This window comes from Phascolarctos cinereus, unplaced genomic scaffold, assembly GCF_003287225.1.
Source record: "Phascolarctos cinereus isolate Bilbo 61053 unplaced genomic scaffold, phaCin_HiC Scaffold_1;HRSCAF=81, whole genome shotgun sequence".
Classification (NCBI taxonomy): Eukaryota; Metazoa; Chordata; class Mammalia; order Diprotodontia; family Phascolarctidae; genus Phascolarctos; species Phascolarctos cinereus.
In genome coordinates, this window is record NW_027555514.1 from 130,382,426 (window position 1) to 130,526,604 (window position 144,179).

General features: G+C 37.3%; 1 protein-coding gene and 1 long non-coding RNA gene across 4 annotated transcripts; one reads left to right on the forward strand and one right to left on the reverse strand.

The window, feature by feature from the left end:
• Positions 1-3,585: 3,585 nt before the first annotated feature.
• On the reverse strand, positions 3,586-108,427 carry TES (testin LIM domain protein). 3 transcript variants are annotated; one of them, XM_020979309.2, is made up of 7 exons: positions 108,037-108,427; positions 42,772-42,857; positions 20,482-20,734; positions 19,042-19,374; positions 12,043-12,258; positions 11,226-11,384; positions 3,586-4,840 (listed from the first exon to the last, which is right to left on the reverse strand). In XM_020979309.2, exons 2-7 carry the CDS (start codon positions 42,855-42,857, stop codon positions 4,649-4,651), a joined length of 1,239 nt encoding a protein of 412 aa, XP_020834968.1. In that variant the 5' UTR covers positions 108,037-108,427; the 3' UTR covers positions 3,586-4,648. The 3 variants fall into 3 exon arrangements, with proteins under 3 accessions (XP_020834968.1, XP_020834967.1, XP_020834966.1); XM_020979308.2 differs by lacking the exon at positions 108,037-108,427 and adding an exon at positions 87,872-88,119; XM_020979307.2 differs by lacking the exon at positions 108,037-108,427 and adding an exon at positions 49,296-49,390.
• Positions 108,428-114,351: 5,924 nt separating this feature from the next.
• Positions 114,352-120,310, forward strand: LOC110202948 (uncharacterized). The gene is made up of 2 exons (XR_002322824.2): positions 114,352-114,967; positions 119,964-120,310. It is a non-coding gene; the product is annotated as an uncharacterized LOC110202948 (long non-coding RNA).
• Positions 120,311-144,179: the final 23,869 nt, after the last annotated feature.

Genomic DNA, 144,179 nt, shown 5'->3' on the forward strand with positions numbered 1-144,179 from the left:
GGCAGTGACATTGTTAGGCTTATGACTCAGAAAGATTATTTTGGTGGGTACGTAGAGGATGACTAGAAGAACGTATGGAATGTAAACACTAAGAGTAACTGGAAGGCCACTTGAGCAGTTAAAGGTGATGTGCTGGTATTCTCTTTTGCTCCTACACCTGCAAACATCTCTCCTTCCGCTGTTCTTAGAGACTCTTCATTTTGATAAAGGTATGGCTGATTGGGACTGCCTGATATAGCTGTCCTTGATAAATCTAGAATCTAGTGTTTGAAACCTAGAGGAAAAATAGAGAGGAAAAAGTAGTGTCAGCCAAACGAACATGATTCTGAATCAGAAAATCTAAAGTATTCTGGTCACAGGTTATAAAAAAAACTTGCTTCCAAGTAGCTGTGATTAGCAGAGCATATTATTTCATATGCAAAACAAAACCCTCTCACCTACTAACATTTCTGGTGGCTAGTCAGCCAGTCCTGCTTTGTGCCTTAATCCCAGCTGAATTTTTGAACTATGCCACTTCACATGCTATCATTAGTCACTGGCATTTTAAACAAATGACAAAAATGATACAAAGGCATTTTTCCAATAATGCCATTATTCTTCTTGTGTTTCTCAAGGGCTTGGACTGAATGCACGTTAGATTTAGATTCAGGTTTAGAGAATTTTTGGAATGTACTGGTCCTATTACAAGTTGAAAGTCTTATTTGACCACAGAGCACAAGGAATCACTAAGTTTTGTTTAGCTCAATTGATGGCACAGTGGATAAATTGCTGAGCTTTGAGTCAGGAAGACCTGGATTCAAATTCTGTCTCAGATAACTAGCTGTGAAACCCTCGCAAGTCACCTACCCTGTTAGGCCTCCATTTCCTCATCTGTAAAATGGAGCTAATAATGGCTATATAATTTATCTCACTTAATTCTCATAACCTTAAAGTATTATATATAGGTAAATTAATATAATATTTTAATATGGAGGAAAAAAACAAACAAGGAAACTAGGTGGCACAGTAGATAAAGTGCCAGGCCTGAAGTCAAAAGACTCATCTTCCTGACTTCAAGTCTGGCTTCAAACACTTACTGGCTGTGTGATCCTAGGCAAGTCACTTAACCCTGTTTGCCTCAGTTCCTCATCTATAAAATGAACTGGAGAAAGAATGGCAAATTATTCCAGTATCATTGCCAAGAAAAACTCAAATGGGGTCACAGAGTCAGACATGACTGAAAAACTGTTTAACAGCACCAATACACAAATAAGAGTTTCCTTTCATAGTACAGTTAAAACCTACACATGTGAATCCGAAACCAAAATGAACTGCACTGAACAGCTTACTTCAAACTAAAATAAGAATAATATTTAAAAAAAAACTTTTTGCAATCTTCCCAAATTAATTAAAAATTTTTTTTGCAATCACATTTAGGGAAAAACAAATATCAGTCATGTACCTAATGACCTTTCAGTTAACTTGTTATTCAGTCATTTCAGTCTTGTCCGACTCTTCGCAACCCCATTTAGGATTTTCTTGGCAAAGATACTGGAGTGGTTTGCCCTATTTCCTTCTCCAGATGAGGAACTGAGGCAGACTGGGTAAGTGATTTGTGCAGGGTCACAAGCTATTAAGTGTCTGAGGCTGGATTTAAGCTAGAGAAGGTGAATCTTCCTGACTTCAGGCCCAGCATTCTAGCCACTGTGCCATCTAACTGCCCCTCAGTTAACTTAAGTATCATGCTGAATATATAGATTTACTCAGACTTTTATTGCCATAACTTCTAGCTTGGGTCAGTAGGCCACGTAGGCCCTGCCACCATCTGTAAGGGCTGACCTGCTGTGAATCCTCAGTGGTATCACCAAGCAATACACAGATCCACACAGTGGAAAAGAGAGCCAGTCTCAGAATGAGGAAAACCTGGGTTTAAGTCCTTGGACAAGTCACTGTCTCAAGTGCCCAGGAAACTTTTAAGACTGTAACAAGTTACTGACGTGGCAGATGGATAGGAAAAGTTACCGTATGATAAAATCAGTTTACTTACGTTAACCACTTGTTCTGACACTGTCAACTAGAACTAAATATCTCCATACACTTTGGAGCTACTACTCCTTCACTTGTTGGAGATGTACAATGGAAATTCTCAATTTTTTTTTCTATTGTGGATCTTTTTGGCAGTCTGGTGAGGTTAATGGACCTCTCCTTGGAATGTTTGAAATGCATAAAATAAAATATGTAGAATTATAATGGAAACCACTATATTAAAATGTTTAAATGTTTTAAAAACTTATAGACTGTAGGTTAAGGACTTTTGTTGTAAAAGCAATTCTTAATTAGATGCTAGTTGAACAAAATGGTCTCAAGAGTCCTTTCTAGGAAATTAATTTTGTGATATCATGATACAGAAGCAAAGTACTCTCATTATGTTCAGAGAGGAATAAATGCTTTAGTTAACAAAGAAAAAGACTCTGAGACTAGTGATAGTGTCAGTCTTCTGTCATTCTCCTAAAGGTATATGAACTATTAGATATATTTCCCCAAAATAGTACTGGGTAGAAACCTATTTTATAGCAGGTGTTGCTAATTTTGATGTGTGAAAATCAAGTAAGCATTATGGACACATTTTCTAATCTATGAAATGAGGCAGGGGTAGGGTTGGACCAAATAGGTCTTTTATGGTTCTAACATTCTAGAATTCTGTGCATGCAGAAAGCTCAAGAACTCAAGATAGACCTTCAGATTTTCTATTTCTTTCTTTGCCTTGAAACCTGACAGGAAAAATAGTGAAAAGCCCTATAAAAGTCGAAGTCCTACATGGAAGCAAAGTTGTCACTATAGTACAAAAGTAGCAATTAGTGGGGAGCTGGCATAGTATAGTTTGGAGGAACCCACAAATCTTCCTGGATTTGGAGTGAGATCTAGGGTTTTGCCACTTACTACCTAGGTCCCCTTAGGTAAAGCATTTAACTCTTCTGGGCCTTAGTTTCCAGATGAGGTTAAATTTGATCATTGGTTCTCAAAGTATGGTCTAGGGAACTTTCAGAGAATCCACAAGGTCAGAACTCTTTGTTATTTTTAATTTTTTAAAAAAATTCTTAACGTGGCATTCTGATAGATATGACTTACACAAAACTTTTTTGGGGGCCTCAGTAATTTTGAGCATATAAAGGAGTAGTCCTGAGAACAAAGTCTGAGAACCAGTTAACCTTATTAAATTCACTTCCAATTCTAAAATCCTGTGCTCTAGCTCCCTGAATAGAAAATTTAGGTGTTACTTATATCTTCAATTACGATAATTACAACCCCCAACCAGCCAAACATAGGTGACTCTAAGTCTTTTGCTCTTTTGTTATTAAACTTGATGCTTTCTAGCTCTGAAAAGCCCAAGTATTGCCTTGTTTTAAGCAACAGTGACAGCTTACTCACACTTTTTAAAAACCAAGATGTCTTTAATCCTTGAAGATACTGCCCCCTGCTGTAAAACAAGCATAGTTGCTGTAGGATTTAGTTCCTACTAAAAAGATGAGAATAAATATATATCTATATCTATATATAGATATAGATATATGTATATATACGAGAATAAAAATATATATACAACCATTAAAGTGATCAAAGATTTGTTTTTTATTTTGAATATACATGCAAAAACACACCTCTAAGGTATGTATAATTTGTATGTTTTTGTAAATAATATCCTAGGTAATTATTATATATATGTATGTATATATAAGCTGAGAGTCTTCTGAAGAAAAAACATACCAATAAACATTATTATAAATTGTCACAGAACAGTTATCATTTAGAAAAAAAAATGAGAAACATATTAAGGGTTTAGCAAATCCCAAATCTGCCAACTGCTATTAACATATTTCACAAGTTCTCTTGGCTTCACGGCATGTACCTTGAGATATAGACACAGATGTTCTTAGAATTAACAACATATGCTATAGCTGAATATCTGAAATTCAAACCACATCACCTTAAAAAAAAGCCCAAGGCCCATCTATAAAAAAAATTGTAAAGTGGGCGATTCTGTACTACATACAAAACCCCCCCCCAAAAAAGATATCTAAAGATCAAGGACAAGTCATTGACCAGAAGAACTTTTACTAGACTAGGGAACCAAGCAGAAAATAATTAATGATCAGGACAAAAAAGAAAATGCTACATCTCCTTACATCATTGGGCAGTGAATACACAGAGGCTAGAAATAAATGACAGCTGTGAATTTTGCTGAGATGCTTGTTTAAACAGCACTTTGTATCCTTCAACCCCTTCCCCACTGTCAGAAAAGCTCATCATTGCACACCACTGAAAACTGAGTAAAAAGGGGCTGAGAGAGAATACATACATGTTCATTATTTAATTTTAAAGTTGTTTCCTTTCCATCTTAAAAGTGGAGGGGGGAAAGATAACAAAAGACTTAGCTTTCCCAAGTCAAATATGCAATTTCCTCTATTTTAAAAAAGAAGAGATCGTTAACACAATTTCTAAAAGATGAAAGCAAGGACAGAAAGAGAAACAGAAATAAAAAGTTTTCAACTTATTCTAGGTTTTCCCCCCCTCTTTTTTATTTTTTCCAAACACCCAAATTCCATTTTACAGTAGAAATGCAGACCACTTTGGAAGATAGCAATGGCTCAGAATTTCTAGTGCTTTCTCATTAAGACATCATCATCTTTTTACATTCTACTGAACAGAAAAGCATTGCTTCTACTGGAATAAACTTCTGACCAATCAAACACTTGCTGCAACAGGAACAGAGAAAGCACTCTTCAGTAGCATGCCAGTTAAAATTGTTGTAAGTCACTCGCTGTACTTCTGGATCAATCGCATTATGACATCCTTGACAAATCTGTTGAACAAAGAGGAAAAAAAAAGATTCAAACCAAATAATACTTATAGTATCTGTAACAAACGTTTTTGATTCAAATTTTAGAAGAGATATACATTAAATATCTGTCTTCTTTTCATTCAGGAGATACTCAACTATAGGAGACCCAACTATAAAAGCTTGGGCAGAAACACTGTACTTGAAATTCCATGAACTTTTCTTTCAATGGCAGTAAAGAACTGAAAACTGAGGGGATACCTATCAACTAGGGAATGGCTGAACAAATTGTGGTACATGACAGTGATGTAATAGTATTGTGCTGTAAGAAATGATAAAGGGGATGGTTTCAGAAAAATATGGGAAGACTAATAATAAAAGCTGATACAAAGTGAAGTAAGCAGGACCAGAACATTGCTCATAGTAACAGTAATACTGTAATGATGTGAAAGACTTAACAACTCTGATCAATACAATGATCCATGAAAATTCCAATGGACTCATGATGGAAAATGCTATCCACTCCAGAAAGAGAAGTGATCAACTCTGAGTTGCAGACTATAGGATATATTTTTGTCACTTTATTTTTTCTTGCTTTTTTTGGCCCCACAACATGGCTCATGTGGAAATGTTTTTGTATGAATTTATATATGTAATTAATTTGTAATATTTTTGCCTTACCAATGAGTAGGGGAGGGGAGCAGGGTAGAGGAAAGAATTTTGAAAAGAAAATAAAATTAAAAGAAAGAAAAAAACCTATGAGTTTTGACCATTGTGACAAATATAAGAAAAAGCATTATTTAGTCTTTCTCCTACTTCTTGGAAAATATGCCCTAGGTACCTTGCCTGAATTATATTGGTTTTGGTTCTATTACATGCAATTAAGATGCACAATAGTTCATTATAAACTCTAGTACCCATCTAAAAAGGATTTTCATGCTTCATTAGAGCTGTAATTAGGCAGATCTCACTTATTATATAAAGAATACTTATTAAAACCTGTAGTTCTTATAGACAATATTGAATGGATATTAAAGATGTTTAAAGATTTCACTTAAAAGGACCGACAATATTTGAGAATTGGCTTTGCAGAAGTTATGTAGTGATATATAATAAATTACACACGTATTTGGAGATGAGTATTATTTTAAAAACTACTGATTTCACAGGGAAAATTTGGTGAGAAGCTTTTAAGTGAAAGGGGTGCATCATTCAGAGGCAAGAAGGTCTAATTTAAGAGACTGAGAGGTAGAGAAGACAGAGGTTATGGCTGGTGTGTTGAGAAATCTGCAGAACCTAACAGAGAAGGGAGGAAACAGCAGGGGGCAAAAAGAACTTGTTGCAACTGCTTTAAGAGACCAGCTGCAGGAGCTGCTCCTGAAAAAGGGGTTAGTTCCTGATTGGCTGAATGAAGATTGTAGGTATAGCTAGTGGCTTTTAGCATCACCTAGCACTTGAGAGGTGAAACCTCCTAAAAGAGCTTGTGGTCCTTTTATGCTCCCTCTAGTTAGAAAATGAGAAGAAAGACTAGTATTGTAGCTGCTCTGCTATAGATTCTGCAGTATAAAAGGAAAACTGGCTAGGCTGATTTCCCTTGCTCAGAAAGTGAACCAAAGCTCTTCATTATGAGCTATGTTCAGACTGGACAATACTGTACCCTGGCGAGTGAATGACTGACTGCCTGGGATGGTCCATATAGACCAGAGATTGCCATCCTGATGAGCTTTTTTTTTTTCCAATTCTGATTCTTAGATTTAAAGAGAACTACTATTTACAGTAGGAGATAACACTATCTACCACTTTAAGGGTGATTTTTACATTGAATGATCTTGTAAATGCTATGTTTCCAGCATAGAAGAGGATCTGCCCAACAGGGGAGCAGTGAGGACCAAGAAACAAGAAATTAACAGAGAAACAGGGTCATGTGGTGGATATATTCCTGAATGGACCAATAACATCAAAGACTGCAGTCCAGACTTAGAAGTTATCCAGAACATGTGGTTGCTTCCTTCTTCCTGTGCTTTCTTTCCAGGTACATGTAAATGCATGTCTACTCCTCCCCTCAGATACTGGGTGCAGTGGTACAATGGAAGAAATACGTGGTATAGGGGTATGATGGAGAGGGAGAGGATATATATGACCTCAAGTACAAGGGAACAGGTTAGGATGGAAAGGAATAGTATCAACGAGACATTGAACAACTTGAGAGAGAGCATGAGCTGGGGACTTATAAATAACTGTCACTGAAATATAGACATGATGATGCATCTGGATGGAGCAAACCTTTCTATGGAGTTCTAGGTAGAGTTCTCTATGTCTTCCCAACCTCTGGGAATCTTCCACAGGGGGTCCACCTGACGGGCTTGGGGTATGAGTTCGTGTCGTGTCTATATATCTTAATACAGCTTAAATACTAATGGGGCAAGTGGACTGTCCTTCAGGTATTCCTTGCTATTGCTAATTTTTTTCTGGTCTTGCATCTTTCTGATTATAGCCTCTAAGCTGATTATCTTATACAATCTTTATAATCTGTTGCATCCTGCACATGCCCACCAAATGCCTTTAAATTGTCCTTTGGGTGACCTTCAACTTTAATTCCTCAGATGCTGGATTATCCTTAACTTGTAGCCACACGGCATCATGGACGAACTTTAACGTTAAAAGACGAGTCTTTGTTTTGGCTTGTCGTCAAAGCACTGGACAATCCCAAATGCAATTCAGCCCAAGCATTTCCTCCTCCTATTCAATTCAGGCATCTTTTCATTGTCCATGTGCAACATCTGTACAAGATATATGTCCTTATAGAGTATTTTAATGGCTTATTTATGCATAGCATCATCTAGATAATAGGCATTCTTCAGTGGTGTGGTTTTCCTTGGATGGATAGTTAGGCCAAACTTCTTTGAGCAATTAAGGATCTCATTTGGAAGGCACTTCAGTGTCCTGGGGCTTGATGCAATCAGCATAATGTCATTCACAATCAGAAACATCTGAAGGACTTTGCCATCTCTATGGAATCCTTCCTTTCTTTGGACTAGGTCCTGGACCTTCTCCATGACAAAAGCAAACAACTTTGGTAAGCAAGTCTCCCTGTTTTACGCCTCATTTGATATGACTAATAACGTTGTCAAACAAAGTACTTTCTAATAGTACATCTACCAAGGAGTCTTGTATAATTTTCTTGTATGCATGGAAGATGCTTCATTAAAAGCCTGTTGCTCTACCGAATCATGATGATTGATGATTGATGTGGTCTGATGTATAATGTAGCAAAAGGCTACTGGCTCCCTATCATATCTTTCATCTAGGATACCCCCGATGTATGTGTAGAAGATTCTTGGGGAAATTTTTTAGAGATAAGAAAATAGGCTTGGTAGTTACCAATTCTCTGCTACTTCTATTTTTTTCATAATAGTAAGTTCTGAGGTTTTTGCAAAGTTTTTAGAATCCTCATCACTAGGAAAATACCAGTGTTAAAAAGATAAAAGCTTTTATCTCAAAGAGAAGCTAGGGACTGCTGAAAATGCTGTGTAGCCAAACATGGTGGCACATACCTATAATCCCTGTTCTGAGGGAGGCTGAGGGCAGTGAGTTACTTGAATTCAAGAGCTCTGAACTACAATACGGCTAAAGCTCACTGTGTGTCTCCATTAATTCTGGTGAAAATATGGTGAGCCTCTGGGAATGGAGGGCCATGAGACCCATTTTTTAAGATGGGGCAAACCAGTCCAGGTCTGAAAAGTAAAACAGGTTAAAAACTTCTGTGCCAATCAGTGTTGGGATCTGGCTGTGAATGATCACTATGCTTGCAGACTGGGCAAGAAAAATTATGTTAACTACCTAGGCCAAGCTTTTGCCCCTCATTAATTTTATACTGAGTTAGTTCACAGTCAATCTGGAAGGACTGCCCAAGATAAATTTCTTATGAACTAATAAGAGATGGACTGTATACCCAACTGCGTGTCATAATCTGGGCAATAAGTGTTCTTCACCCACTTCTTTTTTTCCTGTGTAGACCATAAGGCTGACCTCTTGTAAGGCAATAAAACTCACTGAAGAGGGCCCATGTTATTTGGGAGCTTGATGCAACCACCACAATGTCACTTGCAAACAGGAATATCTGAAATATTTTGTCATCTCTTTTTTTTTTAATTTAATATTTTGTTTTTCCCCAGTTACATGTAAAAACAATTTTCAACATTCATTTTTTAAAACTTTCAGTTCCAAATTCATATTTTGCCATCTCAAAGAAATCCCTTCTTCTATTCCTGTTTTTATCTTTTACTTGATGTTAATAGAGAGGCAATTAGAAAAAAGGAATCCCATGCAATCTTAATATGTTCATGAAAGGAATCTCGTTGGAGAAGAGCCTTTAATGCTATGTTTTGCTCTGAGGCATATACTATTTTGTAATACAAAAAATAAGCACAGGAAGATTTTGTACTCTACTTTTTAGTCAACTCTGATGGAAGGAACTATAATCTGTGAAAGCCTCCCTAATTCCTTCTATTTTCAAGGGCTCCCTAGATCTGCCTTGCACATAACAGATGCTTAATAAATGTTTGCAGGGACTGAATAAAAGATCTCACAGGCATAATTAGTAAAAAGTTTTGGTAATAATTTAATCAGTGCATTTTCTTTTATTCTTTTGAGTATCCTTCTTCTTTAAGAAAGCTTGAAAATCATGCCTAAATTAAAAAAATTAAGTTTATACTGGCTTTTTCTTATGCTTTCTTCAGCAAAGAAATACTATTACTACTACTACTACTACTACTACTACTACTACTACTACTACTACTACTACTACTACTACTACTACTACTACTACTACTACTATAACACCTAGTTTTCCCTTTGTTCTACAACAGAAAGCAGTAAGTTGCCAAAACTGAGACCTCTCATGCATTCAAGGGCCTGAATGCCTTCCTGTGATGAATGGAATGTGACTCCTTTTTGTGTTGCTTAAAAAGCAAACAAAAGCTGAGAGTGCAATTATGAGGGCTGGCTTTTGGAAAAGTCCTAACATCACAAAGAACCATTAGTAGCATCCTGGGAAAACTATAAAATCCATCAGGAATATGGACCTGATTATTTCTTTGCCTGAGCTTCAATTTTCTTGACTCTTTGCTACTTTAGTATCTTTTCCCTTCCTGTTATTGTCCCTGCTTTCATTATTTTACATTTGTTGTTTGGTCCTTTTCCAGTTGTATACAACTCTTTGTGACCCCATTTGAGGTTTTCTTGACAAAGATTCTGGAGCAGTTTGCACTGAGGCAAACAGGATATATTAAGTGACTGGTCCAGGGTTACTTAGCTAATCATTCTACCCACTGTCCCACCCAGCTGCCCCATACATGTGTACATAATAGGAAAGAGAAAACTGATGGAACCTCAAGAAAGTATCATTTTGCATTCTGGAGGAAAGAGAAATTGCCCGTTTTCTTCTCTTTGCTTTGAGGCTCTGAATTTGTTCTGCATTAAACCTCTTGAACTATATGTAATTGATTGAGTTTTCTGCCACTAACTAAGCTTTATCTCTTTGTTCATGTGTGCTAAAGGAAGGGACAAAATCTGAAACAAGCTAAAGTTAGTAACATTTATTATTAAAAGCCTATCCAAAAATTGCCCTTGTAATGAATTATGAAGTCATAAATGAGTGGTTTGGGGATGACAGAATTAAGGTACTTAAATATTTAAGTCACCTCAATGTAGACTTGAAGTATACACTTCAAATTCCATTGCAACCCATGCCCTCAGAAAAAAAAATCCATATACAGCTAAATTATTTTTCAAATTCCAGGTAGTGGTCCTAACAAAGAGGTGATGGGATCAAGGTTTTGAGATTGAGACATCTATGTATTTATTTTTCTGTGATTATTCAGATTTATTATAAGAATGTTGTTTTTTTTTCCTTTGGAGGAAGGTTGAAAAGAAATGTTTGTTAATTGAAAAAAATACAATTAATTTTAAAAAGAAATGAACATTCCAGGTGATATATAGTAAGATATAAAGAGTCCATATGCAAAATTTCATTTATAGCCACAAAAAAAGCAATCAAACTCTGTGAGTTCACCGGAGTAGGTTCAGATTTATATGTATATGAATGAATTAGTTGTTATAAGTGGGTTCCAAGAATAGAAATTCTCTTCTTTAAATCAAGTTTTATTAATACTCTACTGTAGTAAGGCCAGTGAAGGAACTCTCCAGGGGTTCCTGTTCAACAAACTCTTTATGTTTAAATTCCTTGGGTACAACACCTTCAAACCTCTAGGAGGTTTCTCCTAGAGAAGCCACATGCTTCTTGCTCAGTAGAGCCTTTTGCTTTCCGTTCCTAAGTTATAGAAATATGTGGATACTTTACTGTGCTACAGGACATGAAGGCTAATTGTGTCTCCAAACGAGTTCTTACCACAGCATGGTTCCTCACGTAGCAAGGCTTGCACACGGGCTTATTATTGACCATAACATAGATTTCCCCAGCAAGAACGCAGTCACAATCAAAGCAGCAGAAATGTTTCAGATGCCAACTCTGGTTCTCTGCCTGGGTATATTCATTGCTGAATATCAACTAGAAAAATGACAAAAAAAAAAAGAAAGAAAAAAGTCAATTTTTCCCTTTAGTCCTTTTTAGCTCTAAAAACCCATTTGGCAAAGCAATGGATTCACTAACCCAATAAAGCATTTAGATACAATATTTGAGAGGCAGTATCACAGAGGGGTTAACCTTGAAAGTCAGTTCAAGTACCATCTCTAACACATATTGATCGTGTGACCATAGGCAAGTTGATTAAACTCTTGGAGTTTCCAAGATAATATGTTACCAGAATGTGACAGCTGCCATACCAGAAATTCCCCACAGGTTTGCTTTCCCTGTCCTCCTAGCCCCTCAATTTCCAAATTTCTTATTTTTCACACCTTGAAAAAGAAAACCTAAGGTCTGACCAGTCATCTCAGTACATATTAAGACAACCTTCTTTATATTTTCTGCTATTAAATATCCATCATAAGTTTGTCCATCTATGTGACATGGGAGCTCAGAATGAATTAGAATCATTAAGTATCAATTCTTTGATAAAGCACATTTTAACTTGAACACATTTCTAAGTACCTTCTCTCTATGGTTATATCACTGAAGAGGACAGCTTGGGACTACAGTAGACAATGTGTATATGTGCATGTATGTATGTGTGTGTGTGCACGCATGGTCAGTCCCAGGAATCTCTTACCTCATCACATCCAGCACACCGGGGTTTCTCACTGTCACAGTAATGCCTGCCACAATATAGCTTCCCATTCTTCCAAAAATAGATCATGTCCACCAGAAGCTCACTGCAGGTGCAACAAACGAAACAAGCAGGGTGCCAGAATTTGTCATACCCAGCTCTTTCGGCGTAAACTGCGGGGTCACCTTCTTTCATGTTCTGTTTGCAATAATAGCAGGACTGAAATAGACACCACGTGGAAAAATTAAAGTCACACCACTCACAATGCTAATAAACACATCAGATTTACCAGAAATTCACATCATTCATTCATTCATACTTCAGAGCTGCTGTCACTTGATACAACGAGGACAAAGAATCATGTAACATCCCTGATATTCCATGTCTTGCTCTTTTCATCTCTGTCCAGACAACTGGACTATTACTTCTTCCTACTAATATATCTACAAAAAATATTGATCTACCAAAGGTAATATGGAGCAGTGAATCACCCATGAAGGACAAAAAAAAGTAATTTAACTAAATTTGTGAAATTAACCCTATCTCATTCTCATCCCATATCACTACTTTGCTATGAAAAAAGAAAACAACTTATATTTATATTAGAGGTTCTTAACCTAGGGATAAGTAATTTTTTTAATTTTCATAACTATATTCCAATATAAATGGTTTTCTTCATAACCCTATGCATTTTATTTTATGCATTTAAAAACATTATTCTGAGAAGTCCATTGACTTCAGCAGCCTGCCAAAGGGTTCCATGACACAAAAGAGATTTAGATAAGGTAGAGATTCTCCCCTCCATTTTGTGTTTAGCTTTATGAAAGTGATCTATGACAAATGGGAATCTGCCCCACAAATGAGAGAAGCAGCATGGGTCTAGTGCACAGATTGGCAAAGTGGGTAGTGCCACCTCCTGGCAGGTGCTTGAATGATCCAGGGAAAGTGGTAGTAGCCTCAGGTACCAATAAAGGGGTGGTGGAAGCATAAGGAAAGAAGACAAGAGAAGAAAATTTTGAAAAACTTTTTGTACATGTTTCATCTGTTGTGTAACAAAGTTAAAGTGATAGTGATTACATTCTTTTCCAAATAAACACAAAAAATGCAAGTCATAACTGATCAGTGGTCAAGTCTGCTGTCAGGTCTTAACAAGAAAGTGCTGGCAGGTGAGCATGTGGTGCATCATCAGGAAGTTCAGCATGCATCAGCAAGAATATGTGCAGGTGAAGACTTGTTTACAATATGATACTATATGGTTACATGATGAAATATTGGGTCAGCAAAATTTCAATGCAGGAAAAACCCCACAAATTCACAATAAATTATTAAATTAAAAATGCATCATTTTAAAAAATAATATTTTTTAAATGATACAACTTTTAAAAAAACCATTAAAGGGTTAAAGAAAGTAGATTTCCATAGGGGTGCTGAGTAATTTTTTTTAAAGGAAGTGGTAGGCCAAATAAGTCTGGAACCTCTTGTCTAGTGGATAGAGGGGCAGCCTTGGAGTGAGTAAGTGCATGCCCAAAAACCTTTCTCTGGACACATATAGCTGTCTGTGTGACTTTATGCAGGTCACTTAATCTGTGTCTCAGGCAACCCCTTTAGACTAGAAGTCTGTCTATTTTCATGGATGGAGGGATTTTCCTCATTGGTAGTTGAAATTTCATCACACAGGTCTGCCCCATGTAATTAGGTGGTAATTATTCACTTTATAAAAAGGGTTCTTGATTGTAGAAAAGGATTCATCTAGGATTTCTTTAGAGAATTCACATCCTAATACATTTGAAAATAAAATAAACTTATAAAAAGATTTGACTCATACACCATTTCCCTATTAATTACTCATATCTGTTTTTACACATTGAAAAGCACAGTGGATGAGTCAGAGCTTTCTTTTGTCTCACTTTAAAAAAAAAAGATCAAATTGTTACATAATTTGCTGGCAACTGAGGGCAAGGCTGGGCAGACTAAGGAGAAAACAGTAAGAAATTAAAAGCATCAAATGCAGAGTTAGTTAATGAGCCCAGGAAGCAGGAATCAAATGCAGACACGAAAAGAAAAGTACTCAGTAAAACTAAATACTAACACAGTCAATGGTGATAGGAAAGACAGGGAAGATAGCTCTGGTTGCCTGCAAAAGTAAGCAAGAAATCTACAAAAAGGCACACTCTGGAAAAGGGTTGGGGAACCTGCAGCCTCGAGGCCACACGTGGCCCTCTAGAGGTCCTCAAGTGTGTCCCTTTGACTGAATTTGCACTAGGAAAACTAATGGGTTGGATGAAACTTGATGTTTGGTTTCTGTCAAAAGGCTGAGCTTGAGGACCTAGAGGACCACATGTGGTCTCAAGGCCCTAGGTTCCCCACCCCTGATAGACGATTTAACAACTGGTTTGCTTGGTTCATCTCACCATCTATGCACATATAATCTTATGGTATAGGTATGCTGTAGCATTTATGAGAAAAGGGAATTAAATAAATACTAGGAATGTGGCCTCTCTTAGGACAGAGGATTATAGATTTAGAGTGTTCTGCCTCAGTCTCCTCGTCTGTAAAATGAGTTGTTGTGGGGGCAAAAGTAATGAATATTTGCAGTTCTTTGAAAATCTTAAAACACTACTAGCTATTTGGAAGTTTGTTTCACTCTTAACATTGCTATGATGATTTATATCAAAACCACCATTATATAGAAAATCATTATATACCTATATAAATCTTATAGATAAGGCATGATATTTATCGGGAAAGAGTAATGAAATGACACTAGAAAGGCTGCTTCTCTTACAATACAGAATCATACAGATTTAGAATTAGAAGACAGCATACAAGCCATAAAGTCAATCAGCTTCATTTTACAGATGAGGAAACTGAGGCACAGAAAAGTTTATTTTTAAACTCTACTAATAAAAATGCTGTCAGTATACTGTACTGGGAGTCAGGAATACTTAGGTTCAAATCTTGTATTAGATATTTATGATCTTTGTGACTCTAGCCAAGTACCTTAACTTTTTAGAATTTGTGATTTGCCCAAGACCACACAGCTGAATATCTGAAGCAGGGGTTAATCAGGTCTTCGTGATTCCAAATCATCACTCAAGGCACTGTGGCCTTATGAGGAAATTTGAATTTTATTCTTATTCTGCCACTAAATTAGCAGTGTAAATGACTTTGGGAGTTAATTTTAAAAGCAGCTTGGTGGCATGCTGGGCCTAGAGTCAGAAAAGACAGAGTTCAACTTCAGCCTCAGATACTTACTAGTTGTGTGAACCTGAGCCAGTCACTTAACCTCTATCTGCCTCAGTTTACTCAACAGTAAAATAGGGATAATAATATTATCTCTCTCCCGGATTGTTTTGAGGATTAAATAACAGTCATAGAGTGACACAGTATTAATCATAACAGTAGATGATTAATAATTGCTTATTTCCTTTCTTCCTATTTACCTACTCTAAGCTTCAGTTTTATCATTTATAAAACGAGGGAGCTACCTGGATTTTATCTCTATAGGCCTATCAAAATCTAAAATTATGTAACTGAGTAACTGTAACACCATTGGATTAGGAATCAAGAGAGCCAAGTCAAGTTCTGTCCTTCTTCTAATTATCTGCATGACTTTAGACCAATCATTCAAACTCTTTGAGCCCCAGTTTTCTCACCAGTAAAACTAATGGTTTAGGTTAAATTAGGTATTAAACCTAGGTCTGTGAACTTTTAAAATATATTGATAACTATATTTTGATGTAATTGGTTTTTTCTGAATACCCACATATTTTATTTTATGTATTTGAAAACATTTTTCTGAGAAGGGGACCACAGGCTTCACCAAAGTGCCAAAGGGGTCAATGATACAAAAAAAGGTGAGTAAGTCTTGGAATAAATGATCTCTTAGGTCTGTTATTGCTCTAAAACTCCAATATTACATAAAAACAGTACAGACTGTTTAGAGAGTCATAGGGACCAGCTTGTGCTCTCATATCTCTGCTCTCACCCAGGCGTTCCCATCCTACCCTTGTCCTCCAGATCCAGAGGTTTGTGTTAATACAGTATTTTACCAATCACACAAAACTTAAATATAAAATAATTTCATGTTAATCATAAAACAGTATTGCTTTAGAATCTATTTTATAGACATTTCATCCAAATTAGACAAAGTACTTGTTCAAAGCCCTTTATAGTGACCCACCCCCCATTCCAAGTCTTCTTACATCCCACCACATCCTCTGCGAGCCAGTAACATTTGCCTCTTTACTGTTCCTCAAACAAGACACTCCATCTCCTGACTCAGGTGTTTTCACCAGCTGTTCCCCTTATCCCCCATACATGGAACCCTCTTCCTCTTCAACTCTGACTCCTGGATTTCTTGGCTTTCTCAAGTCCCAGCTAAAATCTCTTTCTGGGCAGCTAGGTGGCACAGTGGATAGAGCACCGGCGGTGGATTCAGGAGGACCGGAGTTCGAATCCAGCCTCAGACACATAACACTTACTAGCTATGTGACCGTGGGCAAGCCACTTAACCCCGTTGCCTAGCCAAAAAAAAAAATTAAATCTTTCTTTCTCCAGGAGCCTTTTCCAATTCCTCTTAATTCTAGTGCCTTCCCCTATTGATTACTTCCAATTACTCTTGTACATGGCTCGTTTGCATATAGCTTGGAAGTTGTCTCCTCTGTTAGATGGTAATCTCTTGGAGGATGGGGACTGTATTTTATTTTTCTTGTATACTCAGGGCTTAGCATAGTGCCTGGCACACAGAAAGTGTTTAATAAACATTTACTGACAGTAGGCAATCAAAAGTACCATTTTAATTTTATCCACAAGAGTGAAACAAACTATGTATTTTACACAGTGTTTTAAGGTTTGTAAAGCCCTGTATGAATATTATCTCACAAATATTTTATTCTCACATCATTTTACAGTTGAGGAAACTGAGGCAGAGAGAACTTAAGTGACTTGCCCAGAATCATACTAGTAGTAAGAGTCTCAGGCCAAATTTGAACTCACATCTTCCTGACTTCAGGACCAGGGCTCTATCCACTCTCACCACCTAGCTGCCCAAAATTATGTTACTATACTAAAAAGTCATTATGGACTCAAATCAACATCATCTAAATAGAAAGATGTCAAAGTTAAAAGATTAGGATTATATTTCTAGTTTTTCTGCTGTGTTTCTATGAAATCCTAGGAAAAATAATTTATTATCTATGTGCTTTTATTTCTTCAGATCCAAAGCCATTTCTTTCCCTCTCTGTCATTGCAATTTTGTGAGGAAAAAAATCAGATGGCATTTCTGAAAGTACTTTGAACCCTTTCAAAGAAAAATTACATGAAATTAAGAGGTCATTATTATGAAGTAAAATAAATAACACTGTTTCCTGGAGGATTTGTCAATATTTTCAAGGTTCCTCACATTATTAGGAGTATATTAAGAGAATTTCACTATAAACTATTTTTCATATTTCATTTTTTAGGTCAATTCAACTAAACTTGAACAATGATTCAGGAATTGCCCCCCACACCCCAATCCTTTGTTTTTCCAAATAAAAGAAATGAATCATACTTAACAGTTGTTTTTTAAAAACTGAATTATTATATTGAATAAAGTTACAGGAAGAGATCCTAATTATCCTAGGATTACAGACTTAAAGCTAGAAGGGCCTCTAGAGGCCATGAAGTCCAAGACCCTCATTTTATAGGTGAGGAAACAGAGACCCAGAGAGGTTAAGTGACGTGGGGGTGGGTGGGAAGGATTCAAACTTTGATTTTCTTGATGCTAGGTTTAGACCCTCTATCCACTCTATCAGAGGTGTCAAACACATGGCCACATGCAGCCCACAACACTTCTGAGTGCTGTAGAACCAGATTAAAATATAATTGGGAAATAGTTAAAGAAATAAATAAAAACACAGTAAAACATAGATAATTTCATATTTTAAAACTAAGTCAATATGAAACCTGCAGGGACCCTTACGGACAGATATTAATGGCCCCCATTTCTATTTGAGTTTGACACCACTGCTTCATAATTCTAATGCACCTGCATCACTTCTGCCCCCCCAACCTCCCAAAAAAAGATCTGATTTGGAAGGGACTTAAAAAGACATCAAATGGTCTAGTAACATTTTTTAAAAAAAGAAACAATTAAGCAAACAATTAACAATTTAAAAAACAGGCCGATATCAGTGGTTTCCAATTTTTTTCTTAAATATCTTCTTGGATGTAGCTACAACTACTCTTCTCATATCCCATTCCTTATTCATTCATCTGTAGGCATATACACAGACTGATCAGACAGATCCTCCTTTAAAAAACAAAAACAAAAACACTGAAGGAATTAAGTGCCATCATGTCTTAGCTTTTTCTTTTCCAGGCTAGCCAAACAAACTCAGCTTCTTTAAAAATCTGAATCAGGACTTGAACTACATTCTTTCTGATTTCAAGGCCAGTTCTATAGCCACTAGGCTATACTCTAGTATGCCTCTAGTGGCAAGTGTGGGTATAGCACAAAAACATATAATTATTACTGCATAGTTGATCTCAGCATAAATAGAAATGTTCAAATCTTTGTCAAACTTTCACAATTAAGAAAGCAATTTAACCAATAGGTAAACTGGCACATAGACATTTTGGCAGCAGAGGAATACTGTTACAATATCTATTATAATACCATTATAATCTCTATTTTCTATAATTAAAAATATTTAGGGGAAAAAAAAGCTAAGAGGTTAGATTCACTATTGTCCTTCCATTAACCTCTCAATTCTTTAGTGTAGTCAGGGAAGCCCATAGATGAAAACCTAACTTTAAACAATAATTCCAATGTCACTTCTCACTTAAATTAGTTGATTGAATTAAATTGTGGTTCCTTTTGGTTTCCCTTGCCTACTGTTCTCCTGAAAAAATATGAGGAAGTGGAAAAATCAGTGGTCATGGGGAGACTGAGTTAAAACAAACATGTGGCTCGTGGCCTCTGAATAATGGGGACAAATCTATCACTTTGAAACTTACGTAGTCCTCTTTCTGATCTTCTGATTTAACCTCCATTGCTCCCACTGCAGCCGTAGTGCCTCTGTGCCCACCATCAAATGTATTTCCATCAAAAGCTTTTATCTCCATCTCACTGGGAAGTTTGACATCTCCAACACCCAGAGCCTCGTTCTTGTATTTCTTCACAAATTGTTCCATCTGCTTCACCTCACTGGGAGTCAACTCATGACACTTGGAAGGATCCTGATCATGAGCAGGGAGCTGCTTAGCTAATTGCTTCTTCCGATACTGGGCCCCTTCTGAGCCAGCCACAGGTTGTTTGTCCCTTGGAAGCAACTGCATATATCGCCTAGCCTGGAGTTAAACATAAGAGAATGCAATACTTTAAGGCAAAACATTAGAACCAAGTTTTCTGTTTTACTTAGACAAGGTTTTGTTTTTATCCAAAAGAACAATAAAGGCTCCCAATATAAATAAATCCTGGGACTTTTTAAAAAAGAAAACTATGAGAATAGTATTAACTATTATAGACTGAACTCTATAAAGTTTTAAGCTAAATAGATCCTTTTATCAAAGTTCAGCCTATTTTTTTTCTGACTTCCTGATCAGTTTTAAAAATAATGAGTCCATGTAACACTGTCCTTTACATTTTATACAAATTCAGTTATTATAAGGCAACACAAATATTAAAGAACTGTGAAACATGAATGTTTTTTCTTGCATTTTATTTTCACTGTCTCACACACACAAATGACATTAATTCATGATGTCTACACAAAGCTGCCTTTACTCTGTTCTAAATTTCTCAGCAAAGAAACTCTCCTAAAAGACTTCTCCGATGTCCAAGTTGGCTGTAGTTCTAAGAGAACTGGAGCACGCTCTGAACAGTACACTCATTTTTTTGGCCTTATACAGTAACAGAAGGGCTCCACTGAATGCCTTCCTCAACATCAGTGACATTTACAATTACAGAAGTCATCCTTTATAGCCTTTTAATAAATGGGAAATTTTCAAGCAAGCCTGATAATAGAGTATACACAAAGTATATTCTCTTTTCTCCTTATTAATAAAGGGAGAATATACCCTCAAGGAATTAAAAACACTGACTCAGAAATCCTTGAAATTTTCACTAACATATTCACACATGGCATAGTTGCAACAGATAGAAAGAATTAGGAGTTCTAGCAATGGAATTCCCTAAAACTGTTTATTTTATAAGACTAACAGAACTGAGGACATTAGGCTACTAATAACACTAATGAAACTGTGAAAAGCACATAAGAACAGTGATTGTTATCAACTTCCTTACAGCTTTGTCAAAAAGGTCCAAAAAGAAAAACCCCAACCTGTTAAAAAAAAAACCCATTATGAACAAGGTCCTTTACACTCTCCATATATAGAGATCTCTTCTCTCTCTTACTTTTTCTTGTACGTACACATCTCTTTTTCTTTTTTACTTACCAATGCTTGGTTCTGGACAGGGGGAGCCCATTCATAGGTAACTGTGTTGATGGAGACATTCTTCTTGGCAGGCACAGGATTGGTCAAGATCATAACATTGCGTTTATACATGGGAATCCCATCTGTTTTCAGCTTTGCAATCAAGGTAGTATATTTGGTATCTTCAAAAAGTTTTCCCACTTTTCGATCTTCCTCATTGCTCATGAAAACATCATGCTCCTCTTGGCCACATTTGCAGTTGCGGCATATTTTCCTTTAATTTTGGAGGAAAGCAGGCAATGTTTAGTATTCTATTTACCTACTGTGGGATAACCCTGTTTTTGTTTCTAACAAAAATATATATATATATATATATATATATATATATATATATATATATATATATACTCACAATGGAGGCAAAAAGAACACACTGTATAATTCATTTAATAGCAGTCTCCTCATTATAAAATATGTTCTGGATAACATGTCCTTCCCCTCCCCCCAATCCTAAACCAAAAATGATCCTAGCCAAAACCATTCCTTTCTCTATTTTCAGGTTAACACTCTGCTGTCACCATGTAAGGGCAAAAAGGGAAATTTATCTTCCAAATATCAAGCCCTGTGTTCTCAGTCTTTCCCTACCTCTTCTCCAATTGCACTCCTCTTCCCATATTTATTGTGGTCCCTGAGACCTTCAGTTCAAAGACACAAATAAATTTTACAATGAAGCCATTCTGCATACAAATCACATTCAGCTAAAGTCAATCACCAATAGCCTTCTTAATACTTCCAGATCCAAGACCCCCTTAACCCCTGGAAAGATCCAAGTAATTGGCTACAATGTAGAGGTCACAGTCCTCTTATAGCATGGGTCCTCAAAGACCTTCTTCAAGCATAACATTTTCCAACTTGACTAAAGAAGTCCTTCATTGAGTTTCCTTTTACTGAAATATCCCTTCTGTGGAAATAACCATTTGTAAATACATATGTAAACTAATACTACAAAAAAGGGGGACTACATACTTGTTTGAGGGAGGGTGGGATAGAAAAGACAAAGAACAACCTGGAATGAGTCAACAAAAGATTCACCGAATATGAGAGTTGAAAAGGACCAGTGTGGCTATCTAGTACAACCCCTACCCAAAAGGAATCCATATTATACAAGACCCAACAAGTGGTCATTCAGCCTCAGCTTGAAGAACTCCAAGAAGCAGAAATCTATTCTGTCTCAAGGTAGCCCATTTCACTTTTGGACAGCTCTAATTATTTTCAAGTTTATTCGGATATCAAACCTATATTGATGTTTTTAAAACTTCCATTGCTCCTGCTTCTGCCCCCTAGAGGCCAAACATTAAGAACAAATCTATCCCTCTTCCCCATGGTAGCCCTTCAAACACTTGAAGACAGCTATCATGCCCTCACTAAGTCTCCTCTTCCTCAGGATTAAGCATATCCAGTTCTTTCAACTTTATGACATCCTCAATGCTCTTCTGCCATACTGGTTGCCTTCTTCTGAATATCCTCCCATTCGACAATATTTTTCTTCTTCTTTTTTGAAAGGCAACTGTGGTTAAGTGATTTGCCTAGGGTCACCCAGCTAGTAAGTGTTAAGTGTTTGGTCTGAGGCTAAATCTGAATCAGGTCCTCCTGACTTCAGGGCCAGTGCTCTATCTACTGTGCCACCTAGCTGCCCCTAATGTTCCTCTTAAAATGTGGTTCACAGAACTGATCACAATACTCCAGATATGTCTGATGAGACTAGAGTACAGTGGTTCTACCTGAGAACATAGAGAGATGTGGGCTTTAGGACACAGAAAGATAGAAAATGTTAATGGATTGTGAAGGCTGGACCACCATTTATTCCAGCTATGTAAATAGGCTCAGAAGTTATTCCAGAAGTAGAATCTGGGACTTGGGAGCAATGGAATTTATGAGTTATGAAATCAAAAGATTAAGCAATCTGAAGAAAAGCACTGAACCAACCCCCACCCTAACCACACAACACCTATAAAAACATTTAAAATTGCAAAGCATTTTACTTGCTCTCATTCATAGGTGTGCACAGTGAACTAGGTGTGCTCTGTGCATCCCCAAGACACCATTTCAGTCTCAAAATAATACTATGAGGTATGCATATTAATGTTACCCCATTGTACAGAAGTGAAGGAGAAGCTTAAAATGGAAATGCCATCAGGCATCATGTAGAATGGACTTTGGTAATGCTGCCACATATTAAGTTAGTGGTGAAGAGGCTTTGTTTCATCTAAGGGAGGAGAGAAAAAGCAAGGTGAGTCCGCTGACTTGGAAATACAAACAGGTCAAGGTCAATAACAGGTATTTTGAGATTGGGCCTAGACAGGGTCAGACCAGTGCTAACTAAATAATCTTTTCTTTAGTTTTGTATATTTAAGAAACTTGTCCTTTTCTCTGAGCTTATTTCCCTAGTAAGACTTTTTAAATATTAACTGTATCTTATTAAAGAAGGAGGTCAGCCCGATCCAGTAAGCAGGAGAGAAATGAAAGTTCTCTTGGGTTCCTAGTGAAAACTAGTGACATCAAAGAGTAAAAGGAAAGTCCTTTGAAAAATGGCTCTGGAGTTCAGCAATATCTGAGATTCCTAGAGACATTTTTCATAGTTTGTCCTTTAAAATGAAAATATTAAGATTCTACATTCTTTTTTTTAATCACACCAACATATCATATCCAAAACGGAACTCATTTTCTTTCCTCTTAAAACTGCTCCTCCTCTAAACTTCCCTGTTTCTACTACAGAAACCGCCATGTAGGTTTGCAACCTCAGACATCTTTGGCCCACTCTACTCCATACTACATATCCAATGAATCGCTAATTTTTGTTGATGCTACCTCCACATATCTCTTGCATTCATCTTTCTCTTTCCACTCATGACCATTACCCTAGGTTCAGGTTCTCACTGTTTCCCATCTGGTTTACTATAATAGTCTCCTAATTAGTTTCCCCTGCTTCAGTTTTTCCCCTTTCTAATTCATCCTACACAGAGCTGGCAAAATAATCCTCCTAAGACAATGGGTATGACTGTGTTCCTCCCCTACTCATAAATCTTCCGTGGCTCCCTATTATCTCTAGGATAAAATACCAAATTAAGACTGAAAACTTCAAGAACCTTAGAAATAATCTATTCCCACTCTCTAGTTTATTTATAAAAAAAATTGAAGGCTGAAAAGAGTTTGAATGACCTGTCCAAAGGTCACAAAGGTGGCAAGCAGCAGAGCAAAGCTTTGAATGCTCCAAATTTAGTACTTTTTCCAACTATATGTGTACGTGTGTGGAAAGGGAGAGGAGAAAGGAAGAGGGGAGAAGTAGGAGAGGAAAATGGATGACCACTTCCTGAAGAGGTGAGGAAGGGAGCAAGAAGATCCCTCTGGGAATGAATCATCAACTGAAACCATGGAGAAGGGGGCAGTTCTCTTGGTTGGGCATATATAATGTAAATCTGTTTGGCTTACACAATCAGGTTATGGTGGGTACCATGTACTACTGTTCACCTAGTGATAATTAATATTAATTGTAGGAGTGGTACAGAAGTTTATTAGTGCCTTATCCCCCCCCCTTTTTTCCACCAATTCACACCTATTAAATGAGAAGAGACAAAGTATAAAGAGGAAAGAACATGAGAGAAGGAGTTATGGGATCACAAAGATTGAGTAAGAAGGCACTCTGGAAACCAGCTAGTGCAACCTCTCATCTTCCATCTCTAAAACATGCCCCCTTTCTCTCCTCTGACACTACCACCATTGGTGCAGGCCCTCATCACTCCATAGCTAGATTACTGTAACAGCCTGCTGGTGGGTCTATCTGCCTGAAGTCTCTCCCCAGTTCAATTCATCCTACCTTTCAGCCACCAAGAGATTTTCCTAAAGCACGAATCTGACTCTATTCCCCTTATACTCAATAAACTCTATGGGTTTCCTATCACTTCCAGGATGAAATACAAAACCCTCTGTTTAGCATTATTCAAAGGCCTTTATAACCTAGCTGCCTCCTACCTCTTCAAGCTTCTCACTTCCCCCACCATGTACTCTTTAATGCAGTGACACTGGGTCACTGGCTGCCCCAAGAATGAGACCCTCCATCTCTCAGCTCCAGGCATTTTCTCTGGCTGTCCCTATGCCTGAAATGCTCTCCCTCCCCATCTGTCTCCTGTCTTCCTTTAAGTCCCAACTAAAATCCCAACTTCTATAGGAATCCTTTTTCAACCCCTCTTAATTTGAATGCATTCCCTTGGTTAATCATTTTCTTTTTTAATCCTTTAATATAGCTTGTTTGTACATATTACTTGTTTGCCTCTTTTGAGTACTAATCCCTTGAGGGCAGGGACTATCTTTTGCCTCTTTTTGTATACCCAGGACTTAGCAGAGTGCCTGGCATACGTTGTTGTTCAATCGTTTTCAGTCATGTCTGACTCTTTGTGACCCCATTTGGGGTTTTCTTGACAAAGATGTTGGAGTGGTTTGCCATTTCTTTCTCCAGCTCATTTTACAGATGAGGAAACTGAGGCAAACAGGGTAAAGTGACTTGCCCAGGGTCACCCAGCTAGTAAGTATACAAGGCCAGATTTGAACTCAGGAAGATGAATCTTCCAACTCCAGGCCTGGCACTCTATCTACTGTGCCACCTAGCCATATGCCCACACCTGGCATATAGTAGGTACTTAATAAACATTTACTGAATGACTAAGGAAGAAAATGAGGCCCAGGGAAGTTAAAACCAAAGGTCACACATGGAATAAGTGTCAGGAGGGATCTGAAGCAACCCTCTGTGATGCTGCCTCCCTCCTTTATGAAACAGAGCCAGTCATATCACCTGTTTGCGCCTCAGTTTCCTCATCTGTAAAATCCAAATGTCCTCAGTGGGTCCCTTCCAACTCTAAGTCTATAGATGGAATACAGTATGTTTGAAGAACAATAATGGGAAAAGTCTGGAAAGATAGACTGGAGTTAGCCCTTAAAGCCAGAATTCTTAACCTTTTTCATGTTGTAGACCCCTTTGGCAGTCTGGTGAAATTGCTGGATGGGCCCCTTCTCAGAAAAGGAATTTACGGAAATGTTAAATTTTAGTGAAAGGTTAGTGAAAATAAAGATGCATTTTTCCCACCCAAGTTCATGGATCCCCTGAAACCTGTCCAAGGTCTCCAGGTTAAGAGCCCCTGCTTTAAAGGGCTTTCAAATGTCAGAAAGAAGAATCTACATTTTACCCTAGAACCATCAGGAGCCCCTGAAGCTTGCTCAATGAGGTCAGACCTCATACCTGTAGGAATATCAATCTGGTAGCTAAAGACTTCAAATTTAGCTTAGAGTCACTGATAAAGATGTGCTTCAGTTAATTGCTAGAAATCCTGCTATTTTGCAGTGGGTATGTAAAATCACATTTTAGAAAACTACACAAATTATTTCATGTAGCTCCACAATGAACCTCGATGTAGTGCTTTACAGAAAGAAAAAAAACAACAGCCTTTGACTTAATTTCATATGAATCTCACAATAGACAATCTTATGACCTTAGCTAGGGCATGATATGATTAGTCCTCTTTTACATAAAGGAAAACCCCAGAAAGGTCCAGTGGCTTACTGCCATGTCTTCTGATTCTAGTTTCCCACTAGCCCTCCAGCTTCTCATTTTAGAAGTTTGCATTTTTGCAGAGCCTTGCCTTAAAGCAGAGCATATATTTATATATTGAAACAGTTATGTCAGAACTTCAGGGCCCCAGGGAGAGTACAAACTACTTTTATTATTCACGCAACAGTGGTTTGAATTCTGTACTTTGTAATTAGCTTCCAAACAGTCAGTAAATGCCAGTTTGGCTCTCAAAGACTTCTTGCTCATGGCTGTTATCTTACACTCCCATCTAGTGGAAAAAAGAGCAAGTTATCCTTCTGAGGTTTCTATTCATTTCATCCTGTCTTTTGCAAATGCTCAGGAAGAGATTTTTGATACAGTTTAAATATGTTATTGTTGGACCTAATTGAAGGCTGTTTCTCTGAAGAGAAGATGTAAAAAAAATTAGGCTTCTAAATTTAAAAAATTTTCAATATGTAATATTTTGTCAAAGAGCCTTCTATCTAGGTAGTTGACCTTGCGAACAACGGTGCTGTCCAAAGGAAGTCCTACATCTAAGGATCACTTTTCTGTTCACTGGTTAAGGTCATCCTTAGAGAAGCACACAGAGATACTGTGTGGCTAGTACTATACTAGCTCCTAAGAGCCAAGATTAATTACAATGAGAATCAAAGTAGAAATGAAATCACAAAAATGCACCTGGAGCCAAAAGGAACATGGAAGGGAAGAAATTAAGAAGACAATTCACTTGGGGTCTAGGAGGTTTAGGGTCTGACTGTATGCATAGGTGCATATTATTTCACCCTCTGTCTTTCTAAGAACAGTAGCTGGCAGAACACCATCTCCTCAGCACGAGTTATCTCCTCCATTTCTGCCCTTAGTCAATATCATATGGCATCCATTCACCACGCCTTAGGAAAAGGCTCTGTCACTTAAAATGTATCAAGGATACATGAATTAATCTACAGATTCTGCCAATGGGCACACTTTCCTTTCTTAAATGCCAGTGAAAGAGAAAGTAGCATAGCTTTGGTTGAATGGACACTATAAGACTATAAGTCTGACTTGGAATAGATCTTTTCAGACTGTGGGTAAAACAGAGAACAGCCCACTGCCTACAGTGCACTGGTAGTAGGTAGAAGATAAACTACAGATAGAACCAGGCTCTTAACATTAGACAGATGATTGGCATTAATCCTTCTTAGCACTGAACTTATATTTCAAGCAATAGAAGGGAAAAGTCTAATTCTTAAGCCTGAGATATTTTAAATTTTAACCTTTTCAAATTCACAATGAAAGGCTTTATATTTGAGACACAATGTTGCACAGTGGATAGAAAGCTGGCCTTAAAGTCAGAAAGAGGAGGTGTCAAACCCTGCCACTAACACTTTCTTGCTGGGTGACTCTGGCCAAGTCATTTAACCTCTCCCTACTCTAGACCAGTGGTATTAAGTAAACTCATCAAGAAAGGGATCCCATCCAACAACATAAAAGACTTAGAAAACAACAAATAAAAAGAATCTATATTTTATTGTATTTTAATTTATTTTATTAAGCATTTCCCAATTATATTTTAATCTGGTTCAGGCAGCAAAGGAGTTTGTGCAGCCAAGAGTAAGACACCTCTCCTCTAGTCTAAGACCACACGGCATTTGCAGAGGGAATTTCTTTGCCCAGGAGTTTTCCCTTCACCAGTGAAATCATAGGTCTGGTCCTCATTAAGTTGTTATCTCTATCCTCACACTTGAAAATATTTTTGAGATCTTTAAAAAAGAAAATCATTTGGAAGACAACCAATGCGTGAATAAATCCCAACACTCCATGACCTGCACTGGCTACTTTCTCTTCCTTCCATCATCTTAATCCCTTATTGAACCTGGTCAACTCTACCCATGCCATGCCTGAATGCCTTCCTTCCTTTGTAGCCTTGCTGCTCACGCTCTGCCAACCTCAACAGTCAGTTCCTCTCACCATCCATCTTCTCCTCTACTCAAATATTATGAACTGACCTACAGGTCTCCCATCCACCCTCCCTGGGTCCACTACAAATTTTTGCTATTTAATCTCAATTAAGTCTTCTCTGTATCAAGGCAATCTTTTTTTCCCAAAAAACTTATTTTCCAACATTTTACGCTCTTCTTTCTTTCTTAAGCTTTCTTAAATCTGCCCATAAATCTCAACTGAGGATCTTGCCTAATACTTAATGATAAATTTCAGGCCATTCCCGGTGAGCTCTCTTTTCCTGTCCTCATCTCACTTTGACATCATCACCCACCCTTCCCTCCTTAAATCTAAACACTGATGAAGAGATGGTTCTCAACAGGTCCAGCTTTCTAAATGTACCTTAGATCCAGTCCCTCCCATATTCTCCAGCAGATGAGCTTGCTTCCCTCCTGTTTCCTTAATCTTCAATATTTCCTCTAGAGCTATTAGTTCCTTCCTTGTTGCTTATGAACATGCCCATGTCTCCCCCGTCCTTAAAAAAAAACCTCACTAGATTCTACTACCTAGATAGTTATCATCCTGTATCTTTCCTCCCTTTCTCAATCTAACTCCCTGAAAAAGTTGTCTACACTCGATACCTCTACTTCTCTTTTCAATCTCTTTAAAAATCTTTTAAAATCTGGCTTCCAACCTGTCTTACATTTAAACCCTTTATAACCTGACCTCATCCTATCTTTCTAGCCTTCTTACACAATAGTAATCCCCTTCATTCATATGATTATAGTCTTTTCATAACAATCTCCTTACTGTTCGTCAAACTCATTCTCTTTCCCAACTCCATGACTACACTGGCTATCCTCCATGCCTAAGATTGTCTCCCTGACTTCCTTCAAGACTTAGCATCAGTTTCGCCTTTTGAATGAGGCCCTTCCTGGTCCCCTGTGTCATCCCCTCCAAAGATACTATCTATCTACCTATCCACCTATCTATATGGAAAACATATACATACATACATATGTATATATTCTTTGTAATATATATTAAAACATATTTATATATACACCTATACTGTATATATTTTCCCTCTTTATAATATAAGCTCCTTGAGGGCAGGGCCTATTCCACTTCTGTTTTTGAATCCTCAGTACAGAGTACACATCTTAATAAATGTTTGCTCATTTTATTGATCTTTAACTTATAGTTTTAGAAAGTTGCCAGGCCACTGAGAGATTAAGTGCTTTGCACATAATCCCACAGCTTATATGTGTCAGAGGAAGGAAAGGAACCCAAGACTTCCTGAATCCAAGGCCTGCCCTGTATTTCCTGTTCCAGGACGCCTCTCAAAACAAATACACACATATACACATTCAGAGAGCAAATCTAAACTTCATACTTTTCATGTTCTAACTCTGGTGGTTAAGTAAGAAGAACTGTAACAAAATATGTGAAACCCAGTATAAATGACTATTACACCTTTATAGAATATTATATAAATGTTCAAAATCAGAGGAGTGATAAAGTACTACTCAGTAGCAGCAGCAGCTAATATATAAAGTAAATACCAGCTAGGTGGTACAGTGGATAGAGTGCCAGGCCTGGAGTCAGGAAAACCTGAGTTCAAATCCAGCCCCATACAGCTTTTACTAGCTGTGTGACCCTGGGCAAATCATTTAACCCCATTTGCCTCAGTTTCCTTATCTATAAAATGAGCTGGAGAAGGAAATGGCAAACCACTCCAGCATCTTTGCCAAGAAAACCCCAAATGGGGTTATAAAGAGACAGACATGACTGAACAACAACAAATAATACTTTAGGGTTTGACTTTACAATAAATCATCTCATTTGATCCTCAAAACAGTTTTGTGATGTACGTGCGATTATTATCCCCATTTTACAGATGAGGAAACTGAGACACAGAGGTTGAGTGCCTATTGAGGGTCACAAAGCTAGTGTCTGAGGTAACATTCAAACTCAAGACTTCCTGACTTAAAGTCCAATACTCAATCCACTGTATCACCTGGTCATAATTCCTCCACCACTCCTGTTTTACAGTTAGTATCAAAAGACACCTTCTGTAACAGCTTTTCTGAGACAAGTAAATGGAACTTCAGTTCACAGAAAGGACATCCTTGAAATGCTGCCAACATTAACAGTGGTTTAATGACCTGACCAGGGCGTGGTTACAAACTATAATTTTAAATGGTTAGGAGATGGTCTTTGGTGACAAGTACATACAAAAATGGATAGAAACTTTTGTTATTGTTACTGAATGTGACAGAACATGCATTAACCCATTTTTGGATGAGCAAGATTTTTTGTCTGCTCAAAACCAATCTGAACAGAAGCGTATTTTATATTCCAAACTCTTCTAGTAATTTGGAACTGTTTTTACTGTTGTATTAATAATCCCGAGAACTTCACATTAACTGTAGCAGAAATGAGATGACTATACTTGGGCATTTGTAAGAATACATAACCTTAGACCTGTTTATTTTTTAAGTGCTCAGCACTCAATAAATATTTGTTGGTTGGCTGATATCCATCGGAGACCCCCAACTTTCAGAAAGCTACTTTTTAATTCTCCCTATCAGTAGAGCTGTTGGTACAGAGAGAAGAGACAATGAAGTCTCTTAATTATAAGTGGTAGTAATGGTGGTAATGACAATAGTAAAATATATAATAAAACTAAGCACTTAACTCATTTGGCCCTTCAAACAGTCCTACGAAGTTGTTAGTACATGCAATATTTTCATCCCCATTTTACAGATGAAGAAACTGAGGCTCAGAGACTTAAATGGCTTGCTCATTATCACACATTGTCAGCCTGAGAGGCATCAGTCTCTGCTGTCTCCAGATCTGGCCCTTTTCCCACCACACCACATAGTTTCCTAATGGAGGACCTGCTTTTTATTTCCCAAAAAATTTCAAATCATTAGAAGGTAGGACGAGAGGAAAGGAAGAACGAAGGAAGTGTAGCAAGAGAGGGGCTACCACTTCGAGTTGTAGTCCCTTCTCCAGTGGTTATTCTGGCAAACTTCACAGAGGAGGCATAAAACAGTAGCAACCAGCTTAGAAATTTATCCAGTGTCTTGAAAATCTGTCCATTCATCCCAGCTCTGGGGTCGGGAACTCCTGAGAAGTACAAGTGACAGGCAGCCAAAGCAACTTAATGGCAGAAGTCTGGTACAATGGAAAGAACATAGAGAATCAGGAAACCTGCAGTCCAATCCTAGCTCCAGGACCTGCAGTAAATGGCTGCCTCATCTATGAAATGAGGAACTTAAACTAGGTCATCTCTAAGTGATTTTATGATCTGATGATTCAGCTTTTAGTCTCTTCCTCTACCTGTCATGCTCTTGATTGGAGAGAAAAGAAGGCTGACAATACTATCTAGGCTTGCCACAGCACATATTCTGAATTTCCTCACTGATGTCAAATTTTCCTTTGAAGGTGAATTTGGTCTTCAGAAACAGGCAGATCATTGGAATTAAATTTGACAAATGTGATGAGTAACATTTAAAAAAATTTTTAATTGAACTTAAGATGAGTAAGACCAAAATAAAGTAATGAGAACGTCTCAATAGCATGATTAGTAAAGTGGTTAAAAGGGAAATGTGTCTAAAGAGGAAGCCATATGTTTAATGGCACCATTTTGAGGAATATTTTAGTAGCCTGCCAAAGTAGCATTTCTAAAGTACAACTCGAGGGTGGGGCTGAGACAGCAAAATGAAAGCAGTGACTTGCTTGAGCCCCTCCCCCAAACCCCTCCAAGTACTTGTGAAAAATGGCTCTAAAAATTTTTAAAGCAGCAGAACCCACAAAAAGACAGAGTGAAGCAAATTTCCAGCCCAAGACAAGCTAGATGGTTGATCAAAAAGGTATATCGCACCCAGCGGTAAGAGGAGCACAGTGTGGTGTGGGCATGCAGGCTGCAGCAAACCTGGAGCAGGACTCAGAGGACTGAATCATGGGCAGCTGTGGGGGTTTCCAGACTCCCCACCCACGAACGCCAAAGGCAACTTAGAAGGTCAGTGGGAAAAGTCTGCTTCTGTGCTGCTGAGAGGAGCTAGGTTTCAAAGCCAGTTCCAGAGCGAAGAGCGCAGAGCACGGCCTGGGGTGGTGGCTGTGTCCTGAGCTTCCAGCCCACAGACTGAGAGGGAATCGAGTGGCTGATCAGAAGGTGACTGCAGGGATCGTTTTGCCAGTGCTGAGGCAGGAATCTCTTGCTTTGCCCGTGCTTGGATCTGGGTCACAGTTCTTGGTGGTGGTGCTGGGGTGAGGAAGAGCGCTGGCCTGGTGGAGCTTGCAGTGGCTGTGAAGAGGAACCCCTCCTCACAGTTACAGACAGAAAGGAATACTTGTGGTCACTCACAGACCAGAGCACAGGCCAGGAAAGGAGTAAACACTTTGCCCCTTATCATACCACCTTGCAAGCACTGAAAATTTACAGGTCCCTACAAGTATCTCTAAAAACAGATGTACAAACCCCTGAAGCATGAGACAGTACATTCTCCACATTGGAAGCAGACTCTTACCTTAACAAAGAGTTTAAAACTCAAGTAAGTGGCCGGGATCATGAGCAAACAGCGCAAAAAGAGTCAGACTATATTATCTTAATTTGGTGACAAAGAAGATCAAAACATACAACCAGAAGAAGACGACAAAGTCAAAGCTCCTATATCCAAAGCCTCCAAGAAAAATATGAATCAGTCCCAGGCCTTGGAAGAGCTCAAAAGGGATTTTGAGAAGCAAGTAAGAGAAGTAGAGGAAAAACTGGGAAGAGAAATGAGAGTGATGCAAGAAAATCATGAAAAACAAGTCAACAGCTTGCTAAAGGAGACCCAAAAAAATACTGAAGAAAATAACACCTTAAAAAAGAGCCTAACCCAAATGGCAAAAAGCCAATGAGGAGAAGAATGCCCTAAAAAAGAAAAATTGGCCAAATGGAAAAGGAAGTCCAAAAGATTACTGAAGAAAATACTTCCTTAAAAATTAGAATAGAGCAATTGGAAGCTAGTGACTTTATGAGAAATCAAGACACTGTAAAACAAATCCAAAAGAATGAAAAATAGAAGACATTAAAACAAGTGACCTGGAAAATAGATCCAGGAGAGAGAATTTAAAAATTATTGGACTATCTGAAAGCCATGATCAAAAAAAGAGCCTAGACATCATCTTTCAAGAAATTATCAAGGAAAACTGCCCTGATATTTTAGAACCAGAGGGCAAAATAGAAATTGAAAGAATCCACCAATCTCCTCCTGAAAGAGATCCCCAAAGGAAAACTCCTAGGAATATTGTAGCCAAATTCCAGAGTTCCCAGGTCAAGGAGAAAATATTACAAGCTGCCAGAAAGAAACAATTCAAGTATTGTGGAAACACAATCAGGATAACACAAGATTTAGCAGCTTCTATATTAAAGGACGATAGGGCATGGAATATAATATTCTAGAGGGCAAAGGAGATAGGATTACAATCAAGAATCACCTACCCAGAAAACCTGAGTATAATCCTTCAGGGGAAAAAATGGTCATTCAGTGAAATAGAGGACTTTCAAGCATTCTTGATGAAAAGACCAGAGCTGAATAGAAAATTTGACTTTCAAATACAAGACTCAAGTGGAACATGAAGAGGTAAACAGGAAAGAGAAATCATAAGAGACTTATTAAGGTTGAACTATTTATATTACTGCATGGAAAGATGATATTTATAACTCATGAGACCTTTGTCAGTATTAGGGTAGTGGAGGGAAAAAATTATATGTATGAGAGATAGAGAGATAGAGATAGAGAGAGAGAGAGAGAGAGAGATAGATAGAGATAGATGAGGCACAGGGTGAGTTGAAGATGAAGGGGTGATATCTGGAGAATAAAATTAAGGGGTTAGAGAGGATTATACTAGAAGAAACAGAAAGGGAGAGGTAGAATGGGGTACATTATCTGACAGAAAACAGACAAGAAAAGGCTCTTACAGTGGAGGGGAAGGTGAGAGGAAATGAGGGAATCTTATTCGCATAGGATTTGGCTTAAGGAGGGAAAAACATACATACTCAATTGGGTATGGAAATCTGTCTTACCCTACAGGAAAATAGGGGGGAAGGGGACAAGAGAGCAGGGGGATGATAGAGAGAAGGGCAGATTGGGAAAGGGGTAATCAGAAGGAAATACTTCTGAGGAGGGACAGGGTCAAAAGAAAGAATAGAATAAATAGGGGGGCAGGATAGGATCAAGGGAAATAGAGTTAGTTTTTCACAACATGTCTACTATGGAAGTGTTTTGCATAACTGCACATGTATGGCCTGTATTGAGTTGCTTGCCTTTTCAATGAGGGTGGGTGGGGTGGGAGGAAGGGAGAAAATTTGGAACCCAAAGTTTTAAAAACACATGTTTAAAAAAAAGTTTTCACATGCAACCGGGAAATAAGAAATATAGGAAATGAGGTACAGAAATCTATCCTGCCCTACAGGAAAATAGAAGGGGAAGGGGATAAGAGAAGAGGGGGAGAGATAGATAGGAGGGCAGACTAAGGGAAGGGATACTCAGAACGCATGCCATCTTGGACTGGGGGGAGGGGGGAGATGGGGTGAAAATTTGGAATTCAAAATCTTGTCAAAATAAATGATAACAACTAAAAATAAATAAATTTACATTAAAAAAATAAAATAAAGTACAACTCACAAGGATATGTAAGTTCTGGTAGACATTGTTCAAATAATCAGTTTCATTATCTTCTCATTAAACTTTGTAGTTTCCTGCCAGTGGGCAGCAAGGCTATGTTCCTTATCTATTAGAGTGGCAGCCCATCAGTCAGAGTAGGGTCAAAAGTACCACTCAGAATATCAAATAACAGTTATAAAACATGTATTATTCACATACATTTGGGAAACAGTACTGCTATAAATACATTTCCTGCTGGTTGAAATTACAGGAGTGTGATCGATGTCTTTTGTGCTTACATGGCACCATTTCTGTGATCAACTAAGGATGATGCCTTCTATATATCTCTCTAATTTTTTTGTATAAAAGTTATTGATTACATTTAAGTGTTAGAGCATAATAAATGAGTAAAAGGTGACATCTAAGAGGGTAAGAGTGGTGGCTCTGAGCTTCAACTTTACCAAAAGAGCAAAAGCAAAAAACAAAAACAAATCAAAAAACCAAAAAACAAACAAAAACAAACAAACAAACAAAAAAACCCTGGGATATCCAGGTGGAAGGCAGAAAAGGAGATAGTGAAGAATGCTAATAAGCAAGTTCTGTGTAAACTGAGAACTCCAACAGATATACCTAGAGGTGGTATAAGAGTTAGACCAAAGTTCAATCTGAGTGGAGAATAACTATGAAAAGAAACAAGTCACCACCACTGCCACCAATATTTACAAAATGCTTGAAGGCCTTTTCTCCTTTGAACCTTATGAAACACCTGTGTGGTAAGTATTATAGGTGTTATTATCCCAATTTTGCAGATGAGGAAACTGAGTTTATATGACTTGCCCAAGTGCACAGCAAGTTAATGTCAAAGGAAAATTCAAACCCAAGTCTTCCCGACTCCAACTCCTCCACTTTTATCAGAAAAGTTTGTACTGTCTTATATTATACACTACAATATCCTACAAATAGATATTTAATCTAAAGGTAAACAGTCATACCATTTTTTGAAAGAGAGAAGAAAAGAAAGTGGTACTTTTACAATCAATGGTTGGGAAAGAATTCTTAACCAAACAAGACATAGAACTGATGAAAAAAGATAAAATAAACACTTTTGATTACTTAAAATTAAAGTCTTATCATTGCAGCTAGTATAAAAAGGGAAACAATGATACCATAACAGATCTAGAGCTGGTAAGGACCTCAGAGCCCATCTAGTCCACCCCCTAATTCTGCAACTAAGAAAAAGGCTTCAAAATGTTAAGTGAATTGCCTAAACACACACAGGTAGTTAATAGGAGAAGAATTTGAATTTATATCCTCTTATTCCAGAAGCTAGTGCCCTTTCTCCTGTCAATGCTGCCTTGGTCAACGGTGGGGGCAAAATCATCTTTGCCACTAATATCTCTGAAAAAAAGTCTTAAATAGCTGTTGAGAATTGACACAAATATATAGGACCATGAGCCATTCCACAGCAAATAAATGGTCAAAGTACATATGTATTTATCAGAAGAAATGCCAATGCTCAACATCTGTTTGAAGAAAGGCTCTAAATTACTTATGAGGAAATGAAAATTAAAACAGCTTTGAGATTTTTACCTCATACTCATTAAATTATCAAAGATGAGAAAGAATTGATAATACCCAATATCGGACGATTAGATGAAGATGGTCATATTAATATTTGCTTTATTTATATAGCACTTATAGAGTGCTTTAAAGTTTTAATAAATGTTTATTGATTCATAAGTGTCTACTGCGTACAAGGCACAAGATCAAAAAGAGGTAAATGTCCATCCTTGCCCTCACGGAACTTACAATCTGACAGAGTAGACAATATGCAAACAAATATACACAAAGCAAGCTATATACAAGACAAATAGGAAATAATTGAAAGAGGGAAGGCACTACAATTAAGAGGGGTAAGGGAAGGAGTCCTGTAGAAAATGGGATTTTACAAAAATAAGCAAAACCAAAGAAAAAGAAGGTTCTTGGTGACCTCCCCCTTGTGGAAATCAAGTTGATTTCTCCCGTGGCAATCTTAGCTGATGCACCCAAGAGCAAACCAAGGAGGACTACAGAAACAACAGGAAAAACTCTTGGAAGGAACAAAAGGAAGTTTTATGCAGGAAGATGGTATAATTTTTTTCAAGTTCTTAATGTACACCCCAGTTTGTAAAGTCACCAGAATTGTGTGAATTATTAAAAATCACCTAATTTAGAAAATAATAATTTACATAAATTATTCTAAATTTCATAAATAAATGGTCTTCAAAAAGTGAAAAAAATAGGGTTTTAGTTGGAACTTAAAGGAAGCCAGAGAGGTCTGTAGTCAAAGCCCAGGAGGGAGAGCATTCTGGATCAGGGACCGTCAGAGAGAATGTCCAGAACAGAGAGATGGAGTGGACTGTTGGAACAGCCAACAGGCCAATGTCACTGGGTTAAAAAAGGCCAATGTTACTGGGTTAAAGGGTATGTGTCAGGGAGTAAGCTGTAAGAAGACTGGAAAGGTAGAAGGAGGCTAGGTTATGACAGGCTTTGAATGTCAACCAGAGTATTCTGTATTTGCCCTGGAAGCAATAGGAAATCAATGGAGTTTATTGAGTAGAGGAATGACAGGATCAGACCTGAACTTGAGGAAAATCACTTTAATGGATGAATGGTGGATAGACTGGAGTGGGGGAAAAAAAGGCAGCCCCACTAACAAGCTACAGCAATAATTAATGAGGGGCCTAAATGAGAGTGTTAGTAGTGTCAGAGGAGAGAAGGGAGTGTATTCCAGAGGTATACAAAGCACTTTACAACAACTATCTCATTTGATTTTCACAATAACCCTGGGAGGTAGGAGCTATTATTATCCCCACTTTATAAATGAGGAAGCTGAGGCAGACAGAGGTTAAGTAACTTGCTCAATGTCACACAGCTAGTAAGTATCTGAGCCCGGATTTGACTAGGGTCTTCTTGACTCAAGGCCCAGCACACCATCTACTGTGCCACTAGCTGCCTCAATCTGAATAGCTGCTCCAAAAAACAAGTTAAGATTATGCAGGAAAAAATCACTCAACTGTTTTTACACCCTTTGTATATAGTTGTATGTAGTTTCATACCTTTACACCCAGGTGATTTTGCTGCATTCCAGATGAATCATCTACAGTGCATTGGTAGTAACACAAGTTTCACAAGGTGAGGCATAGGGAAAGTACAGGGGAAGGGAAGGCTGTGTCTGGGAGGCTGTCACCACAAGAAAGAGCCCCCCAAGCTCCATCTCTAGTTGTGGAAGTCAAGAGGACAAGTAACACATTTTGTGATAGCCCAGACTATAAAGGCCAGAATGAAGGGAGAAACTTGTCTCTGACTCACATCAGAAGAAAGATAGATGGATTCTTGTCTCAAATGACCTTGGAAAGAACCATGATACATATGGGGGCTTGTCTAAGGCTCGTTATCTTTTATGGTTATTAATAAATTCTGAGGTTACATCTGGGTGAAATCATTAGTCTTTGTATAGTGGAATAGAAATGAACAATCCTTTTTACATATCAAAGATCTGCCATTGTTGAATTTTGAAAAATCATAACTGTGTCAGGGAAGATTTAGGCTAAATTAGTAATTCCATTTGAGATTAGCCAGAGTTTGTGAAGCTGGAAGGTAGGAGGAGGGGGTAGTAAAATAAGCCAAAAAGATTTCCAGCTTAGTCTTCGAAGTATCTTATCAATTCTATTGGCAGGTCAATGCAAAAATTAACTCAGCTATCTTTTTTTGTTATGATTATCAATTATATACATATTTCATATAAAGTTATACAAATATTAGGCATATGCATGTGTATGTACGTGTATGTGTGTGTGTATATCAGACACACACATAAAGCTTATGAAAATCCTAACTCTGCACTATCTAGATACCTAAGCAAGGTAGAACATACAAGTTCAACTGAAAAAAAAGTATTAATAAAATGATAAAGGCCTCATATTAAATATATTATATCTGACATAAATTCAATATCTAAACCCAAGTTCTTTGTCCAAGTCCAAATCATCTATCACTTTAGAGTAGCAAAACAGTTTAAAATTCTCATTTTTACATGAAAAATTAGACTAAGTACACGTAACAGGAAAAAAGTACGCAGATGCAGAATTAAACCACTAAACAGGAATCTCAACCTTTTCTTTCCAGGAGAAGCTGACATTTTTTTCATAGGCCTTTCTCAGTTAGTCTGGGGTAGGCTTGGGGAATTCTATAACCTACCAAAAAGGCTATGAATCCCAGGACTGTGAAATGACAAGTACACTTAGGCCCAGTAGAGGGCAGTGTAGCCTCTCACAAAACAGGCAAAATCGGCTCTCATGGAACGGTCCACCAACCTTAAAAAAACTGAAGTACTCCCAACATCCCACTTTATTATTTACAGATTTCACCTTTCGAAAGCATCCTAGAAACATTACCTCCTTGAGAAGGAAACATAGGAAAGCACAATTATAAAGTCCCTTTGAAGGTGCATTGGTAATCCCTTGGAAGATTATCTGCTTTAAACATAAACGTTAACACTCACACATCAGCAAAGATGAAAACATGTATCTCATAGCCAGCTTCTAAAAAATATCTGGAATGCTATGATGCTTCCCAAATAATATTCATGCTGTAAACAGAATATTCAAGCATCTTGATAATACTCGCTTTCTCTTTTCTATCTGGAATAAACTACTTCTTAGGAACACTACTCTGAAGCAGAGATATCAGACATGCAGCCCAAATAAGATTAAAACATAATTGGGAAATATTTAACAAATAAAAAATACAGTAGAACCAAATAATATTGCATTTTAAAACTAAGTCAATATATGGCCTGCAGGGATACTTAATGGAGGACTTGGTGGCCTCTATTTCTATCCCTGAGCTGCTAAGAGCCTTTAAATTTGAGAAGCACTGTGCTTTTATACGATTGTGTTTTTCATAATTACCAACTAAGAATGTCAGATGTCCACAGATGACTGAGAAGAGAGAGCTCCCCAGGAAAATCTACGCACAATTCTTTGATGAGTCTAGCCATTATATAAATGAATGTGATTCATGACAGCATTTTGCATAATTAAGTTTTCTTCCTTTTCAAAGGTTGCTATAAGATTTCATATTTTTCCTTAGCAGTTAAATTTACTGCTAAAGAAAACTTTCAGAGTCTTGAAACAACATTCACTAGTCCCAACTATTATATAGCTCGTTGCTTTCCACCGCTTGTGAAATATGTACAGTGTTACCACAATTTTATTTTAAATAATGACCCACTTAGCATCATTAATAGTACCCATGAAAATACTCATAGGCAAAATCAACAAGTTTAATTGTAACATTTTATGTTTTATTTTATTGAGAAGAGCGAGCCCATCTGTCATGAGCAACTTCTCCTTTATTCTCAGACTTAAAGCCCCACCATGCCATGTCCCACTCTCTCCTTCTTTGCAGTCTCTGAGGAAGAGACGTTCCTTCTTTCTATTTGTTCTCTCCAAATTATCCTTTCCATCTCCTCCTGGAGCTTACCACTTTTGACTATTCTCTTTGGCTTGTTCACATTCACTCTGTCTTATGTACTAGCTCCTTTCCTGTTGCCTACAAACAATCCCAGGCCTCTGAAATTCTTAAAAACAAAACAAAATCCCTTCAGCAGATCCTGCCAAACCCTCCCATTCAGACTCTTTCATAAGTAAAATTCTGCTGCCTGCACTTGCGGGTTCTCATCACCCCTATCTCCAAAACTTCTCTCTTCGAGGTTATCAACTATATATTATTTGTTAAATCCAGTGGCCTTTTTTCAGTCTTTATAGTTCTTGACCTCTTTGCATGCTGCCTGTAGCACTCCCTGGTGAGGCCTAAACCAGATTAAAATATATTTGGCAATATCTATACATTTATAATGTAATTTGTACATTTAAAATATAACTGGGAAAATTTTAACAAAATCAATGAAAATTTAATAAAATTCTGTTTCAGACCACCCCTCTCTCCTGGAAATTTCTTTCCCTAAGCTTCTGGGACCTGGCTCTCTCCAACCTCTTCTCTCCAGCTCTTTCCTCTCACTTTCCTTTGCTAAATCATCAAATACCTTTCATTCCTTAACTAAAGGTTAACCTCCAAAACACACATCTGGACTTTCTTTGATTCCTTCTTTCAATGACCACTTCTATGCAGACAATTCTCTTATCTATAAAAGCAGCCCAATCTTTCTCTTAAATGCTACTTCCTCAACTTCTTGTTGGGCATCTTCAACTGGATATGCCATGGGCATTTTAAAATCAAAACACAGTTTACAACCCTCCCTGCCCCCTAAAACGCTTTAAACCTCCCTGTTTCTGGTGAAGAAACAACCATCCTTCTAGTCATACAGGTTAGCAGTCCTAGAAACATGCTTTACTCTTCCTCCCCTCCCACATATCCAATCAGATGCTAAACCTTATCAATTCTACTTCTACCAGATCTATATCTATCCCCTTTCTCTCTAATCAAATCACATGGCCACTCCAGCTCAGTCCTTCATTACTTCCCCTAGACTAATGTAATAGCCTCTAAATTGGTGTCTCTGCTTCCAGGCTCACACTTCTATAATCCAATCTCTACAGTTACCAAAATAATCTTTCTGAAGCATCATAGGTTTAATTATATAACTCACAAAATCATGCTGATTCTACATCATATCTCCACCTCTCCACCCAGAAAGCCACCATTCTTATGTAAGCCATTTTCACCTGCATCTGAACTGCCACAATAGCCTCCACATTGCTCTCCCTCTGTCCACTCTTTTCTTTTCACACAGCTGCCAAACTAATTTTTCAAAAGCACAGGACTGCCCATGCCACTGCCCTGTTCTAGAAGCCTCAGTGGCTCACTATTGCTTCCAAAAGAAAACGTAAACTCTTACATATAGTATTTAAACCTTTTATAAGCTGGTTTCAGACTGCCTTTCCAGACTCCCTTCCTATCACACTGTCTATATTCCAGACAAATTGGATTGTTTGCAGTTCCCTAAATTTGGCATTTTAGCTCTAATCACTATGCCTTTAGAAAGGCTATCTATCCATCATGTCTAGAAAGCTCTCCCTCCATACTGCTGCTCTTTTTCCCTCTTAGGTTAGCTGCCACCTTCTACATGAGACCTTTCCTAATCACCTCTGGTTCTACTGCTTTTTTTCCCTCTTCCCTTCCATCAAAATTATTTTTATTTTCTTTGTATATCTCTACTGGGTACATGCTTCACTACCGCCCCCTCTCCCCAGTAAAATGTAAGCCTTTTGAAAACAGAGGCAAGTTTTCATTTTTGTTTGTGTCCCAAGTGTCTAACATAGTAACTGGCACATCATAGGCACCCATTCAATGCAACAATCATTAATTAACTTACCTTTACATAAGGCTTTAAGGTTTACAAAGTATTCTCCTCATAACAGCCTAAGAGTCAGGTAACAATTATTATCATCTCCATTTTACAGATAAGAAAACTAAGGGTCAGAGATGTAAAGTGGAATGCTCACAGTCACACAGCTAGTTAACTATCAGAACTGGAACTCAGGTCTCCTGACTCTTAGTCCATCATTTTTTCAATATTTGATTGCTAGAATTCCAGTCATACTATTGTTGACCAATTGGTCTTCATCTCATATTATCAGTCAAATAAGGTTACAATTGGATTTCCCAAAATTTTTATTACATTTTTATTTTATTATAACACATTGATGATGCTATTGTACAAAAGATGTTAGCTGCGGCACTGGGGTGTGGAATACATCTAAAACACTGAAATAAAGACATAACCCCAACAGATTAATAAAACAAACTCACTTGTTACTCCAAAAATATCAGATCCTACTTTCTAGACCTAAAGGCAATTTAAAAGGAAAATGAACAAGTCAAGCCCGTTAAAATATGGCTTTGTGGTCCAATTAGCTCATTACAATATAATGACAGGGGGAAAGGAGAACTTTATATTTTATTCACATCTCAGAATAAAGAATGATAGATCTGCATTAGCAATCATGCTAGACAACCTGGCACTCTCTCACTGTACAAAAAGGCTAAGGAATTACTGCCACAGAGAGGAACCTTCTAATGTAGCACTTAGTTTTTTAAAAGTATTACCTCCAGAAGTGTAGCTCGAATCCTTCACATTTATCCTTGCATTTTAAGCAGGGGGCACCAAATCCTTGCTCATGACCTAAACCCATCTGTTCAAGAGAAAACAAGACAATGTATCTTTAATACAAGAGTTTAAAACTAATTTTTTTAAAAATTCAGCTACCACTCATTTTCCATTTCTAGCTTTTAAAAAGTATTAGGGGGTAGGGGCAGGGAGAGAGGAGAATACCACACCATTTAAACAGTAACAACACCTTGGTAGGTGTAGTTATCTAAGATCCAGTAGAAAGTAAATTATAGATTTGGATAATACTCATGTTGTTTATTTTAGAACCAATTTAACATTAAAAAAGACACTAAAATAGGGCCTGACAAACAAAAAAATTAACAGAATCAGAATATTACAAACCTTAAAGTGCTATATAAACAGTAGCTATACATACAGAAATATATATATATACATGTATATTATACATATATTCATATGTATATATGCATATATAGATACATTGGATACACACACACACACACACACACACACACACACACACGAGTAAACTACAGAAGGAAAATGCTACAAGAAAAATAGGAAGGTTTAACACATGCCAAAATATTTGTAATAACACTTTTTGTGCTCTATGTTTGGGAAATGGTGGAAGCATGGTATATAAGATCATGGATCTATTTAGCTCAAGCAATTCAGAGTAACCAGATTCGCATAAACTAACAGAGTAATCAGGACCAGAAGAAATACATAGAAGGATTACAGTAACACAAATGAAAGGAATACCAAAAGGAAGTGGAACTGAGTAACTGTAATAACCAATCTTCAAGAGAAGAAGATAATGCAACAATCTCCCTCTTCTTATCAGAGGCAGGAGATTATTAGGGTAAAATGTTGAATACATAGTCAGAAAGAGTCATTGTATCTTTTTTTTTGCACAACTGTTTTTTTTAAAATTACAACAGAAGATTTAAATCAGGGATGAGGATGAGGTAGGGCTATGCAGAAATGACTGACATAAAAATAAAACCATTATTTTTTAAAGCAAGAAAATATTATTAAAGTCCTTTATCAGCAAGTGGTCAGCTTGATCACTATCTGTCTTCTGCTATATGAAATAAAAAGTTACTTAAGTTCTACCCTGGAAAATGAGAAGTTCAATCAGGGGTTGGTTAGAGACAAAGAATTTAAGAAACAAACCTGGGCTGTTGTTTGTTTGTTTGTTTTCTTTTTAGTGTACCCAAACTAAAATATTTTAGAAGAAACAAGAAATATGTACTGTGGGCAAAGGAGACTTGGGAAAGCCCAGACTGATGTATCATTTCAAGACTAAAATATGAGAGAGAGAGAGAGAGAGAGAGAGAGAGAGAGAGAGAGAGAGAGAGAGAGAGAGATTTTAGTTCAACTTAATGAACAGTCTTTATTATAGCAGAAGTATAAAACCATATCCAGAACCAGATTAAAATGTAATTGGGAAAAATTTAACAAAATAAATAAAAATATAATAGAACAGAATATGGGGTATTAATGTGAGGTCTTCTAAGTCAATATGAGGGCAGCAGGGATTCTTACGTCCAGTTTAGCAGCCCCTGTTTCTATACGAATTGGACACCTCTGCTTTAGAGCTCCCAGAAATCTATCTAGTGAAGGGAGATAAACAGCTGGAACCTAGTAGATGTTAGAAATTTGTTTTACTTAACTACAGATATGAGAAAGAAAGGAGACAAACCAGCTCTAAATACCAGGACACTGGCTGTTCAGCAGCCACGGCATTCTTCTGGATTCTATATCTCTCATCAACTTCTGACATATCAGTGACAATGCTTGAATAAGCTCTTTAAACCAGAAAAATCCTAGGCCTTTTCAACTGGGGCCTGTATCCTACAATGTTATTTCTATCAACAGTGTGCTTAAAAAAAACCATGGGGTAACAATCTCTGAAAGATCAATCTTGGATAAAAGGCAAGTGTTAGGGTAATACTTAATTAACTTTCTTGCCTTTTCTCAAAACAAAAGTTACTACATTCATTTACAGCAAATCCCTTCTTCTCTTGATTAACATCTGTAGACAGGGCTTTGCTGTTAAGACTATATATCTGACAATAAAACTAACCTGATCATAAATTAACCTTTTTGTTTTTAATGATTCAAAAGGCTATCTCTTAGTGACTCTGGCATGTAACAGGGAGGAGCTTCCATGATCATTATACAGAATACAAGGAAAAAAATTTCTAAGAATGTGGGTAAGAGGATACAGACGCTTATCACTTTGCTTAAGTAACAGGAAGTTGCCCAGGCCATGGGGAAGGGAGGGAGGCAGGAGGAGGAGCACATCCCAGTGGAGGGAGGGGGCTAGAACACGGTTCAAGGACATGATGGGGCAGGAGGAGGAACATGCTGGAGGCCCAGTTTGGCAGACAGGGGCAAAGGTCTCCTCTCTTGGTACTGGCAGTCTCAAGCCAAGCCCCTGACCCAGCTGCACTGGCCATCTGTCCACCTGTATGCCCTTCTGCTTTCATTTGGAAGGGGCTTTTTGGTTTATTTTTTGGTAGGGGAGTAGGATGCTTTGGAGCCAGGACCCGAGGAGCAGAGGCAGAGAGAGAAAGCACAGTATTGGTGTCCTTTGGAATACAAGTGTCTTTCAGAATTCTTTACCTTGAATAGAATGAATTTATGTAAAGCAAGAACAGCAGTATGTAATATACTACATTACAGTTTCCACCATGGTATGAATAGCCAATCTGTGAACGCTATATTCTTTATTTCTATTCTTTTTCTTTAAAAAGGGACAGTGCTTTTGGAGCAGCTAGCTGGGCCTGGAGTTAGGAAGACCTGAGTTCAAATTTGGCCCACTTACTAGCTCTGTGACCCTGGGCAAGTCACTTACCCTTGGTTTGCTTCAGTTTTCTCCTCTGTAAAATAGAGATCGTAATAGCACCTACCTCCCAGGGTTGTTGTGAAGATCAAACAAGATAATAATTGTAAAGTGCTTAATACGGTGCCTGTTACACATTAAGTGCTATCTATATACATGTTAGCTATCATTAGATTATTTAGCTTTTTTTATGCTGGCTTTAATAACATCTTCTTATATAGGGTTCAGTTCTGTCCCTTAGAGAGGGTAAGGGGGATACTTTAATAAAGCTCGACTAAATTGCTCTGCTTAGATAACATCTGGAAGGAAATCTGTCCCTGAATTATGAATGGCGTTTTGCAAGTTAAAAGCCACTTTAGTCTGCCCTCGAATATGATTGCCTAGGGCTTATACTAGGCGACTAAAACTCCTGTGACAAGGGTGAAACAGAATGACCCCATCTCACACCTCTCTTTCCCTTTCTCCTTCTGGATTTGGCTTGGTCATTCACCCAGTTATGAGAACCTTTCCTCTTGGAAGAGAACAATATCATTGATTTCTTACAGTAGGCATTAATACCTACTGTACATGACTTTTCATTTTAAATTTTTTTTAAGTCATCTTGGAAGAATGGTAAATGTCCTCTTTTTCTCTTTACTTACTTTCTCATCAACTTTTTACTCTCCTAAAAGTAAGGCAAGAGTAATTAGAAGCTTCACTGTCTTGCAGTCAGAATATCTGATATCAACTCATTTGACTCAGCAGCTAAGCATTTACAATTTCAAATATGAATCAAAACATGAAATCATCTTGTTCTTTCCTAAACAGAAGCCTTAGTTCATGACTTTCCTCAAGATAAAGGATTAAGGGACAGAAATAGGAACTGAACCTATGGTTTCATGGGTATAAGTAACTCCCACATGAGCAAACTCCCTCTACCAACCGGTATAAGACACTTCACCATCTCTGCTTAATCTAAGAGAGTCGCCAATAACAGGGGCTAAGTGACTTGCCCAGGATTAGTCAGCCAGAAAAGTCAGCAGCAGGCCTTGAACCTGGATCTTCCTGGCCGTCTACTATGCCACAATGACCCTCCAAGAACTAAAGATAAATATTATGGTACTACCTCTTGGATTCTAACTTTCTGTCTTTTTTATTATTTTACTGGTATCTTGCATTTGATTTTATGTTCAGGCCAACATTCCCTTTAAACTACGTGCAAGCATAGTCTCAAATGCCCTTAAATATCTCCAGAGACAGCTTTTATTTATAATAGTCAAAATGACTTAGTTACTCAAATAAATACACAAATTAAAAATAAAGGATATATGGAGAAAGTAAAAAAGTAACAGAACAGTCGAGGTAAGGAGGGCCAAATTTTCTTATAATTAGATTTTATGTAAAGATATTATATATAGGAGTATAGCAGGCATGCCAGGTAGGTAAAATTTGTTTTTAAATGCCCCTTGTTTTCCATTTTGATCCTTTCTCAATTAGCAGGATTCTTTCCTGACCAAGTAAAATGAAATTAGTGATATATATATATTGTTAAGAAAATGGGAGAAGAAATTTCAACTGAGCTGTTGATGACAGGTTGGTAGAAGGAAATGGAGACTACCAGAAAAGGACAATGCCCTCAGCAGAGCCACCTTCAAACTCCTTGATCCCATACTTCTGGTAATAAGTATGACCCCCCAAAACACATAGATGTATTGTCATTACTTATATAAATACACATATAATACTTATTTACATATTACAAGCAAAACAAAATCTAATAAGATGAAACAGATTTTAAAATAAACTTCACTCTACTAGTGGCACAAATACCTTTTTAGTTAGAACAATTTGACTGAATATGCTTCATTTAAAGAAATTCTTGGTCACTTTTTGATAGGTCCAGTTCTAGTTTAAGTTTATTTTAATGGCTGTCATGGCTGAAATGGGAGGATTTATAGACTGTGTGTGGTGTTCAGTCATTTTTTCTATCGTGTCTGATTCTCTGTGACCTCATGTGAGGTTTTCTTGGCAGAGATACTGGAGTGGTTTGCCATTTCATTCTCTAGCTCATTTTACATTTGAGGAACTAAGGCAAATTGAGTGACTTGGCCAGGGTCACTAAGCTAGTAAGTGTCTGAGGTCAAATTCCAGGCCTAGCACTCTATCCATTGTGCCATCTAGCTGTGCATTTTACAGACTATAATTCTACAAATTACCACTCTAAAAGGTAACAGGGTAATTGATAGGTGAAAAATGTACTGTTTCAAGGATCTAAGACATCTCTAAAGGCCTCATGATGGAAAATGCCATTCACATCCCAAGAAAGAACTATGGAGTTTGAATGCATATTGAAGCATAGTATTTGCTTTTTTTCCCCCTTATGTTGAGTTTTGTTTCCTCTTTCTGGTGGTTCCTCCTATTGGTTCTAATTCTTACTTAAAACATCACTAATGTGAAATTATGTTTAATAGGAATGTATATGTATAGCCTATATCAGATTGTGCGCCATCTTGGGGAGGTTGGTGGGGAGGAAGGGGGAGAAAAATTTTAAACACAAAAGCATATGGAAGTAATTGTTAATAAATCTAAATAAATTAATAAAAAAAAAGAAAAATGTATTGTTTTACTCTCCCGTACTAACTCTCAAAAAAGCTGGCAACTAAAAAAAAATTATCAGTTTTTAGAAATAAATGCCTTCCCCTTCAAGAAATCTTCAGGTCTCTCCCTGCTGTTAGTCCTCCTTCTCCAGTCCCACACCCACCTCCATTTGTTTGGAACGTATTTTATATTTACTTATTTTTTGTATGTGTTGCTTCCCCCTCAGTAAAATGTAAGCAATCCAAAGGCAGGCCCTCTTATTGCTGTAGTATCTACCATGCCTGACACGTAGTACGTGACTACAAAATTCTTATTGAATTTTATGGAAATATCGTTGTTTACCTTTTTTCTCTATCATGAACAACCTTTACCTATATTCATATATTAGGAAACAAATGCCTGTGAACACCAAAGGATAATCAATTTCTACCCTTCTTATAAAGGGAAGTAAAATGAGACATCATACCAATGGACCCAAAAGTGCAAAGTTATCCACCCAGCACACCATTAGTTAGACAGACTCATCTAGCAGCTAAGCTGTATTTGGAAGGGAACTTAGCAGGGCTAATGCTATGTAGAAAACTAAATTCTATGAAACTAAAATTCTATGTAAAAACTAAAGTCTGAGACCCTGAGAGGAGAAGAGAGACTGGAGGAGGAAGTCTGAACTTCCTACTGAAACTTTCAGGCCACGTGTGTTAATTACTACCTCATTTCAATGTCCTACCTCCTAAACACAGGTTAGCCCCTTCAGTTCTCAACAGCAACAGAAAACAAAAGAAGGATTTACCTATTTGCCAGGATTTACTCCTTGTTATAAAGACAGAGCTCATCTTTTTTTTTAAGCAGATAAAGTTAATCTGAGTAGAATGAAAGGAAGAGAGTAAATGAGGAAGGAAAAGGGAAGATGAGATCGTAGGGACCACCTAGAGAGCAGAATTAGGAAAAGTAAAGATGACACATAGTGAACTTTCACTATTCCCTCTTCTTCCCCCAAGTGAGCTATAATCCCTTAGCACTTTCCTGATATAAATCAACCTTGATTCTGTACTTCATGACCAAAGGACTTACTGTGCCTTTATCATATAGACAGAAGAGACCCATCTTCTTCTCCCCCAAATGATGTGCTAGGGAGCTAAGGTAGTCAGAATAAAAAAGGGAGGGAAGAAATCAACTGGGAAATTGCTCAACAAATGATGACACTTGGATAGATACCATTGTGCTGTAATAAATGACAAAGAAGATGATATCAGAGAAACCTGGGAAGACTTGTAGGAACTGATACCGAGTAAAGTGAGCAAAATCAGGACAATTGATACAGTATCTATAGCACTGCAAAAATTAACAACTGAAAAACTTAAGAACTATAATCAATTCAGTGAGTATTAATGATTACAGATATATGTTAAAGAATGCTACCCACCTCCTGCCAGCAAAGGGATAGAACGCAGGTACAGAAGGTGACATTTTAAAAACATGACAATATGGGTATTTAATTTGGTTGACTATGTATGACTTTGCTATAGCTTTATTACAAGAGCTTTGCTTTTCCTTCTCTTCAAAGGGAGAAAAAATAAATATTTGTTAATTGGAAAAAATTTAAATTTAAAAAAAAGAAAGAAGGGAGAGTTGCAGGGATGGGTAAAGATAGCCTCCTCTCCTGATTATTAAGGGGCTGAGGAAAAAGTAATTTATATTAACTTAGCTGCCCAGGTATGCAGGGCATCTGAGAAGCACTAAGCTTACTATTTATAGGCCAAACCTGCCCCAGCTTCTGAGCATGCTCAGTCTCACTGCAAGTTACTAAGGAATTGCAATGACAATCTATTTCTCCCAGTTTTCATAATTACTGGTGATGTGGGGAAGACTTACATGATTTAAGACCACCTAGTCCAGGGACCCAGAGAGAGTGCCACTATTAATTATCCAACACCAGATTATCCAACAATGTCGCTATGCAACACTAGAGATAGGAATCAAACTTGTAATTTCATTGGTACAAGGAATTCTAAATTGATGAAGCTCCTTCTAACATTGTAGGTCAGCATCTTCTGTGCGATGTATAGTATTAGAGAACTGCCTAAAACGCTAAGAGTTTAAGTGATTCTTCCAGGGTTATGTTGCCAGTATATGTCAAGCACAACTTGACTCAGGTCTTTCTGGCTTTGAAACTAGTACTCTTATCCATTATGCCTCTTGCCTTATTAAATATGACTAAAGTTTAATTTTTCTTATTTTTACATAAAATCAAAATATAAATAGAACATAGAATAAATATAAACAGAATAAAACAGAATAGAAATAAGATATTTTCTTCCCACACTCCCAATGGACCATCCTCAGTGTCCCATTTTGAGCACCACTGCCCTAGAGCATAAACAACTCCAATGAGAAAATACTGATGTGGTATGATAATGAGGAAAACAAACCTCTTCCCTTGAAGAAAGCATGGTTTGAGAGAAACAATGAAAACAAATATTGACCTGAAAAAGTTTATTTGGCACTAAAAGGATAATTTCCCACCCCATTTTTTTCACATTTGCTCTGTTAGTAATCTAGTAAGGAAGGGAAATCAGATCTGCCTTTCAACATGAGTTTGTGGAAGTTTGAGAGACCCTTTTCCCCTATCTACATCTGTGCTTTTAGTTTAGTGGGAGAAGAGACTGCATATGGTAAGTGAGGCGACGTAAAAGGAACATGTCAAGGAAACAGTGACAATGACGGTGACAGGAAGTGATAGTATCAGTGTATGGGCAAAAAAACCCAACAACTGTAAGTTACTTTTACCTCTGCTCTTCTCTCCCTTAGGAAGCTAATGCTGTTTATAATTCACCCTAACCTAGCAGATTAAAGGCTGAAGCTACATAAGTTTTTTATTCATTAATGAATGAATAAAGTACACAGCAATGCACTTGATGGGAATAAAAACCCCTAAGAACTGGTTTGGGCAGAAGAAAACATATTCACAGATAACCAGTTTCTCCAGGTTACAATTTTATAGTCCACTTAGCCTGAGCAAACTCTATTTTTCCAGCTCTTTCCTCCTCCTGTCCATTCTCTCTTTGTCCATTCTACGTTCCTAAATGCCTCAACATTCAGAGTACTTTCTCCACATGCTACCTAACCCTTCTTCCATGCTACCATCCATGACCAAAGTCCTACATCCTAGGCCAAATCATCTTGCTTCTGCAATGTGATGTCAATTCAATTCAATAACCATTTATTAAGGGCGTACAAGCTGTGTAAGGTACTGGGATATGAAAACGAAAATGAAATATTTCCTGCCCTCAGTGAGTTTATAGTCTACTGGCGAGAATACAGCATGATTTTATGAGATAGATGTGACAAAGAAGAGAATTCTAGGCATGTGGCAGGGAGGAAGAGACAAAGGCACATAGATAGGGGATGAAATATGTGTGGAGAAAAGAAATAGGCCAGTTTGATTAAAATGTAGAGTGCATGAGAGGAACTAATGTGAAATAAATGTGGAAAAAGGGGTTGAAGTTAAATTGTGGAAGTCTTCTGTGCCAAAAAAATGCCAAAAAAAAAAGTTTTTCTTTCACTCTGGAAGTACTGAAGCTCAATGAACAGGGGCATGACATGGTTGGGTTTGTGCTTTAGCAGTATCAATATGAAAGCTGTGTGAGGGATAGTTTGGAGAAACTAGCAGCAGGAAGTATAATTAGGAGGGCTACTGGAATAGCCCATGTACAAAGTGATGGGAGCCTGAACTACAGCAGTGGCCATGTGGGCAAAGGCTATGTTGTAAAAAAGACTGAATAAGATTTGGCAAGTAATTGCATATGGGAGGAGAGGCGATGTCAGGGAAAATGAAGAGTTGAGGATGATTTCCAAGGAGGTTTGCCTGGGTGACTGAAAGAATGGCAGTATGCTTGACAACAAAACATATCAAAGGGTGAGTTTATGTTAGTTTCTTATAAAAAAAAATTAAGTTTGAGATGCCTATTCAACATCCAGGTGGAAATGTCAGGCAAGTATGAGACTAGAGCTCAGGAGAGATAGCTATGTAGGAGTCATATGGGTAATGATAATTGAGCCAATGGGAGCTGTTGAGATTACCAACAAAACAGAATGGAGGATCTCCGGATAGAGTGTCCAAGTCACCTAAAATTTCATGTCCCAAAGGTCTTTTTATTTCAACATCCTGGAGAGCTAGGGTCTTTCAGACTGGGTAAAAGGAACCAAGGACCAATTGAAAAGTCTTGCTTGTGGGTTCCTAGGATAGTATGGGGAAGAGAAAGGCATAGAATAGAAAGGAAAAAATAGGAAACCTCAAAGAATCTCAGGTTCTGAGATAAATCTATTTAGGGGTTAGATCAAGGATCTGTATTATAACGAACCTGAGTGCCAATGTGTTTATGATTATATGACTCCAAGAATATATTAAATTAACGTTCTTGTTTTATTTGTCTTTTCTTTTTTTTTTTTTGGAGGGGGAGTAGAGTTGAAGGATATTGAATCTGTGATTTTTTCATTGCAATGGAATTTCCAGGGAGGAAAACCCAGGGAGCAATGCTAATCACCACCCACTCTGCAATTTCTAGTCTTACAGGCTTGCCTGGGGGCACTTTGAGGTTACAAGACTGGTCCAATATATGCATCAGGGGCAGGTATTGAGCCTAAGCCTTCATGGCTAACAGCAGTCTGTCCTCTATGCCTTACTTCCTCTCTATTTGCTTACAAAACTAAATACTGTTCACATTCTCAGACTCTATAGTTTTTTTGCTCATATAAGAAGGTCTAATCACAACTAAGAAAAAATTTTAATTTGTTTCAGGATCAAACATAATCATTGATCTAGTCAGCTTTCTAAAACTTGCAAAAAAAAATTAGTTGTAAATTACTAAAAATAGGTAAAAGAAGTACTAAAACATAGTACTTCATGCATTTAAGAGTATACAGATGAGGATAGAATGAAAGTCAGCAGAATGCCAATCAATTCTCAAAGCCCTATTATATTTGAAAAGGGAACAAGCAGGCTTTTGAAAACAATTTTCTTCAAAACAAACAAATTTTCACATTCATACAACACTCACAGTATCTGTTTTTTATTTCAGAAGGTATTTGACTTGCAATGCAACCTTACTAGCTGTCCTCGAATTAAGTGTCTCCCATGTAACAGGGTCATGCAAGTTTCCATGACAGATGGAACCACCAAGATTACTTTAGTTTAACAATACGCTGGATATTAATGACAACTACTGACAATAGGGAGGGTGGTGTTCACCAAGAGTGATCATCTGTGTCATGATGGGTGTCTTATGTAAACTCCAGACAGAAGAGGGGTTCATAATGACAGTGACATTCTAGGGGTAGTCTTGTTTGCAGAGGACCTTGGTGTTGATTTGATTACATTAAGTCCTGGAACCTTCTGAAGGTCAAAGGAGATGGGCCATCCACAGTGGAAAAGTAAAATAGTTAAAGAACACAGATTGCCTATTATGGCATGCAGCTGTTCAGGCCACCAATGAGTACAGTTTTTGGCTAAAGGAACAATGACTTCGAATTGAAGTTATTCAATGACTCAGAATTAAAATTGGAAAAGATAAGGATGAGTCATAATTTCAAAACCCAAAAGAATGTTCAATGATGACAAACTATTCTATGCTACCATAAAAGCCCATCTAACACCAATATGTTACTGGCAATAATTTGTGGCATAAAATCCTGAACAGCTCTAACGTGAGAAAGATCACATTCCACTTTTTAAAATCTGTAGCTTCTTACAAAGCTCATTAGGTCCTACATTAGGCCTTTCCCCATCTTCCAACCCAGCTGTGATTGTTTCCCTAACAAAACTACCTCATATGTACTTCCCTTAGAGGCAGCTAGGCAGTGCAGTGGATAGAGTGCTGGTCCTGGTATCTGGAAGACTTGTCTCCCTGAGTTCAAATACAGCTTCAGACACTTCCTAGTGGTGTGATCCTGGGCAAGTCACTTAACTCTGTTTGCCTCGGACTCCTCATCTGTAAAATGAACTGGAGAAAAAATGGCAGACCACTCCAGTATCTTTGCCAAGAAAACCCCAAATGGGGTACTGAAGAGTTAGACACAACCGAAATGACTGAACAATAAAAATGACATCCCCTATAGAATATAAATTTCTTTAGGACACAGACATTTTCAGTTATGTTTTTGTATTCCCAACACCTAGCACATTGTAAGAGCTTAATAAACGCTTGTTGATTGAACCATAGGACATAAAAAGGTGCATGATAAACATAAATAGATTATAAGTTAGCATTGATATTGAACACTATAAAAGACATTATGGACATGAATAACCAAAAACAAAATGGTATGATCGTGTAGTAAGAGTGAAGGATGACAAATGGGCAGTCCAAGTATTGCACTAGTCTCCACACAATAGTAAAAGAAGCAGAGGAAGACATCCAGCCCATTTAGTGAGTCCTCTTTGAAGAACCTCAGTGAGACCCAGATAAGAAGCTAGATGAGAGGCTGTTACTGGGTTAGAATCTGCTGAATCATAGTTACACTGAAGTTTTGGAGTAGAAGCTTCTCTGCTTACAAGTCTGAGACACAAGGCATCCCTTTTAAAGGTTTTAAAGTAATAATGAATTTATTTGGAGGGAAACCAAATCCCACACAAAGAAGTAGCTTTTAAAAATTGTACTCAGCTATTGTCATACCAAAGCATGTAGCTCTACCGCCAGTATCCTAATATTACATTTAAAAACATTTTTATACTTAAGAGGGCAAAAATAGCAATGGAGTACATTTCTTTAGACACAAAACTTCCAAGTAACCAGATAGACTGGCAACATTTCATATGACCCAGGCAAAGGGGGAGGGTGGTTCTTGTCAGTGACTTTAAAGAACAAAAAGAGGGCTAGGAAACATCTGGTATTTCAAAAATGCCCTGGGCTGATTTATAGGCAATTTGTGTCTGGAAGATATTATAAAGAACTTAGGGTGAGATCATAATCTGTTTCATGCTGCTTTCATAACTGAATCTCCCTCCAAAGTAAAGGATCATATATGATTACCAAATAAGTGAGTAATACTAAGACTACTTTAATCATTTTGGAATGAGATTGACCTTCAAAGGTAGACTATCTGTAACATAAAATATTTTCAATATTCTATTTTAGTTAGCTTTATGAAACCATAAGTTTTGAAAGCAATGTGAATGATTCTGTAAAACACTATAGCTGTACCTTCCTCTCTCCCTCCTATCCTTCCCCCTTCCCTTTGTCTCTCTTCCCCCCCCCTACCCCATCTTGATCCAGCTGGAAGTACAAAGGCTGCTAAATAGGTCCAATCTGACTTTCCATCATCATGAGAGCTTCCACCTACTCTGTTTCTAACCTGGACCAGTTCAACCCTCTACTAAACTCAGTGTAGACTCCTGATAAACATATGTAGCCAAAATCCACTGCCACTCTGAAATCCAAATAGCTTCAGCCTCCTGGGTAGCTGAGATTGCAAACCTGTGCCACCAGGCCTGATCTACATTTCTATCTAATGATAATCTACAACCATGTAGCCAGACCCCACCCCTTACCCCCCCAAAAAAGAAAAGTAACTGTGGCTAAAAACTGATCTAATCTATGAAGTGGGGAAAGGAAGTAGGGGCAGTGGGGGAAAAAAAAACCCAGAAATATTGTATTTAGAATCATCCACCCTGTGTTCAAATACTAACTTTGCAATTTATTTCTGTGTAACCCTGAGTCACTCACCTTCTTCACTTGTAAAATAAAGGTGTCCTTCCATTTCTAAATCCTACACAGTTTATTTTCCCCTTTTCATATTTTGAATAAAGCCTGACAAGATGTTCAAGTGATTTAGGAGTATGCCTTAAATGCATGGGGGGAAAAAATGCATTACATAGAAAACCAATGTCTTTTATCTATTTACACAGAATTAGTAACCAACACTCCTGAACTCCAATACACATCTTGCCAATGTTCTTCAGCGAAACCATGGAGAAACTACTCACTGAGAATTAGAAAATCATTTTATCGCGTGGCCCCCCCCCCCCCCGCATATATCTGTTTCAAGAGACGACAGAAAGATGGTGCATTTCTTTTCCAGGAGGCCTAAGATAAGCTAACCAATACTAATATCAATACCTCTCAAAGAGTCCTATCCAAAGCTGGGGAGGCAGTGTGATAAAGCAGAGGAAAAGAGCTGGCTTTTAAATCAGAAGATCAGTTTCCAAATTCTGTGTGAACATAAGCAAGTGACCTGACCACTCTGACTTCAGTTTTTTCAACTTCAAAGATGACCTCAATGGTCCCTTCATGCTCTAAACCTATGATCCCAAACTTGTTATCCTATAAATCAAGACACATGCATTAAAGACCACCTCTAACCCCTAAGCAAAAAATGTTGTTATTTGTTTCAGTAGCGTCCAACTCTTCATGACTCCATTTAGGGTTTTCTTGGCAAAAATACTAGAGTAGTTTGCCATTTCCTTCTCCAGCTCATTTGACAGATGAGGAAACTGAAGCAGACAGGATTAAGTGATTTGCCCATGATCACACAACCAGTAGTGCCTGAGGCTGGATTTGAACTCAGGAAGATGAGTCTTCCTGGCTCCCGGACCCAGCACTATCTCCACTGTGTCAGCTACCTGCCCCCAACAAAAGACTACTGCTTGGTATTTAAGAAACAATTTTATTCTAATTAGCTTCAAAATGCTATTAGGTTCAACAATCTTTGTTAAGTAAAGATGACCTTAACTAAGAAGAAGCTTCAGTGTCAGAATAAGAATTATTGAACAAAAAACTCTTCCATATCTTCCAGTATTAGTTCTAAAGCTAACCACTACAAGGTCTTGCATTCTTTGTATTTAACCAACCAGTTATGCAGCCTATAGGTAGCCAAAACAGTGGAAATGTACTTTGAACATCAGTTTCATCCCAAGGTAACTGAAATACTTTTGGCTAAGACTCACATGGTAGTAATAACAAATAGTCTTTTGCTTCTGAAAGATCTTTTGTCATAAAGTAATATGAAACTGGTAATCCCTTTAGTTTACACATTATATACAATATCTTCCAGAAATCTTGAAGCAAATCCTTGATTGAGTCCTCTTGGGACAATTGTTGTTCAGTCATTTCAGTCATGTCTGACTCTCTGTGACCCCTTTTGGGGTTTTCTTGGCAAAGATACTGGAGTGGTTTGCCATTTGTTTCTCTAGCTCATTTTATAGATGAGGAAACTGACGCCAACAGGGTTAAATGACTTACCTAGGATCACAAGCTAGTAATTATCTGAAACTGTATTCAAACTCAGGTTTTCCTGACTGTGGACCAGGTGCTCTATTTACTGCACCAAATAAATGTCCCTTCGGACCATTATGCCCTGAAAAAAATTCCACCTCTACCCCTAAGCCAGGTATCCAAATTTGTACTTGCCTAGAATTAGAGCAGCCTTTATAGGCTGCAGTTGTTAAGTCATCAAGACTTGCATTTCCCAAACTAATTATGAAATGAAACACTACAAGCCCTAAAATATATCAACGAATTAATTCCATATACATATTTTAGGGGAAGTGGTCAACTGTGAAATACCATAGCAAAAAAGATGAGTCAGGAAAATTTTTGACCAAGAGAAAATTAAGCCTGTTTTCATACTCCCTAGAAAGTTAGACATCAGAATTTGAGAAACATACTTTCATATTTAATATTTCAGAGAAAAAAGTCACTGGTATGCAAATGCTCAAAAGAACCACTTTTTATACTCATACTTTAATACTTTAACATATCTGATAACACAAATGTTGTATACTCCCTACACTGGTGCAGAAAGCCATCCATACATGCCTTCTCACAGCATGAAATAATGGAATAAGCACTGGAATAAGCACTGAATTTTCCCCACTAAACTTGGGGTTATGGAACCTGAGTCCAAATCCCAGCTCTTGCTGCCACCTACAACTTGTGTTAGTCAAATTGTATCTCCTCTCTGGGCTTAACTTTCCTTCTCTATAAAATGAAGAGGTATTATAAGATACTCCTTGATGTCTTCTCATTCCAGATCTTTCACTTATAATTTCTTGTTGGGAGGTTCAGGGAGCGCTCAACTTGTTAAGGGACTTAAACGTTCCCTGGCATTATAAGTGTCCCAGTACAATAAAGGAACTGTACATTTGTTATCTCTAGCTCTTCATATATGAGTAGCTCACTTCCAATACCTCCTTTTCCAGTCTTATATCTCTTACATATCTTTCATGCCACTTTTCTACAAGAAATAGTAATGGGAACACTGCAGACAGTAAAAACAATATTGTTTTAAGAACAACTTTGAGTGACTAAATCATTTTAACTACTAAAAATATCTGAATTAACTACAAAAGACATATGAAGATGCTATCTGTATCCAAAGAAAGAAATAATAAAAAGAAGTATGTGTAGAATGGTTTCACATACATACATACATACACACACACACATACACACACACATAACACACATTTGTGTCTACTGGTAGTCATTTTTAGGGAGGGAAGAAAAAACGAAAGTTACATGACAACTTTACTATATATTTAAAAGGAATAGTAAGTTATACATAATAGATTTGCAATTTCATGTATAATCACCTTTTTAAATATTCTACTATATTATGGAAATGCATATTTTATTCTTAAATTCAGAATAAAATAATTTTTTTTTTAAAAGTAGTGATGGGGTAGTACACTGTAGGTTATTTAGGCCCATCAATTGTACTTTGAGTAACTTGCAATTCTGATTCTTGTGAAGAAAGCAGGTTTCTGCAGGAAAGCTTGAGGTTGATTTGAAAGCATACGTAATTTCCCATGCAATCCAGCCCGCTTTCTCCCTCGTATATGTCATGGAAAACCAGGGGTCCTTAAAACAGAGCAGAAAACAGGGACCTAAGTATCGTCAAAGTGAAATTGTCAGAATGCAACAGAGGTGGAACTAGGTTAAGAAATAAAATACCACATCTTCTTAGTTATTTAAAGGCCCCGAGCTAGATTTATGCTGCCTTTCTTAAGAAATTATTAGTTTAGGTCTTGGAAGAGTATTATGAAATATTAATAATTAAGAGCATTTTCTCACTAACAATTGATAGGTCTTTGGGACAAAATGTCATTTTAAAATATTCTGTGGTGCCATCCCTTCCAAATTTTTTTTTTACTTTAGAGGCCATTGATCTATGATTGGATGAGTGATTTTTATCATCTGGAAACCCTTATAAAAGACTAGCTTTAAATTAGAAGGACAGATGTTCATCCCAAGCCAGTAGTTCCTTTCTATATGAATTAGCTATTTATTGTATGAAACTGCTATGTCTGAATACCAGCTGCACTAACACTTCTGACTGCAAGATTACTGAGTCACACTGAAAGAGCCCTTAAAAATGGGACTGGATTTATTGGCAACTCTGTAGGGTCATAATGAAAGGGTCTGTTTTGCATTTTTTTTTTGGTCATACCATGGAAATAAAACAGAGAAAGACTAAATCTTCCCCTCAAAAAGACCACTCAAGGAAATTATGAGCCAGTGGTCAAATTTTTTTCTTTATTCAGAGGATACCATGGTATGAGGTAGAAGGCTTTGGGGTAAGGCTTGAAACATAGTTTCTTACTTTAAATCATTTACACGCTTACCTTGGCAAACTTCAGTAATATTTGGGTTTTGATTCCACAGAAGACTTGGTTTATGATAACACAGTGGTAAGTTTAAAATGGCAATGACCTAATGCCTTGCCTGACTTTTAAAATCTTTAAGGATCTCTTAACAAAAGTTTTAAGAGCTTAATATAGTAGAACCTTGTTTTGTCCTAATCTTCACTCTTACCTCCTTGGGTTTACTACTCCTTCTGCACCCAGAAAAGTCTATCAGTCCCAGCTTTGCTATGTATTATATGACCAAATACACCTTAAAAACCTCAGTCCCTTCTTCACTCTGTCCAGCCAAGACTCTTTTGTGATTTTTTTTTTCAATTAACAAATGGGAAATGGTTGAACGGGAAATGCTATGTGAATGTGATGGAATACTACTGTCCTTAAATAATGAGAAGAACGGTGGAAAGACTTTCATTACATTTGTGGGAAGAACACGGGAAGACTTTCATTACACTTTAGCAATTGAACGCTACGGGAGACCACTTTGAAACAGGACCAAATGGGGGCAGCTAGGTGGCACAGTGGATAGAGCACCAGTGCTGAAATCAGGAGGACCTGAGTTCAAATCCAGCCTCAGACACATAACACTTACTAGCTGTGTGACCCTGGGCAAGTCACTTAACCCCACTGCCTAGCCAAAAAAAAAAAAACAGGACCAAACAACATTATGCCATTTTGCTTAAAAAAAAATAATAGAGAAGTACCTGCCCCAAGCCTCGAAAGGAGTCTAAGTTCCTTAAGAGCATCTAGATAATACTGGACTTGGAATGTGGAAGTTCTAAGTTCAAATCCTACCTTAGATAATTGCTTACTTAGCTGTGGGCAGCTTGCCCAGCCTCAGTTTCTCCATCTATAAAATGTGGATAATGGTAGCAGCTACCTCACAGGTTTGCCGCTAGAATCAAGTAAGATAACATATGTAAAATACAGAAATGCCAGCTTTTATTAGAGGCAGCAAGGTGACACAGTGAATAGGGTGCTGGGCTTCTAGCTGTGTGACCCTGAGCAAGTCACTTAACTCTGCCTACCTCAATTTTCTCAACTGTGAAATGGAAATAATAATAGCACTTACCTGACAGGGTTGCTGTGATGATCAAATGAGATAGCCTGCATGTAAAGCACTTCACACACATAGTAGGTGCTTAATAAATGCTTGTCCCCCTCATTATTTTTAACATAAGGAAGGAAACAAATATTTATTAAGAGAGTACTATGTGCCCTGTAAAGTAGTTTACAAATCTTAAATCACAGGGGAAAAAAAAGTGCTATCTCATTATTACTATTAAGAGGCAGGGAATGGGGTTTTTGTTGTTGTTATTTATATTCCCAATGTCTAATGTTTTCTACATAATCAGCTCTTAATCAATGTTTGTTGAATTGAATTACTACTTTTGTGACCTGTGGCAAATTATTTTACCGTTCCCGTCTCCATTTCATCATTTGTAAATTGAGGGGTTGGAAGAGATCATTTCTAAGGTTCCTTTCAGCTCTAAAATTATGATTGTATGATATGAGTTAGAACTTTTCCAGAAGGTATGAACTTAGAATCAAATTAACTTCTCCCCTCCATTTTATGCCTTTTGTGCTTAGGAGGGGTCTGCCATGCCCCGCTCCCCCGTCCTGCCAACTCACCCACACATACCTACATACCCCAACATATACAACTCTTTCACTGATAGGGAATTTCCAGGAAAAAAAGTTATGCTATTTCTGAGAAAAGTTTTCAGACTAAAATATATGGATTTAACCCCATATTCCATTTCCTTATCGAGAATACGGAATACTATAAAAATAGGCAATAGTTTTAACAACATTTCCCCTCAGTTATATATTATAAATCTGATGGTGGCACTGATCAGGAAAAACAGTTATTTTTGGTATTCTCAGGAAGCAAATTAACTGGCATGCAAATTAGTTGGTAGTTTCTAGTTTACATTCCCATTGCCCTTTTTAGTCTAAAAAGAATAAGAATGACCACTCAAAATCCAACAATAAAACTCAATCTTACCCAAGGAAGAGAAGCCTTTTGGTGTTTTTTTTCAAAGCCCCTGTTAATTTTAGTAAAGGAGATAATTAAGAAGAAAATAAATTCAGTTTTCACAGGACTTTCCAGGTTACCCACAAACTACCAGTCAGAGTATCTTGCTCTAAACTAATTTTGAATTTGTAATTCTGTAAGAGGAAGCTATTTAAGACAAATAGTTGTTAAAGTACAATAAATAAAATACGACTCCTGTGGCTTCTCCTCAGTGAAGGACCGACGCCAAAGTTTTTATGCTCTTAGAAAAAAAAAATTTAGGCATTTAAAAAGTCACAATTAACAATCTGTCATTTTTCCAGTAATACTCTTTCAACTTGGCTTTGCCAAAGTTTGGTTCCCCTCAAAGACTCTCAGTATAGCATTATTCCCATCTAGTTCTGAGGGGTTTTCAATCTGTGTCCTGTTTTCTCTAGTTCCTGGAAAGAGAATTAAATCACAGGCCAGACATGTTTCATTCGCATGTGTTCCATTACTAAGAGGCCCAGGTTCCAGGGGTGGTCCTATGGAATTCAAAAACATTTATTCAATACCTTTTATGTGCAAGGCTGGGGAGAAGGCTTAGATGATACACACAGTTCTTGTCGTCACAGAACTTAAAAGGCTCCAGTGGAGGGACAGATACTAACAGATAATAATAATGATAATAATGATAACTAGCATTTATAGTCGTGTTGTAAGGTTTGCTTAGCACAGTGTCGGGCACACAGTAGGAGCTTAATTCATGTTTGTTGATTGTTTGGATCCTCACAAAAGCTTTGAGAGGTAGGCACGGTAATTATGCTCGTTTTACAGAGGAGGAAACCAAGGCAAAGAAGTATCTTGCCTAAGGTCACACAGGTAATAAGTGTCTGAGGGAGGATTTGAACTTAGGTTTTCTTGACTCTTAAGTCCAGTGTTCTCATTGAACCAATTAGCTTCCTTTGCTGTAGTAGAATATGAACAGCAACAATACATGACAAGTAAATAAAAGAATTTAAACAAAATACTCCATAAGATGGTGGTAGGCGACAAGCCTTTAAATGATGGGAAGGATTTATGGACATGGAGGTTAACCTTCACAGAACAGGAAACAGTGTGAACAAGGACACAAAAGCTTGAAGTGTGTTTGGACAACAATGCACACGCTCAAATACCCAAATGGAATACTCCCTCCAAAGGTGCTGGACCATACCATGTGACTCAGTACAAAGGTTCTTTCTTAACCGTTTTGTGTATCATGGAGGCAGCCAGGTGACACCTAGGAAAGGAAGTGTTTGGCCTTGAGTAAGCTAGACCTGAGTTCAAATGCAGCCCTTGATACTTACTAGCTTTGTGGCCCTTGGCAAGTCATTAAGCCTCTAACCCTCAGTTTCCTCGACTATACAATGGGGATAATAATAGCACCTACCAGTCAATGTGGATGTAAAGATCAAATGAGATAATATTTGGAAAGAGCTTCTCACAGTGCCTAGCACACAGGTGTTTTTTTTTTTAATAAATGCCTGTTTCCTTCCTTCCTTTCTTCCTTCTTTCCTTCCCCCCTTAGGCAGCCTGGATCCCTTCTTATTGTTGTTCAGTCGTTTCATTCATGTCCAACTCTTCATGACCCCATCTGGAGTTTTTTTGCCAAAGATACTGGAATGGTTTGCCATTTCCTTCTCCAGTTCATTTTACAGATGAGGAAACTGAGGCAAACAGGGTTAAATGACTTGCCCAGGGTCAAGACACAGCTAATAAGTGTTTGAGATTAGATCTGAACTCAGGTCTTCCTGACTCCAGGCCCTGTGCTCTATCCACTGCACCACCTAGCTGCCCAGACCCTTCTTAGAATATTTTAAGTGCATAAAGATATATAAGATTACAAAGAAAACAGTTTAAATAGTTATCAAAATATATTTTTTTTAAATTTCAGACTCCAAGTTAAGAACCCTTGCCCTTGTACATCCTTCATTAAGTTTACCCCAAGGGTCCAGCCAATATGCTTTCAGGCCTTCCCAGTTTTCTCCTGACAAAGAGAGGATACCAGAGGAGCATTCTGGCCATAACACCTGTCACTCTATATACCACTTGACCAGCCCTCTCTGCTTCCTATCATACATTTTTCTCACTTCTACTTATGTTCTTCTTTCAAGTTCTTCACTGTTTATGTTTTCACCTCCTAACAGGAAATGAGTTTCTCCCCACTGGCCTCTGTGTGACACTCATATTCTAGTTCTTACAATTTCCATTCCTTGCCATATAGCAACTCCAAAAGAATTCCAGTATTAAAAGGATGGATCTTTGTTTCCAGGAGAATCCTGGGGGGTTATCTTTCTCCTAAGATTTCCGAGAGGTAATCCAACCTGTCTCTTCCCTCTATTCAACTCAGGACCCAAATTTTTATCAATTTGTACTGTGTCCCAGACATACATTTCAATGGATAGGCTCTGTATGGCGTCCATCCAAATGTACCCAAACATAATTTAGGCAATAGGCATTTTTCACAGCATAAAAAGAGAGGAATAATAAGTGATAAAGTGATACAAGAGCTTTGTGGAGGAAGCCAAGTTGATAGTAAGAGTTATAAGGAGTCACCAAAGATTTTTTAGTAGGAGAACGAACATAACCAAGTCTGTGTATAGTAACAATCACAGCTAGCATTCATATAGGACTTAAAGGTTTGCAAAGTGCTTTACATTTTGTGATATTCATAAAACAGTAAATATCTGTAAAGCTTAGTACAGTGCCTGGCATATGGCAGGCATTTATTAAATGCTTATTCCCCCTTCTCTCTCACATATATAATCTTATCCGATCCTCACAACAACCCAGTGTGGGAGGTTCTACTCTTATCACAATTTTACTGATGAAGAAACTGAGGCCGAGAGGTTAAATAACTTGTCAAAAGTCACAAAGGTATTAAGTAAGAGGCAGGATTAGAACTCAGGTCTTCTTGAATCCAGGTCTAGCACTCCATCCACGTTACTACCTGAGCTGCATAAGGAAAGTTATTTAGGCAAAAGATGAACTGGAATGAGAAGAAAGTAGAAGACCCATTAGGAAGTTGTTGAAATATTGGCAAATAGTGATGGTGACGGTAATTATGGTGATAATAGGAATAGAAAGACTTGGACACATGGGAAAGAAAACATGGAGGAAAAATCTAAAGAACTTGGCAAGTGATTAGAGGTCATGAGGACACTCAAAAATAACCACAGGGTTTTCAAAATATGATACTTTGAGAAACAGACTTATGGAAAAGCTAATAATAACAACAATATCAATTTGAACACATTGAGTTTGACATCCAGGTAGAATGTTCCCCCAAGCAATAAGAGAAATGAATCTGGAACTAATAAGAGAAATCCCAGAATTATAAATTAAGATTTAGAAGTCGTCTCTGCAGAAATGTTGATCAAAGCCACAGAGATGTCAGGGGAGAGCCATGCAAACAGAGAAGAGGGTCAAAGACTGAATTTTGGAAAAAACTCACCTTAAGTGGTAGAAACAGGAAGCTGCAAAAGAGACTGAGAAGGCTCTATTAAAGGTAATAAGAGAATCTGGAAAGGTTTCTAGCCAAGAAGCCAAACAAAGAGGCAGTAGTAGTCTCTAGGAGGAGGGTGTGATCAACAGCAGTGTCACATGTAACAGAGAAGAGGCTAAAGACTGAGAAAAGGAGATTGGCCTTGGTTACAAGGTCACTGTTAATCTTGGAGAGAGTAATTCTAGTAGCCAGATGGGAGTTAAAAATGGTATGGATGTCTAGGAAGTGTAAACATCAGATGTGGAAAGGCGTTTTTTTTTTTAAAGTACCTTGGCTAACTGGGAATAAGAAAAGAGATTAATGAGGTAAAGGGGAGGGGGAAAGTGTTTTATTAAACACTCTGTCCCAGGCACTGGGATAAGTGCTGGGGACACAAATACAAACAAGCAAACAGTCCCTGCCCTCCAAAAGCTTACATTCTAACTAGAGAAGACAACTCATAAGGTGGAGCTGAGAAGGGGAGAGGTCATAGTGTGGAGATGGTTAGGAAGTGTTGCAGAGGCCAAATAAGTGGAAAGCTCACCTATCAGAGTGGGCAGCTAGGCAGCACAGTGGATAGAGCACTGAGCCTGGTGTCAGAAAGATTTGAGTTCAAATCCAGCCTCAGACATTTACTAGCTGTGTGACCCTGGCCCTTAACCCTGTTAGTCTCAGTTTCCTCACCTGTAAAATGAGCTGGAGAAGGAAACAGTAAACCATTCTAGTATCTTTGCCAAGAAAACACCAAATGAGATCATAGAGTCCGACATGACTGAACACAATCACACACCTATCAGAGTCAGAGGATCCAGGCTTCAGAGTTCTGAGTATAAAGGACAGAAGGGAGAAACTAAGATCCTATGACCATATCATGGTGGGGAGATGGCCTTGAAGTGTTGGGATCCAGAACACAGGGAGAGAGATTGTCTATAACTCTGGCTAGGAATATTTTTTCCCCACAGCCACGAGGAAGTATTTCAGGGCATGGGAAGCTAAGTGTGGTGAATAATAACGTATAAAAGGTCTGAAAAAAAAGTAAGCATAGCTTGTAACAGTCACATTAGACACTAACTCAGTTCTTATGTAAAATACACGGCTGAGATGTGATTTCTAGGGCTCCAAAAAGCTTTGTCTACCCCAATCAGATTATAAAATTGGGGAAAGTTCCAAGAATACCTCAGACAAAATTTGAGACATGAATGCACGAGACAGGCAAGGTAGTAATACAATACAGTAATAACTTAATTAGTCTGTCTAAAGGAAATCTAAGGGACATAGCTTCTCTCCTACATTTGTTTTAATGGGCCTTCAATTTCATGGATAAAGTGATCAGCTACATGAGAAATGAATATTTCTCTCTTGTATTTAATAACTAATTATCCAACCAGGACCAAGATGTTTCCCCTTTTTTAGTTGCTCATCCAGAAACCAACCAATGTGGGAAATCTCTCTTAAATGTTTCCCAGGCCAACATCTAAACAGATAGTAAAAGAATTTCTAAGTTTGGGCTAATAATGGGTATATTCCTGCTCATCGTGTTTGCTGAGACAGGTCTGGGGAAGTGCTGAATTCTCTCTTTTGTCAAGACAGATGATAAAGAAATTGATGTCTCTTTGACCAAGATTTGGGTAACCCAAGTTATGTATCCCGAGACCCTCATTTTGATATAGCCTACCTCCCATTGTGTTAACCAAGCAGACTGACTAGTACCCCTCAGAGACACCTACTCTTTGAAGGGTGTATAAACTGTGAGCCTACCACCACAAGGAGTCTTTGGTCTAAAAGAGCCGGCCAAATGACCATCCTTTTATTAATAAACATGCTGGATTTATGAAAAAAATTATTAAATTATCCAGAAACTAGGTCTCTCAGAGTTTTTTAATCACTATACTTATTGAGAAACTTATGCTACAAATGCAGACTAACACCTTCTTGGGGGCTGCCTGGGGCATTTAGGAGTTAAGTGACCTTCTCAAGGTAAAACAGCCAGAAGCCAAATCTTTAGCCCCTATACTGTCCTATCTCCCTACTAAGCTGCAAATTCCATGATGGGAAGATGAGGTAAAGTAGAGGAAGAGTTGGGAAATTATATCTTAATTTTAGTTTCTATCTTCCACAGTGCTTAGAACAACACTCTACACACACATCAGGTACTTCATTAATGCTTATTGATGTGAATTCTTTTTTTCTTAATTTATTTTAAACTTAAATACTAAAACAAATACACAATAAGAAAAAGAAACATAAACATAAATACTAAAACTTAAATACAAAATAAGAAAAGAAAAAAAAGCATGACCATGTACACAATAGAATTGTAAGAGAGGTTCACAATACACAGCAACAAATTTCCATTTCAAGAAAACCTATATAATGAATACTACACATTATGTTCAGAGCTGTCCATCTTCTGTTTGCTTCCTGGTAAGTTTTCTTTTGTTCTCTGCTGTGCACTTTTTACTTTGCTCTTTTTTCCCCCCCTCTTTCTTCCTCCCTCCCCCAAGAAGGCTACAATTAAGCACAGATATATTTATGTATAGATGTGAATTCTTTAAAATGTCTAGTTCACAATTTTGCCTAGGGCTGAAAGATCAGAGTTATGTGACATTTAAAAAAATAACAACAATAACAGGAAGGGCACAGCAAGCTAAAAGCTTAGCAACCACTAGTCTTAGCAAAAGGAAGAAGATTAAGAAACCTATTGTTAGCTATCTTATCTTTTTCTCCTTCCTGTTGTACCAGGTGAGTTATAAAACAAAAGAAGAAAGTAACAAAAAATTAAATGTTGTGTATATCTTATAAATATAACAAAGGCCATTTTTACCCATCATCCTTTGTCTTTTAGGGGCTAGAATAAAATACATACAACTCAAGAAACAATTCTTAAGTGTCATTTCAGATTTGCATGGTGGCTTAAGAGGAAAAAAACGATCTGAAAAATTGTATAGACTACTTATTTCTCCCCAGGATCCAATTTTGTTGTCTTTCACTTGTAATAGTCAACGTGGCAAGGCTTGGACTGGACGCCTTGGGAGAGGCACTAAAGTCCCTAAAGATCCTGGGGAGTTGTATTTCTTACCAGCTCTGGAAAAGTCGATGCTATGGAAGGATCCAAACTGGAGGGCATACTTTTTTCCCCCTACAGTGGAAGTACGCAAGTCTCTGCAGAGAGGGAAGTGTATATTAAGTGGCAGTGACTGAAGCGGGGATAGCAAAACAACAGCAGACAGTTATTTGTCCCTCATTTTTGAAAAGGAGCATGACATGGGGAAGGTGATATCATGACTTGCAAATCAACTGGAGTAAAGTGGGGCAGGGCTGTGCAAAGTCACCAACCTCACTTTCTCCAGTGGCCAGATATAGATTAGGACAACTGGAGGTGGCCCTGGATGCAGTGGGAGACCTTGGCCTTTTTAACCTCAGATCTTTCCCAGGTCTCAGTGATTAATAGTAGGTAAGAAATGAGGCAAAGAATGGTCTCTTTCGCCTAGCTAAAAAAAAAATTCAGTCTTGGAGGGGAAGACCCTCAGGGTTTCTGGCCAAAACAATTACTATTTACACTCACTGGGAACCATCAGAGCCCAAATAATGAACAAATGAGGCTTGGGCTGGGACCTATTGTTAGCCAATCAATGAAAGCCTGAGTGATTTGAGTTTAAGGCAGATGGAAGATGACTGACTTTAAGCTCTTTGGCTGCTGGAGCCTGACTCATCACTTCACTTATTAAGAAAAGCTATCAGTGAATGACTGAATTAGGGCTGCTCAGAGAAACCGCTGCAACAATGGTGGATTTACACATTCTGTTTCTCCCTTCTGTTCTGACACGTGCAATGAGCAGCATTTTGTTGTTCAACCTTTCCAACTCTCCGTGGCGACCCCATTTGGGCTTTTCTTGGTAAAGATACTGGAGTGGTTTGCCATTTCCTTCTCCAGTTTATTTTACAGATGAGGAAACTGAGACAAACAGGGTTAAGTAACTTGCCCAAAGTCACACTGCTAGTGTCTCAGGCCAGATTTGAGCTCACGAATCTGTCTTCCTGACTCAAATACCAGCACCACCTAGCTGCACCTAATAAGCAGCATAGTTCATTACTAAGTGTTTCTCTGCTATTCTAAATTTTGCTTACATGTCATTTGCCTTTTAAACCATAGACAAAGCTAATTTTAATTATGTCCTGAATTAGTATTTTTGGTAGAGAGAATGTAATGGGGGGGGGAAGAGGGGAGGCCTGCTAATAATTAGAAAATCGATTACACCAAATTCCACTGGGAGAACATCCTTCCAGATTAGCTATCAATAGATTAACTGTGGGCTCATGACATTTAATGAGTTTTATTTACACTTCATAATTTTAAGCTTTCTAGCCTTACAAAGAAAGGAAGCCACATTGAACTGGGACCTTTTGACCCAAACTAAAACCTGGAGGAGCTAATTTCATTATTTTCAAGATCAGGCTGCTGTGTACCTGGGGCCTTTGGGTTTTTTTCCCCTCCTACCCCAACTCCTTGCCCCAACTACTCCACAAAGAGAATGCATGGTTGTAGAATCATCAAGAGAAGGTCACACCATAAGCTGACTCCACCACCTTCCCCTTCCCTAATTCAATATTCTTTTCTATTCTTTGTATACTGAAATGTGACACTATACTTGGGATCGGAGAAGCCATGTTCAAATCCTGCCCCAGACACACACTAGCTGGGTGGCCCAGGCCAAGACACACTTAAATCCTCTCAGTCTCTATTTGTGAATATATAAAATAGAAATAATAATAATAACACCACCTGCACAGGGTTGTTGTGAGAATCAAAGGGAACGGAATATATCAAGTGCTTCATGAACAAGCCCTACATGACAGGGCATGTTAATTATTATCTTATATATTAACATTCATAATAAAAAATAAAATCATTATAAAGGTTTCCTCTTTGTGTGGCTTTCCCATAGAGAAGAACTGTAACCCCAGAAGGGTGCTAATTGATTCTCATCAGACAAAATCCCTTCCAGTACTTTTCCTATGTTTCTGGGACACCTACCTAGACTAGTTATATTCTGTGCCTTCATTCAGAGGGGAAGGCAACACGTAGACAGGGTTGGCTAAAGTGCCTGAACACCATGAGTTTGGGCCTTGATTCCAAAGGAATTTTCCCCATTCCTGTTCTTTAGCTGCATTTGCTTCCTCTAAGTTTGGTGCATTTGTGACTCCCTTGGGCTATCTAGGTACAATATGACATAGCCCCTAGAGAAAAACACTAAAAAGCATTTGTGTGTGTGTGTGTGTGGGGGGTCCTTCCTTAGGGCAGATTAAGATGGAAAGATGGAGACCACAAGGATGGCAGCAATACATGCCAAACTGTGTCTTCACATTTTTTTGTGTGTAGATACTGCATGCCCCTCCCTCCCTTCCACCCTTTTGTTTGCACAATAGTCAATAAAATCCGTAGTTATGGAAGTTCAAGATAAGTAACTATGGCTCTGTTCCACGATACTCTGAACTTGACTCCTAGGTGATTAGCACACCAGTTAGGAGAACAGGGGCCCAATTTTGAACTGATTTATTCCCCACCCCATAGTGCCAAGCACACCTGTGCTTTGCCCATACACAGTGGATTATCCAGTGCCCTGTTAAATGTGAGAGTTACTTAAAACTCTCACATAATCTCCTTTTCCTTTCCCATCTTCCCAGTATAAATTTCTTCAATAAATGGACTCGAGATATCCAGTCTTTGATCTATTAAGGGAAAGAGGCCAAACACATATAAAAAGAAAAAGTGGTTTATAGTAAAAGCACCTATGTTATCTGTATTACATAAGAAATCTACCCTTTCTCCCTTCCTCTGCCCCCCCAACCTTATCTTTGAACTCTGTATTCAATTCTGCCCTTTGTAAATGCTACTACTGAAAATCAGCATTCCAGAAAACTTTAAGGGAAAATAAAAGTCTGCATTGAGCGCCTTCATTCAGGCAGCAAATAAAAACTAATGAAAGCCGTATAAAACTGAAGTACTCTGGGTAAGTACAAGGAAAGTATTGTGTTTGGCCAACACAGGAACTGAAAACACAAGGCTCAAAGTTCCCTCTGCTCCTATTACCTTACATACTAAACTAAATCACAGATAACATGTGGTGGCAGTGTATATGGATGACAACGTACAATACAAACATTTCATCAATGTAACAGCTGTTGTTTATGTGAAAAAGGTTCTCAGAAAACACTAGGAAAAAAAGGCTATTGTTGCTCCTTCTGGCAATTTTGACAATAATCATTTCACATTATTCAGAAGTCTTGCAGAGAAATTTCTAAGGAAAAAAAAAAGGTTACGGGTGATTATCAATTTAGGGCCAGAAGGGACAGTGGAAGGGCAGAAGTCTATCTCCCTCATTTTACTGATGAGGGAACAGACTGAGGGAGGTTAAATGACTTGTCCTGGGTCACATAGTAAATCTAAGGCAAGATTTAAACTCAGGTCTTCTTGATGCTAAGTCCAGCAGCTCTATTTACTGTGCCACCTAGCTGTTTCAAGGCATTTATAATGATTGGCTTTTTATTCCAAAATATTTACATTCTCTTCCTCTCCTCATTTTAAAAATAGTAAAGGTATGCATTTTTAAGTGTATTTTTTAAAGGACACTTTCCTGGTAATATTTAAAGTATACCTTAACAAACTTGTGAGGACTTCAAAAATGCAAAAAACTACAGTTAATGAAATACTGGTGATCACATTCCTTCACTCCACATTTTTGCTGAAAAGCATTATTACTGGGATCAGGTAAATATTTAATGCTTAGTTGGTTCTTCAGTTACATTGACATGGGCATTGTCAGTAAACCACCTATTTCATCTCATGCCATGTGATTCTTGTCCACACGCTCCCCAAAATCCTCCTCGGGAAGATCTATCCAACATCCTGAGGGCCTTCCTCTGGGTCTCAGGGAAGCACAGAGGATGTCTATCTGCTCTCTCTTACTCATTCTACATTGGCAATCAACTTTCTTTTCTGATCATCCACTTGGTGGCTTATTCTTTATGCTAAGTTACATGTTGTACACAAATCATCACTGGTAAAATACTGCAATCTATGGATGCCCAACATGCTTGCCTCATGATGCCCCTTGGAAACACACAGAATGTTTTAATACACATTGATGAAATAACTGTAGCATATAAGGTTTGCCCTTAATCTAGAAAATCTAATTTTTTTCCCTACCTATAATTAAATTTTTCTTCTTATATGAAGAATATAATCTGGTCGGTCCCAAACAGACCCAAAGAGAAAGTGAGGAAGGCAACCTGCCTATTGATGTCCCTGCCCCATGGCTCTTCCCTCTCTGGTCCACTTTCTTAACAGATGCCAAAGTGATTTACCTAGAACCTAAGTCTAGAAATGTCACCTCCACTCCTCCCAACCTAATAAACTCCAGTGGCTCCCTATTACCTCCACGATCTGATAAAAAGTCCTATTTGGCATTTAAAGTTCTTCACAGAGCCTTCCAACCTTTCTATACTTCCTACAAACTTTTTTTAGACTTTAATTCTCTCCCCACACCATATTATCTGGCCACACTTGCCTATTTATTGTTCCTCACATGTGACACTCTTTTCCTCTATACTGGCTGTTTATTCCAAATGCCTGGTTTCCTCCAAGACTCAGCTCGAATCCCATTTTCTGCAGGAGGCCTTTCCCAGCACCTCCTAGCTGCTGGAACCTTTGCCTCTCAGATTACCTTGTAGCAATTCTGTATTTATCTTGTATTTTCCTAGTTATTTCCATGCTTCTCTCTCCACCAGTGTTAGAATGTGAGTTCTTTGAGAGCAGGTACTGTTTTTGGTGTGTTTTGCAACCCCATAATTTATTATTTATTCTTTTTTTATTAATTTACTTTGGGGATTCATCAACAGTCACTTCCATAAGCTTTTGAGTTTTAAATTTTTCTCCCCTTCCCTCCCTCCCTCCCTTCCCAAGACAGCTCACAATCGGATATAGGATTTAGACCATTTTTTCATATGACTATAGATGGCTTCCAGAATATCAAGGGAACTAATGAAAAGAAATGCAGGGGAAGGCAGCCTAGCTGTTCCAGATCTTAAATTGTATTATAAAGCAGCAATCATCAAAACTACTTGGTACTGGCCAAGACATAGAGTGGTGGATCATTGGAATAGGTTACTTACATAAGACACAGTAGTCAATGACTATAGTAATCTATATTTTATAAACCCAAAGATTGCAGCTTCTGGGATAAGAACTCACTATTTGACAAAAACTGCTAGGAAAACTGGAAAAGAGTATGGCAGAAACTAGGCGTAGGCCAAAATCTCACACCATATATCAAAATATGGCCAAAATGGATACACGATCAGATATAAAGGCGGGTACTATAAGCAAACTGGGAGAGCAAGGAATAGTTTACCTATCAGATTTATGGAGAACAGAAGAATTCATGATCAAACAGGAGATAGAGAACATTATGAAATCCAAAATGTTTATTTTTGATTACATTAAATTGAAAAGTTTTTGCATAAACAAAGCCAATGCAACCAAGATTAGAAGGAAAGTAGAAAATTGGGAAAGAATTTTTATAACCAATGTCTCTGATAAGGGCCTCATTTCTAAAATATATAGAGAATTAAATCAAATTTATAAGAATACGAGTCATTCCCCAATTGATAAATGGTCTAAGGATATGAACAGACAGTTCTCAGATGAAGAAATTAAGGCTATCTCTAGTCATATGAAAAAATGATCTAAATCACTATCAATTAGAGAAATGCGAATCAAAACAACTCTGAGGTACCACATCACACCTATCAGATTGGCCAACCCCAGAATTTAGCAAGGTGTCTGGCCCATGAAAGAGGAAATGGATTTGTTCAACCTGGTCCTAGAACAAAAAACTAGGAATAGTGTAGGCAGAAGTTGTGGAGAGGCAAATTTGGGCTTGATGAGAGAAAAAAACACTTCTCCACTTTTAGAGCTTTTAAAAAATGGAATGGGAGGTGGTAATGAGTTCTTCCTCTCACTGAAGGTCTTCAAGAAAGAGCTAGATGACTTGATCGATATGCTATAGAAAGAATTGCTGTTCAGGTATGGCTGGATAATAAAAAGCCCTCTGAGGTCCCTTCCAAGGCTGAGATTCTATGATTATCCAACCCACTTGTTTATCTGTAACACAAGAGCTTCTCGGCCCCAGCCTCTAGCAGGTTCATTCTGGATCTGTGCAGATAGGACAGCAGTGCAAACATGATAAGGGGTTAATTTACTTTATTCTTCCCGATGGCAGTGAGTCAGGAGGAGGTGGGGGAGTTAATTACTCTCTTCGCAGGGGCCTGTGAGAATAGGAGCATCTGCTCCTATGGCATCCCCTAATTCTGGATGGTGGCAGGTCGAGACAAGCACAGCTTTTCCACTTTCACATTCTGTGCTTTCTGACCAGTGCTCATTTGATTTATAGAAAAACAGAGACAGAAGTCAACATGCCAGCAATAAGCTCATAAGTTTTCATTAACTTTGGGTCTATCAGCATAAAGCAGGCGCAGTGTGATATTTACCAGTTAAACTCAAATGTTTATATTATCTGTGGTTTTATAATGATGTGCAAGCGCAGTGAGAGTGTTTATAGCCACAGATCCTGGGAACTTGTATGAAATTGGATCCAATCCACCTTACATACATCATCATATTAGGCAACCAATGACCAAAGGGGTGAAGTTACTTGTTTCTTAGTTACACAGGTAATAAGAGACAGATAAAGTATTTGAACCTAGGGCTTCAGATTCCAAGTTTAGTTTGAACTGACCCATCAAACAAATACTGTGTATGCCTAATATGGGGGGGAAAAAGGTGATATTACTCCATGAAAATCTCTGTGTTTATCTTCCTCTCTTTTTGAATAAAAATAGCTGAAGTCTACATAGCTCTTTAAGGTTGCAAAGCACCTTATATACTTTATTCCATGTAAGCCTCAAAACAGTCCTGAGAAGCAGGTGCTTATTGCTATCCTCATATTTGACAGGTGAGGAGACTGAGGCTAGTTAAGTGTCTTGAGGTATAATTGAAACTCAAGTCTTCGTGACTCCAGATCCTGTATGTATCTATCACATCATACAATGTCCTTTTCATTTTCTTCCTAACTTTATCCCCCACAAAACCCAGTATATTGCTTTACATATGATGAACATTCAAATGTTTTTTGAATGAAAGAATGATTATAAATTATGTCCTTTGTTATATTTATGTTATGACTTTATATTCCCTAATACTCATTTTAAAAAATAAAGGACTGGATCATTTTATATTAATATTACTAATAATGGCTGGCATACATGCATATATATATGTTTTAAGGTTTACTAAAGTACTTTACATATTATCTCATTCAATGCTCACAACAATCCTGTGAGACAGATGCTAATGCTATAATCCATCAAGGAGACTGAGGCTAAGTAAATTACTGAGGACCACACTGCTAGTAAATGTCTGAGGAAGGATTTGAACTTGCTTCTTCCCGATTCCAAGTTCAGCATTCAATTCACTAGCCACCCAAACTATGTCTAAAAACAACAATAAAGCAAATTATTTAAGAGCTTTCTACCTCTGATCCTCTGGCTCAAGTAGGTAATCCAGTCATTGCTGACTCAAGATGCTCATTTTGATGCACTGAATCTACATTACTTCATCTTACAAACTCCCTATGAAGTAGTTAGGGCAGGGTCTTTTCAATAGGCAGTGACTCACTAAGGCAAACCATTAACAGAGTTACACTAGGCTTTCTACATTGGCAGCCCTTGTTGAGCTCATTCCATTTTGACAAAAAAAAATTAAGTTTGATGTTTTGAAAAATCCTTTTTGATCAGTTTTCCATTGTGGTCAGAATTTCGTAGTGTTAGAAGATCATATATGCATACTTTGAAGATAAGCACCTTTCAGTATTCTAAAAACAAATATATTCACAGAGGTGCAATTTGGGCAGGTCACAGCCTCTTAGGGCTGAAACATCATCGTCAAATAAGGGGCTGAATTAGATGGAGAATTTTTAACATGGACCCCTTTGGCTGCCTGGCAACGTCTCTGAACCCCTTCTCAGAGCAATGTTTTTAAATGCATGAAACAAAATACATAGGATTACTAAAGAAACCAATTACATTGAAATTAAGCTGTAATTTTCTTTGCTACCCAAGTTCATGGATCCCCCTGAAATCTATCCATGGACAGGGATATGTGGACCAGGTTAATGGCCTTTGCATTACATGATATCTAAAGTTCCTTCCAACTCTAACAGTCCAAGAGTCTAATATTTTTTAAAAGCTGTTATCTCAGAGATCCTCAAGGCCTATTATCATACCTGACAGTAGTAAATGCTTATTAAGTTCTTGAATGATCCCTGCAAACTTGATTGCATCAGGGCCCTAAGGCCACCAAGAAGGGAAAAAGATTTCTATACTTCTCACCAAAGATTCACACAGCTCTTTCCTTCTCTCTCCCACCCAAGCGAGAGACTGAAACAATGGTAATTCCAAAATGGTTCCTTAACCTTAGAAAATGGTCAGTCCAATGAGAGTAATGTTAGTTTCCATCAATCAAGAACTTACGATGGAAAGAGTAACAGAATTTCAATGAGAAGAGCTAGATTCAGATGCCTGCTCCATTATTTAATGTTTCTGTGATTTTAGGCAAGGCCTCCCTTTCTTCATCTGTAAAATGAAGTGATTGAATTAGATACTCTCTATATTCCTTTCCAGCTCTAAATCCAATGACTCCAAGATGAAAGGAAATGGCGGGATAATTTGAGCAAAAAGACCAAAGTTCTACCCATGGCTCTACCACTTAATACCTTTGTGTGGCCTTGGGAAAGTCACTTAACCACCTGATGTTAGTTTTCTCGTCTATAAGATGAGAGGGTTGAATTAGATGAACCTTAAGGTTTCTCCCAGATTTAAATCTATGTGCTATGACACATGACGTATTTATATCCATGAGCAGTGTTCTGTAAATAATCTCCTAGAGACATTTAGGAAACAAGTAAAGCTCTCTAGTGCTCCTTCTCTTAAATGATCCACATCAATTCAACAACAGTCAACAAGTAATTATTTAATTACTGACTAAGTGGCAAGGCAGTGATAGGTTTCAAGGTTATAAAGACAAAACCGAAACTGTACTTGCCCCCAAAAGCTTACATTCAACATGGGGGTAGGGAGGAGTGAAAAGGACAGCGAGTAGATGAGAAGGAAAGGACAAATGTAGACAATCAAAGGAGACACAAATTGAACACAGTTTTTAAAAAAAACTTGAAAATAAAACAGCTTATACAGATTTTGTAGATACAGAATATGGCCAAATATGGCACACTCACATCTGAAGCATTCTTAGAGATTATCTAAACCTCCTGATTTTAGAAAGGAAGAAAGTGAAGCCCAGATAAGTTACATGATAGCCATATACTATGGCCTCCCTCTTATTTACCAACATGTAGATATGACTTATATGAAAATAGGAGTGGAAACTTGTAAGGTCTAATGCATCTATTCTTAGAAAAAGCCAAATTAACGGCAGCTAGGTGGTGCAGTGAATAGAGCACCTGCCCTGGAATCAGGAGGACCTGAGTTCATCTCCAGCCTCAGACACACGATACTCACTAGCTGTGTGACCTTGGGCAAGTCACTTAACCGCAACTGCCTCATCACAAAAGGAAAAAAAAAAAGAAGAAAAAAGAAAAAGCCAAATTACTGTGGTATGAATAGCTAAAAAGCCTGAACTTTTCAGGATCTAATTTCTACTAAACAGTTTTGAGAAAAGCCTCCTGTTTTTGAGGGCTCTCTCAAAGAATGGAGTTAAAATGAGAAATAATCAAATTTTTGTTCAAGGAAAATACTGTGAATTTTTTTTAAATTCCCTTATTTGATTATTCCCATATTACTCTCTACCTTCCTATACTACTTTCCAGAAATTACATAATTCTCCATCTAAGTCATTAACTTCTTAAACAAAATGACCCAAGTTATAATGTGCTTTGAAGATTTAGAGGACAGATTTTTTTTTATCATACTTTCAGTTACCATGGTAGTAGAGATCAAACAAAAACATTACGGTTACAAACAGGAAATGTAACCCCAAAGTGACTGTTGACTCCTTTGTAAGGTATTCATTTTCAGATAAACTGAACCTTGTTCCTGGGATATATACTTTGTGGGTGTGAAGTTATACTTTAGACAGCACAATGTCTGACACATAGTAGGTGCTTGGCTGATCAGACCTTCTGTTCATTTATGTATCAGTTGAAATTTTGATAGCCTTGCTGAAGCCTCATTTATTTTCAACTTCATTTTAAGGAGCAAAAATACAATTTCTTGATTACCAGGATATCCTAAAAAAAAAGTATCATACCCTGTCTATAGGAAGAGCCAAGAGCATGAATCACCAATTGAACTGCTAGTGATCAAGGTCAAGTCAAATGAAGAAAATATGGTTTGCAGTATAATACTGGGAACTACTGGCTCAATGAAAAGAGTTAATTGATGGCTCAAACTGCCCCACTAAATTTCAATCAATGAGACATTCTTCTAAATTTGTGAATGCCTAGGGGTGGAAGGTTTGGTGTGATGACTTCTGAAGTTCCTTTAACAACTGAAATTCTGTGACTAAAATAGTCAATTCTTTTATTGCAGTTTTGAAAAATAAATCAGTTAATTAATGATTTGATTACTATATAAGTAAAATACCTCCTACATAATCTTCATAACATTTTAATTCATAAAGATGTCATTGCTGAAAACTCGAGAAAAAATTATGAGTATATTGGATTTGTTATATTTATAACCCTTCTAAACATAAAGCAACCTTTCAAAGAAAGTTGTGAAACCAGTATAAAGAGAGAAGTGCAGCGGGAAAAAATGCTGGACTTGTAGACAGAAGAGCTGGATTCAAATCTCTGCTCTGCCATTTAATACCTATGTGACTCTGGGCAAGTCATTTAACCTCTATGAGCTTCAGGATATAATCTGTAAAATGAGGGGATTAGATCAAATAATCTCTGAGATAATTTTCTACTCTACTTTCTTTGTACTCTAAACCCTCTCACACTATGAAAATACTATAATATTCGGTTGTTGGTTTTTAATTTCCTCATTGAAGTTTACAGAAAGTTGATTATGAGGGATTTGAACCCAGTTTTGGGGGGTTTTTTTCCTTCAGAATTTTTAAACAGAATAAAAAAGAAGGAAGGAAAAAAAAGCATTTAATAAGTGTACATGTGCCAGGCACTGTGCTAAGAACCTTACAAATATTATCTCACTTGATCCTCACAGCAACCCTGTGTGGTGAGGGCTGTTATTATCCCCATTTTACAAATAAGGAAACAGACAGAGGTTAAATGACTTGTCCAGAGTCACACAACTAGTAAGTGTCTGAGGCTGAATTTGAACTTAGGTCTTCCTGACCCTACGTAGAAACATACATTAGTTTAGAAAGTAACGTGTAAAAGCTAGAACATCCACATTACATGGAATCTGTTTAATTTTTTTTTAAATAGACTTCTCACATCTCTGAGAATTCAGAATCTCAAGCACTTGATTCTAAGTCCAAAGACCCAGACCTCACATCATATTTCTACTTTTAAGCAAAGCTGGAACAAAGAATATGGTTGTCTCTGTGGCTAAGTTTAAAAACTGAATTCTCTAGGTTTATTATATCCACAAGAGGTTTGAGCCTTTCATTATAACACATTTAATTTGATTTATCAAAAAATAAATATAATGGAGAATATTCTACCCTTCAAAATGTGTATATTTTCATAAAGTATTGCTAAAATGTGCCCCTCATTCTAAAGGTAGTTGCCTTCCTTGGCTATTTCTGATCTCCACTCCATTTCTAGCTATGTTAGAAAAGAAACATGGGCATTTCCAGGTTTGCATCTTTTAACTAGTCCTTATTGGGAACCGAGGCAAAAACATGGACTATTTGTTAATGTTGCATTTTAGTCTCAATTTTTGGATAGATGAGCGCCCTGCACCCATAAATTACTGTATAGAATGGGAAAAAAAAGGAAACAATTAATTTAATGAAACTATATTTAAATCTAGTATAAGGGTATGGTCAGAAGTACCCTGGTATAAAGAGAGTTATGGACCCAGGGTCAGAAAAACCCGGGTTCCAATCCCATTTCTTACATGGACTAGGTGGAAAACCATGGCCAATTTAATTAACTTTACATGCTTCAAGCAACAATCTAGGTATACTGCATCATGGAGTGAGTTCACACACTGGGTGTTCCCTTCCATTCAAAATTACACGGACTTCATGTATTCTCATATAAGGGCACAGTGTACCAAGTACCAAATGAGTCTTACTCCTCAAAGTGGTGATTTCCTTTCAAGGCTTCCAGGGTGACAACTAACCCATATTATCTGAGTTTTGGAGACCTTCTGAACTAGGTGTACTACGGTTTGGGTCCTTGATTCTATAATTCCTTTCCATTTTTGCTTGTGAGGGATTCCTACTCACTGAGCTTCTGTGTCTTAGAGATTATGGTTGAAAATTATTCTGTTGTTTTTTAAAAATAAATATTCAAAGTTCGTATATTTTGCCATAAGGTCAAAGGATCCCAGATTTAAAGCTGGAAGGGCCTTATAGGTCATCTATTCAAAACCCCTCATATCTTCATTTTTTAGTTAAGGACACTAAGAAGTTGGGATATAAGCCGAGTCTTGAAGGATGCCAGGAAAGCTGGTATGTAGAGGTAAAGAGGGATATCATAAACCAAAGGAGAATGAGGAAACAACAACAAAAAAACCTTGGCCCTAAGGATGCTTTCAGTAGACAACACAAGGTAGAATCTTTTCCTTGGGCAGTCTATGTTTGAAGGGAAAAGAGCACTCTATAAAAGATGGAAGGATAAGGTGGCATGCTCAGTTCCTTCTTGGCTCTAAGTATCATTGGCAGAGTCAAGACTAAAGGGCAAACAGGGAACCCCTGGAATTTGTGCCCTAGCAATTATGCTCCCTACTTCTCAAACCAAGAGATGAATAAGAGGTTTCAGTTACATTCCTGTTTCTCATTTACCCCGTAGGATTTTAGAGCTTAGAAAGGACCTTAGAAATAACCTAGCCATACCTCCTCCCCCCATCATGTAACACAGGATGAGGCTTAGATCATGATTTGCCCAAATCCACACAGAAAAATAAATATTTTAATGTGTTCAGAGACAGCATCATGCATGGTACAATAAAATGCCTGCCCTGTAGTAAAAGGACCTGGATTCAAATACAGACTGTGCCACCTTGGGCAATTGCTATGAAATACACACAAGGTACCGAGAAGGGAATATCCCAGATAAACCTCAAACTGTAAAATATAAAATTGCTTACAACATTTTTTGAATTAAGATAATGTTTTTCTCTGGAACACCATTTCTAAGAAAAAAAGACAAAAGAAAGTAGAATGAAAAAAGATGATAAAAGGGGGGAAAAACCTATAGTCATTCCAACTAGTATGAAGGAATGAAAATCTCCTCTTTTCATATATTAAAAAAAAAATAGCCCACATGAAAAGCTAGTCTAGACAGAAAAGGGGGAAGCAGCTGGATGTGGGCCATAATTTTCTATTCACCACAAAATGAGGCTCTGGTTTTGACTTGTCAGGTGCTATTCTTTTTTTCCTGATCAGATGTGGGCTGTGCTTACACAAACTGATGAGAATAAAAAAACTTAGAAAGAAGCAGAAATGCTCAAGACTAGCAAATCTTACAGGCTAAATTCTACTATGACATGTCACCATGGCAAAAAAAATCTCTATACAACAGAGATTTCTCTAGACCTAATTTTTAAACATGATACATGACATAGCAAAATCTCAGTAGAACCAAAGAATCTGGAGTTTGTGGCAATGAGTTTAGGCTTCTGACTAATCCAAGCAGGAGAGAACCATTTTTAATGCTCAGTTTCTAACTCTGTGACAATGAATACTAAAGTATGGCTGTAGTACACAAAATAAAAAACCTGGCTAAATACTTTTCATTTGAACAAAAAAGTGAATAGAAAAAAAAATAGGGTAGATTCTCCCATTGTTTGATCAAGATTCCTTATGGAATCACTGATGCTGGTCCTTTTATCATCTAGGAATGCCTAGTATGTCCTAAAATCAAACATCAAGTTGAGTTTATAAAGATGCAGCTGCACTGTTCTGATAACGTGTGCCAACTTCAATGCTGGCTTTCCTCAAGACAATAAAACTGCTTGGCTTCTCATACATTTAAGTCAAGAAGTAAGAATACTGCACAATTGACGGGCTACGAAAAACTGGATGAACAGAAGGAACTAACTGATGGTCACAGAGAAGTTTGGCCAGAGATACTGATGAAAGCAAACTCTCCCCAGGGAATGTAGGTTTACTTTTTGAGTTTAAAGTTGAATTTATTAAGCCCCTTCTCCTAAGCTAGGGTCTTCAACCTGCAAGTTACTTTTCATTTCTTTTGAGAAGGGCAGCTAGGTGGAGCAGTGGATAGAGCACCGGCCCTGAAGTCAGGAGGATCTGAGTTCAAATCTGGCTTCAGACCAAACACTTGACACTTATTAGCTGTGTGACCCTGGGCAAGTCACTTAACCCCAATTGCCTTAAAAAAAACCTTTCTGTAGAAGTGTAAGGTTTATGTTTCCAAATGGCAATGCTAGACATTGTGGGTTTGGCTCTTCTCCCAGCTGAAGGCTAGAAAACTAAGAAAGTGGAGGGGAGTTTAGGTAGGGAAAAGATGGAAGCAAGTAGCTTGAAAAATCTATCAGTAAAGATTTCTGGATCTATCAGGAAAACTTAAGCTTGGCAACGAACTTCAACCTTGAGCTATTCCAATGATTCTGTTCCTGAAATTGGATACTTTTTAATAAAGAATTCAGAGTATAAAAAGTAAGTTTTGAGTGTTGGGGTCTGGAGATGAAAAAAATTGACCATACCGTGACACTGTATGTCAGGGTCTGTACTGGGAATATTTGTTCAAAAAACTGCAATGCTGCCCAGCTGTTTATAAATAATAAGTCAACGTCTTTGTGGCTGGTTCAGTTATTTACTAACACACTGGATCTTCTCTAAAATGTTTTCAAAATATGTTTTAGATGTTTGCATTTTTTAAAAAATACTAACAATTTCAATCAATATATCTGGCCAACAATAAGACCACAGAAATGAGTGAAGTAAATGTCAAAACGAGGTTTTAGACTTCTGGTGCCAAGATGGCAGAGTGAGGAAGGAACCCTCTGAAGCTGTCCCAAATTTCCCTCCAAACAGTTGGAAAAGTGTCTCAGAATTTATCTAGGAGCAGGAAGCAGTTTACCAGCCCAGCAAGAAAGGTCTGGATGGGAGGGGAGGAAGGTCCAAGAGCAGCAGCAGCAGACCCCCAGGCAAGTAAGCAGTCTATCTGTGTAGCACAGCAAGAGAGAGAGAGAGAGAGAGAGAGAGAGAGAGAGAGAGAGAGAGAGAGAGAGGGAAGGAAGGAGAGAGAGAGAGGGAGGGAGGGAGAAAGGAAGGGACAGAGAGAGAGAGACCCTGTTTTCTTAGCAACTCAGCAGCTGGGCCCCATCCCCTGGACAGATCAACAAGAAAATTACTCTTGCACGGCCAATTACCAGAAAGACTGTTCTAATACCAATCCAGCAGCAAGGTCCTCACCGCAAGCCAGTAGCTAAACTCCACATTCGGGCGAGGCCAATGGGGAAGCCTCCATTCCCCTGTACAAGCCAAAAGGGAAGCCTACCTTCCAGAGAAATCAAACATCTAAGCCCTGAAGCCCTATGAAAGCCAACAGCAAGACCCAGAGCCCCAGCACAAAAAGCTTGGGACAGTACAGAACCAGAGCCCAACTCTCACATAAAAACACCCGGTCATAAAAAAGGCAGAAAAATAAGAAGAAAAAAAAGCTTGACTATAGAAAGTTACTACAGTGATAGGGAGAGTCAAGGCATAAACTTAGAAGAGGACAATAGTGTCAAAATGGCTACTTGTGAAGCCTCAAAGAAAAATGTAATCTGGTCTCAGGCCAAAAAAGAATTCCTGGAAGAGTTTAAAAATGATTTTAAAAAGCAAATTAGAGAAGTACAAGAAAAATTTGAAAAAGAAAGGAGAGTAATGCAAGAGAATCTTGAAAAAAGAGCATAAGAAAAGATATACAGAAATTTACTGAGGAAAAAACTCCCTAAAAAATAGAATTGGTCAAATGGCAAAGAAATACAAAAGCTCACTGAAAAAATAATTCCTTAAAAATTAGAACTGAAGTGTAAACTGATGACTATGAGACATTAAGATATGATAAAACAAAATCAAAAAAGTAAAAAAAAATAGAAGAAAAGGTGAAATTTCTCATTGGGAAAACAACTAGCCAAATAGAACAAATAGATCCAGGAGAGATACTATATGAATTATTGTATTGCTTTGACCAGCACCAGGTGTTCCCTGAGCTTGGACAAGCATTAATCAAACTATCAAAAAATTATTTTATACAGAGCTAGAAAAAAATAACAATATTCATCTAAAAGAACAAAAGCTCAAGGACATCAATACAATCAATGAAAAAAATGCAAAAGAAGGTAGTCTAGCTGTATCAGATCTCAAACTGTATTGTAAAGTGGTAATAATCAAAAGAATCTGGTGCTGGCTAAGAAATAGAGTGGTGGATCAGTGGAACAAATTAAGTACGAATTACATTATACTAAATGACCATAGTAATCTAGTATATAATAAACCCAAATATCTAAGCTTTTGGAACAGAAACTCAATATTCAACAAAAACTGCTGGGAAAACTGGAAAACAGTAAGGTCAAAATGAGTACATGAATTACACATAAAGAATGGTACCATTAGCAAGTTAAGAGAGCATAAAATAGTTTATCTGTAAGATTCATGGATAAGGGAAGAATTTAGGACCAAAGATATAGAGAACATTACAAATGTAAAACGAGGTTTTTGATTGCATAAAATTAAGTTTTTGCAAAACAAAACCAATGTAACCAAAATTATAAGGAAAACAGAAAACTGGGGGGAAATTTTGCAACAAATACCTCTGATGAAGGCCTCATTTCTCAAATATATAGAGAATGGAGTCAAGTTTATAAAAATACAAGTCATTCCGCAATTGAGAAATGGTCAAAGGATATGGATGGCAGCTTGTAGACAAAAAAATCAATGCTTATCTATACTCATATGAAAAGTGCTCTAAATCATTATTGATTAGAAAAATGCATATTAAAACAACTCTGAAGTACTACATCACACCCGTCAGATTGCTAACATGAAAAAATAGGAAAATGATAAATGTTGGAGGGGACATGGGAAAACTGGAACACTAATGCACTGTTGGTAGAGTTGTGAATTGATCCAACCGTTCTGGAGAGCAATGTGGAACTATAAGGACTATAAAACTGTACATACCCTTTGATCCAGTAATACCACTGCTATGTCTATATCCCAAAGATCTCCAAAAACAAAAAAGGGGGGGTTGGGAGGACCTATTTGCACAAAAATATTTATAGCAGCAAATTTTGTGGTGGCAAAGAACTGGAAATTGAGGCGATACCTGTCAACTGGGGAATGGCTGAACAAGTTATATATGATTGTAATAGAACACTACTGTGTTATAAGAAATAAGGAGCTGGCTGATTTTAGAAAAACCTGGGGAAACTTACATGAACTAATGAATAATGAAGTGAACAGAACCAGGAGAACACTGTACACAGTAACGATACTGACTGATGAAGAGCTGTGAATGACTTAGCTATTCTCAGCAATATAATATTCCAAGACAATTCCAAAGGACTAATGATGAAGCAGACTTTCAGCTCCAGAGAAAGGGCTGACAGTGACTGAATACAGACTGAAATATGCTATTTTTCATTTTCTTTCTTTTATTTGAGTCTTCTTAAACAAAATGACTAAAATATGGAAATGTTTTACATAACTGCACATGTATAACCTTCATTTGATTGCTTACAGTCTCAGGCAGTGGGGAGAGGAAGGGAGGGATCGAATTTGGAACTCAAAACTTTAAATAAAAATGCCAAAAAAACAACTGTCTCTAAAAAACAAGCTTTAAGGATAACCTTGTCACTAGAAAATTATTTTCAAGGACATACAAAACTTTCCAGCACATACAGGGATTTGTCAATAAGAAGAGTAAAAGCAGAGATCAACATCGATTTTAAAGCAACAGAAGAAGTAGTCATACTGGAAGATATCTGCACAGTCAGGACACCCCCAAATCTTTCATATATATGCCTTCCTGTTTCTCATGTTCCCATTTATGTGGTGGCTTAGTCATAGAACTTACAAGTTTATGCAGTGGTTTGTTTTTCTTCAATTAGGTTTCCTTAAACTTGAAAAAAAAAACCCTTCTGTAATCCTGATTGCAAGAGAAATTTGATTTTTAAAAATAAAGATAGCAATACTGCTTGCTATTCATAAGTCAGAGAGACATGCTGAATACTGAAGTCTCTAAAATTTCCATTTTCTCCTCTGCCCAGAAATCCTCCTACTTGGGACTACTTTTACATTTATAATGCAAAAAAACTGTTAAGATTACCAAAGATGATATCTTCCACCTAGTGCAATGAGAGCTTAATCTGGAGCTGCCACTTTTTGCGACTCACCCAGCTGGCCCCCACCCCTCTTCCTCTCAGGTAGCTGGTACTGGCAGGAGTGTCTGGAAAGGTTATAGCCCAAATCTATCACTGACAGCCGGTCTCAACCAAAGGGGGGAAAAGTTGCTAGACCTTCTTAACTATTCTCTTAATCTCTGTTTGTGGCATACTGTCATCAAGTAGAGGGGGAACAGAAGAAGAAGCATGGTTCCTTTTGGAGATAACACAGGGATATCAAACTCAGAATTAAACAGCGGGGTGCCTAGCCGTCGGCACGTTTCAAAAAATTGACCAGGAGAGGGGGAAGAAGCAGGTTTCATGAAAATCAGTGCCCTGGTACCCGAATCCTGCGTGCGGCTGAACATGAATCGAAAATGAGTCTTTTCCGCAGGCTTGTCAGAGTCAAACCAGTTCCCTGAAAACCACGAAAGCGCAAGACAGATTTCCTGAGACAGGAAAAGAATGTGCCCCGGTCTCGGGGCGTCTCCTCGTTTTTAAACCCCCTCTCCAATTAGCTCCCCCAGTAAGGCTTAAGGAGCTGATGTCAACTTGCAAGCAACTGGAATGCGGTTAGGCAGAACTAAGAAGTTTCTTTCTTGTTCTTCCTTTTTCTCTCTCTCCCTCCCAGTCTCGCCTTTTGTTTCAAGGAAGTTAAGAAGAGGTCAGCCACTCCCTCCGTCCCCAGCAGACCGGGTACCTGAAGCTGGATCGGGCGGGATACCTGGAGCCTGTTAGATTTCAAGCTTCCAGGGAGCATTTTCTCTGCTGTCCCTCTGAGTAAGGGACTGAGCAAAAGCCCGGGGCTGGGGGAGACCCGGAGGTGAGATGCTGCAGGGGCGCTGCCTAGTTCAGGTGAATGCATTTCCTGCCTCCCTTACCTTTTTCATTTTGTTCTCCAGATCCATGATTCTCTTGCCCAGGTCTTCCTCCCTCCCGCCCAGGGAATGAAGGAATGGAACCTTAGCAGCGACACGGCTGGCTTGGCTTGGCTGGCTTTCTACTGGGAGGCGCCCAGAAGATCTGCCCGGTGTGGGCTGCAGTTCCCTCGCAAGCCCCGACCCAGAAGCAAGCCGGCCAGCAGTGAAACTTCCGCTGCCCTGAAGGGGCTCAGACTGCGGAGTGGAAAAAAGGAAACAAAGGCGCAGGACAACCAATGGCAGGCCAGCGAGTTGAGGCGGCGCGCCAATCGCGTTGCTCTTCAAATACCTTCCTAGGCTAAGGCCAGCTGTGGCTGGGAAGGTGTGGGGCGGGTCAGTTTTGTGCCTGCCTCTTTATGGGCAGATGATTTAGGGCTACCTGGGAGGCCCCTGCGGGCTGTTTCGGCACCCCGGTTTAGCAGGTCGGCTGGGAGCTGAAATGCAGCCCCAGAGGCTTGCTGAAGGAGGGGAGGGTCCCTTTGACAGATTGCTCAGTTGGTGGCCTGAGGGCCCTAATTTTTGCAGACTTGTGCTGTTTCCGGTCCATTAGTTTAATAAGAGATGCTTTCTTGGAAAACAAAGAGGAAAACAAAGGGGATGAGAAGGAGATTTATTATCCCCTGGAAAGAAGCACCCTGAAAGATGCTGTTCCATAGCACTAATCCTGGGAATGGAGAGTATGATACCCCTGTGCAAATCTGCTCTTGCCATAACTCGGGAAGCAAAAAGGACTAAGTTATGTTTTCATTTCTTAAAACAAAAGATTGTTACCTTGTTACAAGGCCGCCGGGGAGAGTATCCCCAAATGAACCTCTCTGTAGAGAAAGTATCCCTGCCTTGCAAGGTAATGTTTGTCCCAAGTCCCTGAAGCTTTAATGTGTAAAATTCTCACATTGTACTTAACCAGGTCAATGTGTGACCAGTATCTTACCAATTCTGCAGAAGCTATGCCATATTCCAATGATGTAAACAGCAGCAAAGCACCATCAGCTAGAGCAAAACAATCATAAAAGCAAAGTTCTGGTGATCACTGGAAAAAAAAGCACCGTTAACTCATTGAGATTAAAAGAGAAAGGAATTCTGAGTACTGGAAAAGTGAAACCAAGAAGTATCCCATAATCCAAGAAATACAGATAAATTAGTTTCTCCCCACACCCTACACTTAATCATGTAACTCTTTCATAAGTATAGTGGTGTTATGGATAGAAAGCTGTTCTTGGAGTTAGAAAGATCTGTAATCAAGTCTTCTCTCTGCCATCCTTACATGAGGATGGTTATGACTATAAACTTAAGGATGTCTCTAAAGCTCTCTTTGGGGCATTCTTCTTTTCTCCATTTATGCCAAAGATTCTTAAACTGGGGTCGGAAAACGGGTTGTCTTTAAGAGTGTGTACCACACACACATGTGTGTACACATAAACACACATATATATTACTCATAAATAACTGTTTTAATATAATCGATTTCCTTCTCAAGCCTATGCATTTTGTTCATTTGAAAACATTATTCTGAAGAGTCCATAAGGTTCATCAAATTGCTAAAAGGGTCTGTGACACGCACAAAAATGAAGAACCCCTGCTTCAGTCTGTGTTGCAGCCCCTAGTAGGACTGATGTTTCTAAAACACTCTTCTTGCCATTTCAGTCCACTTTTCAAAAACCTTCAGTAGTTCCTTTATTGCCTCTATAACAATTCCATACACTTTAGGCTGGCATTCAAGGGCCATCTAAATAAGGGCCACTCACTTCATCAATCACAATGACAGCCCCATAAGCTTGATGAATTCACAAGTGAACTAGGAAACTCGATCATTTTTGCCTACCTATTTCAATTACTTCATTTGCTGCCAGATGCTTCTCCAAATGTGTGATTATAGTGATAATCTAAACATCTGCACTAGGGAGGGGAAAAGGAAACCCTTGTGTAAGATTTAAGTGTTCAAAGGAGATTAATTAAAGTATATTGTTTACAGATGTCTGGAGATAGGGATGCTACAGGCCTCCAAATCTATGTCCATATTGGGGTGATAGTTTGTCAGTTCCCCATACTGGGGTGCTATGGCAACTCTAAAGATGGCTTCCCAGCTTTAGCTTTTTATGTAGGAAAAGTTCTATCTGGAGAGTTCCAGGATATCAATTTTTAGGGAGCAAGGTGTTATATGCTACATCTGCTTTCAGACCTACCCTTTGAGATCTTTGAAAATAGTAACTGGTTGAGGGGAATGAGAGTTTGAAACTAGAATGTTTTCTGAGTTACCCAAGATTAGCTAATAAGGGGCATATGGACAGTCCATGGACAGGTATTATGGAGCTGTCTAAGCCCATAAGTTTTATGAGCTTATCCTCAGGAAAAAGTGGGGAAACCTCAGATAGTTTTAGGGGTGAAAGCAAGGCACAATGAACACTAATTCCGTACATGACAATTACTTGGCAATTTCCAAGAAAATGGCCTCAGGTTCTTTCAGAGTAAAGAATGAAAGTCCTTATAGTTAAGTATTGCCTATATTTCCAAGCACCATACTACTAAATACTACAAGATACAAAGAAAGGCCAAAAACATTCTCTACCCTTAGGGAGTTTATATTTTAATGGGAGATAGTGGACAAAAGTATGAACGACATGGTAGATACAATATATGCACACAGAAGTAAAAAGGCGCTTTGAGAAATTAAGCTTCTAGCATCTGGTGGCCGGAGGAGGGGTGAGGTGGGGAAGGGACTGGATGGGATTTGAGATGAGTCAGAAAGGAATCTAGGGAAGATAAAAGATAGGAATGAGGGGGTAGAACAATCTAGGCCTAGGAGGGAGCTGGTAGAAAAGAATGGAGATGGGAGATAGATGGTTATGTTTGAGAAATTGTAAACAGGTCAGCTTTGCCAGAGCATATGAAAAGGTGGGAAGGGGCAAAATTACAGAGAGCGTTAAATGTCAAAGGAGTTTATATTTGATCCAGATGGCATTCATTAAGGAGCCACTAGAGATCATTGTTGGGGTAGGAGGGTGTGTGTGTGGGTGTGTGTGTGTGTGTGTGTGTGTGTGTGTGTGTGAGAGAGAGAGAGAGAGAGAGAGAGAGAGAGAGAGAGAGAGAGAGAGAGAGAGAGAGAAAGACAGAGAGACAGAGAGAGACAGACCTTTAGAAAAATCATCTTGGTAGCTAGGTCGAAGCTGTGATTTCTTTGATATAGGGAATTTCCAGTGAGGTAACTTGCACCACCATTGAAGATCAGTCACTGGTTTGTAACTTAGAGTCTTAGAGAATAGTGTGGGGCACTGTGAGTTTTAGTGACTTGGCCAGATTCAAAAAGTCAGTACATATCATAGTTGGGACAAACCAAAGACACTTACTAGCTTATTACCTCTTGCTAAAACCTTTTCCTTCTGACTTTAATATTTCTGTCACTGGAACCCTCATCCATCCATCCTCCCCCATGTCAAGGGGGGGGGGCTTATATGTGTGTTGTTTTTGTCTTTCATTTTCAAAGAGGACCAATGGCATCACATGATGATGTTTTGACTTGTGAGTGAATGTGACTTAAGTGAAGCAGAATCACAAAATCCTCAGCCTTACTCACTCTTCCTGAGTCATGGAAGTCCAGTGGCAGGACAAAAGTCAAGATAACAGGTAATGGCCCAGGAGGCAGTGGATGACCTTGAATTCTTTGCTGTCTGACCAAGCTCTAAGTGTTCTACCTCACTTGCTTCAGCTGCTTCCTTGGCTGTTGGAACAAATTGTTCTCAATTGCCTATTCTGCCAGGGGAAGTCTTCACACACCCCTAACTCATTGATGGGTTTGAGGCCTGTTGGTTACCCTCAATCTGGTTTAGCCCACCTGCTGAGGTGGTTTACTGGGGTGTGAGTGCTGTGCATTCTAGAGCTTCTTGGAGCCACAGGTGAGAGTTGGGTGGCATCAAATCAAGGCCAACTCATGCCCATATCCTCTATTATACTACTCCTAACTGCTCTAACAGAGACACGATTCTCAAGAGTTACAAGGGTCATCTTCCCATGTAGGGAAAAGTTTAAATCTTGTTGAATAACATCTTTTCTTTCCTGTTTACCTTTTTTATGCTTCTCTTGAGTCTTGTATTTGAAGATCAAATTTTCTGTTCAGTTCTGGTCTTTTCATCAGGAAAGTTTGAAAGTTCTGTATTTCATTGGATGTCCATCTTTTCCCCTGAAAGATTTTGCTCAATTTTGCTGGGTAGTTGATTCTTGGTTATAATTCAAGCTCCTTTTTCTTCCAGAATATCATATTCCAGGTCCTGCAATCCTTTAATATAGAAGCTGCTGAGTTCTGTGGCTCCTTGATATATTTGAATTGTTTCTTTCTGGCTGCTTGCAGTATTTTCTCCTTGACCTGATAATTATGGAATTTGGCTCCAATATCCCTTAGATATTGGATATTTCATTTTGGGATCTCTTTCAAGAGATGGTCAGTGGATTCTTTCAATGACTATTTTACCCTCTGGTTCTAGGATATCAGGGCAGTTTTCCTTGATAATTTCTTGAAAGATGCTGTCTAGGTTCTTTTTCTGATCATGGCCTTCAGGTAGTCCAATAATTCTTAAATTATCTCTTCTGGATCTATTTTTCAGGTCAGATGTTTTTTCTAATGAGGTGTTTTACATTTTCTTCTCTTTTTCATTCTTTTGATTTTGTTTGAGTGATTCTTAATGTCTCATAGAGTCATTAACTACCACTTGCCCAATTCTGATTTTTAAGGGATTATTTTCTTCAGTTAGCTTTTGTACTTCCTTTTCCATCTGGCCAATTCTGCTTTTTAAGGAGTTGTTTTCTTCTGTGGATTTTTTTTCCATTTGGCCAATTGAAATATCTTGAACTATGTAGGTGCTGTATAAATATGTGTCTAGTGCTGTCTTCACAAATCTCTTGCAATCTTTGCCAATTATATGATCAAATATATTGCTGAAGCCATGAGAACTGAGAAGGTATAAAGCCACAATTATGAAAATTTTCCACTTTTTCCTGCAACAGTCATGTAAATCCAGTATGACAAATGTTTATTAAGCTTCTACTATATGACAGGCATTGAGGGAGATAGCATATTTAGGTAAAACATGGCCCTATCTTCAAGCAGTTAATAATCCAGTAGGAATGCTAGCACAGAGCTTTATAGTATGCAATATTACACAATAAAGTATTATTCTTCTTTGTAGTTATTTGGGTGTATTGTCTGATATGTAGGACTAGACTATAGATTTTTTTTGACTAGGCAATGGGGTTAAGTGACTTGCCCAGGGTCACACAGCTAGTAAATATTAATGTGTCCAAGGTCGGATTTGAACTCAGGTCCTCCTGAATCCAGGGTCAGTGCTGTATCCACTGCACCACCTAGCTGTCCCTAGACCATAGATTCTAAGTGCAGAGGGACTGTATCTTAATTAAATCTTATATCCCACTGACCAACACATTGATCTGTGTATATAGGCAAAAAATGCTAAGTCACGAGGTGTTAAAGTCTGACCGGTCATACAGACCTGGGAATGGTGATAAGTTGTCTAAGGATCAGCATGGCTGACTTTGGAGAGGCTATCACCATGTTGGCCACAGATTAATGAATCTTTAAGACCTAACATCTAACTCCAGGCATTTTCTCTGGCTGCCCCACACCCATGCCTGGAGTGTTCTCCCTTCTCTGCTCCAACACCTGATCTCTCTGGCTTCCTTTAAGTCCCAACTAAATCCTTCCTTCTACAGGAAGCCTTCCCTAACCTCTCTTTATACCAATGCTTTCCTTCTTTTTAATTATTTCCTATTTATCCTATATATAGCTGTTTGGTATGTATTTGTTTGCATGTTGTCTCCCTCATAAGACTGTAAGCTCCTTGAGGGCAGGGACTGTCTTTTACCTCTTTTGGTATCCACCAACACTTAGCACAGGGCCTGGCACATATTAGGCATTTAATAAATATTTATTGAATTGAATGAGTTGTTATAAAGAAAATTCAACAGGAACAAAGTCACAGGCTTCTGAAGTATTATATTATAAGAGTATGACAGAGAAACAAAGTGAAGTACCAAATATGCTTGGAAGAGGAACCAGAATGTTAGCTCCTTGAGCTCAGAAAATGTTGTCATTTTGGTCTTTGTATTATATCCTCAATACCTACAGCAGTACCTGGTACTTCAAAGGCACTTAATAAATTCTTAATCACACAAATAAAGTCAGGTCTAAATAATTGGAAAAACTTCAGTTGCTCATGGGTAGGCTGAGCTAATATAATAAAAATGACAATTCTACTTAAGTTAATTTACTTATGAAGGGCCAAACCAATCAAACTACCAAAAAATTATTTTATAGAGCTTGAAAAAATGACAACAAGATTCATTTGGAAGAACGAACGGTCCAGAATATCAAGGGAACTAATGAAAAGAAATGCTAGGGAAGGTGGCCTACCCATTGCAGATCTTAAATTGTATTATAAAACAGCAATCATCAAAACTAATTGGTATTGGGTGGATCACTGGAATAGGCTAGGTACACAAGACGCAGCAGTCAATGACTATGGTAATCTACTGTTTGTTACACACAAAGACCCCAGCTTCTGGAATAAGGACTCACTATTTGACAAAAACTGCTGGGAAAACTGGAAAAGAGTATGGTAGAAACTAATCATAGATCAAAATATTACACCATATACCAAAATAAAGTCAAAATGGATCCACGATTGAGATATAAAGTCTGATACTATAAGTAAACTGGGAGAGCAAGGAATAGTTTACCTGACAGATTTATGGAGAAGAGAGGAATTTATGACCAAACAAGAGTTAGAAAACATTATGAAATGTAAAATGGATAATTTTGATTACATTAAATTGAAAAGTTTTTGCACAAAAAAAGCCAATGTATCCAAGATTAGGAGGGAAACAGATAACTAGGAAAGAATTTTTACAACCAGTATCTCTGATAAGGGCCTCATTTCTAAATATATAGAGAATTAAGTCAAATTTATAAGAATACAAGATATTCTCCAATTGATAAATGGTCAAAGGATATGAGGAGGCAGTTTTCAGATGAAGAAATTAAAGCTAGCTATAGTCATATTAAAAAATGCTCTAAATCACTATTGATTACAGAAATGCAAATCAAAACAACTCTGAGGTACTAGATCACACCTATCAGGTTAGCTAACATGACAAAACAGGAAAATGATAAATATTGGGAAAGATGTGGGAAAATTGGAACATTAATGCATTGTCGGTGGAGTTGTGAACTGATCCAACCATTTTGGAGAGCAATTTGGAACTATGTCCAAAGGACTATAAAACTGTGCCTACCCTTTTATCCAGCAATAGCACTTCTAGGGCTGTAAGCCAAAGAGATCATAAAAATAGGAAAAGGGCCCCACGTGTACAAAAATATTTATAGCAGCTCTTTCTGTGGTGGCAAAGAATTGGAAATTGAGGGACTATCCATCAATTGGGGAATGACTGAACAAGTTTTAGTACATGAATGTAATGGAATATATTGTGCTATAAGAAATGATGAGCAAGTAGACTTCAGAAAAATGTGGAAAGACTTGTATGGACTGCGCTGAGTGAAGTGAGCAGAACCAGGAAAATGTTGTACACAGTAACAGCCACATTATGCAATGACTAACTTTGATAAATTTAGCTCTTCTCAGCAATGCAAGGATCAAAGACATCTCCAAAAGTCTCATGATGGAAAATGCTGTCCACATCCAGAGAAAGAACTATGGGGTTTGAATGCAGATTGAAGCATGTTATTTGCTCATTTTTTTCTTCTGTATTGTTTTGTTTCTTCTTTCTTATGGTTCCTCCTATAGGTTCTAATTCTTCTTTACAACATGACAATGTGAAAATATGTTTAATAGGAATGTATATGTAGAGCCTATATTAGATTGCAAGCCATCTTGGGGAGGGAGGTGGGAAGGAAGGGGGAGAAAATTTAAAACTCAAAAGCTTATGGAAGTGAATGTTGAAAACTAAAAATTAATTAATTAATTAAAATTTAAAAAAATAAATTCTTCTTAAATTGATTTGAAGATTGTTACTGATGTGGGAGAAGGCTTCCAGGAGCTAATGGCATTTGAGTTTTGCTTTAAAAGATAGGTAGCAAGTTAACAAGTAAGGAGAGGGAGAGATGGCATTCTAGGCATCAGGAACAGTGTAAAAAAAGGCACAAAGATGTGAGGATGTAGTATGTTTGTTAGGCAAAAAGTAGCCTAGTTTGGCTGGAGTGTAGATTGCAACAGGGAAGTATTTGAGATGAGAAGGGAGCAGTAGAGTGGTTCCAAATTCTGTAGAGCCTTAAATGTCATTTCTCAATGGGTCATTGAGTAATAGCAGCCCACTGGAGATTTTCTTAGGTAGAGGAGTCACATCATGGTCCAGTGTGGAAGAATTATGAAAGATGTTTTAAAAGGGAAAGAGTGAGATCAAGAATACCTCCAAGGCGTCTGAATATTACAAAAGTTTTGATGATGAGAGTCTATATTAGGATGGTGACAATGGATATAAAGAGTCATGGAATAATGCAAGAAATGTAGATGTGGAATCTACAGAAGCTAACTAAACTAATTATATAAGAGATATGAAGGAGAAGAAAGCAAGAATGATAACCCCAAGTGTTACAAATAATGGACACAAGGTAGTAACATAGAAATGGTGGAGTTAGAAGGAAATGTGGGATTAGGAGAAAAGAGAATTTGTTTTTAATGTATTAAGTTTATTGATACATTTAATTTAATTAATATAGAATCTGAAGTGCCAGTGGGATAATCAATCTGACATGTCCTGTAGGCAGATGGGTATGGGGGTCTGGAGTTGGGTTCAAATTGAGGATAGAGATTTGGGAATCATCTGCAGGCAGCTAGGTGGTACAGCGGAAACAGTACCAGGCCTGGAGTCAAGAAGACCTATGTTCAAAGTTGGCTTCAGACAAAGTTGGACAAGTCACTAAATCTCCGTTTGCCTTAGTTTCCTTATCTGCAAAATGGCACCTCATCTGCAAAATAATAGCACCTATCTCCCAAGGTTGTTGTAAGGATCAAAAAAATATATAATTATAACATGCTTATCACAGTTTCTAGTACCTAGCAAGTACTATATGATATATATATATATATATATATATACATATATATATATATATATACATATATATATATATATGATATATATATATATATATATATATATAGTTCAGTTGTTTTTCAGTGGCATCCAGGTCTTGGCAACCTCTGTTTGGGGGGGTCTTAAGACCACAATGATTATAACTGCTACATTTGAACATTGTTTTAGACTTCTCTGGCACCTGGGAAATAGGTGACAATATTGCAGAGTAAGAGAGGTAGCATGTTTGTTGCTTGTTATATGTATTAGCAAAATCCCCATTGTTAGTTTGGCCCCAGGAGGCTTGTTAGAAAAGTATTAAGTATGTATTTAACACTTCTTTGGGGACCTTGTTGTAATATTACTGCATGTGCTGATTGCTCATTAACAACTTATAGATAAAGGTCTGATTGTACTTCAAGAATGGTTGCGTAGCAAACAACAGTTACCAAGAATGACTAAGAAATTAATGCAAATTTGTAGAAATGCATTGCTTCATAAATGGTGTAAACCATACATTTACAATTTTAAAACTACAAGTTCCAGGAAACTATCTATCCATATATAAATATATTGATTCTATATTTACCACATAGTAATATAGAATCAATATATCCATATATTATATATATAAATTTCCTAGAACTTCTAATTTTTGTGAGTTTTATATTGTTACAGTATAAATACATTTTAGTATTCAATTTTTCCTAATAATATTACCAGTACCCATTGGATCACATGCCATCTTCTGAGACTGGAATTGCATGATTCACAGCCATGAAGCATCATTATTGTTTATGCTTAAGTGATGAATTTTGGAATAGTGGGTAACTTGTGATCATTGAAAGCATGCAAAATGTGATAAAGCTCATTTTTCCCATTTTATGTAATGCTGGCTCCCTATTAATTGTCCTTCTACAGCACCTCCTTAAGTCATGCATTATTAGCTCTCTTACACACGCACACACACAACACACACACACACACACACACACACACACAGTCTTTTTTTGTTTACCCAGACTGCTGATTTCATTGGTAAAAGAAATCTCAATGAGGAATTCCCTCTACTAATGCAAATCAGCACCTGCTCTGCAACTTAGCATCTTAGAGAGTTATATGATACATTGAGAGGTTAAATGATTTTCCCATTAGGATCATATTTACAGATAGTATGTGTTAGAGGTTAGAGGCATGAATAAAGGTCTTCTTAACTCCTAGGTCATTTCTTTATCAGCTACATGTAGTATGTGTATACACATACACACACACACACACACACAATATAGAAGTATGCAGGTATATACCAATCACTAAAAGAATTGGTTTTGTATCTATCCACATATTAAAGCTAATATTCATTTTCATCTACTTTATTTGTCTGGCATGGATTGTTAAACCAATTTCCTTTGAATAATTATGGATTTTGCTGAGGAAACTTTTTAATGTTCCAGGATTCAATATAATTAGCACAATGTCATCTGCAAATAGGAACATGTTGAGAACATAACCCCCAACAGGAAAAACTGATTTTGCTTGGATTCAGTGCAAGATATCCTCCTAAATACTGATGAATGTGCTTTATATGGAAGTCTCAATGTTAATACCTAGTCACTGAACAAAGTAATTTCCGTTGTTGAATTATTACAAGATCTTGTCTTTTCAACATAAATATGGGAGATACTTTTTTTTTTAGAAAACCCTATGCAGTCAACTGGCTTGTTAAAATCAGTAAACGATATAAGGAGCAACATCTTATATTCTAATTTATATTTTCAAAGGTTTGCCTGTTTCATCTCATGTTTTCTTTAAGGATAGCTTCTGTGTATGTATAGATTTTATAAAGATGAGAAAGCATGCATATAAACTAGTAGTTCAATCAATGGATTTGGAGTCAAGAGAATTTGGGTTTGAATCCCAGCTTCACTATCTAGGAGGTCAATTGGCCTTTCCTGATCTCAGTTTTCCCATCTGTAAAATGAGGAGAGTGGACCCAGATAATCCCTAAGGTCTTCTAGCTTTAAATCCTAAAAGCCTAGAATAAAACATATTGCTAGTGATGACCAATAAATTAAAAGACATAAAAAAATCCATCATCAAGGATATGTATGATCAAAAGAGGACTTAGACTTGACATTTAATAATAATAACAGCTAACATTTATATAGCACTTACTATGAATTAAGCACAATGCTAAACACCTTACAATTATGATATCATTTGATCCTCACAACAACCTTAGGAGGTATGTACTGCTATTATCTCCATTTTTCAGATGAGGAAACTGAGGCAAACAAGTTAAATTACTTGCCTAGAATAATACAGCTAGTAAGTATCTGAGGGCAGATTTGAACTCAGGGTACCACCGAGCTGCCTGTACAGTTATAAAGTTATGAAACTTCTTCCCCCATTTCCCATCTCTCATCCTAAGCCTAAACATGCCCATTTCCTTCAATTAATGCTCATATAACAAGATTATATGATTCAAAACCTTTCATCATCCTGGTTTACCTCTTCTGAGCACTCTCTATAATTTTCTTTCCTAAAATGTGGCACTTAAAATTAAACATAGTTTACAGATATACTCGAACTAAGACAGAGTACAGAGATACATAGCTACTATGACCTCCTATTCCCAGAAATTATGTCTTTCCTAATGGAGCCAAAAGATTGCATTACTCTTAACTGCTATATCACATTGCTAATTCACATTGAGCTTGTAGTCTACTAAGACCCCCAGATGTTTTTCAGGCATATTCCTATGTCACCATGCCTGCCCATTTTGTATTTATAAAGTTGATTTGTTAAACCGAAGTGTAAAGCTTTATTTTTATTTCTAATAGGTTTCATCTTAGAAGAGCCATCCAACTGCTCAAAGCTTTCAGGATCTTTTTTGGATCCATAGCTATCCCTCTTAGCTTTGTGTTATCTGTAAGTTTGGTGAGTTCGCCATATAAGCCATTATCCAAGATGCTGACAAAATGTTAAGTGTCACTAACTCAGATGCCCGGGCTCCTTCTAATTTGACATCCGATCACTGACAAATACTCTTTGGGTCTGAGCATTAAATTATTTTTGAAGGTATCTTATCATAACATCTTCTTGCCCACACCTTTTCAGCAAGAGTGATGTGACTTTGTCAAATACTTTGGAAAAATCTATGTAAACTGTAGCTACAACATTCTCTCAACATATCAAGCTAGTAACCGAAATAGGGCATGAGATTAGAACACCAGGATTAGTTGACGAAGCCCTGCTGGCTTTTTGTTTCCCTCAGTCTATCCAGTCCATTTTATACTGAAACAGGGCATTATGAGTCAACCATCCCTCCAACTCAGGGGCCTGTGGCAGAGTCATTTGAATGTTGGAAGCAGAATAGTGTGTATCCTGTGACAAATGAGCTGTCCTTTTGTCTTCCATCTTGGCCTGAACCTTCTTCCTCTTTTCCAAACAGTATTATTTCTTCCACTAAACATTTTAACTATTCTAAAAGATGTTTATTAATTCTTTGATTGAATGCCTGATTAAACAGATAGGTTTTGTTACACTGAATATTCCCTTAAATGGGAATTAGAAATGAAATAGATCTTATCTATAGGATTGGCCACTTTTCCAATGACTTTTGAAATGGCGCAGGCTTTGGAAAGTACATTAAAGATGACATCTCCACATTCTCTGAAATTTGGCAGGTATTTGTGAAATTTGTGTTCCATTCAAATTAGTCAAACTCACCATCTTTCTTCCCACCCTCCTTTTTTCCTAACTCTGTTAAGATGTCATTCATATTTATTCCATTGTCAATTTTATTATGATATATATATATATATCTTCAACCCCTTCTGAATTAAATAGGTGTAGCCTTTGCTTTCCCTTGATCATCTTTGGATTGTGTTCAGGTTAACTTTGGAACTATTTTATGTGTTTTTTTCAAGACTAATCCTTGCAATTCTCCTAGTTCATACCTTCATCTTTTCTTGCTAAAAGTATCATAATAACCTCTTAAGTGGCTTTCCTTCTTTATCCCCCTTTCCAATCTGTCCTCTATAATGTTGTCCATATCATTTTGGCAGTGCATTGCCACAACAATGCCACTCTTGTATTTAAAGATTTTTATTGGCTCCCTCTTGACTACTGAATAAAATTTGAGCTCCTCTGCTTACCTGGAATTGAAGGCTGTTGAAAATCTGGCTGTAAGCTATGTTCTAGTCAGACTTGCCATCTTTCCTTCTCATACTGCTTTTTTCTAAGTCTGTGTCTTTCTTTGTTCATATCCATCCCCATACTTGGAATAGAATCCCTTTTACCCCATCTTTATATAGTCAAATCCTCTCTTCCCTCACTAGGTGTGAAGTTTGAGCCTATTATGTGCAAAATACTCTAGATACAAAGATGAAAAACAAAACTACTGCCACTGTCAAGGAGTTTACAAGCTATTGGGTTAAATGTGACACATATCAAATATGAAGAGTGCAAGGTAGAAGGTGTTAAAATAAAACCAGTAAATGGACTATGATGAATTTAAGAGGGAGGGGTTTGAGGGAAAAAATAGGTTAATTGTATCTGAGGATATGAAGGGAGGCTTTAGGGAAGTTAGTTAATTTTTTGTAGGAAATGGTGATTAGCAAGGTCAGTATCTTTACCTCTTTTCATTCCCAACTTTTTTTATATCAGTGGCTTATTTGAATAGCTCAGATTGAATCTAATTTGATGTTGATTTTGATGTTGCCTTAATGTTACAGTAATCTAACTGCACACAGAGTCAATTCTGATTGTTGTTGATTTTTCATACTCAAAGAGGATAAATGACATCATGGCGTTGAGGTCAAGGTACAGTGTGTTAGACTGTGGCTTATCAGTCCAGTACAAGCTTGGAAGAACACAGGTTAGGCACAAATAGTCTGTTTGAACATCTGGGGTGGAGATGTAATCTGACTGCACACAAAGTCAATTCTGATAGTACTCCCAAGTCAGTAAATAGTCAATTCCTGTTTGTTAAGGCATAGTCAATTTCATTTTTTGTGTTGTTCAGTTTTCACGAAGAATACATATGTACAAAAGGCATACATATGTATGTGTGTGTATATTTTAGGCTGTTTTACAAAAATCTACATGCTCAAAAGTGATTTGTTTGAAATGGCAGACCTCAAATTCGTATCACAGTGATTTAGGTATTTTATTTTTAGAGAAAAGTGTCTAATACCTTCCGGTTTTCTTTTTAAGGAAAGTATTACATATAAGAATGAGGTTTCTTAGGGGCAGCTGAATGGTGCAGTGGATAGAGCACTGGTTTTGAATTCAGGAAGACCTGAGTTCAAACCTGACCTCAGGCACTCAACACTTACTAGCTGTGTGACCCTGGGCAAGTCACTTCACCCCATTGCCTCACCAAAAAGAAGAAGAAGAAAAAAGAATGAGGCTTCTTAATAGTTGCCATTTTTTTGATGAGAGACTGAGTATGAATTCAACTAGCTCACTATATCTAGCTTATCCCAAATCACCTGGCTGATCATGCTTGCCATCAAAATCTAGCCCTCCACTCTTAATATCTTTTCATCAATTCTATTGCTGTCTGTTTTTCTCTCTCTCTAGATGAATGCTCCTGACCAGAAACCAGGACGTAATACCTCCAGTGCTTGAAAATATTTTTCCCACTTAGCTTTAGAATGTTAGGTGGAACTGAACGATTAGTGAGCCATTGAACTAACTAGCTTACTCTATCTAGCAAAGCCACCTTAGCCCATTAGACCAGATTATGTTTTACATGATTATGTTTTACATCTTGTTATCCACACTGGAGTTTCTGTTTTCCACCTCTTACTCTGAGGTCAATGAATTCTACTGTTACTCAAGGAAATATGAGTGAAATAAGAATTTGCTTTTAAAGGTGGGGGGAACATGGAATGTTTATATGAGGTAGGGAAACATCCAGGGTACAGGAGGAGATTGAAGATTAGTTTAGTAAGAGAATGAGCATGATAGAGAGTACAATTTATAGGAGAAGAAAAAGAAGGCATAAGATGAAAGGTCTATGTAGAAGGGTTTGCCTTGGCAAGGAGAAAGGTCACTTCTCCATCTGAAATTGGAAGGAGGTAAAAATAATGGAAGGAGAAATCTGAATTATGTCGGCTGAGAAAGGGGAAAAGGGAAAGGAGGGTCTTGGAAAATGGTCTTTGTTGTTGTTGTTGAAGTATGAGGTCAAATTCTTGTTTACACATTGGTAGAGTGAGAGGGAAAGGAGAAAATGGTACCGTGGGAGTTTTGAGGAGAGACAAGAAGGTTTGGAATAATTTCTGTGGAAAGTGTGATAGAGAACTAATTAGGGGGAAATAGAATTTATGCCTTAATATACTGGAGTCTCAGTTGAATTCAGATGACATAAATTTGTAGTGTACTGAGTCAGCATGGTTTTGTGATTTCCTACAGCTTTATTAAGCAGCAAGTACATAGCAGCTAAGGAGTAAAAACATGGGAGTAGTCCAGTTTGGGGGTTTAGAAAAGTGTGAATGATGATAGGACAAGGGACATGGGGATTTGAGAGTAGAGTATGTTATAGAGTTGAGTTGGTATACCAAATGTTGGGGATAGAGGATTGGATGATAAATTTAGACTGCGTAAAGTTTAAAGGAAGAGAGTTTGCTAAGTGAAGGTGGTAAAGAAAGTGCCTGCATATGACAGTGGGGAACAAAGAGTATTCTGACTCTCACCATGACCAGTGAGTTAGGGGAATATGAGAAAAAGTATAGCCAGTGCTAGAAAGGATGACAAGAGAAGGGATATCTTCAGGAAACATGTATATCTTAGTGAGGACAAGAAGATGTAAGGAATGAGTAAGGAAGTGGTTTAAGATGTAAGGAAGTTGCTATAAGAAATGATGAGCAAGTGGACTTCAGAAAATCTTGGAAAAACTTGTATGGACTGATGCTGAGTGAAGTGAGCAGAACCAGGAGAACATTGTACACAGCCACATCGTGCAATGACTAACTTTGATAGATTTAGCTCTTCTCAGCAATGCCAGGATCTAAGACATCTCCAAATGTCTCATGATGGAAAATGCTATCCACATCCAGAAAAAGAACTATGAAATCTGAATGCAGATTGAAGCATACTATTTGCTCTTTTTTTCCTTCTGTTTTGTTTCTTCTTTCTTGTGGTTCCTCCTATTGGTTCTGATTCTTCTTTACAACATGACTAATGTGAAAATATGTTTAATAGGAATATGTAGAGTCTATATCAGATTGTATGCCATCTTGGGGAGGGAGGTGGGAAAGGAGGGGAAGAAAATTTAAAACTCAAAAGCATATGTAAGTGAATGTTGAGAACTAAAAATAAATTAATTAATTTTTTAAAAAAGGTGTAAGGATATTTGTTAATTATGAAGCAAGCATTCCAAAGAGCACAGTGGAAGCTACAGGTAGATCTGATGAAGTAGGACATTGTGGGGACAGGGTTGAGAACAGTTGAGGATAGAAAGTAAGTTATAGAAAGCAAGTAAGTTCTTCAGAATCACTAGGTATGGAAAATGTGAGAAAATAAAACTATGTTAGTCATTGAGAAGTGAGTCCAGGCAGAGTATCATAGTTGGAGAGCAGTCCACTAAAGGAGGTACATGATTAGACTGATGATAATTTTTGGTCAGTAAAGAGTTGTGTTCAGTAAAAGATATTTAATATTTCTGATTTCAAAATTTACAAATTTATTATGCCCTAAACCATAATTAATTTTTGAAAAGGCAATAAAAGCTGAAAAATACATATATCCTTATGATTCTCATTTGGTAGTCATCATAAAAATCTATTATTATCTATTTTTAAAAAATTCTATTCAAATCAACTTCTTTCTTGATTATTTTTTTCTTACATTCATTTAGATCTGAAAGGGACATGTTGGAGTCCCAAATAATTATTGTTTATCTATTTGTCCTTTTAGTTCAATTAGAGTTTCCTTTAAGTTTTCCTTTAAGAATGCTATACCACGGGGCAGCTAGGTGGCACAGTGGATAGAGCACTGGTCCTGAAGTCAGGAGGACTTGAGCTCAAATCCAGCCTCAGACCAAACACTTCACACTTACTTACTAGCTGTGTGACCCTGGGCAAGTCACTTAACCTCAATTGCCTAAAAAGCAAAAAAAAAAAAAGAATGCTATACCATTCAGTGGGCAAGTCACTTAATATCTCAGTGGCTCAGGTAGATTTCTAAAATTGTAAATTGCAGATATGTTGCCAATCTGCATTGGTAGAGGGGATTTACTCACTGGGGAATTCCTTATACTGATGAAATCATAGATCAAGGGGGGAAAAAAATCAACTGTGGTTTGTATACTACTAGTAAACCTCATAGTTGACTTAAGGTGAGTGCTGGAGAGGCTGCAGTCAAAAACAAGTAAAGCTATGAATTCAACTAGGAATTCTATAGAGCAATTGTGAACTCTGCCCCCAAAGTCACTAATCTGTGTTAACCCTTTAACCCAGTGATACCACTATTGGGCTTATTTCCTAAAGAGATTATTCAAAAAAGGGAAAGGAATTATATGTACTAAAAATATTTCTAGCAGCCCTTTCTGTAAAGACAAAAAACTGGAAACAAAGGAAAGTGTTCATCAATTGGCGAATGGATGAACAAATAATGATATGTAATGAGTACTATTGTGCTTAAGAAATAAAGATATATATGGTTTCCAAAAAAGACTTGTATGAATTGGTACCGAGTGAAGTAAGCAGAACCAGGAGAAGAATTGATACAACACAAATAATGTGAAGATAAACAATCTTGAAAGATTTAAAATATCTGATCAATGCAATGACCAACCATGATTCTAAAAGACTTATGATATCCACTTCCTGACAGAGAGATTTTAGGCTCAAAATGCAGAATGAGACATATTTTAGACATTAGCAATGTGGCAATTCATTTTGCTTAACTACACATATTTGTTATGTTATTTTCAGGGATGGGGAATGGAGAGAAAAAATTTAATTGGAAAAAAAAAAGAAATCTTTCCCTGTTGATTCCTCCATCATTTGAACTATGAAATTATCATTAAGACAAGCTTACACTTAATTAATAGCTATATTCTTGGTTCAGAGACAAGTATATATCTGGATAACTGGAGTTTCATAACACCATTATATAATAAGCAAAACATTTGATCTGTTTCCCAAACTCTTCATCTACTTTCTTTTCCTGCCTAGGTGGCCTGTAGTACACTCCAATGACAATATTGATTCTATTCCTGCCTCAGTTGATCTTTCCATCATCCTTTTCCCCTCTGGTTGCTGGATTTACACACAACATGAGACTTTCTTCTTTAAAAAATGTTTTTATTATAAACTTAATATAAACTATTAGCATTAGTTAAACATGCTTTGCAATTAGGTATAGAAATTATTTTCAACATACATTATGACATCTTTTCAGTCATTCCCTTTTGGTTTTCACACACATTTTATGTTTGCTGACTCAGTCTCTACTTTTTCTCTTATGTGGTAATTTTTAGTGTATGTTTCTTCTTTTTCTCCTTTTCCTTCTTCTTTGTTTCATAAAGATATTTCTCAGTTTCTCTAGAATCCCCATACTTGCCAGTTATAATTTAATTATAGTATTTCATTAAACTAATGTACTAGCATTTATTTAAGCTTTCCCTTCTTGGGGGGAAATTGTTTTCTTCCAATTCTTTTGCAATGATAAATAACGATGCTATGAAAAAATTTTCAAATGATAACATTCATTTTTATAAGACTTTTGGAATAAATGCATAACAATGAAATGATAGAGCATGTGTATTTTTGTAACTTTTATTGCATTTTGCCAGATTTCTCTCTTAAAGATTTCATAAATTTGCAATTCCACCGTTGAAGAATTAGTGTACCTGTTTTCCAGAACACTGCTAGTACTGAATTTTGTTGTTCTTAATTGTTTTTTCCACTTTGATGGATGGGAGGTAATCATTAAAACTGTTTTGTAATCAAATATTTGATTATATTAAATTTGAGAATTTTTTTCAAATTACTCCAGTGCTAGAAAAGAAGTTTGAGCTAAACAGATATGAACAGTCCTGGAGTACCAAAGTGGAAAGTTTGGAAGTGGACATCCAGTCAGCACTGAGAAATATCACTGCCATAAACTCCCATTCCCTGGGATGAGAGTTGATGCCATCCATAATGTGTGGGCTTGTGACCACACACATACGCCATTCTTTTACCCACTCCCCACACAGGAAGTAATATCACAAGGTGAAATCTGTTCAGTCTGTCATAGGGAGAGGGGAGTGCCTGGGCTTGGTCTTCCCATTATGCACTGTCATCATTAAGAGAAATGAGTGCTTCATTGAAAAGCATCTGATGAGAAATGGGTAGCCTAGGTTGGTGGTAATGAAAGGAAGACATGCGTATGTGCAGAAAGCTATAGGAAAGTAGATTCCCTCTGTAATGCTGTAATGTTGGGGCTGGCAAAGTACAACCTAACTATTACATACTTTTGCAATCAATAGATGATGCTACCAGATGACCCACAGGGTGAAGGCATCTCCTGCCCTTCCTTTCTCTTCCCACCCTTTCTAGGCCTTTCCAGCCTTTTACCATAGGAACAAAAATTCCTAGTTATGACTCTGAATGTATGTTACTGCAAATTTCTCCCTGCTCGCTATACTTCAACAGGTATGATATCAAGCCCTTGTATTTCCTGATAATAGCTACCCTGAAAACTGCTGTGGGAAATAGCAGCTTTGACGAGGGGAACAGCAGGAGGATTGTTTTCTTTATTTTATTATTTTTTGGCAATTGGGGTTAAGTGACTTGCCCAAGGTCACACAGCTAGTAAGTGTCAAGGATTTGGTCTGAGGCTGGATTTGAACTCAGGTCCTTCTGAACTGAGGGCCGCCGCTCTACCTACTGCATCACCTAGCTGCCCAGGATTGTTTTCTTTAAGCCTGGGGTCATCACTCAACTTCCTTACCCTGTTAACTTTTCTCTTTCTTTTATACTATTGCTAACCTCTTCTTACTTTGTCTTACCAACTTGTCTTATTTACCTTACCTTTTCCTTTAAGTCTTATCTTCCTGTTACTTCTTTTCCACTTTCTCTTCTTTGAATGGTCCTTCTCCTTCAGCTAGTGTCCTTCTCATTCTCCTTTTGCTCCTCCTCCTTCTTCTCTTTCGGTCCCTTTCCTCGTTCTTTTTTTCCCCTTCCCCTCAAATACTTTTTCTTTCAATGTGAGTTCTTCTCCCTCTTCTATGCTGTTTCTATTCCTTTAACTCTAGCCCTTCTTTTCAAATTTTCCCTCCCCAAATTCAGTCTCTGGTCTTCCTTAGAATTCAAAAGTCATCTAAATCACCAAAGCTCTTTCTCCTCTTCTCTCATACTTTTCGGCTCAAGACCTTCCTCTGCTTCTTCTCCCACAAAACCTTCTTCTGTGGAAGAGCAAAGTAGAATGGTAGCTGGAATTAGAATTCTACCACCTGTCACCGTAGAAACTGATTCTTCAAGAGAAAAGTGATGCTAATGAATTATGGGATTACGGGATTATGATTTCATTGGGGTAAGGAGTTCCTGATGAGAATACTGTTATCATGGCAGAGTAGCAATTGTTCTGCATTTAGAGCTGTCTGGGGACCTTATAGGGCCAAATGCCTTACTCCTGATGACATAGACAGTATGGGTCAGAGATTGGCCTTGAAGCCAGCTTATCCTGATCCAGGGATTCTAGGTTTTCCTATGTTGAGGTTTAAGTACCTGCAGGGATTTTGAGAAGCTTGTCAAGGTCAGAGGAGAAAACATAACTGTATTGTCCAATTGAAGTCAATGTATTTTATTTTACATCTTTTTTTACATATATATGATAAATTCTAGATTTTATTTCCTTTTATTCTAAATAGAATACAGAAGAATGTTTTTCTTATGGATGGATGTATGGTAAACTCTAGAATTTATTTCCTTTCATAAAGAAAGTTTACTAAAAGCCAATGGTTATAGGGATAAAAAAGTTTGGGAGCTCATGATCTATTCATTGTACCATAGGTTCTCAACCTTTTGGTCTCAGAACCTTTCTGAACTCTTAAAAATTATTGAGGACTCCAAAGAGTTTTGTTTATGTGAGTTATAGCTATTGATATACACCACATTACAAATGAAAATTGATCAAAATTTTTGAAATATCTATTAATTCATTTTAAAATAACAATGATAAACTCATTGTATATTAGCATAACAAATTTTATCAAAATAACTGTGTTTTGCAAAATGAAAAAATACCAGAGTGGCATTGTTTTACATATTTTTTATAATCTCTTTAATATCTGGCTGAATGGAAGATTAATACAAGACAATTCTTATCTTTTTCTGCATTCATTCTGTTGTGATATGTTGTTTTGTTGAAGAATATAAAGAAAGTCTGGCCTCACACAGATATGTAGCTGGAAAGGGGGGTGGTGTATTTTAATAAGCAAATAACATCTCAGTATTATCATAAAAACAGGTTTAACCTCAAGAACCCTTTGAAAGAGTCTCTGGGACTCTCCAGGAGTCCACATACCTCACTTTGAGAACTACTGCATTATACTATGCTGCCTCTCACTATTCAGTAAATAATTGTGTGTGTATGAAATCTTATTATAGAGTGTGCCATCTTAGGCTGTCTCTGCACATCACCTAAAGCAAAGAAGACTACCAATGAGTTTAGAAATATCCTGCCTAAACAGGGAAATTTGCCTGATTATTTAAATCTTGGAAAGATCATAACATGATTCTCTTAGAGGATTCTAAAACCAATAAATTGATTACTGTTGATAATTTTTTCCTTAAATATTATGATCCATTGGAATGAATCTGCTTTAGCCTGAATTAATGATAGAAATGACCTCCAAACCCCTGCCAGAACAACTGGTTTTCAGTGAGGGGTGGTTTTTTGTTTGTTTGTTGTTTTTTTTTTTTTTGCTGGAGAAGAAGCAACATTACTATCCCATTGGATTAACCAATCTTGGACTTACTCATGTTTCTTTTTATAGACACTATTATTGGACAATTGTTGTCATAAAATATTCATTTTACTACTCTAGGAATAAGGCATTCTTTCTGTCTGACTTAGAAAGGAATGTGCTCTTGCTACTAATTTGCTATAGTTTTTTCTTTTTGTTTAGTTTAGTGATTTTATATACACACACATACATATGTGTATATGTGTATGTATGTGTGTGTGAGTATATATATGTGTATATGTATATATACATATATATACATATACATACACACATATACATATGGAGAGAGAGAGAGAGAGAGAGGAGAGAGAGAGAGAGAGAGAGAGAGAGAGAGAGAGAGAGAGAGACCAATTCCAGGGAGGAAACATCTACCACTATAGACAGACATATCTAAAACTTTGTCTTTGAGAATTTCTAGGGGATAATGAGAGGTGAAGGGAGTTTCCCAGCTTTACACAGCCATTATGCATGGGGCTTGAGCACAGGTCTCCCTGACTCTGAGGGCAGCACTCTGTGTTAGCCAAAGATATTAAGCCTAGTAATGGTCCCTTTTAGCTTGCCAGATAAATGAAAGATGATGATGTTTGGAGAGGAATTTAGATTTGATGAAATAATAATAATTCCTGGGACTACATGCTATCCAACCAAGGCTCTTGCCATCTCCCATCTTTATATAATTTTAGGGCTGCCTCTGCTGCCTGGGATGCACTTGATCCCTCTTTACTTCAAAGAATTCCCTTGTCCTTCAAAGCTAAACTCAAATACCACCTCCTTCTGGATCTCTCATCCTGTCTTTGTCCTGTTCCCCATCTACCTCCCACCCTACCTTTTACCAGTAATTAGTGCCCTAGTACTAGTAGGCAGCTGGTGGCACAGTGGTGAAAGTGCTGGGCCTAGAGTCAGAAAGACCTGAGTTCATATGCAATCTGGGACACTTCCTAGCTGCGTAACTCTCTGCAAGTCACTTAGCCTCTGTTTGCCAGTTTTGTCAACTATCAAATGAGGACAATACCAGCACTATCTTGCAGGGTTATTGTGAGGATCAAATGAGATATTTGTAGTGTTTAGTATAGTTCCTGGCATGTAGTAGGTACTTAATAAAAACATTTTTTTCAGCAGCAATGTATGGCCGTGAGAATTGGATTGTAAGGAAAGCCGAGTACTGCACAATTGACATTTTCAAATTGTGGTGCTGGAGGAGACTTTTGAGAGTCCCTTGCACAGCAAGGAGGTTAAATCAGTCAATGCTTAAAGAAATTAATTCAGGCTATTCACTGGAAGGTCAAATGCTGAAGCTGAAGCTTAAATACTTTGGCCACATAATGAGAAGATGGGACTCACTGGATAAGGCCCTGATGTTGGGAAAGATTGAAGGCAAAAGGAAAAGGGAATGTCAGAGGATGGGAGGAATAGATAACATCATGGAAACAATGAACATGACCTTGGACAGACTTCAAGATGTAGTGGAGGATAGAAAGGCCTAGTGTGCTATGATCCATGGGGTCATGAAAAGTCAGACATGGCTGAATGACTGAACAACAAATGCTTATTCCCTCCCTCCTCCTGGAAATGATTTTTTACATATTTCATATTTTTTTTTATCTTTGTACCCCAGTGCTTAGCATGCTGTATGGAACATAGAAAGAACACAGTAAGTGTTTGTTAAATGAATAAACTGGTATTTGTAGAATATTTTTTAAAGTTTGTACAGTGCTTTACAATATATTATGTCATTTGGGCTTTACAATAGCCCTATGAAGTAGAGATTGCAGTGTAGGTCACTGTTTACTCCACAAGAAAACATTTCAGTATTTCAAGGATCTGTAATTTCATCCCTGGGAGTTCTACAGATGCAGATAGCAACCCCTCCGTAACTTAGAAGATAGTATGATGGGTAACTGTGACCAAATAAAATGATCTGGTGATTAAACTCTCTCTTAATGTGATGGTGTTCCATAATTAGTTCTTCAGAAAATTGGTACCTGTGGATCTGTCCTTAAGGTCTTTTTTTTTTTTGATGAGGCAATTGGGGTTAAGTGACTTGCCCAGAGAAACATAGCTAGTGAGTGTTATGTGTCTGAGGCTGGATTTGAACTCAGGTCCTCCTGACTCCAGGGCTGGTGCTCTATCCACTTTGCCACCTAGCTGCCCCCCTGTCCTTCAAGTGTTTGAAGATCAATAGAACCTTCCCAGAATTTGCATAGTTGTTGAGATTATGAAATCACCCCTTCAAATTAATATTAAAGATGTATATGTATATGTATATGTATATGTATATGTATATGTATATGTATATGTATATGTATATGTATATGTATATGTATATGTATATGTATATGTATATGTATATGTATATGTATATGTATATGTATATGTATATATGGGCAAACCTGTGATTTCATCAACATATAGAACTCCTGGGGTAGATCCACCACTACCATCACCTCCACAATCACCATCACCAATACAGTCTAGAAATTCTATAACCTGCTGTTTTAGAGAGTAGTCTGGAGGCATTGAGAAGTTACATGACTTATCCAGGATCATCCAGAAAAGTGTGTATCAGTGACAGGACACCAGTGTAAGTGATCCTGATTCTAAGGCTAGCTCTCTATCCATTCTGCCAGCCTACTTCTCATGAATAATTACTTTTGATTTATACAGACCTAGCCAACCATTGAAAAAGTAAACTGGAGAGAATAGTGTAAAATGAAAGTTTTGCATGATAATTTTCCTATTGCGTATTCTTTCATTCATTTAGAAGAGTAATAATTTGCTTAAAAACCGTGCTCTTTGGAGAACAAAGACCTAACTCACAGAGCATTTTAAAAACAAATATTTCTGCAAGAATGCACTGAGCTCAGAGCAGTATTTGTGGAATTAGTTTCTATGGTAGCAAGCTTATTTAAAGGGATGACATAGTTTCAAATAAGAAGAAATCTCTCTTAGAAGCAAGTCATAAAGGCTCTCCCAGTTTTATCCAGCAACAGAAGTAATCACTAAAACATTCTTTAGATAGGATATAATGAGTACAGTTTATATTAAAATGGAATTTTCTTAATAACAACTTTTGGTGGGGGAGGTAAGAAAGGTACTCGCCATGTATTTTCTAAGTCATATGATCATAACATTCTGTTGGAAAATCAATATACAACTTTTGTGCATAAAAGGAGAAGTTAGTGTTGTTTGACATAGGAATGTTGTAAATCAAACTTTAGGTTTAATTTTATAACAGCCTTGGCTCAATTCCTATGTATGTACAATCATGAGGCTTTGATAGCCAACTTAAGGAGATAATAACATCTTGTCTTCACCACCTATGATGAACACCCCATGTACTTGATATTTGATAATTTCTTCTACTTAACAAATGGGCACCATGTACCCATGTCGTTTTTTTTAGAGCTGATTTTCTTTTGCTATGACTTTGCCAAGAGCTCAATATGTCATGTCTAGTGACAGTGTTGTGCTTTTGAGATAGTTTCTTAAGTATAACATAAACATTAGTCCCTGGTCTGCCTTAGTGAGAATAAAAACACTTAATTTATTCTTTAAGAGTTAATTCAGCCCTAAAAAGGGATGACACTGGCCTTTCGGGATCCATTTAAGTGTATCACTTGATGTCACAGCTGGCTGAGCAGAGAAATCAATTAAGGTACTGAAAGGAATGAAGAATGTGTTCACTTGCTGCATTCCAGGCTTTTAATCCCCTTCATAACAATCCAAATCACATTTATAAGGGAACTGGTGGGACTGCTCCACATAGTGTTTCCTTCTAGCATAAGAGGATGGAGCAACTTCTAGAATCTTGTCATTTAAACAAATAGACTGGCTAAAATAATAATGTGAAAAAAAGATTCCAAATAAGGTCAGAACTGTATATTTGGCTCTGGGAAAAGTGAATTGTGTAACAATATTTTCCATCATATTTCATCTAGATGTTGATAGGTCATAAAAATGAGAGTGTTTTTATATACACATGAAAGTCTAAGATTTAAAAAATAAAACATAACCAGACTAATTTCTTTCATACTTTTTAAAACTAGTATTCCTATTCTCTTCAGACTCACAGATTAATTTTAATGGCCAGGGTACATATATGTAGTCAACTTTGAATTATTTAATTAATTATGCGCTTGGGGATTATCTAAAATAAGCAGGAATTTGCTAGCATACCACTGCTGCCCAACTTACCTCTAGGCTGTCTCCCCTGCCATATAATTCTACCTGACTCAGTAAATATTTAGTGAGTTTCTAATGTGATAATTATAGCACATTTACAAAATATTTCAAAATTTAAAAAGTACTTTTCTCAGAATAATCTTCATAGCTAAGTAGTATAAATGTCTTATCTCCATTTTATAGGTGAGAAAACTGAGCCTCAGAAGTTAAGCCACTTGCCTAAATTAATCTGCTAACCCAGGTCTTTGGACTCCAAGTCATAGGATCATAGATCTAGATGTGAATGGAAGCTTAAACATTAACCAGTTACAGAATCATCAAATGTGAGAGCAGGAAGAGCCCTCACTAGCCGTCCAGTCCAAGCCACTTGTCACCCTGCTGCATCGTGAGAGGAAAGTGGTTGAACAGCCTCTGCTTGAAGACCTTCAGGGATGCAGAACCCACCACCTCTTAAGGCACACCATTCCACTTGTGAAGAACTCTAATTGTTAGGAAGTTTTTCATGAAATCAGGCCTACATTGGACTCTTTGTAACTTTGACCCATCGCTCCTAATTCTGCTCTTTGGGGCCAAATGGAACACTATTAATCCTTCTTCCATGAGACAGCCTGCAAATACTTAAAGACAGCTCTAATGTCTCCCTTGAATCTTTTCTTTTCCAAGCTAAACATGCCTAGTTACTTCTACCAAACCTCCTATGGCATGAGCTCAAGGCCCATCATCATCCTCATTGTCCTCCTCTGGATATTTTCCAACTTATCAATGTCCTTCTGAAACTGTGATAACCAGAAATGGACTTATTACTACAGGTGAGTTCTTCTTCTTCTTCTTCTTCTTCTTCTTCTTCTTCTTCTTCTTCTTCTTCTTCTTCTTCTTCTTCTTCTTCTTCTTTTTTGTTTTTTGGTGAGGCAATTGGGGTTAAGTAACTTGCCCAGGGTCACACAGCTAGTAAGTGTCAACTCAGGTCCTCCTGACTCCAAGGCCAGAGCTGTATCCACTGTACCTCCTAGCTTCCCGCTCCAGGTGAATTCTACTGAGGGCAGGGTATAGTGGGCTTATCACCTCTCTATTCCTTGAAGCTATGCCCCTCTTCTGATAGCCCAAGATTACGTGAGCTTCTTTACTGCCATATCACACTGCTGCCTCCTTGATCTTTTTTCCCCCAATTGCTATCTATATCCATGCTTCCCCTATCTTGTTTTTGTGAAGTTGGTTTTCTGGTAGCGAAGTGTAAGACTTTAACTTTATCCCAATTGAATTTCAATTCATAAATTCAGCCCTATTCTCTAGCCTGTCATGATACTTTTGGACCCTGATGATCAGCTGATGTTTTTGCTTTCCTCCCTAGCTTTGTTTCCAATTTTCTGCTACCCCAGCTGGTACTGCTATAAATATTTTGAGGTGTTTCAGGCCTTTTATGTTCTTGTAATCCTTGGGGTAAATACCTAGGAGTGAGAAACTCAGGGTTAAAGAGTATGGATGTTTCGTCACTTTAAAGACATATTTTCACATTGCTTTCTAGAATGGTTGGACTAAATTATAGCTTCACCCAGAGTCCATTAGTGTGTCTGTCTTTCCACAACCTTTACAACATGTGCCATTCCCATCTTTGTGATCTTTGCCAATTAGCTTTGTATGAGGTAAAATTTCAGAGTTGTCTTGATATGCCTTTCTCTTATTATAATAATTGAACTTGACTGAATGGATATGAGGGGGAGAGGAGAATGAGGAGTTGAAGATAATACCAAGGTTTCTAGTCCCCCGAAATGGAGATGCCTTTGATAGAAAAAGGGAATTGAACCGGTTGGGCGAGGAAAAACTATTTGGTTTTGGAATTGGGGGCAAGTGAAATTGCCCAGTCAGATTAACTCATATTTCAATAGCCAGTCAGATTAACTCATATTTCAATAAGTAACTTGCCCAGGGTCACACAGGTATTAAGTGGGGCAGCTAGGTGGCTCATCGGATAGAGTCCCTGGTTTGGAATCAGGAAGGCTCAAATATGAAATTCAAATCTGGATTCAGACACTTATTAGCTGTGTGACCTGGGGAAGCCATTTAATCTCTGTTTGCTTCAGTATACTCATCTGTCAAGTGGGGATAATAATAGCACCTACCTCACAGAGTTTTCGTAAGGATCAAATGAGATAATAATTATAAAGCTTTGAACAATGCCTGGCACACAATAATGACTATATAAATGTTAGTTATTTTTATTCTTGACTCTAAATAGTATGCTACCTAACTACTGGTAGAAGGAGAGATGGGGGGGAGGGAATGAGTAAAGAAAAAATAAAGTTAAGATCAGAGTCTTGGGGAATGTCTACAGTAAGGGGACAGGAAACATACAAGAAATAATTAAAGAGGAAGGAGAAGAGTCAGAAAAAGGTATTAAAGTAAACTAAAAAAGAAAAGAGTTTCAGGAAGGATAATATAATAATACCTGACATTTATGTAATGATTTTTGTACTTTTTCTTACCTGAAGATTTAAACAATTCTGTGAGGAAGGCCTTGTAGATGTCATTATCCCAGTTTTACAGATGAGGGACCAAAGCTCATGGAGATAAAGCCTTCCCCAAAGTCAGATGAAAGTTATATGATATTAGTATAGATGGTAAGTAAGAAACATGATTTGAACTGAGTTCTCCCTGATGCCAACTCCAGAACTTTATCCACTATATCATTCAGTCAGTATCAAATACAGCAGAAAAGTCAAGAGAAATAGAGACTGACCAAACATATGAACCAATCGTTTTCAGAAGAAGAATTGCTGATCATTAACAACCATATGAAAGAGTCCTCCAAGTCCTAATAAAAAGTATGAATCAAAGCTATACTGAAGCTCTACTTCACACCTAGCAAATTGGCAAAAGATGGGAAAGAATGGGAATAATCGAGGTTGGATGGGCTATAGACATATAGGGTCATTAATGTTGTCGGAGAGGTTGAGAAATAATCCAAACATTCTGAAAAGCAATTTGGAATTAAATTAAAGAAGGGACTATGATGTCTATATTCTTCAAAATGGAGATCTTGTTGCTATGTACTACTTTGTAGTAAACAAGATCTTGAAACAAAATAGATGCCCATCAAGTGGGGAATGGCCAAATTATGATCCATATGAATACTATGGAATATTATTTTGCCATAACAAATAAATATTAGAGATCCAGAAAAGCACAGGAAGACCTATGAACAGGTGCATAGTAAAGTATGCAGAAACCAGGAAAGTAACACACACAGAAATGATGATAAGAATATAAATGAAAAGAACAATAACAAAAGCATGTCCCACTACACTTTGCATTGGCTGCTTTGCCTGGTTTCAACTCCATGGAACAAGATGCTCCTCCCAGGATAAGTTCCACACTCCCCATCTCATCAGCATTCTGCTAATTCTAGCCTTGATTGACACTATGTCCTTTAGTCTCCTCTGTCCTCTGATTAGAGGGTAGAGTATCAAACTTCTCCCAATGCCCTCCTTTACAGAGGACAGAAACTGGACTCAGCCCTCTTCACTTTGCCTCTGCTGCTTTGCCTAGTTTCTTTCTTTCTTTCTTTCTTTCTTTCTTTCTTTCTTTCTTTCTTTCTTTCTTTCTTTCTTTCTTTCTTTCTTTCTTTCTTTCTTTCCTTCTTTCTTTCTTTCTTTCCTTCTTTCTTTCTTTCTTTCCTTCTTTCTTTCTCTCTTTCTTTCTCTCTTTCTCTCTTTCTTTCTCTCTTTCTTTCTCTCTTTCTTTCTCTCTTTCTTTCTCTCTTTCTTTCGCTTTTTGGCGAGGCAATTAGGGTTAAGTGACTTGCCCAGGGTCACACAGCTAGTGTCAAGTGTCTGAGATCAGATCTGAACTCAAGTCCTCCTGCTCCAAGGCCAGATTTCTATCCACTGTGCCACCTAGCTGCCCCACTTGGCCTAGTTTCAATGCCATGGAACAAGATGTGCCTGAGCTGGATACACCATGATGCTCTTCTCCATCTTCTATCCCTCTCCCCGCCTTCCTACCTCTTTTTTGTATGTTGTTTCCCTTCATTAGATTGTAAGCTCCTTGAGAGAAGTGATGGTGTACTCCCAGTGCTAAGCACAGTGCCTAGCATATAGTAGGTACTTAATAAATGTTTATTGGATTGGAAAAAAAATCTGAATGCTATGTAGATATAGTGACCAAGCACAATTCTGAAGAAAGGATGAAAAAACTGTACCTGGGAGCAGCTAGGTGGTGCAGTGGATAGAGCTCCATCCTTGGAGTCAGAAGGACCTGAGTTCAAATCCAGCCTTAGACACTTGACACTTACTGGCTATATGACCCTAGGCAAGTCACTTAACCCCAACTGCCTCACCAAAAAGCACATATATGTATGTATGTATGATATATATATATATATATATATATATATATATATATATATATATATATATAGATATATATATATCTTACTCCACTGCAGAGGTGCGAAGATCACAAATGATATTGAATGGTATTATTTTGTTGTTTTGGTTTTGCAGAGCTGTATTTTCTCTCTTTCTTATTCTTTGTTACAGGTCCTAGAGTCAAGAAGGATAATCTTCCTGTGTTCAAATCCAGCCTCAGACACTTACTAGTTGTGTGACCCTGGGCAAGTCACTTAACCTGGTTTATCTAAATTTCCTCATCTATAAAATGAACTGGAGAAGAAATGGCAAATCACTCCAGTATCTTTGCCAAGAAAACCCCAAAAGGGTCACAAAGAGTCAGACATGACTAATACAACTAAATATTAACAGCAAAAACTTGACATCCATTATTTTTTAAAAGAAAAATAAGGACTGAGAATAGGCTCTTTTTAAAAAGAAAGAGGTTATTGTTGATTTCTAGAACAACATCTTCAATAGATTTGTTGAGATAGGGGCCAGAATGCAGAGGGAAGAAGATGGCAGGAAAATAGAGGTAGTAGGCCTAGATCTGGATTCTAGAAATTTGGCAGTAAAAGATGAAAAATAGAATAGTTTGATACGCCTTCTCAAGGCCACATGTGGCCGTCTAGGTCCTCAAGTGTGACCCTTTGACTGCAGTCAAACAGTAAAAGGACATATCCTAGAACTGCTTTGACACATTTTGACAACAGAATGGATGCTGAAGATGTCACATAGGTTGTGAACCTGGGTGACTGGGAGGATGGTAGTAATAGGGATAGTAATAAGAATAGTTAAAAACAGGAGAAGGTTTGGAGGGGAAGATAAGTTCAGTTTTGACATGATGAGCTTAATATGTTTACAGGATATGTAATGTGAGCTGTCCAATAGGCAGTTGGTGAAGGAAGGCTGGAGATCAGGAGAGAGGATAGAGCTGGATAAATACATCAGAGAATTATCAGGATAGAGATGATTATTTGAATACATGGGAGCTGATGGTTGACTCACCGAGTGAAATAATACAGAAGGACAGACCTTGGGGGACTTCCATATGTAATGGGTGCTAATATGCTTCAACCTAATGAAATCCACTTTGTGCGTGATATGCAATTTTATTTGCTTGAACATTGTTGTATTCTATGATTCACAGGCCTGTAGCTGCACTGGAAAACTGCTGATTTTTTTTAATGGGCATTTCTTACAGGGAAAAACATGGTCACTAAAATAACTTCATTTCTCCAACTTTTCTTCCATGTTTAACTCTTCCTGTTCAGTTCAGTTCTCAGTTCATTATTTATTTGCACTGTCTGTCCAAGATTTACGTACTGATGTACCAGATCCATGAATTTTTCATTCAACTATGTATCAAAATATTGATAATTGGCTTTCTTCATCTAGTCTTTTTTGTTTGTTTTGTTAGACTGAATTCTTTGGAGTGATTATAGATCTCATTTAGGAGGCCTTCCAAGTGCTGGGATTTGATACAATCAACACAATATCATTTACCTACAAGTACATCAGGAGGACTTCTCCGTCTACTCTACAAAGAATTCCTCTTCCATTTGGATTCTGTTCTTGACATCCATCTTGACAGTAGCAAACAATTTTCTTACATCTCTGACTTAAATGTCATTTGATACGCATTATCAATGGATCATAAAATGAAATTGTCTCTATTGTTATATCTTTCCATGAATCTTTAATGATTCTTTAATAACCTTTAATGAGTCATTTTGGTGGCAAAGTAAATAAAGAACTGGACTTGGATTAAGGAAGACCTCATTTCAAACCTGGCCTCAAACACTCATTCACTAGCTGTGTGACCCTGGGCAAATCACCTAAACAGTGTCTGCTTCAGTTTCCTCGAATATAAAATGGTGATGATAATAACACCTACCTCTTAGAGTGATTATGAGAATCAAATGAGGTATTTGTGAAGTGCTTAGCACAGTGCCTGGTACATAGTATGCACTTGCTAAATGCTCATGCCTTTCCCTTTTCCCTTTATTCTAACACATATATGGGAGATAACCTTGTTGGAGAGAAATATTAAGATGGTATTTTGTTTAAAACATTTTTTTACTGGCAACAACCAAATAAGCATGATAGAATTTACATATTTTTGTAACTTTCAGTCAATTGTATAACTGTAAAGATTGCAATGTGCTGTAGAATGTGATTTGCAAAAGGCTAATGTCATACCTTCATCAGTATTGTTATTGATTAGTCTGTAGATTTTTTTCATGGAAAAAATTTTTGTAGAGATTGAAAATAAGAATAATAGATAGAATTTATATAGTGCCTTGAGGTGTACAAAGCACTTTATGTATGTTAACTTATTTGATACTTACAATAACCCTGTGAGATAGCTGCTAGGATTATTCCACTTTTTACCAATGAGGAAACTAAAGCTGTGAATATTTAAGTGACTCACCTAGGGTTGGTACTTATTCATTTCTCTTCAATCATCATTCTTGGTAATAAGGTATGACTTTAAAAACATAATATATTTATATTATGCTTGCTCTGTTACTGTCAACATTTCAAAGTTAAGCTTGTCATAATTATAATTTTCTCCTTATTATGAAGTACAAAATTAATGACATTTAATGTGATGGAATTAGAGGAGGAATAATGGAATTCTACTATGTAAAGTATGAATACATACATACTTATAAGTATTTAGCTTCAAGTCCCTCTAATTACATATTTATGCTCAGTTTTACTTTAAAATGTGATGACATTATTCAACTTTTAAATAGTGTTTGGTCTGCAATTCAAACCAGAAAGGAACCTCAAATGATTAACCTTACCAGCCCTGTACCTTAAATCAAAATTGCACATAAAATTATTTTTGTCATATATATAAACATCCAGGAATCCAGGGAGCATATGATCAGAAAAGGATGTGGTCTGGTCACATGTCAAGAGTGAACGAAAACAGATGGACACACCTGAGTCCTGAATTTATGCCCAGGGAATATTAAAAGGTCTAGAGGAAAGTCACCAGTGCAGTGGGTTCTCCTTCCAACGGTACATATCATGTCCCATCTTTTGTGTGTTTTTGCAAGAGGGCAGTATTTGATAATCATGTTAATTTCCTGCCTTTTATTGAACCTAGATCTCTACTGTTATATGCAATTTCAAATTATTTTTTCCATCCTAAGTGTAACTGGAGAATTGCTACTCATAATATTCAAAAAAATGTTTGGATGCTTTTTTATTTTTGCATAACAACCATTTCTCAAATATACACCTCATTGAATCCTTTCATATATCAAAGAAAAACAGTTACATAAAGCCCACTGAGGGGCTATACAATCTATTTTATTCATATTACTTCACCTCTCTAATCAGAGGAGGGAATTTAAGTTTCATCATCTGTTTTCTGAGACCAAGATCAGTAACTGCAATTAATATGCATATGAGTGCATTTTAATGTGGTTTTCATTTACATGGTTTTCTTTATTGAATATATTATTCACTCTTAAAAAATTTATTCTGTATCAGTTCATCCAAGTCTTCTCCTATTTCTCTGAATTCCTGATGTTTGTTATTTGTTATAGCAAAACAAAATTCAGGTCAGTGATTCTTTTTATTTATTTATTTATTCACTCATTGATTTGTTTATGATGTTTTTGTTGCATTTTGAGTTGCAAGTTGTTTCTCTCCCTATCTCCCAACCCTGCTTTAAAGAAGGCCAAAATTTGGTGTGTGTATACACACACATATGTATATGTACACACATATATACATATGTATGTATGTATATGGAATCATACAATACATTCTTCCATTTCCATATATCAGTTCTTTTTTCTGGAGGTGGATAGCATCTTTCTTCGTAAGTCCTTTGTCGTTGATTTGAATGATCATATTACTCAGAAAGCTTAGTCATTGGCAGTTACACTTTGAACAATATCACTGTTACTGTGCACAACATTCTCTTGGCTATGCTCATTTCACTTTGCATTATTTCATGCAAACCTTTTCATGCTTTTCTAAAACCAACCTTCTCATCATTTCTTACAGCACAGTAACATTCCATCACAATCATATACCACAACTTATTCAGCCATTCCCCAATTGATGGGCATTCTCTCAATTTCTAATTCTTTGCCACCACAAAGAGAGCTGCTGTAAGTATTTTAGAACATAAGTTCTTTTCCTTTTTTCCTAGTCACCTTGGGAAAAAGACATAATAGTGGTATTGCTGGGTCAAAGGATATAGTTTCAACTCTTTGACCGTAATTCCAGATTGCTTTCCAAAATGGTGGGGTCATTTCACAATTCCACCAACAGTGTGTTAGTGTCCCAATTTTTCCACATCCTCTCCAGCATTTGTCATTTTCCCTTTCTATAATTTTAGTTAATATGATAAGTGTGAAGTGGTACCTCAGAGCTATTTTAATTTATATTTCTCTAATCAGCAATGATTTAGAACATTTCTTTCATATGACTATTATTGCTTTAATTTCTTCTTCCAAAAGCTGCCTATTCATATCCTTTGATCATTTGTCAGTTGGGAAATGACTTATATTCTTATAAATTTGACTCAGTCTCTATATGTTTGAGGTATGAAGCCGTTATTTGAGAAACTGGCTATAAACATTTCCCCTCAAATTTTCTGCTTTCCTTCTAATCTTGGCTACTTTGTTTTTGTTTGTATAAACCCTTTTTAATTTAATATAATGAAAATTATCCAATTTATATCCTACAATGCTCTTTATCTCTTGTTTATTCATATATTCTTCTCTTATCCATAAATCTGATAGGAAATATGTTCCATTCTCCTTCAATTTACTTCTGATATCTCCCTTTATGTCTAGGTCATGTATCCATTTTGACTTTATCTTGGTAAATAGTGTAAAGATACTGGTCTATACCTAGCTTCTGCCAGACTGCTTTCTGGTTTTCCTAGCAACTTTTTTTTTTAACCAAATAGTTCTTATCCCAAAAGCATAGATCTTTGCATTTACCAAACACAAGATGATTGTAGTCTTTTTCTACTATGTTTATTATGTAGCTGCTCTATTCCACTGATGTAGCATTTTATTTCTTAGCCAGTACCAATAGTTTTGATAATTACTGCCCTATAGTACATTTTAAAATCTAGTGCTGCCAGACCTCCTTCCTTTACATTTTTCATTTTCTTGATATATTTGGACTTTTATTCTTCAAAAAAATTCATTATTATTTTTTCTATCTCAACAAAATAATTTTGTGGTAGTTTAATTGGGATGCCACTGAAGAAGTAAATTAGTTTGCATAAAATTGTCATTTTTATTATATTGGCTCAGGTTACCAACAATGAATATTTCTCCAATTATTTAAATCTGACTTTATTTGTATAAAAAAGTTTTATAATTATGTTCATGTAGCCCCTGAGTTAGTCTTGACAGGTATACTCCCAGGTATTTTATGTTATCTATGGTTACTTTAAGTGAAACATCTCTTAATATCTCTTTTTGAAAATTTCTTGTTGGTAATACATATAAATGCTGCTGATATGTGTGGGTTTATTTTATATCCCACTACTTTGCTAAAATTATTAATTGTTTTAACTAATTTTTAGTTGAATCTCTAGGCTTTTCCAAGTATACCATTATGTGATCTGCAAAAAGAGATAATTTTACTTCTTCATTGACCATTCTAATTCCTTTGATTTTTTTTTCTTCTCTTATTGCTATTGGTAGCACAATATTGAATAATAGTGATGATTGATAATGAGCATCCTTGCTTTACTTTTGATCTTACTGGAAAGGCTTCTAGCTTATCCTCATTACAGATAATACAGAAAAATTCATTTTTGTTTATGCCTTCAAGTGTTTTTTTAAATAGGAACGAGTATTATATTTTGTCAAAAACCTTTTCTATATCTATTTATATAATCATATGATTTTTTGTTACTTTTATTATTGATGTAGTCAACTATTTTAATAGTTTGTTTTATATTGAACCTGCCCTGCATTCCTGGTACAAATCCCACTTGATCACAATTGTATAATCTCTATGACATATTGCTGTAGTCTCCTAGCTAGTATTTTATTTAGGGTTTTTGCATCAATATTCATCAGTGAAACTGGTCTATAATTTTCTCTGTTCTTGTTCTTCCTGATTCAGGTATCAGCACTATATTTGTTCCACAAAAGGAATTTTGTAGGATTCTTTCTTTGCCTATTATTCAAAATAATTGGGGCAGCTAAGTGGCTCAGTGGATAGAGCACCGGTCCTGAAGTCAGGAGGACCTGAGTTAAAATCCGGTCTCAGACCAAACACTTTACACTTACTAGCTGTGTGACCCTGGGCAAGTCACTTAACCCCAATTGCCTATAAACAAAATACAATAATAATTTTTTATTTAATATTGGAATTAGTTGATTTTTAAATGTTTGATAGAATTCACTTGTAAATCCTTCTTGTTTTGATGCTTTTTTCTTAGGAAGCTCATTTATGGTCCGTTCAGTTCCTTTTTCTAAAATAGGTCAAGTTAGAGGTTCTACTTCCTTTTCTGTTAATCTGGGCAATTTAAATTTTTGTAGGTATTCCTGCATTTCACTTAGATTGTTAAATTTATTGGCATGTAATTGAGCAAAATAACTCCTAATAGTTACTTTAATTTTATGATTATTAATGGTATATTTTTGGTACCAGTGATCTGGTTTTCTTCTTTCTTTTTAAAAATCATATTAACCAATAGTTTATCTATTTTTTAATAAAACCACTTAATTTTATTTATTAATTCAATGGCTTTCTTATATTCAATTTTATTAATCTCACTTTTAATTTTCAGGATTTCCAATTAGGTGTTTCAGGATTTTTAAATTGTTATTTTTAAAAGTTTTTTAAAATTGCATACACATTTCATTGATCTGCTCTTTATATTTTGTTGATGTAAGCATTTTAAGATATAAATTTTTCTCTGATTACCATTTTTGCTGCAACCTATAAGTTTGGAATGTTGTTTCATTATTATCATTCTCTTTAATAAAATTATTGTTTCTTTGACTTGTTCTTTACCCACTCATTCTTGAAGATTAGGTTATTTAGTCTCCGACCAATTTTTAATTTTTGTTTCCATGGTCCTTTATTAAATGTAATTTTATTGCATTCTGACCTGAAAAGGATACATTTAATATTTCTGTTTTTCTGCATTTGACTATAAGATTTTTATGACCTAATATGTAGTCAATTTTTTGTAAAGGTGCCATGTACCACTAAGAAAACAGTATATATTTTTTTTAGTCCCATTCAGTTCTCTCCAGATATCTATCATATCTTGCTTATCTAAGATTCTAGTCATCCCCTTGACTTTCTTATTCATTTTCTATTAGATTTATCTAGTTCTGAGAGGGGAAAGTTGAAGTTCCCCCACTATTATGGTTTTACTGTCTATTTGCATGTGTAATTTATTTACCTTTTCTTTTATAAATTTGGATGCTATAGCATTTGATGCACATATGTTTAGTATTGATATTGCTCCATTATCTGTTGTATCTTTTAACATAGTGTAATTTCCTAGCTTATCTCTTTTAATTAAATATATTTTAGCTTTAACTTTTTTTGAGATCATAACTACTACTCCTCATTTTTTTTCACAACAGCTGAACCATAATACTTCTACTCTAGACTTTTATTTTTACTTTATGTGCGTCTCTCATTTTTAAATATGTTTCTTGTAAACAACATATTGTTGAGTTCTGGATTTTGATCCATTCTATCACTTCTTTTTTATGGGTGAGGTCATCCCATTCACATTCAAAGTTATAATTACTAGTTGTGTATTTTCCTTCCTCCTATTTTCTCTCACTGTTTATCCTTCTCTCTCTCTTTCTCTCTCTCTCTTTGTCATACACCTCCTCAAAAGTCCGACCACTGCCTCCCTAATCCACACATCCCTCTAAGAATCCCTCCATTATCCTATCCCCATGTCCTCCTATTTCTCTGTTAAGTTAAGACTTTTATACTCAACTAGATGTGTGTGTTATTCCCTCTTTAACCCATTTCCAATGAGAATTGCCTGCCCTCCACCTTATCCTCTCCTCTGCTATAAAAGTTCTTCCATCCACACCTCTTTTGATTGAAATAATTTGCTCCATTTTACCTCTCCCCACCCAATTTTATCTTTTAGGATCATCACATATATCATATCATATCATATCATAATGATAACTCATATCATTATTGAGTAACTCAAATAGAAGCCTTCTATCTTTGTATATCCTTTCTAACTACCCTAATAATGATAACATTTTGAGCATTTGCTGGCTAAGGTGATTTCTAGGTGTTTTTGGTTTCTTTGCCATTCTCTTAAATATCTTTGTGGAATGGTAATTATGCCACAACTGATGATGAAAGTCCCACTTCATGCTTTTGTGGTGATAGATTACAGGTGCAGAATGAGAAATACATTTTCAGACATGACCAATGTGTAAATTTGTTTTTGTTAATGATGCTTCTTTGTTATAAGGGAGAGGGTTTTGGTTTTGGTTTTTTTTTTTTGGAGAGGTAATGGAGGGAGAGTTTAGGTAAGGATTAGAGGGTGTTAGCAATAGAAATAAAAGACAGGAGCATCAATGAAATATTTTTAAATAGACAGGAGAGTAGAAAGAAGTTGAGAAGAGGCTATAGAGAAGCAGGACAGTATTGGTACCACCATGTTAAATTTAATACAGGCTCTACACACACACAAAACTGTATATATTAGAGATTCATAGTTTCATATGCAATCTCCCTTTCATTTCTCTTTGTATATGTTCATGTGTGTCAGATTTGCAATAAAAAAACCTAAAAATAGATGTTGTTTATTTTGGTATCCCTTCTTTCTTCTATTTTTTTTAACCTTTTCAGCATCAAGAGCTTGTGTAAATGGGTCAAGTTGAAGGTGCCTTCATGGCATGCCATATCCACTCATTTTTTATTCTTTCTTCACATTTGGTATTGATTTTGATCTTTGTTCTAAAAAAGGCTGATAACACAGCATCTACTGATTCAGAAATGACACCTGAATGGAAATGGTGGGTAGGGCACCAAGAAGGAACATGAGAGCTCAAAAAATCACAAGCCAGACAGTTTGCATATAAGCATGTGGCTCCCCAGTCCTTCTGCTTCATGCACAAGCACCAGCATGTGGTAGGATGTGAACTTTGTTCAAGAGGACAGAGCTCTGGGTCTTTGCCCTTATATCCAATTATTGTTGCTGGGCAGATTCACGAGGATAGAGTAGGAGTGAGATTTTAGAGGGATTCAGTGAGTGAGTGGCCCAGACTATGATCTCCTTCCCACCTTACTGATCACAAAGGCATTGTTGTTAGGAAAGTTTGCATACATGGATTACATTAATTTTTTTTAAACTAATTGTAATCAGGACAGCTTTGAATTCTTTGCCTAACTGGTGCTGACTAAGCCAGTACTGGGTACACAGGAAATTCCTAGTACCTAGGCAGGTTAATCAGTGGTCAAATATGGGGTCACTTTTGTCAGCTAGGACCAAGCCAGAGGCTAATCCTCATGACAATAATTTGATATTTTCCATTAGAATAGAATTAATTTCTTTTATATGGGGGATGCTATTAGATATTTGCCATACTCAACATCTCTTATAAAACATTCATGGGATATAGATGTAAAGTTTTTATGTAGCTACAAGCCTTTGGCCTCTCTTCTGAGTCATGTTTTCCAATATACCTTTTACCATCGTTCCCTATGCCCACATCTGCATTTAAGTCACTAAGTATTAAAGTATATATTAATTTAATTTTAAAAGTCTGATAAAGTTCTTTATGGAATTTCTCTCCATCATCCTCTGCAACTGCATGAGTAGCATAAAAGTAAATTTCGGGTAGTCCTTTTGAAAATGCTTATTGAGAGAACTTCAATATGAGATGTCCAAACATTCCATGAAATGATGTATCTTTTTTGCATAAGATGGTACAAATAAAGTCAACTTTTTCATTTGCCTCCTGAAGGAGAGAAGTTCAACCATACTTTCACTTAGTTTCAACTTCCTTTTGTCTTTTGGTATCATTAATGGAAAGAATGTCAACATGCATATAATTCAGCTTTTCCAGTAATATGTTTATGAGTTGGTAACCGGATGAAAATATCACTCTAAGCATGCCAGCTATTTAGCTAATGTTTATTAGTGACCAAAGACTATGTGATATTTACCCTCTGCTCCCCTCTTCACTTCTCTGTTATCATCAGTGAAGAAGCAGAAAGACGCACAAAAGGTTGAAGGCCATTTTGTATTTTTCTTGGTTTCACAGAATTCCATGGCTATGGAATTCAGCACCAAGTGGCTAATGAGCTGTTTGTGGGCCTCTCTTTATTTAACTGACACTCTATAAGCAGGTGTAGCTTTTTTTAAACCCATACTTGATAATTTTCCAGAGTTTGTGGTTTGCTGGTATACCTTTGAGAGCCCAGAGTCACCTCCATCACATTAGATTGTTAAGAAAGAGAAATTTTAGGCTTAGATTCTTATAATCTAGCCATAGCTCAGATTCCTAAAATCTGGCCACTGCTTAGATTCTTAAAATCTAGCCAATAGCTTACTAATGTTCACACTCCTTAAGAATCTGCCCAGTATGATGGATGTCCTAATAAACTTTTTCTTTGGCTGAAAGAAGGCTTGGGTCGAATTCTTTTGGACGGGACCTGCATGTTGTGATTTTGGGGTCCCAGTACCCCTCAACCTCTAAACCACATCATTTTGGTGGCCCATACAGGGAAATTGCCTAACCCCAAGTTCTTCTCTCCCTCCCTTTCTTGCTCTGCAGTTGGGGTCGCTCTCCAAGCACCAAGGCTTAGAGGTGCTTTTCAGGCAGACAGTTATAAGGCTGTCTCGCATTCGGCCTGACGCTCTCAGGCTCTCAGTTGCCACTGGGTCAGTTGAGGCCACGGAGCTAGGTACACCTTCTGCAGCATAGAGGACAAGGATGGATGCCCTATCTGGAAGTGTATGCCCAGTTCTCTCAGTTCTCTCAGTGCTACAGAATTGGGGGAAAACTGCAGTTGCTTTTTGGTTCCCTGAGGCTTACTTACTCCCTTCCCTCAACACCCCTTCTCCTTCATGGGGGTTGTCAGGGAAAGTTAGAACAGCTAAAAATATCTTGGCAGATTCTGGAGGTTTTGCGATTGATCATTAAGGAGTTCAGAACTCTTCCTTACAACCCTGGTCGCTCTTTTCTCCCACTCCCTTCACTTGAGTCAAGAGGGTATCTGTTAACCCCTCTCATAGGAGAAGAGAGTTTCACCCTTTACCCCTTACTTTTGATTTTGCCCTCCCCCACCTGGGGAAAAGGAAGGAGGCAGAGGGGCAGCAGCTACAGCATGGGCCCCACTGGCAATGACCTTGGGCTCTGGGGCAACCTTTGCCTAGAAGCATCACCCAGGTTCAATGCATCCTGCTCAAGGTAAAGAAGCTGGCCTCTGAACTTGGGTAAGCACACCCTTTTAAATGTGTAGTTTTAACTGTTAATGATGAGAGGTTGATTCTCTGTGTAAAGTAATTTGGAAGTACATTTAACAAAACTGAGGTTACCTGACTGGTAATGGGCTTGTTTCAAGTTTCAAATTGGTGAACTTTCTGTATCAGTTATGTCAAGCAACTTTTCATAATTTTGTTACCGCTAAAATAATTTAGCTATTGTTGGTTATTGTTTTAATGTATAAGCTAGCCAAAAAGCTTGTTTGGGTTAAGTATGGCTTGCTGAGAATTTGCAGGTATATAGGAATCTCTAATGATTGGCTTTTTACATTAGGATAAATTTAAGTTTGAGATGTAAATCCTGGAAAAGCTTTTCCTAAGCTGTAATTAGTAAAACTTGCTGTTTGAGGTAAAAGCTCATAGGATTTTATTTTGAGTTGTCTGATGGGTCATAATCCATTGATAGTCAATAATCCACCATCTGAGAGAAATGCCACAACCTAGTCAGAGACAGTGATAATGGTGGGAAGTCAGTATTGGGAAAAGCTGAAGGGACAATTTTAGCCTCAGTCTAAGATGGAATCCTCCTGGCTCAATTTCACCATTATGATCCTTCAAAAGGGAATGTTACCCACCTGGCTATTCCTGAGTCTTGTTATGAGGTGGATTTGATACTGCATGGTTGGAAAACTGAATCCAAACAGAGCTAAGGATGTTTTATCCTCTCAAGGTTGGGCCCTAAATCTAGTCCCTGCTTTATATCTGGGCCCTGCAGTCTTTTCTGTAAGATTTGTGTCTTCCAGATTACAGCCCATTCACCCACAGTTGGTAGCAAACAGCGGGTACCAGTCAATGTCTCCCCATCGTTCCCTGGATGCAGCCTGTGCTTGGTTCCAGTCAACCTCCTCTTTGGGACTCCCTCGAGGCAGGGACAGCTGTAGGCCTCTTGCCAGCAGGAAGCAGTTTCAGAAGGTGAGAACTTCGCCCCTTACTCCAAAAGAATTTGGATCCCATTTATTTGAGGGGGAATGATGGAGTTGGGATCTAAACCCCAGAAAGGAAAAACCCTGGACTTTCCCACTTGGCCAAATCTCTGGCATTTACCTGAGGCTATAATCCCATCAACTGGCCTTTCATTGTGGCTATATATTCAATCTCCCAATTCTGTTACCTTCAACCTAGACTGGCCTTTGTTTTACCTCCCTATGTATGGCCCCTGGCCATACCCCAGCCTTAATCCTAGCTAGGCCGCCATTCTCCCTTGGCCCAGGTCCCAGAAGTTCTGTTCATCCCAATTTACTGGCCGCTCCTAGGTCCCTCCCACAGTCTTTCTGTGTATAAGGTCTACCTTGTCTCCCTTAAGATGCTTAGATTCTTTTAAGCTAGCCACAGCTCAGATTCCTAAAATCTAGCCACTGCTTAGATTCTTAAAATCTAGCCAATAGCTTACTAATGTTCAGACTACTTAAGAGTCTGACCAATATGATGGATGTTCTAATAAACCTTATCTTTGGCTGAAAAAAAAAAGAGAAATTTTAATGGCAATAAATGTAACTTCCTACAGTTTGATTTTGTAAAAAATCATTGATTGGGATGTGGAATACTTGATTAAGCAACAGTTCATTTAAAAAAAAAAACAAACCTAATGGTTTAGGGGATTACAAGCTTAATGAGCCAAGTGTGACATGGTAGACATTCGTGGTGTGGTGTCTAGAATAAGGGAGTTTTGATAGTCCTGCTATATTCTGCCCTGGGTAATCATTTCTGAAGTATTGTGATTTTGTTTTTGAAATCACATTTTAATATGAAACCATGAATCTCCCTTTCATACCACTTGGTTTAAAAAAAAATACCATATAATAAGTTTTACATATCACTTTTTTCTGTTTCCTTCTGAATTTCCTTTTGCTCTCTTCTGTGTATTAAAAAATGTGACAGTGACTCTGTGTGTGTGTGTGTGTGTGTGTGTGTGTGTGTCTCCTGCCAATACTATTGCTAACCACCCAGGAGTATATTAGAACTAACTTGAACTAGCCTATAAGAGCCAATTCTTAAATTTTGAATAGAGCGTTTATATCAGCTTGATGTATTGTTTTTCTGATTATCTAGACTTAAGAAAGCAATAGAGGAAATGTTAATAATTCAGATTAAAGTTAAATGTTTATCTTGTACACATTTTTTGAGGGGAGCTTGTTGTTAAAACAGCATTTACCACCATACCACTGTAATCACCCCAATTCCCTGCTTCCTCCCCCCCCGATAAAAACCTAAAGGAAAAAAAAGACTTGTAAGAATATATATGGTAAAGCAAAATGAATCCACACATCCACATAGTGACTATGCTCCAAATGGTTTCTTTCTGGGTTTTCTTTCACTCATCTCTCTGGAGGTGGCTAACACGGTTCATTCAGTATCCTCTAGAGATATGGTTGGTCATTGCTTTGATCAGAGTTCTTAAGTCTTTCAGAATTGTGTCTTCAAAATGTCTGTGTCCTTTTAAATTGTTTTCCAGATCCCAATCCTTTTGCTCTTTCAAATATGGTAACTCTATTTTAGGAAGAACAAAGACAACCTGGCTCATACTCAAGGGTATGGAGATAAGGATGGTGAGAGTGTTGTGGTTTGAGAGGTTGAGAGGTTGTGACCCCCCAAAGACTGAAGTACATGATGGGTCATCTGGAATGAATTCACAGACTCAGGCATTCTTTAAGTCAAGGTGGCAAAGTTTATTGTTATTCTTTTCAGGGGGCAAGGATTCTTAAGGATTTCTGCAACCTTAGAGAGGTACAGTTAAAGTTTATATAGGATAAAATACAATAAAACATGTGCCAAATATGCTAACTAGGTGATTCAGGGTGGGATTAGGGAGTGGTTAAGGAGTGGTCAGTTCTTAAAAGAACATGCACTTCTTGTACCTACTGCGCAGGCATTTTAGCCAGAGTTCACTGGGAAGAGCCTGCAAGGGGGGCCACATGGAGGTGTGGTTTTAGGCCTGCTACATTACTAAGTTAACTAGAGTTCAGGGTAACTGGGAGTTGTTCAATCTGCCACCAATCAACGTCTTCTTTGACAAGATAGATGTAGGGAGTATACGTGTGTCTTAAGTCTAGAATACAGTTAATGAGAAGCCCAGGATGTAGATAATGAGGTAGGGCGGTGGTATGTCTTTATGACCCAGTGCAAAGCCAGTTCAAACTAATAATTCCTTCAGGTGCTGTTTGTAACTGCACCAGGAAAAGAGATAAGGGTCTTGCTGGGGCCCACTCATGAGTAATTGCTAGGCACAGTGTCCTTGGGCTGGGGAGAAACTGTCAAGGATAGTGTTTCTGAGGCTAGAAATTGGGGTCCAAGTACAAGCATCCAAACATAAACACCCAAGCACCCCATCAAGAGGACTAGAGACAAAACTCAGTGGGAGAATTAGCTGAAGGAACAGGGGAAATCTTGAGAAACGAAATCTTGGAGAATACTTAGGGGAGAAATACTTGTCTTCAAGTATTTGAAGCGCTCTCATGATTGAAAAAGAATCAGTCTTTTTTCTCCTTCTTCCTAGAGGACAGAACTAGGCTGATTTCTAAATTAATGTAAGTAAAATGATTTCCTAACCGTTTGAGCTATCCAAAAGTGTAATAGCTTGCCTTCGGAGGTAGTGAGTTCTCCCTTGCTGGATATCTTTATTAAGAAGGTGGAATGACCACTTTGGGGGGGATATTATAAAAATTCCTGTTGCAGCATCAATTGGACTAGATGACCTCTGGGGTCCTTTTTCAACCCTTGAGATTCTCAACTCTGTGAATTATCTGGAAAAAAATTGCTTAAAATTTTCATTTCTCTATTCATGCCTGGAAATAGCTTGAAGCAAAGTTCTAAGCAATATAGCCTATGAATAAAACCACCCAACCTTTGTATAAAGAAGCTGCATCTCTTCTAGCTAGCCCCTAAGTGATGGCCTCTGGTTAATGGGGCCAATTAGCCACTGCATAATTTATTAACCTTTCTTAAGAATACAAACTGTCAGAGAAGACCAAAAGGGTAGTAGCAAATAATGAGGTCATAGCTTAGGACGGGCTTGCCAAGAGAAACACTAATGGGAAATCCATTTCCCTCGTAGTCATTATCAGGGAAGGTAACTTACCTTAGGAACAGAAGACATCCACATAGCTTTCAGCTGCACCTACATAGTATAACAATAACCCTTTAATTTAATGTTAGTTTTGAAGATTCCTCTCTTGGCCACCTAAGAGAATTAATGTTCTTTTAATTTAAATTGATAGTATTCCTCTGAGATGGGAATTCCTGGGCTCATCCAGTCAGCAGACGGGATCATGGCAGAGGACAGAAGTTGAAATATATGTTAGTGGGCCCTCCTAAAGCCTCAGGCACAATAACTCCCTCAGGTTTTGTATCCTGTGACTCTGAATTCAACAAGGAAACTATTGTCTTCCTGTGCTAGGCATTAGCAATACAAAGATAAAACAACAACAAATCCCTGGGTTTAAAGGAGCTAAATTCTCCCGGGGGTGTAGCACACACAGAGTTAAGTAAATATGGTAATTTGAGGAGAAAGTGAGCACTACAGCCTGGGGCCCCAGGAAAGTCTTCATAAAGGAGGCCGACCATTACTTCAACCAATGAACAGTAGGGATTCTAAGAGGCAGAACTGAGGACAGAATGCATTTCAGGAATGGAGAACATCTCCACAATGGCTCGCAGCCATGTTCATCTTGGTCTTAAGCTATATTTTCAAAAGGTATTAATTACTTTGTGGAATTAAATCTGTTAAGGGTAGAAAAGATATCACATTTTTCATTGTCATTTCTCTCCTCTGGAATACAAACAGAGTGATTTATCTATTCTGGTTACACTATTAATAAAATCAGTACAAACTTATTTCTCTAATTTTATGTCATCACTTTGTTCTACTCCTCATATTATGTTTAATGATTGTACTTTTCTTGAAATAGTTAATGTTTATGCTTTCAAAAATGTACTAATATCGCTATGTATAGTTTGTAAGTATGTATTTTGTCTTTACTCCTAAATCAGTTTTTAAATTTCTTTATTAAAATTTTTTAAAATTTATCTCATTCTTCTAATAGACTATTGCCAGCCAGCCTAGAGTCTTTTTGGTAGTGAGTTGATCCTATAGAGGGAAATTAGCATTTCTATTAATAGAAGCAATAGATTTGAGGTATGAGAGAATTATTGTCATTCATAATTACATCAATGATAATGAGGTGTAATTTTTCACTCAGCAAGGCATTTATTTTCATACAAGATGAAATAAATTGAGGTCATATGATTTATTCAAGGACACACAATTAGCTTGATCAGAGAATCTGAGATTTCTAGAACTGGCAGAAAACCTTGGGGATGGCATTGTTAATAAATAGTCTATATATCTATCAGTCTATCTGTTCATCTATCTTATCCATCATCTATTTATTGATCCATTTCAACCCCCTCATTATTCAGTGCTTATTAAACCATGGGGGGTTGCAAAAAAAGTGGCAACAGTAAAAGATTTCTGAATATGCAATGACCAAAAATTAATTCAAAACTAAATGTATAATGAATCGCTTGTGGGGTTGCATCATGCGACTTCACTGCAGCCTTGGTTCTGAACACAGTATTGAAGATTATAAAACCAAATATCAAACAACTCTGAAAAACATTGAAGATGCTCTATGTCCTGCAGTATTAAATATTTCACCAAGATTTAATTCTTTATGTAAAAATAAACAAGCACATTCTTCTCATTAGTGTGCAAATTTGCTTTCCTCTTTAATGAATGGTAAAGTTCTATGTGTGACAAAAAATTGTTTTAAAATAAATTTCTTTATGATTGATGTTTGATGTTTGATTTGTATACCTATTTTATATAACTATATACCCAGAGTCACGTAACAATCTCTTGGGTGAAAAAGGGTCACAAGTGGAAAAAGTTTAAGAAGCCCTGATATGGATGAAACATATAAATATGTGTATATGTATATATATATATACACACACATATAAATGCGTGTATATATACATATATACATACACACACACACATATATATGTATATATATATATGCATATATATGCATATATATATATATATATATAAGAGAGAGAGAGAGAGAGAGAGAGAGAGAGAATCTTAACCAAAGTTAAATAATTATAAGAAAGCTTGCTCTTCTGACTCCAAGTTCACTGCTCTTTCCACTATGCAGCACTCCTGTCCAGTGTGTAGATTACTTCTGGTAGTAAAGTAGGCATTTTTAAACACCACATTTACTCATCAAAGGCATTCAGCAAGCTTCTAAACGAAGTCAGAATTTAGGACCTGAAAAGAGCTAATTCAGTTCTTAACAAATTTATAAGTCTCTCCAGAAAATCACTATTGCTACCAGAAAAAACTACACACTTCTGTTTATAATCTGGCTGTAGCCTACCTCTCCCAACTTTTCACATGTAACTCCTCTTTACAGTATAGCTACACTTTACTACCTGGCCAAACTGTCCTACTTACTGTACTTTACATACAACATTCCATCTCACCTGTCTTCCTCATGCTTGGAAATGCATTCTGCCTTTTATAGTACTAAGCTTCCTTTAAAACATGGCTCAAATACCACCTCTTAGATAAAGCTTTTCCTGATCCCCCAGTGACTAATGCCTCTCCCCCTACCCCACCAAATTATCTTATGTTTATTTTATATATGTAGCACTACCTCTGGGCTACTTGCCCGATTTGTGTTTACTTCTATGGGTTGGTTCCCAAGAAAATAGCTGCTATTCCTAGGGTAATTTATGGATCTGCCCTTCTAAAGCTATAGCCTTGGAGCCCCCAGCAGACAGCTTCCCCATAACAATCAGGCCATAGACACAATTCAAAACAGTAGCATTTACAAAAAATGGCATATTCAGTACAGGGCCATCAGGGGCCAACTGTCCTGGTCATGAGCATTGTCCCTTTTAGTTCCATCAATGAAGAACTCTTTCTCACTTCATGAAGGAAGAACTAGGGGCATCCAAATCTTTACAATTAGCTTCAGACCTTGATATCTGTCTCTTTCTGTGGCTTCAGGAAATAAGGAAGGGAGTGAGTTCAGGGAATCACTTTCTTAGAGACCAACCACCTCTGATACCCTCTAGATCAAGTAGCAAGCCAGCAAGCAATCCGCAAGAATTGACTAAGCATTTATGACGTGCCAGGCACATATAACAAGGTGTTAGAGATACAAAGGAAGGCAAAAACAGAAAGACAGTCCCTGCTCTGAAGGAGCTTAGATACTAAATGAGGAGACAACATGTAAGTAAATAGATAAGAATAAACTACACAGAGTAAACTGAATAGCTCTCTACTGACTTGAATGGACAGTCATTGTGTTTTCATGTGTCTACCTTATACTATAGTCTCAGCAAAGTTCATATGGTAGAGTTCTTAAACAATTTAGAAATAGGCATTCTTCTTTGAGGGGACAAGCGTACCATAGCTGGCGGGCGTGGGAATTTTTCTCCTAAGTTCATGATTGCCTAATTTAACAAACAGAAGAGTTGTTTTACAAAATTCTTATGGGTTGCTGGTAGATCTAGGTGCTGGCTTGCAAAGCGTAAAGAATAAACCATAAAGACTAGAAGAGGGAAAAAGAAAATCAAGCTTTCTCATTTAGAGGGAAAGTATGGTCCCTACAGAGTTCCTACAAGGATCCTGGACCTAGAACTCATTTTCTTACTTTGAGATAAGCAACCAATCTGTCCTAGATTCCTCTGGGTTCTTATAATAAATGGAACACCCATTTCTTCAAGGGTCTTTGTAACAAATAGAGACATCCTATTGGGGGCCTAGAAAATTCTGATGGGTTCTTGAAACACAGAAGGATAGAGATAAGGATAGGAACTAGACCTATGATTTCATTGTTGAAGGGGACTCCTGTCAAGGAAACTTCCTCTACCGATGAAGGTTGGCGCCTTCTTGGGAACTTAAGGTCTTAGAGAATTATCTAGAACCTTTGATACTACTAGAACCCAAGTTGTCCTAGACTTGAGGTTCTCTATCCTCCAGTCTAAAAAGACTATGCTGTCTCTCTTTGCAACACACAAAGTACCCCTAATTTCCTCCGTAGATAACTGAAACATAGAGGGAATTCTAATTGGAACTCACCATTCACTAAGACAAGCAGTCTAGCTTTAATAAAAGTCAAGTAAAATGTAGAAAGGTTCCAAAGATATATTAGGTTTCCCCAAAAGGACTGAGTACTTGGGGTTACTGCAACCACTCTGTCCTCATATAATATTTAAAATATATATTACATAATATATAATATAGTACATATATGTTTGTATACAAAATTTCAATTTATATATAAGCTACTTGAGGGCAGGGACAGGCTTTTCTTTCCTCTCAGTAGATGCTTAATAAACGTTGATTGACTATATACTATCTTATTGAGTTAATGATAAAGCATACATTTGCCCCTCATTCCTTGTCTTTTCAGAGCCTCCTTCATCTCCACAACTACTTTCCATTGCATTTTGAGGCCATTTCCAAACCATGACCTGTAGTCTGCTCATTGTCATCACTCTCTCTCCTATTAGAATTTGAACTTTCCCATTGGTATCCTGGGCTCTGGCACTTTCATTGTATCTAGGCCACCATACCACTTTCTAGACTTCTTGAAATCATGCTTCCATCTATAACTTCTTCCCATATAGCTCCCTTTTATATACTCTCTTCCCCCATTATAAGTTCCCTGAAGACAGGGACTATATTGCTTTCTTGTATTTATGTCAAGCATTTATCACAGTACCTTGACACATGGTAAGCACTTAATAACTACTTTTCCATTCATACATTCATTCATTAAGTTAAGATCAGAGTCAGCTCTAGGCAAAATTATGGAAAAAAGGGAAATTTATCTTAGGTGTTTTTTTAGCCTGTCCCTTTGTACTCTGTTACCCATTCTTTTTCATCACTTTTTCCCTGGGCTTTAATCTTTGTCGTGGGTTTCTTTTTCAACTGGTTTTCAACAGGCTGTCAAGGAATCCTTGCAAAGGGTTAAAGTGTTATCCTATTTCAGGAAAGAGCTTTCAATATCTGGTAGATAGTAGAAATTGAAAATTTTGTTTTCTGAGCCACTATTAACGTTCTTTTCAAGATTTATGGAGAGCAGAAGAGTTAATACAGAATTAGAAAACGGCAAATATTGCCCAATTAAAAAATAAAAAGGCGTAATAGAGTCTGACCACTATAAGTCAATGAGTTCTATCCTCATTTCTAGTGAATTTCTAGAACCTTTTATTGTGTGAATGGTTGGTGGACATTTAGAAAAGGAACTAGTGTTCTCAAAAAGCCAGCATGAACTTTAACAACAATAGGCCATGCCACATTAACCCTATACTTTTTTTACATGTTCTCTAGATTGGAAGATCAGGAGAGTATCATAGGAAATCTATTTATGGGTGCTAGACCATAGTACAATGAGAAAATTAAAACATGGCTGATCAGATCCAAAGAACTTGTGTTTTAATATTAATTTGTAAGGAAAACTCTAATAGAGCTTTTCAGGAATCTATGATGGCCTTGTTCTTTTATTTTTTTGAAGAACGACTTGGATAAAAGGACAGATGAGATGCTTATGAAATTTGCAGGTAGCACAAAACTGGGAAGGACACCAAATCACAGAATTAAAAAAAAAATAACAGCAGGCCAGAACACTGTTTCAAATCTAATAAGATAAAATCTCATTCGCATAAAGGTAAAGTATAATACTCATTCAAAGAATGAATTTCATAAGTGCAAGATGAAGAAAGCATGGCTAGACAGCTGTGTATCTGAAAATGTTCTGGAGATTGTAGTTAACCATAAGAATAATATGAGTCAACATTATAACATGGCCATCAAAAAAGGTTATGTTACATTAGGAGTGGCATCCAGGGCTAGGAAGCTAACAATAAAAGTATACCCTTCACATGCCACATATTTGGTAAGATCCTATCTAGAGTATTGTGGTCAGTTCTGGGTTCCTCTTTTAGGAAGGAAATTGCTCATTCACCATCAAGTAGGCAAACAGGAAGATGAAGACCCTCAAGATGAAATGAAAATCAGTTTAAGTATCTGGAGAGTCTAGACCAGAAAAGAGATTTTCTATATGAATCAAACTGCTATAGGATTACTTCATTTCTTATATTTTTTTAAATATAGTAATTTAGTGTATACGTATACATACATACATACACACTAAGCTTGAACTTTGATAATCTGATAGTTCTATTTCACTGACAAATAAGGGTACCTACTTAAATAATTCAGAGTGTAATCCATGCATCCTTGCTTATCCTATGAGATGCTAGTGGATAGCTCCCTGTAAATACCCAACATAGAGTAGCCTTTCTCTGGTTCTGCTTACATTAAATAAGAAGGTTGTCCATCCATTATCCCTTTCCCTCAGTCTATGACTGACTGATAGCCTTTATCCCATGGCTTTTTCTGTACAATTTTTAGCTAGTAATGCACCATAGCCTGTTCAAACCTACCATGTACTTTACCAATACCTTTTAAGAGACTTTCCACATGCATTATTTGGAGACTACAGTACTCCCTAATTTGTTGTCATGAAGCATCGTAAGAAAAATAGTGTTGTTACAAAGATGGGATTTTTTTTTAATCAGGGAGATGTTTGAGATTATTAAAAGCACTGTGTAATTTCCCCAAGGCAATTCAGCTTGCTCTCCTCTTCTTCTATTTGGGTCTGATTTCATCATTCATTATAGTAACTATATAAGATATACGTGTATATGTGTTTGTGTGTACAGGTATGTATGTATAGACAAGCATGTACATTATATATAGATAGACAGATAGATAGATAGATCAGTGCAATGCATATGTGAGCTACTATAATTGAATTTATTAAAATATTTAAATATATAATTTTAAAATGCATTTAAAAATAAGGAATAACATTTAAAAAGAAGGAATAACATTATAACATTGTAATCTATAAATATAGATTATATTTTAACAATCTCAGAAACTATTCCAATCATTTTCCTTTTAATCTTTAAAATGAAGACAAAAACAAAAAAACAAAAAAACAAAGGGCAGCTAGGTGATGCAGGGGGTAGAGTTCTGGGTCTGGAGTCAGGAAAACTCATCTTCCTGAATTCAAATCTGGCCTCTGATACTTCCTAGCTGTGTGATCATGGGCAAGTCACTTAACCCAGTGTACCTCAGTTCCTCATCTATAAAATGAGCTAGAGAAAGAAACGGCGAATCACTCTAGTATCTTTGCTAAGAAAACCCCAAATGGGTCATGAAGAGTTGGACGTGACTGTAATGACTGAACAACACTAACAAAGCCCAAAATCTGCTTTACTATTTGTTTTTATAATTCAGTTGGTATTTTGTTCTTGTTGTTACTTTGAACCAGCTAAATTAAGTAATTAGTCCCCTACCAATGGGGACTAATAGAATAGATTCTATTCTATGCATAAGGTTCTAGCATAGATTGGCTAGCTACTTTTCAGGGATGTTTTGGGGGTTGAGTAATTTAACATATAGGGCTCCTTAATCTTGTATATGAGTATATGTGAAACTATTTAAAATTTCCTTAAAGTCGTGAGATTGGTATGTGTACACGCACATCCAAAGGGAACCAGTTCCTAGTTAGTATGGAATAGCTGGTAGTGAAAAATGACACTAAAACAATAACACTCCTAAGGAAAATGGAAGTCATCTGGAATATAATATTATATTTGAATAAAATAAATAAATTACAAGTAAATTTTATAAAAACAAAAAACGACATAATGTAATAAATATAAAGTAATAACACTGGCATAGCTTCCTTCACACAGTTGTTGGGAGACAGGCACACTTACACTGTGATATGTAAAGATCATGTGACCTACTATCATGCTACCATTTATTCAACAATTTTTAAATTTCAGAATAACTTTAAAGCAGCATATTTGTAAACTCTAAAATCATCTTTGCAAAGTTATGCAGTGATTTTTAATGAATTCAAGAGTGTCCCAGAAAAAAAGGGCTATCTCTCTAACATTTAAAATTCATCTGATGATGCTGTTTGATTGTAGGTCAGGGACTAGCAGAGTTTCTAAAGAATTCTTTATACCATACTTTCCTCCTCTGACTTACCACAGGTATCCATTGGTTCCAAAAGGAACATCACCCTTGAACCAGTTCTATAGTACGAGAAAGCACTTAGTATAGTGCTGGACCCCCAGCAGGCACTCAATAAATTGACTGTTGAATTGAAAGCAATGAAACAATTTTTAAAAAGTAAAATGATAGCTTTATCTCCTCTAACCAATCATCAGCCCTTGAATTTAGCCTATCGATGCCGTAGATTTTTGTGTTTCCATTCTCTGAAAGGTCATATAGTGTGTACTTTTTTTTTCTTTTCCTATGAGAGTATAACTTAGCCAACCAAACCTACTTCCATGGCTGAAGAGGTGGAAAAATTAACTATGGAAGAGGTTTGCTGCCACCTACTGGAAAAAAGGAATATCTTCATGATCTGATAGTGTGAAATGAGTGCATTTGCTGTATGATTCCTTTTCATGTGCTTTTTGGAATAGTGATAGCAAATTCACTTGATTTATTTGTAGTTATCTGTTTCCTTTGCTATCATTTGTCATTTAGTATAGTGGGTAGGGTACTTACCCCAAAGTCAGGAAGACTTGGTTCCAAATCCTGCCTCCAAATCTCCTTAGTTGTGGGAATCTGTTGAAGTCACATACATCTCCGAGGCTGTTTCCCCATCATCTTGAAAACAGGGCTGATAATGGCATCTACCTCACAAGGCCGTTGTAAGGATCAAATGAGATACTCTATATAAATCACTTTGTAAAACTTGAAATAATTGTGAGGTACTATTACTAGACATTCAATGTTTTGTTATTATAGAGTTCTAAGGCAATATCTGAAAATAAAAGTAATGTTTAGTAGTTTTGAACACAGAAAAAAATATTTATTTGAGGCGGAAAGAGAGAGACAGACAGACAGACAGAGAAGAGAGAGCAAGTTTCATGGAAATCAATGAAAAATTGTTTTCAATCGTGAAAGTTCCATAGAATTTCTGCACTACATGATCTCTAAGGTCCGTTCTAGGCCCTATAGTGATGGAAAAGAATAGAAATTTGGGCTGATTCATGAGGCTCTTATTAATTAAAATAGCTTATTTGGCTTTTCTCTAATTATATATGTTTATTTTACTTGAACTTAGATTCCCCCAAAGGGCAGCTAGATGGCTCAGTGGATAAAATGCCAGGCTTGGAGTCAGGAAGACTTATCTTCCTGAGATCTCAGACATTAGCTGTGTGATCCTATGCAAGTCACTTAACTCTATCTACCTCAGTTTCCTCATTTGTAAAATAAGCTGGAGGAGGAAATGGCAAACCATTCCAGTGTCTTTGCCAAGAAAACTCCAAATGGGGTCACAAAGAGTCAGATGTGACTGAAAAGTGCCTGAACAACAAATTTTTTCCATCACATCTCAACTTTTTGAAACATGCTAAGTTTTTTCCTCACTAGGTTGCTTTATTTTTGATGAAGTGTGAAAGGTAAGGGCCAGAACATAGTATAATATATTTTAGGTTTGATTGCAAAGCACTGGAGAACTTGTTAAGAGAATTTCAGCCAACACTGTAGTTGGGGCCAACTATTACTAATATAATGTAATAAGACTTGCGCAGCTTAATTCGAAGGATTGTTAGGAGACGAGCACTTATACCCTGAGACATGCTAGGACAGTGTGAGCCACCATTTGTTCAATGAATTTTAATTTCAGCATAACTTTAAAGCATCACATTTGTAGCATATTTCGGCAATCTCAGAAACCATTCCTCTCACCTTTGATCTTAGTCTTTTTTAAAATCAAGAAATGAATTAAATTTATCTGGTAACTAGGTAACTTTAAAACATAATAATCTGGTTTGGTGTTTTGGGTGACCTCGTTGCTACTGAATAATGGTGAAACTCAGTGATGAGCCCTGTCACTGCAGATGATCAAGCAGAGGCTTCTTGAATTCATAATTCAAGTCTATTCTCCACCTCTTCCATGAAACCTCCTCTGGTGTACCATTTCCCCAACGCTCGCAATTACTTTCATGCTTGGTTCTCTTAGAGAATTTCTACAGCTCTCTAAGATACTTATCATGCATTGTAAATATCTGATTCTGTGTCTTAATTCC

Excerpts from the sequence above, each read along its gene's own strand:
- TES (XM_020979307.2), bottom strand. The coding sequence starts at position 49,328 with ATGGGTCTCTTCTGTCTATATGATAAAGGCACA. Across the intron at positions 20,735-42,771 it reads TTCGAGCTACACTTCTGGAG|GAAAATATGCCGCAACTGCA; the intron begins GTAATACTTTTA and ends CCAAAATTAAAG. Across the intron at positions 19,375-20,481 it reads CTGTCCAGAACCAAGCATTG|GCTAGGCGATATATGCAGTT; the intron begins GTAAGTAAAAAA and ends GTTTAACTCCAG.